Source organism: Toxorhynchites rutilus, chromosome 1 (assembly GCF_029784135.1).
Source record: "Toxorhynchites rutilus septentrionalis strain SRP chromosome 1, ASM2978413v1, whole genome shotgun sequence".
In the NCBI taxonomy this organism is placed as follows: domain Eukaryota; kingdom Metazoa; phylum Arthropoda; class Insecta; order Diptera; family Culicidae; genus Toxorhynchites; species Toxorhynchites rutilus.
Window position 1 is genome coordinate 32,624,752 of NC_073744.1, and position 144,179 is coordinate 32,768,930.

Sequence of the window (144,179 nt, forward strand, 5' to 3'; positions counted from 1 at the left end):
TCAGGAGCAGCTGATCACTGTCCTCGTGCCAGCGGGGCGTCTAAATAGAGCTGTGCACGATAGTCCTTCGGCGAGTCAGGGAGTTGGTACAGCCTCTACAAGCCATCCGTAAAAATGAAATGCACAGGAAAATTCACGATGAAATTCGAGACAAGACACTCGGACAAGACTCACGCAAAGAACGCGGCCTAGAGATTGGAATCTCGGAACATGGAACTGCAAGTTTCTCAACTTTCTAGCGAGCAACCGATTTCTTTCTGAAATATTAAGTACCCGCAATTTCAGCATCGTAGCGCTGCTGGAGGCGTTCTGGAAAGGTTCGACGGTGCGCTCGTTTCAAGGTGGTTATACCATCTACCAGAGCTGCGGCAACACACACGAGCTGGATACAGCTTTCATCGTGATGGGGGAGATGCAGAAACGGGTGATTGGCTGGTGACCGATCAACGAATGAATGTGCAGACTGAGGATGCGAGGTCACTTCTTCAGCATCAGCATCAACGTCCGCAGCCCCATTTACCTAGCACAAATGACGATAAAGAAGAATTCTACGCGCAACTAGAGATGACTACGATCGCTGTCCAAAACACGCCACGGTGATTTGAACGCTCAGATAGGCCAAGAGAAGAAGTTCAGACCGATAATCGGTAGGTTCAGCACCCATCCGCGAAACAACGAAAACGGTCGAAGACTTCGCGACTTCGCTATCTCCAAGAACATGGTCATACGTGGCTCGCAGCAAACAATCTTTGTGATTGTGGCGATGGCTACCACGACATCGAGCATGTTGTCTGGTCGTGTATCCGGTTCCATGCTGCTCGCTCTCAGCTCTCTAGAGCACTGAGAGCAAAAGGCAGACAATCGGATATCCCCGTCCGGGATATCTTAGGTAGCCGGAATCCTGATCTTCTGCTTCATCTATACCTGTTCCTCAGAAACGCCGATGTCAACGTTTAATGATGTTTCCTTCGTTGTGTCCCCGTTTCATATACCTCCTATCCGATCGATAAACTTTTACTTAGTCGCGGCAATACATACACACACTCTTTACAGATGCACGGGCCAAAGGTTGTGCAGTCCACTGATCATTCAACAAGAGCCAAAGGTTGTACCGCTCATGACAACTCTACACGAACTGATGATTGCGCCGGCTAGTGACCATTCTATCCTGGATTCCTCGAGTCGAGAAAGACGCACCACGCTAGATATGGGGTACAGACTAGGGAGCGTTGCTGATTAATGGTCAGCTGCATCCCAATAGGAAGTAGCCCGTGTCGGGCACACGTATAGAGCATCGAAGACTGCAACATATCAATTATGAGAACACTTGTAATACTAACCTCGAGCCAACCGCGAGTAATCGGTTACATATTACTAACATAGTTGTAAGACAAAAATTGTCAAAATATTGGACTCCCGGCCCCGTCAGGCTAACGCCACATGTGCCTTAATAAAAAATATATTTTGGAAAAAAAAAAAAAAAATGGTCATACGTAGCACCTTCTTCCAGCACAGCCTTCGATACCGTTACACCTGGAGATCAGCAAACAGAAACTGTCAGTCGTCAATAACATAAGACACCAGCGCTCATCACGGTATCACCTACGACGATTGCAGGAGCCGGACGTCGCTGCAACATACTCCCAGCGTCATGAAGTTATCGGGGGTAAACGAATTGGATGCTGCTCCCCTCGATGAATGCTTGAACACTTTGAAAGCAACAATTAGCAACACAGCAGAGACCGCCATCGGGTATGAACAACGAGGACAACGGAATGAATGGTTTGACGACGAGTGCCGAGCGCTCCTGAACGAGAAGGAGCGGCTCGACAAAACGCGGAACGATACAGTTCTTCAAGAAACTAAACGCCTCACACAAAGGGTTTGTGCCGCGGGCCAAAATGTGCAGGAAAAAGAAAGGAGGCATCTTGACGAACGAGTGCGAAGTGATCGGAAGGCAGCACTACGATGAACACCTGAACAGCGCGCAGGCAGGAATACCACCCCCGACGATGGTGAAGTTAAGGAGGCCATTAATCAGTTAAAGAACCACAAAGTAGCTGGTAAGGACGGCCTTGCAGCGGAGCTCTTTAATAGAGGTCCGGGAAAACTTGTAAAGTGTATGCATCCTGACTATCAGGATCTGAGACACAGAAAAGCTACCGGAGGAGGAGAAGGACGGGGTAATCTATATTTTCTATCAAGCTAGATTGTGGGAACTACCGAGCAATCAAGATCCTGAATGGTGTCTCGGATCCTATGTCGTCACCTATCGCCAATAGTAAGTAGGTTGTTCGACAACGGATAAAATTTTTACACTGTGGCAGCAGAAGTGCCGCGAGTGTCAGGTCCTTACGCACACAATCTTCGTCGATTTGAAGGCCGCATAAAAACCAAGGGCGGACACGACTATCCCCAGAAGCCCAGTGCGGATTTCGGTGATCTGTCTGTTCTTCAGCGTGGCGCTGGAAGGTGTTTTCAACATGCGGGGCACGATTTTCAACAAGTTTAGTCAGTTTACTGCTTCACCGTCGACGTGGACGTCATCGGAAGAACACATACGATGGTAGCGGACTTGTATACCCGACGAAGCAGGGCTGATTGGGCTTGGGATCAATGCGTCTAAGACAAAATACATGCTAGCAGGATTTCTTTTTGGTATACCCAAAGTTAATTTTCAGCACATGTTGTGGCATCCTAATTTATTACATTTAATGAGCTGAAAAATAACAGAAAATGTTCTACTCTCCATGTACTTCCATGAAACAGCGCCGGCAGCTATATGGATAGCGTGGTCGTGTGAAATATCTTTGCATTCCGACCGGCCTTGGTTCGAACCCCATTGACGTCGGATGGACTTTTTTTGGCACAATCCCAAATGAAATGAGAAAAGATGATGAAAGAAAGAGATGTCTGCTCGCATACATACAAACCATTTTTAAGCTTTTAAAACAGCTCATTTTTTGCGCATTTGACCCTCCAGAACACGAAATGGCATCATTTCTGCCAAAGATGAAATATTTTCTGCCAACACTAGGTTGGGTGTAGTAGTGTTTTGATCGACGGCGACGAGCTCAAAGTGGTGGAGCAATTTTTTGTCTTGGCTCGTTGATAACACCGATAACAACAACAGCCGTGAAACTCGAAGACACACAGTCAATGGACGTTGTGCCTTCGGCTCCGTAAATCCTTAAGGTTCAACAAATAATCGACCCCGTACGAAGAGTACCATGTACAAATCCCTAATTTGACCGGTTGTTCTCTATGGGCACGAAGCATGGACGATGCTCGAAGAGGATTCACAAGCATTTGGTGTTTTCGAATTAGCGTAGGCGCCGTTATTCAATAGTCGCATCTCATACTAAGAGTTGCAGATTGAAGTCTTTGGTACAAACTAAAAAAATTTTGTAACGCAGATCAGTCGGTGTTATGTTTATTAGAATGTTCACATCGTAAGTCTGGAAAATTGAAACAGTTGTCTGGGTATTTTACAAGTATCAAAGACAAATCACCCAGAATTGTTCTTGGTAGAGGACCAATTCTTGTGCGTCAATACTAAAGGATGGCTGCCCAAGATCAAATTTTCTGGAAATGAATTATTCACTTGGCAACGGTCCGCAGACCGACTAGTTGAAGATAAATGACAATGCTGTGGATGAAGAAAATACATATCATTCCATTTATCCTCGGTGGGAGATGTATTGGTTGGAATATGATGAGCTGAATGAGCAATAATATTAATTCTAGGTATCATCGGCGTCATTATATGTCCTCATTCTCTATACCATAATATTCCGTCAAGGTTCTCCCCTCGCGTCAACAATGCCAGACGCTAGTGGTTGATGTCATGCCGCCTAGATATGATGCAATACTTTCATTGCAAATACAACTTCTCTTTCTCGGCGCACAATTTTGGCTGGAGAAGAAAAAAAAGCTTTCGTCGAAAAGGTTCACCTCCAAATGTCCTTTTGTCGCGCGTTCAGCATAAACGCGACCGGCATAGCACGTAATAGGGTAACACGGGGTGATTTGGACCACCCCTTTATCTCAAAAAGTACATCTCCTTTTACTGATGAACCGTATGTACCTAACGAAAAAAAAAAATGGTAATATTAGACAGGTGGAAGGAAACGGCAGCATGAACACAACAAGAACTTCGATTGTCAAATTATGTGAGTTTTCCTATCGTGGTTTTAAGGTTTTTCCCGCTGATTAAACAAACTATTCGTGTATGCAGTAAAGTTCTGTTCGCCTACAGAAGAGGAGCAATTTGATGTAGCGAAACTGTATGTTTGATAACAATAAATTAAATTAATCGCATTTTAATTTTTGCATGCACATGAACCAGTTTCTGTGGGATGAATTGGCCCTACAGGTTTGAGGCTTTTCTTTGGTCTAATTTATTCCAGATGCCGCTGAATTACAAAAAAGGATGGGCAGACAACATTGGAAGAAGGAGGAGCTTAAAAGAGCAACGCAGGTCATCAAAACCGGATTTCTTTGACCAAACATCGAAAGTGTTTGAACATGCCCGAACAACCGTGAAAAGATCCATGCCGAATTCGAGATGGCCTCAATCCAATTTTTCTGGTCTGGCCAAGATCCTAGATCCTAGATCCTAGAACACTGTTACTGATTGAAACATTATCACAATATACTTTACGTAAACATAAGTATGTTTTTTTCGATGAAACACACACTGGACCAAATTACCCCACAGACGGTCCAATTTACTCCGCATCAAATTTTAATGTCCAAAAATCATCTCTTTTATTTTATGATATATTTGGTAATTTGAAGCTTGATATAATGATTAAACATTATTGATTGAGAAAAAACAAGTGTAGCTCAGTATACAATGTGACATTTTTTATTTAAACCGTATTGGTTTGAAAATATTAGGCGATTTGCTTAGGGGGTCCGAATTTCCCCCCTTTCCCCTACTTTCTTCAGTCTTCTTGTCACATTCTACTACACGTGACTGTTCGGCCCATTGAGAACAATTGAGAACATAATATCGGTGGGCGAGACTCACAGGTCGAGACGAGCCTCCAGCGAACTGCAAAAAAGTGGATGAGGTGTTGCATAAACGTGATCAAACACATAAACCGTATATAAATAAATCCGTGGAATGAAAATGAGGGAAAAATAATTCCACACACACTCTCGAGAAACTTTAAATATAGATCCTAACACACAAAAAAAACACAGAATTTGATTTGTGCATAGGCTTAATCCGTCGGTAATGGTGGTGTCGACCAATGCCAAGAAACCCGTGTTTTCATTGCACAAATATCGGCGCCTACATTTTGTTTGCTTATTTATTCACTCGAAGTCACACCACACTGTGCACGTGTCGTATATCTCGCACATTTTCCTAACTTGGAAGTGGTCCTAATTGTCTTGAAAACTTGTCAACCCATGCGTTACGTTCCACCGGGAACACGAAAGTCAATTGCCTGTCAGTCCGAGACGTGTTTTGCATACATTCGGATGGAGGCATCCAACGGGGACGGTCCTCAATCAGCAGAAAAAGAAACACAGAATGTACTTCCTTGGCCTTTTCACATGTTTATGCTGACTCGCTTGTGCACATACTTTTTAATCCACTTTTTTCCGCTTCTGCAACACGTTTTTACGATGTACGTAAACCAACACACCGACAAGGGACGAGCCCCCTAATTTTATTTATAAGCATGCATCGCTGAGGCAGACGAGAAATACCGGTCGCTAACAGTGGAATGATATGTATTTCTGGCGAAGAGAGTGAGAATTGGTAGATAAAAGGCGCAAATTGTGAAATTATATAGAATTTCATCACCGACCATGGCTTTTTCACTTCCAGGACGACGAAATTATTTGCTGTTTTGCAGCAAATGTGCTAACATAACCTGCCGGAACAAACTGTTTTTTTTCAGTAGAACAACCATTATTTTTTAGGATAAACGCATTACAAATATGGTATCTTATTTGTGAAAATTAGAGTCAAATGGTTGGATTTTTTTATTGAATTATATCTGTTAATATATTAATTAAATCTGGCATTTGAATAGCTCTTGTGGGAAAATCATATCCACTGTTCGTCGTATCTTCACCGAATTTGAATAGTCAAAATCGTTTCCGGATTTTGAGGATTTTGTCCACAAAGTTAATATCCAGCGAACTAATGGATTGTTTCATTATCTGGGCAACTTTGCTGTGCGTGCATGACAAATGAGAATGATCCAACAAGCCGTGGGAGTGATCCAAAGGCAATTAAACTGGGTGCCGTACGAGCTGACGTCGTAAGATGTTAAATACCATTTGATTGCTTGTTAACCACAGAATGTTTCTGGACCAGTGTAGCGAGATCTTGAGGCACATCTTGCGAGTGCATCTGCTTTTTCATTCTCCTCTATACCGCAACCAGGAATCCAGTACAGTTTACCGAACTTATCTGACTTATCTTTCTGTAAAAGGCCAATGCATTTCCAGATGGTGATCTACTTCTTGTTCTTCTCTTCTTCTTCTTCTTCTTCTTCTCTTCTTCTTCTTCTTCTTCTCTTCGTCTTCTTCTACGTTAATACATAATCTGTTATTGAAACGAAGGCAAAATGAATGCAATAAGTTCGTTGTCCTACGTTAACAATGCGATCATGTCTTGGGCACCACCCACCCGATTTTTTGAGCGATTTGTACTCAGATCTTCTGTGATGCATCATGGTTTGAGGTGAAGGTGGAAGGAAGCCATTGTAATGGGGTAATAGTGTTTGTGAGAGGAGAGCAAAGCACACGCAAATAGATCAATTCACTTATCAGACCATGTGGTGCTTCACTGACACGAGTCTTAGAATACATTTGAAAAAATTACAATTCAACATGAGCAGATTTATAACAGCTCTTTTGGTATTAATAAGTTCGCACAGTAACTCTATGTTAATAATTCCTTAATATTTTCCTTCGTTGATCGTAATGTTTTCACATATTCACGTTGGAGAGCCTTAACCCTTCTCTTCGTTAGCCAGGGCATTTTGATTGAATGTAATACTTTTCTGTTTACTATTTTTGAAAGCATAGGCAGCCGTGGCAGTGCTCCGAGCTCTGCAATACAATTTGCTTAACTAATGTTAAAGTTTCTAAAACTAACATTATAGACCCATTTAACGTGAAAATAATAATTGTACTGATATCAACACAATTTTATTTTATTGATTTTCATGACATGGAACGCTGTGACTCAGAAATAACATTTTATTGAGTGGTTTTTCTAGCTGTTTCGATGTTGTTGATTTTTTTATTTTTTATAGCAACTTTAACATTGGCATCAGAGTCGAAAAAATAACGATGCTTTCACCAATACAAACAAAACCATTGCGGAAAATTGAAAAATGAAAATTTAACTGTCAGAGCACTAGCTCGAGTTTTCCGACGTTTTTCACTATACAGTGCTATACAGTACTATACAGATGAAAATTTAATATCTTGTGAGTAATCGATTAGAGTTTGGTTGATATTACTTGATGGAAAGTGTGCGAAAACGATAATTTTCTTCACACTGTTTCGCAAAATTATTGATTTTCGGAGGGGTGAAATGAGCGCCGTTGTGGCAGCCATTTGTGGGTTCCTTCCACCTTTAACTTAAAGCAATCTGAATCCTGCTCGATATCATGTCGTCGAACTTTCCACGTACGTTAGCTTTTTTGCTCGATGATTTTCGATATGAATAATTCAATTGGTCAAAGATATTGTATGAAATTTTAAGTTGCGAAAAAAAATCCTTGGCCCGAAACGTTGCAAATGTTGCAGAATGCATTTGGTGACTCAACTATGTCGGAAACACAGATGTATGAATTGTATAAGGCATTCAAAGACGGTCGAGAAGATATAAACAATATGCCACGTCAAGGAAGAGCATCCACCTCTTCAACTGATGTAGTCATCAATAAAATAAAAGGAACGGTGCTCGGTAATCATCATTTAAGTTTGAGAGAGCTAGCCCGTTTATTAAATATCTCTCACGAGACCGTTCATCATATTTTGGTTGATGTTTTGGGTATGATAAAAGTCGCAGCACGACTAATGCCACTAAGCTTAATTATCTTCAAAAATTTCATCGCAGTCAAGTGACTGAAGACATGCTTGAACGATCAAGTTCTGATCAGCAGATATGGCCCCCTGAGACTTTTTCCTATTTCCAAAACTCAAATTACCGCCTCGTGGAACCCATTTGCATTGAAGACATAAAACCGAATACGCTGCGTAAACTAGAAGCAATTTCTAAGTACAGCTATAAAAAGTGTTTCGATGACTGAATTGATCGTTGGAAAAAGTGTATTACTTCAGAAGGAGCCTATGTTGAAGGTGATAATATAAATTGAGATGATAAATAAAGCTTTTATTTAGAAAAAAAAATTCCCGATATATATTTGACACAGAATGTAGAAACCCTGGTTGTGGGCAACCTGTGATTGCAATCACAGAAATCGAAATGTCTTCTTTTCAGAACCTGTATCTTTGATAGGAAGCTATTTCGAAAGCACCTTCGATATCGAGAAACGCACACTTTGACGAAAACGGTTTTAAATTTTTGTCATTTTTTTTATGCAGGGGAATCGTTAGTTGATGTGTGGAATAAACTAGCGTTCGATGTATATCTCGTCAAAGCAGAATATATTGAGTCCGTAAACTCCCAAATCGATGAAGCGAAATTAGTACGATATTAAACCGAGTGGTTTGCTAGTCATGTAAGGACATCCCAATGCCTTTTGCATGTAATGAAATGTAACGACCGGAACTGCTGCATTGAACGAAGGAGTAGTTACTTTTGTGTAAATCAACGTCATGTTATATCAGCCCATGTTCCTCTCAGCTAAACACCAGATGGTTTGAAAGCATCGATTCCAACAGATGTGAACGTTAATTTTCCATTTCTGTTTGCTCGCAATTCTATGAACTTGTCGGATGTTCTTCTGAAGTCACAACTTGTGTATAAGGAACTTCCGTTTGAACATTTCATTCCGACCTGGACAGATATCTGATTTTTATGTTAGTATTCATTACTTAAAAAAAGGTAAAAAAAATTCAAACGAATGTGACTTTGTGTACAGATTAGTGTTACGTAACTCAAGGGGGAGGGGGATTACTTTTTACGATACTTTTACTATTTGTTACATAGGGGAGAGGGGTCCGAAACTCATATTTTTAGCGTTACGTAATTTGTGTAGCACGCCTTACAAGATGCATCAGTATATGTGAGCCATCCCGAAATCAATCCATACACTTTAAAATATTGTCATAATACCAATTATCCGGTCGTTTCCCTCCGTGTTAGTAAACTTGCGCAATCACCTTCCCAACTCATTCGGTCTGTCGATTTCGACCACCGGCGAACTGATGCCACTGACTGTTTTTGTCCCTTTTCTGACATTTCTCCACCGTTTCGTTGCAAAAACAAATCGAGAAAGAAAAAATGCGAAGAAAAACATTGTCTCCGTGGACAGTCTGCTGCGGCCTATAGATTGGTGTTATCATTTTTGGTCGTTTTCCTTTGTCAATGTCTAGTATTATGATGTGAATTGAAGCCTCTCTTCCGCTGAAGGCCGATAACAGTTCAGTTTCGATGATAAATATTCTAGTTGATGAATAATTGTGCTGTATTTACAAGAATTTCGCGAGACAAAAAACACTGCTACTGTAAAATCGGGTAGATTTGTAATGAAATTAAAATGTTCAAAATTGAATCGTACATTACACCGATTATTCTAAGCTACGTTGAAAAATATGTGAAAAATATTCGCCCGGAAGATTCCCAGGTGTCACTATGGGGTGGCGAGGTTGTTTTCCAAAATTTGGACCTCAAACTCGATGTGCTGGAGGAAGAACTGGCTCTGCCGTTCCAGTTCCTTTCCGGACATATACACGAGTTGGCAATTCGGGTACCGTGGACAAAGATCGCATCGGAACCGATTGTGATTACCATCAATACTATTGGTAAGAAAAACCTTGATATTTCTTAGGATAATTCGCTTAAATATTTTCTTGTTCAGAATTCGTACTGAAACTGCAGGAGCCGGGCAATCGTACCGCTCCCCGAAGGGATGCAAGCAGAAAGAATAAAAATACTGAAGAAACGCCTCCTCCGGGGTATATGGCATCGCTGATAAATCGGATTGCGAATAACATCACAATTCGTTGTCACAATGTAATCCTGAAATATGTGGAAGAGGACATCGTTGTGTCGATGAACATCCAACAGTTCTCGATGGAATCAGCGGACAACGGTTGGAATCCTGCTTTCATTGACATTTCTCCCCTACGAGTTTCGCTGAGGAAACTCATAAACATAGTCGATTTGACTATTTGTTTGGATAAGAGAAATTCGGCTGGAAAGATTGAAGTATGCCAAGAGCCGGTTCTATATAGAAGTACACTGCAAGCGAGGGTCCTTATGAAGTACAACAATGTACGCGCCCAAGATCGATCATCTATAACGAGAATCGACATCCACAGCAAGTTCCTCGATGTCAACGTGTCGTCTCAACAGTTTCCGATGTTGATGCGATTGTTCGAGCTTGGCCTGGCTTTAAAGCAGGGGAAGATTAAGAGTGAGACGTCGCTGAGTCAGGATGGGAATGCGGACGGTGAAAGGGAGGAAAACCAGGAATCGCTGATTTCGTGGGCGTGGAATTTGCTGCCTTCGTTTTTCCCCGAAGAGAGCGAGAACGATCACACTGATGATAACGAATGTCATGTGTTTCACGCTGGGTGTTACGTGGATCGATTGAGAATGATCTTCAAGACGCAGGAACTGGTTGGTGAAAGTGTGGTTGGAACGGCAAGAAAAATCAAGTACAATCCGTTTTTGCAATTAAATCTGGAAGGGGTTCATGGAGAGGTGCTTATCTGCGGTCTAAAGTGGTTCAACGTTTGCGGAGGGGTTGCCGAGATGAGTATCCAATCGCTAGAAGATTGTCCATGCGGTCATCCTCCGACAGTACAGGATATTTTCCAAAGTGAGTCGCATCTTCAAAGTGCGAATCATACAGAGGGCTCTTTTTTTGACACCACTTGCGAAGAAAATGCGAAATATAACATCAATTGGAATTATCACCTGGGAACATATAGCCAGGACGTTTTGTTACAGAGGTCGCCTTCGTTCGCAGTAGATATTGTACACGAGGTACAAGTGCCTGATGATCGCAGAACCTCCGAGTTTGGCAGTGATTTGGAATTTAGTAATTTGTCCGAAAAATACATGATTCGAGCATTTATGGGCAAATTTCGTTTAAAAGTGAACGCCGACACGCTGCATCGAATAAAAACCTTCATTTCCTACAAGGATGCGTACGAATATCCTCCGTACTACGAAGAGAAGCCCTTTCCAACCATCCAGCAGCTGCCTCCGCCATCGGCGGAAGACTATGATGCGCTAATGAGTGAGATTCCCTTGAAACAAGTACACGTGACAATTTTGAATCCAACCATAGAGCTACATGCTTTCGATCATTCCAAGTTTCAACTGGGTCGTAAAAGAAGTACCCAAGCTACCCAAAATCCGTCCAATCCCTACCTGACACTCGAGTTCAACCGCGTCGAATGCAATTTGCTAACGCCACTCTACCCGAATCGGCTCGTTTTCACAACCAGCCAGTTGCCGGAACCTCCATCCAAACTATTCGACAGTTGTTTTCATGCGATATCAGGAAATCTCGAACGTTTGCAGGTTAAAATACACCATAACGATTGGGAAATACTTATCGCCACATCAGTAAATTTGAACCACCAGCACCGCTTCCTCTTATTTCCAGATTTATGGCCGAACAGTGAGCTCAACAAGACGGAACACAATTTCGGTGTTTCGGATTTAAAACTAGTGCTCAATCCTCAGAAAGCCCTCATTGCATCAGCTATCGTTCAATCACTCCATTACCAGTGTGCATCATTCCATGCAGCGCCAAACACATTGAATGATCTCACTTCAAACGCAATCCCAACGCTGGATCTTAGCATCTCTCACTCGCACATGCGTAAAATTCTATCTGAACACACCATTTGCTGGAAACTTACTTCCCGCAGCCTACGCTGCCTATCGTACATTCCCAACAATTTTTCCTCTCAGCGATCCCTTACGGCTCTTTGGCCAGACCATCCTACCGACGAGGATTTTCTAACCGCTATCATCCAACTACCCATTGATAATGTGCTCGCCGACCTGCGGCATCCGCCCTTGTTCTACGGACGCTTTCTCGACCTTAGCCTCAATATGGATCCTATTCTGTACGACTTTCTTCGCATAATCATCGAGCAAAACGTCGCATCTCACGAGAATCCTTTGGTGCGATCCCACACCCGTCATTCACTGAGTCCACGGAAATCCGTCGATCGATTGCTGCCGAAGAAAAGCTCTCAGCCAATCACCTCTGTACACTCCAGTTCGGACAAAGTGGAAACACTACCTCCGGCGGCGGCGATGGCTGCCCCAGCGCTCGCCAGTTCCGTCGTGGCGGAAGATGATACGGAACGCGAGGACCCTGATGCGGGGCGGAAGGCTACCGCGGGGTGGGACTTTTGGAAGCAACTCTCACGGCGAATTATATTCCACTTGGAGTTTAACCACTGCACGGTGTACTTCCCGGAGAAAAGCATCGTGCAGGATACGGTTGGTGGATCTGGCCGGCCCGAGGACGAGTTTGGCGACAATGAGATCGTGATGCTGAAGTGAGTATTGCTTTGAAATATGCTAATTTGAGTTAATGTTCATTTGAATATGGTATGTTTGAGACTGATCGAGACTGAGGTGATATCGGCTATCCACTCGCAAAACATCTCAAAAAGTTGCAAAATTCCGTTCTTAAACTTAACGACTCCAATCTCTATATAATGAATTCATTGGATAGTTCAATGTTCATTCTGTTCTCTCTGAAAAACCAAACGAGTTTTATCAATCGATGACAAGAAACTGTCGAGCGGACGCCAGTTCGCCTTCAGAGCGATGAACATAGCTAGAATATCCTGTCTGATGGAATTTCAATCTCTAGGTTATCTTTTTTTCATCGGGCTAAGAGCAATTCTTAAGCACCCTCCTAAAAGAATTTCAGGGGTATGACTAAAACGTCAAATCCCTCATATTGCCAGTGTACCCAATATTGCTGCGGTTCACTGACATTTTGGTTCTGTCAATTACTGTTGTTTACAATTCGGTCCGGTTATATAGTCGAATAATGGCTAACTTTAAACTCCATATTAAATGTGAACACCTCCATGTGAAACCGAAATATGAAAATCGCTTATGCAGTCAGAAATAAAACAGCTTTTTTTCTTTATTTTTATTATCTCCGTGATTTCAACGATCTCAATCCTCGCAAATGATATGTTGGTAAACAAATGACGCCATATTGATTTTGATTTTGGGTAGCGTATATTCAATTGATGTCTAACCCTTGAAGAATTTAGTCCTCGACTTATGGTGATCACAAATAGTGATCCCCGATTTTTGAAATTAATCGTTCATCAGCTAATCGAATACTTTTCAGCAGTTTGTTATTCGATACGATTAATCGCCCCAAATAATCGATTAATCGATTAATCGTCACACTGGGAGAAATAATTATTTAGACTAACATTTCTCGTTTGCTAGAAAGCCATCTGGAATCAAAAAAGTGTTCATTCCACCTGAAAATCAATTATTATCCTTCACGCTCCCCTAAAATCGTAAGCGAAGCTCAATTCGCGTTGACGGCATTGAGCTTTGTTTACGAATTTAGAGGAGCGTCAAAGATAATGATTGATTTTCAGGATAAAACTGTAGCCGCCGTATGTTTTTCTCTCTCTGGATTTGGATCGATTAATCGACGTAAATTATTCGTTCGCTTCGATTATCGATTGTGCAGTATTCGTTCGATTAATAATCGATTTCTGTAGGAAGTATTCGATTAATCGATTAATCGAACGATTATCGGGGATCACTAATCACAAATAAGCGGTAGTCATTTTCTAGGCATATCAACTGGTCGAGAAAAAAAAAACCCAAATATCAACATTTACTTGCCAAATCAAATAGAATCGAGAGGAACTTCAATGAATGTTTGAATCGCGTTGATAGCGAAATTATTGAACAAAAATTAGGGGAAATTATTCTTTCTGTAATCAATGTTTTAGTCATGCGAGAATAAAAACAATTTTCATAACAACATAAATTACATTGGAATGCCACAGCAAATCTTCAAATTAAATACGACGTCTATTGTTCACAAATTGCAGCAGTCCAGTTATCGAACGATTACTGTATAAAACCGCCGTTTTTCACTAGGAGCTAAAAGCAGTCATCGGTGTCAGCTTCTTTTTATTCTTCATTTGAGAGGTTTTCAGAATCCTGGCTGGTTTGCCTCTTTATCGAAGGAATTGCCGCCCTATAGCCAAATTTCTATAAAATATTTATCTTTATCTTATTCATACGAAATACTTACCAATTTAAAAACTTTGCGGTTGTTTAAGTGAGTAAACTTGACATCATTTTCTCATCCATAAAAACCTAAAATTCAGTGAATATCGAATGTAACTATTAATTTTTAATACAATAACAATACTTTCTACGAAACTAATAGACTATAATATTCTTCTAAGTTGGTTCACGTAACACAACTTATACAGTATCTTGTTCACCCCCGGGAAACCCATATCAACCCCAAGGGGCAAAATTGGTTTATTCAACCTCCTCTCCTAGGCTAAATGCTCGCACCTTGGACTTAACGCTACACATCAGATCCTGTGCAACCCTTACGACACTTTTCATACACACTTTCTCCCACTCTTTCTTCAAATCCTGGTCGTTTTTAGGACCTTCCCTGTTTTACGGAGCTTGCCAATCATATCGCTCGGGTTTTTTTCTATTGGGCTATAGCTTTGGCGAGTTTGGCGCATTTGTCTCCTTCGTCACAAAAACAACATCTTTGGCTTCGTATTACTTCATCACCGGTTTCGCTTAATGGCGCGATGTCAGATTCGGCCAAAACAGAGTTGCAGCTTCGTGGAATCGGAGGAAGGACAGCAGGCACGTCTGGAGGCATTCTTATTGATACATTTAGCCGTTGATGGTGCCAGTTGTGTGTACGACTTGCTGAATCTTTCGCACCCACAGATCGCCTGCCACACCAAGTACTCCCTGGTAGATTTGTCGATCTTCTTCTTCCGGAACATCCAAGCAGCACTTGTCGACAAAAAAACTCCAGGCCGGGGATCTGCTTGTCGTCCGCTTTAATGTACGTTTCGTCGTTCATTACGATGCATTTCGGCTGCACTAAGCACTCGCGGTACAGCTTCCTTGTGCGGGCTTTGGTCACCGTATTCTGCTTATCAGTTCGATTAGGCACCTTCCTTATCTTGAAGACATGAAATCTGGCCAGCTTCATTGTTTGCTGGACACCGACGGAAGAATTGAGCTTCTTGGCTACGTCCCGAATCGAAAGTACTCCGAATGCGCTTTAAGTGATCCTTTACCTCCCTTACCTTCACGGGGTAGGTCGTTTTCGCTTTTCTTCCGCTGCCATCTCGCCGCTAGATCATCTGAGTCTCCTTGAACGATTTGACCACACGGGATAGGGTCTTATGGTCGATTCTGTGGGAACTGTGGGGCTGGCCTAGATTTCCCACGAGCGCGTCCATATTTTTCTGTCGAAGCATTTTTTACTTGGAAGCCATTCCGATAACTACTTGACTGATTGTGACGAAATTTTCCACATGTAAACGTTACACTCTAAAATAGTTTTGTTTAAAATTTCATCAGTTTTTACACATGCACTAAAAAGTTATACACAAATGAAAGTGGTTGAAATATGTGTAATATTTTTATGGAACCCTTCCTGATACCTCCGGAGGGGTGTCAAACCATCATAGAAACAGTTCTTGTACTCTAAAATTCTCACACTCCAATTTTGGTTCCATTTCCTCTATTAGTCCTCGAGCTACGCAGACATTTATGTTTTGTTTGTATGAAAGCACATGTAAAACAACCATATTACTTACTTCCCAGACTTCCGCTCATCACAATCAACTCCGCCTTCAAATCTGGCAGTCTATCCGCGAGACTCAACCGTTTCCCGATCAGTCTGGCGAAATCGGTTTGGCCCGACGATAAAGATAGCTTCCCGTGGACCATCTCGCTGGCGGATGCCTCCAGCTGGACATACCAAGGTCGCCAAATGAGCAAACTGCTAGATGAAATGACCACCAACATCTCGCTGGTGTTCAACATCAAAGAGGAAGATGGAATCGCTACATCCGCCTGCTTCCATGTAGACACTTCACCGCTGAAATTAAACGTGTTCAAAGAGCAGCTAGCTCTAATCACTGCCACTGTCGACAGAATTCTCTCGATTCCGTCATTGCAGTCCTCACGAGGAGGGGAATCAGGCGGCCGGAAAGAATTACAGCAATTGGAAATAAGCCAAAAATCTGCCAGCACAGCACCGGTTGCGGATTTGAAGGAGTTTCTAGACATGACGCATAATTCTAGCGGAGCTTCCGAGAAGACACTGAAGGAAACCATTCAACCGAACAAGCTCCAGGTATCGGTTTGGCTACAGTGGACTTTCTCCAAGGTGACAGTTAATTGTATCGTACGGAACGACGAGAACCGATCGATCGTGAAGCTCGTCATTGAGCTTGAGGATATTATTTACAGTTTGGACATGCAGGAAGTTTACCTGCAGGTCAAAGCAAAGGTCGGCGGAATGAGCGGACATTGTTATGAATATGATGAAGAAAAAGCGAGTTGGGTCAAAAATGAAGCCCTAGGTTTAACTGTACAGACGGAATCTGGGGGATCGAGCAAATCGGCCAACGATACTTTTCTGAATTTGACGGTCACCAAAGCTGAAACTACAAACGTACATTCCAAATGGGATGCGGTGAAAAAAAATCGTGAACAGAACGAAAGTCTGGTTGAGATAATTCTGAAAGTTGAACAAATTGATTTGCGGTTGGATCTCGATCTGCTGGAGCAGTGCGTCGATGTGCTCGCGATCTTCCAGCGAAAAAATGAAATTCAGGAACCACGAAGTGTGTTGGGAGTGAGAGATCTCCCGTTGATATTGTTCAATAGCAAAGGTTTGCGGTTGTTCATTCCTTTGCAAGAATGTTCCGGAGATTGCAGCGCTTACATTTTCAAGATCAACTCGATCATCATGCATCACAACGTGGAAAATCCAATATGCCGTGTGCCACTTCGACCAGATGTTTATACAAAAGCTGCTCAAATGCGGATATTAAACGTGCCCGGATCAAAAATAGAGGACAGACAGTACGAGCTCGTGTTGAAGGAAATTTCATTAAGCACTGCTCGCTGGTCAGATATCCAAGCATATATCGAAGAACAAACATCCACCACGAAGCACCACGACAATCCTGCGTTCGAGTGGAATAACCTCCAAGAAGCTCAGCGATCAACTGACTTCGAAGTTAGTACGATTTTTAAAGAATTCAACTTTTCGGTCATCTACGCCCCCTGTATCATATACAAAAACGTTTTAATCTGCAGCCAAGCAATGGAGTTGAACTGCATGTCTGACTTGCTGATTGACCTAGATCTGGACCAATTGCATCTCGCTGGGATGATTTCCCGCAGAGTGAACCAAATACTTCAAATAATGTGTCCACCCGATCAGCAATCATGCTCCTCTCAAGGAAGCTTCGTGGAAATCAATCCAACGTTGTTCGCTAGTCAGGCTAGCCAGGAAGCGATGAGTGTTGATTCGTCTGCATACACTCGGGAGCCCGATCCGCCACGTTTCAGACGCAGTCATTCCAAGTTGTCCAAATGCGAGGAGGACTCCGGAGTCGAATCGTATCGTGCCTCGGACGTAAAGCGTATTGGATCTAGCAGCAGACGAAGTATGGAAGGTTCTCGCCAGCGGATGTTTTCGGAGCGGTTGATCGAACAAGCGAAGCCATCCACAGGAGCGACCATCGATCAGCAGATTGTTCCTTACGAGATTTGCTTCCTGGGTGGATATTTCAAGGTGAACCTCTACGAGAAGAAAACAGCAGAGAATGTTCCGAAAACATTGCTCCGAATGATTATGGCTCAACCAAATGGTATGCTGTCGCTCAATCTTCTGGAGCGGATAATTCAGGTGTCGTTATTTGATTTGGTGATCGAGTTACAAGATGTGCCTCTTCTGAAGACGCTTTCGGGCGAGCCGGATGATCTGGGGATACCGCAACCACTTATAAAAACGCGATTTGTGAAGAGTTTGACTAAGATGAACAACGAATTGAGCGTAGATTTCAAGCGACCAATCAAACTCGCAATCTCCCATCAGCGACTGGATGTTCTGCTGGAATTGATAAGTCTGCTGGACACTACAATATGTGGACCACGGAACGAAGTACATACTGGCAAACGTCCATCGAAGCATCCCAAACCTATACTAGGCCGAAACAAGTTCAAACAACTAAAATCCAACCTATATGATGTGGAGAAAGTAAATCTTCGACTTTCGCAAATTATGATACATCTGCGAGACGACGAAGAGCGAGATTATAATTGCAAACTATCGTTCTCCTCTATAGATGCGTCGCTACTAATACAAGAGCGTCCGGAACGAATAACCTTCACTCTAATGTTGGAAGAGCTTGTTTTCTGTCAGAGATGCTTCGTAATTGTGCATCCATTTTCGTTCAACGCAACCGCAACGTTAACGCAAGAGTACTGGAAACGAGATCCACTCGTCCATGTGAAGCTCAGCTCTAGTTATCTTCAGTTGGATTTTAATCCGAAGAATATGGCCGAAATGCGAGCAGTTTCTGATCATTTCTGCCGCATTCTGATGGCAAATTCTGGGAACACTAGAGAGGACTGTCAAAAACAAGAGCGGGATAGCAACGCCAATCCGCCGACGCTCGATCCAGAAAAGCTGATACCAATCGTTACGCCGGGCTTCTCCCGCAAGGATTCCAAGGTAACACCCGAGGAACACTATCAGGATGACCTTCGGGCGGGGGCTTTCCAATTCATCGAATCTACCAGACTCAACGATTTGCCTCTACCGTATCAGATCAAGATCACCAATCGCGACATTGGAACCATCTGTTGGAGATATCCCCAGCCAAGAGCACTGTACAGTGTGACGGTTTATCCCGTACCAATGAGTGTAAGTATTGTACAATTCCACGAAGCGTTCGTGTGGTTCTTCTTCTAATCCCAAAAATGGTTCGTTCCTAATATATTTTATTAATTCCCGGCAGACTACCAAAACGATCAACATTCAGTGCAAGCTGGAATATTTTTCCGAAATCCACGGCGACTTCTTCGAGCTCTGCGGGTTCACCCTATCCGAAAACGAGAAAGTTCAACTGAAACTTCCCGCGCGTATCACTGCCTCCTCGATTTGGCGCATCGTTATGACCCACAATGTGGTCTGTGAAGGGGAAGGCGGCGGCAGCGAAGACGAAGAGCACAGTCCCACCAACGATAGCACCGACCAGAGCAGATCGCTGATCTCCAACATAACAGATGTTCTGAAGGATACCTACCTGTCAACGTCGCGCACTGTCAACCTGCCGTATCGTTTACATCCGAAGATATTCGTAGCATGCATGCGGGTGGATTCTCTGTTCAATCCGGACTTGATTCCCAATGTGGAATTCACCGCGGAACTGCGCCCAGTGCAAGTAAATCTTTTCAACGTGGTCGAGTTCGAAGCGGATGCCTACTGCCTGCCGAAACCCTTCGAACGGTACCGGGTGTGCAAGGAAACGTTGGAATCGAAGAGTCACAAGTTCATCATGCTGAACGCCAACCATCTACGAACGCATGGTGCCATCTATGACAGTGGCAAAGTGATGCTCAGTGGCGAACTGAACCTGCATTGTGATTTGCTGGATTATAGTCACTTCACGTTCGAGAACTTGCTCGAGGTTGTCAATGTGAAGGCGGTCGCAGTTCTCGAAGATGACTTGGTTGAGCTAACCGCCATATCAGACGATATTCGGATAAGATACGGGCCATCCATAGGGTATAATCTGCTGGTGGCGGATAAAATATGGAACAGCAATGAGGGATCAGCGTTGATTTTCGGGAAGTTCATCGTATGCAATCATACTCACGTGGGACTCAAGTTCGGCCAATTCGAAACTGGTGAATCCATCTTCCTTGGAACCGGGGAGCTTTCACTTTACGTTTTCAGAAGTGTTCGCCATCAACAGCAGCTTCAGTTGTTTTTCAACGAAAATACTAAAGACATCGCCTCGGTACCATTCGCTGTCGCGAAGGTGGGTCTGGTGTACGTGAGAATCCTTCCAGCATATGAGGAAGACGTTGATGACGACAAGTTGTTTATAGTTCGTATCGAGAATCTAAGCAACGTTCAGAAGAGGATAACAATCGAAGGTCAGATTAGCTTCTTCAATATGACTAGCCAGCAGTTGAAGCTGCAGTATCGCTTTTACAAGCTGGTGGCGAACAATGATAAGCACTATCTGTCAACCAGCGTTTTGGTGGAGGGAAATTCAAGCGCAAATGTTTTCGGAGCGGCCAACAGTAAAAACCAGCAAAGTATTAAAATCTCCATCGATGGCGAGAAAAAAGGCTGGTCCGGGGACATTCCGATGAGAGAAATCATGAACGGTGCTAAGCCATACCTGGTGAAGATTCCCACGGGAATGACTAAAGAAGGATACATTAGCTACTGGGTGAGAATTATCCGCGAAAGGATCGACGAAACGGCTGATATGAAGGGCGCGTGCAACGAACGTGTTCTGGTCATTATTTGGCCACTATTTATGGTGCAATCGATGCTCACTGTCAACACCACCGTAAGTATTGTGCGATTTCGCTTGAGTTACTCAATTGAGGAGTGTTGTATTTATTCAGGCTCACGAGGAGAAGAACGATAGAACATTCTCAATTTATGGTCAAGCTGAACGACGACAACTAATAGTTTCTGGTACAAATACGGACGAACATGAGCTGCTCTTCAGAATGAAGTAGGTCTTACTGAAAAAAACGTTTGAGACAGCTGTTTAATTCGACATTTTCTATGATTAACAGTTTTTATTCCCCCCATGGCGAAGATAAACGAAGAGCTCTGCTCTCGTACAGAATAATTGATGGGCGAACGTTCTTTCAAGTTCCGGAGCGGTTCAAGAAGGTGGAAAATGCCATCAGCATGCTTCAAAACTGTCACATCCCAAACTGGCCTTGCTCGAGGGAGGATGAACTCCGCTGTAAGCGCGAGAATTCCATCCAAGAAGCAACCTTCCCACTGTACAACTGCTCAGCACCGCATGAGCTGTCCTGTTGTCTGATGCTAAGTATCGCGCCCTGGTGCCTCTTCATCAACAAGTTGGGATGTCAGGTTCGGGTGAAGAATTTTGTTACGAATGAGGTCGATATTGTGGAACCGAATAATATCGTAATGCCGCACTACATCGAGAGTGCCTTCACACTGGAACTGAACGTCGGTTTCCTGTTGCAGTCTGAGTTGATATACATCAGCGGAGAGGTCAAACGACAAGCCTCCAACAGCTACGTGGTGCCCACGGAAGGCACAGTGGTAATCAATTTACGATCAGAGAACGGGGTAAGTGAAACCGAATCATAGTTCAATTTACAATTTTTATTCACATTTTTCCCTTAACCTGAACCTCGGGTGACATCGCTTTTACTGAATCCCTGAAGACCTGCAGTACGCGATCAACTCGCTCGGTTGTTGCGTTCTGGCCCATCAATCCAATTCGAAATACTTGTCCGGCAGTGGGTCCCAAACCTCCGCTAACCTCGACCAAATAACTATATTGAGAAAAAAACAATATCTACTATAGGTTAATGGTAACAGTGAAATAGAAAATAAGCTTACGTTTTCATTGCGTGTTGAGCAACCTTCAGCCAGTCTACACCCGACGGCACTTTGATTGTGGTAACGGTCGAGAGGCGGTCCTTCGGATCGGCATACAGCTGAAATCCGGCAGACTCTAGTCCCCTATAGAGACGCTTGGCACAGCCTTGATGGCGTGCTATCAGCTCGGGAAGTCCTTCCTCGCACGCCAATGCGATCGCCTCGCGTAACCCATACAGCAGAGTGGCGGAAATTGTGTGATGGTAGCTGGGTATGTTATTCCAATTCATGTTATTCTTCAGTTAAGGGAAGCATTTTGAAAATTGACTTACATTCTTGGTCTTCCAAAGCATCCCCAGTAATCCCCCACCAGGGCCATGTCCCAGTAGTACACTTTGACCTTGCTGTTGCGACGTTTGTAGCGCTCACTGCAGGTTAAACAAATAGATTAATGCATATGCTGTATCGCCTAAAGAGATAACTGACTTGCATAAAGACGACATTATTTACATATCAGGTTATTTTCGTACACATAAACCGTTATCTCTTACGCAAATAGAAAAAAAATCTAAAAGCGTATTTGGCTAATTCAATAGCCACACGAATGCGATAAGGCGTACGCGGTACATTGTTTTGTTAATAAAAAGCTAATGGAACTTTTCCTATACTCACACTGCACGATGACTGAATGACATAGGAGTTATGCCGGGTGGCGCTCCCAGCACCTTCTGTGATCCCGTGTAAACTGCATCAATTCCCCAGCGGTCCATAAAGAACGGTGTTCCTCCTAGGGAGGCAACTGTATCCACAATCAGTAAACAGTTGTGCTCGTGACAGAGCGCTCCAACACCTTCCAGACCCTGAAGAACGCCCGTCGAGGAATCGCCCTGTGTCAGAAACAGCACCGATGGTTTGTGGAGCAGCAATGCGCTACGGATTTCCTCCAAGCTAAGCGATTGACCAACACTGGATTTCACAGTCCTTACATCGGCTCCATATCGTGTAGCCATATCGGCTGATCGGTCACCCCAGTGACCGGTATGGCCGATCAGTATCACGTCGCCATCCTCCAGCAGGTTGCAGAGAGTAGCTTCCATCCCCCCGTGCCCCGAGGCACTCAAGCAAAAGGTGGCTATGTTATTCGTCTGAAACAGATACCGAACACCTTCCTTGATGTCATCCATAATTTTCAACGTCTCCGGATGAAGATGTCCCAGAATAGGTCTACTCATGGCATCCAGCACGCGCTGTGGAGCGTTCGATGGCCCCGGGCCCATGAGTAGCTTTTCCGGTACAACCAGAGGCTCCCGGAGAACCGCTGGGGAGGCCACTTTATATTCCATATTGCAACAGCGCGTGTATATTTTTTTCCTGGCAAACTGAAGCACTCACTTTCACTGAATAACGCAAGCACATAAGAATCGTGTATTCGCCACCGAATGAACAAGCGAGCGTGGAGCGAACCGGTTTTATGCCTACGTTTGCATCGAACGCATGGAAAGCAGTGTGGCCGAAGGCTGATAAGGCTGCCTGCCCATTCAATACCAAATGAAGTAGACAGCGTAGTTCCAATCCAGCAACACTTCCATCTACCTATTCGTACGACAAAGACACGTTGTGCAATATAATGCGTAAACATATGGCGTGAGAGAAGAGAGTTGAATTGATAACAAACATCAGTGGAGTGAAGCTGAGAAGCCATCATAGGTTTGCGGTTTTATTCCAGTAGAGATAACACCCAGAAGCAGAGTACGAACTGATCTTGCTGAGAAAATTTTAACGCGCTTATCATTGGTGTGGCGAGATTATTTTCCCTGTGGTTTTCCATTTGCCTTTTTCTTGGTTCTGTTGATTACATTTCTCTTTTTTCATAATTTCAAACCATACAACGAGCAATGACCTTTTTGCAAAGCGGTAAGCGGTTTTACTGTCCATAATTAGGGGAAGGTGATCCTGACACAATCCTGACATTAATTGCATCGTTCTTTAAGCACCTAACATAATCGTTCTTGGCGCTTTCGATATTGAAATGAATATAACTCTTGGCAGCTACTCAGTTTACCGTGAAAAGTGGTAGTTTCGTTCCTTGTCGCAAAATATACCCGTATTTTTTTATTTTTTCATTGGGGTGCCCATTTCTATTTTAAGGTGGTTCGAAAACTCATAACTTTGAAGCAACAGAACCGATTAAGATGATCGACATATAAAGTCAAAGCCTTTTAGCTAGTCTTTCTTGGAAAAATATGACATAAGCAGAAGATTTGGAAGTTTTGATTGTATTTGTTTTTCAGTTTTCATGGTCTCGGGACGAAGGGTGCTATATATGTTTATATTTTTTCTGGAAAGCTGAGAATTTTTTTATAACATATCCAAAATCCAGAGAGGCATTATTTTTTTTTGTTCTTGAATTATGATTTTTCAAAATTAATCGATGATCCAAAGAATCATTTTTCCCCTTTTTCCAAATTTTTTTTTTCAAAAATTCATAACTTTTGAACTACTAGGCCGATTCTAATGATCGATATATCAATTTGAAGCCGATGATTCTTTGAAAAATATCACACTTGGATTCTAGTCGCATAGATGTAGTCTGATCGCATAGGAACATTGAGCGAAAACTGAAAACATGTTATCTTTGAAAAATCATAACTCAAAAACGAAAAACAAAACCTGTCTGATATTCGGATATGTTATGGGAAAAAATCTCAGCTATATATTTTATAAAAAATATAAAAAATAGGGTGCCCTTGGTCTCGAAACCATATAAACTATGAAAAACAAATACAATGAATAATTACGAAAACAAGATCCGATTTTTACCCAAGTGTAATATTTTTCCAAACAATACTAGCTCTATGGCTTTAATTTGATATGTCGATCATCTGGATTGGTCCAGTAGTTCAAAAGATATGATTTTTAAAAAATGCATTCTTGCTGTTTGGAATTTGAGACAAAGGTGATTGAACATATTTTAAGTTTTTTACCATGAACATGTATTTGTAAATCTTTTTTTTTTTGTTAAATAGAAAAGGAGGCACTATTGTATCCAAAAATCGAATTAATTTCGCGTGTCTCATTACCATTTTGAGTAATGAGACACTGTTTAATGGCCATCAAAGCTTAAGTGTTCGGAATATGAAACAAAACGGTATGTGGAAGCGACCATATGATTTCCATGCGAAAATGTTTGACATTTCGTTCGTTTAAGATGACTTTACGGTGACGGGATATTGTATGTGCAGTGCACTTTAGCTAACAGTAACAAAAATGTGACATTTTCAGAGAAGTCGGATTTGTTTTTAATATTTTTTCTGTACAACTCATTTTTTCGGTGATTTATCTAGTGATAACAAAGGCATATTCAACAGTATTAATACGCACAATCAATAGTCAATTGATGTAGTGATCCCCGATTTTTGAAATTAATCGTTCATCAACTAATCGAATACTTTTCAGCAGATTGTTATTCGATACGATTAATCGCTCCTAATAATCGATTAATCGATTAATCGTCACATTGAAAAAAAAATAGTTAGACTAATATTTCTCATTTGCTAGCAGGCCATCTGGAATCAAAAAAGTGTTCATTTCGTCTGAAAATCAATTATTATCTTTTACGCTTCCCTAAACTCGTAAACGAATCTCAATGCCGTCAACGCGAATTGAGCTTTGTTTACGAGTTCAGGGGATCGTCAATGATAATGATTGATTTTCAGGATGAAACTGCAGCGGCCGTACGTTTTTTTTCTCTGGGTTTCGATCGATTAATCGACGTAAATTATTCGTTCGCTTCGGGAATCACTAAATTGATGTGTATAGTCTTAAATGGACGAAAGTGCGCAGAGTTATGCGGGCGCTACACGATTTGTCCAACGTTTCACTCGAATGTTGGACTCAAACATTTGGCTCGATGAATCGACAAATGTTGTGACGAATGTGCTGCTACACGGTGAAGTGAATGTTCGATTCAATGCACTCGGTCCAAACATTCGGCGAGTATTTGGATCGAATGTTTATTGTTTTTATTTACCATCAAAAACGTTAGGAAACTGGATGACGATGCGAGTATTGAAATTGCTGCCGTAGCAATTGTACTGATATCGGGCTGTAAATTAAAAATGCTTGAAATCAACATTATTAAACTGCAATATTTTGCCGAATATTTTGAATTTAACGAATCAATTTCATAGTTCCTTCATCTAAAACTTGTAAACAAACCAATCTGTCAAAGATAGATTCGGACGAATCGTGTAGCGGTGTATCGAATGTCATCGTGTGCCGTATCAACGAATGACAAAAATCCTTTGACTCGTGCCACTCGCGTTGGAAGGTAATCCACAACGAACGGATTACCTTCCAACGCGAATATTCGACACTCGACATTGGAGGTTCGTAGCTCGTCAGTCGACTACACGATGCGACGAATCATCGAGCGTCCAGCATTCGAGGATGTTCGTAGCATCGTGTAGCGCTGGCTTTAGTTGGAATTACGGTAATTGGTTATTATGAAAATAAAAAAAAAATGACTGACTGGTTATTAAATGTCTGAAATCTTTTCACCCACACCAAATGTATGGTAAAAGTTCAGTACGTTGTATGATTGATTTCGAATTTGATGAATTAATTTTTTTATCCGATCATTTTTATTATTGCCTTCAAATTTAAAATTCAGAAATTAAAGTAATTACAACACATAAAACGGAATTGCTTTTCTACGTAGAAGCAGCTCTTTCGGATTATTTATCGACAATCGTCCGATGAAATCAGCATATAAACTCTGATCTTGCTGATCTTCCAAAATGTTATTTTCAATTTTTTATTTTCTAATTTGCGCTATTTTGTCTTTAAAAAAATACGAAAAAATACATGTGTTCGTGAAATAACTTCTTTCATACGCTGTTGACTTTTGTAGTCAGGCACTAAATCAAGATAACGGCTTTCTGTATAGAACCAAATACAAATACAAGTTCACATATTTTCTTCCAGATCACAAATCTAATCCTCTCCTCAACCACCGAAAACAACATAAGGGTGCTCATCTTGGCATCCCAATTCGTGATAGTCAATTACTCCAGCTTTGACTTGCGATGCTGGTCATTCGGAGTGCTTCCAAATGAGCGACTGGATCAGATCCTTCAGGATACCACCGGAACGCACACTGCCTGTTTAAGTCTTCCCCGGAACGATCGGAAGTGCGAAAAGTAAGTGGAATCACGAATTCCTTCAAAAATCACTCTAATACCCTTGTTCCGTGTTTCAGTCCCCAGGGTGTCGCGATCACCGTAGCCAACAACCTATCCAAGCACAAAAACAAGCTCAAATTCACTAGCAACTACAATTACTTCCTCACGTTATACCAGAACGATGATAGCGACTTCTCCACACCGATTCATCTCAATCGTACCGTGTCGCGGAAGAGTTTCTGTGTTCAGTGTAACGATCGCTACATTCCACTGTCCCTTTCCATCATCGCTCATCTGGATCAGCACTACGTCTCCATCTACGACGATCAATGTCCGTCGTTTGCGGTCGAGAATCGAACCGACTTCAACATCTATGTAGCCCAGTCGGACTCTACCAATGTCAACAAATCGGCTACTGCAATACCCGAATGTGGGGCCGAGTCAAACTTTGTCTGGTATCAAATTGTTGGCTCTAGAAAAACGGTTTACTATACGCCTCCCACATTGGATGCGATCTACCCCGAAACGCAGGAAGTTGACATTGCGCTTCTGTTTGCATGTGTGAGCGGTGAGTTGATGTTTAATGGCCACCAGGATTTATTCAATATACTTTGTCCAATGGCAGGCAGCGCAATTCGATGGTCCAATCCGGTGAAACCCGACGAGAATAAAAACATTTTCCTCAACATTCCACTTTACGGTGACCTAAAGCTGACGGTGAATATTCGAAACCGAACCACGGAGATACTGATAGACTATATCAGTCAGGTATGTGTGTAGAGTTGCTTGATTATTTGATCCCAATACAAAATGTATCGTTTGATGTAGAATCTTGAGTTCTCCGCGAAGGACATTCGTACCAGACTGCTGAACCCAATTCCACAATCTGTTGATCGGTGTTCGGACTTGGAATCCGATTCACCACCAGCGGTCGACGATCAGTCGAACACTTCGATGAACACCTTCGAACAGTCGCTACAGTCCAAGCGAATATCGTTCCGGGGCTTCTTCAAATCGCTCAATTTGACACTGTTCCGCGACGATGAGACCAATAATTGCTCGAAGACGGATCTCATTTCGTTCAGTTTCGACCGGGTGGGTGTCGAGATGAACTCCGGTGTGGATAACGGCAGGGCGTTGTTACAGTTTGTTAACGTTCAGGTGGATAATGATCTGCACAGCACGGGAGAATACGATTTTCCAGTTATTCTGTGCAGTGAAGATCACGAGGATAAGCAGAGAAAGGTCGTCGTAATACCCAACCAGTATGGGTTGGATGATTGTCTGAAGGAACTGTCGGCGTGCGCACTGTGCTCGATTTACGCCGAAATGGACGCAAGCAGCTGGCCGAATTTTGAGGGACTGAGGTTTAAGATTAATCCGATAAGAGCGTACGTTGAAGATACGTACATTAATATCCTGTTGGATTATTTGATGGAATGTCTGCCGATCAATTTGCTGTATCAGCCAGAGACACAGCTGGAGCGAATAAGGTGTTCCCCGGGACAAGTATTAGTGCCTAGGATGGTGATTCAGCAATCTTCGTACCTGGCTGAGCCTGTGAAGCTCCGATATATTCGTATCGAGCCGTTGCATGTTCTACTGTCCGTCCACACGTGTATGCGTCTTTACATAGCATTAGACCACAGTCCGTTGGATTTTGCAGCCTTCGAGCGAAATAATATCCGGTCGATTCCGATGAGATTCGGAAATTCACTCGGTATGCATTATCTGTCGGGAGCGATCTTTGGCGGAGGCTGGGTTATAGGATCGCTGGAAATTCTTGGCAGCCCCAGTGGTTTGGCTCGATCCGTTACCAGTGGTCTTCGTGATTTCGTATCTCTTCCCGTCCAAGGACTATTTAGAGGGCCTTGGGGGTTCCTGGTGGGACTAACGCAAGGTTCGACCTCTCTCATCCGGAATATAACTGCTGGTACGGTGAACTCAGTCACCAAGCTGGCCACATCGGTAGCGAGAAATCTTGACCGATTGACGCTCGATTCGGAACACGTTCAACGAACTGATGCCCTCCGCAGACGGCGACCCCAGGGAATGACCGAGGGATTCACTCAAGGTTTGACCGGACTTGGAATAAGTATATTAGGAGCAGTTGGTGGCCTTGCACATCATCCGATGCAGGCGAGAAATCCTATTGGCGTGGTCACCGGTGTCGGTAAAGGGATAGTTGGCGCGTTTACAAAACCCATAAGTGGTGCTGCTGAGCTGCTCGCATTAACTGGCCAAGGAATGCTTCACAGCGTGGGGTACAACACGATGCCGATGCCCAAATATGACCGCCAACCGATTCAGCGACTTGAGCAAATTCCTTACAAGACGCTATGGGAACCTCAGGCACTTGGCGAGGGATCCCTTCTATTCACGATCCACGCTACATTCGTCAGCAAGAACCAGTACGCCTTGGTTGTTGTGGGGCTTTATTCAAGATCATTGGTACTGCTGGACGTTGACCACAGTCAGCTGCTGGAGGTGTTGGACTTGAAAACGGTTTATCCCAGTATTGATGCTGCGGATCCGACATCGATGCTATTGCGGATAAGACCAGAGTTACCCCCACCACCGACGGATTATATGGTAAGTATACGCCTAATCATTTGTTTATGCGTTAACTTGAATATTCTCTTGTCCCACAGAGCTACCCCATCTCTAGCCGCACGTACCAATTTGTACAAGAATCAACAATGCAGTTACCGAAGCTTTCGCACTACACAATGCAACCTTTGGTAAGAGCCTCCAGATCTGTAGCAATCGATCGGATACAAGCGTCTACACCCCCATTTATGACCACCCCTGTGGGTGTCGAGTCCTCCGAGCGACCACCCGTCCTGGAGGATGATGAGATGACTGCTATGGTTCCTCCGACATCTCGAAACTGCAACGACGTGATTGTTGAAATCGAGGACAACATCGAGCAACTGACGTCACTGGAAGATGACGTTCCATCAATCGAGGACAGCGAGAATCGGCCCGACGATAACGAGCGTCGTTTGGTGCTGTACTTGGAAGAAAAGTTAGCACGGTACTTGGTAAAGTATGTGAATTTGCTCAAGAAATGCCAACAACCAGCGGGAACTGTGGCGTTCGCGCCGTTCGATAGTAAAATGTAGAACAAATTTGACACCAACGATCCCTTGGGAAAGATATTCATTTTGGAAGCGATTGAATATCACTCAATTTGGAACAAAGATGTATTATTTTTTATTAGAAATTCACTGCACCGATGCAATAAAAAATTTGGATAACCGTACAATCTAAATGCTGTGTCAAAGCAAACTATAGTTTTCACACACACTGAACCTTTAAAATTCTACCTTTTTTCATTCGAAACCGCCCTATTTTTCCTTTCGCAGTTTCTGGCTGGATGTTTCAATCGAATCTAGCCACTGCTTTAGATCCTCCGGCATGTCCGGTTGCTTCTCCACCCCCGGGTAAGTCTTCATCAGCTCCGTCACGTCAACCTTCGTGATACACTGCTTGGACATGGCCACCGCCCGAACGAACCCATCGCCGAGGGTTACAAACTGCTGCTCCAAATAAATAGCCTTCGCGTCCCACCAGACCAACCGGGTGTTGATTTTGTACGCGTTGAAGATTGGAATTGTCCGCCGGTAGCGTACACTGGAGGCGCCCTGCACAGCACCGCCACCCTTTGCTTTGATTTTACCGTAGATTCCCGTCAGTGCGTAAAAATGGAACCGGGCGAAGTCCAACTCTCGAACGTAGCGAGCGTTGTTCATGTGGCGGATAAAGATGTCCACATCCTGGGTGGTACACAGGCCGTAGATCGTGGTCTGGTCTGTTATCTTGCGCTTCCGCTGGAACAGCACACCGTAACCCAGCGTAACTACACACCGGATGAAATAGTTAACATCCCAGATGATGTACAGTATGAGCAGTCCGACGAGCAGCGTGCCGCAACAGAACATCTAGAAAAAGGGTGAGTGACTTTTTTAGTTGATTATACACTGCGTTCCACAACTATAGAACCACTCATTTTTTATGAGTTTCCAGAGATATGTAAGAAGTCGGTTGAATTGAAGTATGTAGTGTAGGATATAACAACTATCTTTATTCAAAAGACTGAAGCGTTCAGGCGCGAAACATTCCAAAAGAAAAAATCCAGTGTTTCATAACTATGGAACCAGATGGAAAAACTCTCATTTCTTTACAAAACTAACGTCAATTCGACATGAATTACAATAAGTTTCTAATTCGTATGTCATCTTTAGTTCTCAATCAGTTCAAATAACCAATTCGGGTGATATCGACCAAGCTGCGTCATGTTGTAGTGTGAATCTCGTTCTATACAGAGAATACTACTCGTTTAAGCTTTTCAAATCACTCATACTGCTTGTATGCTGCATCTACTTTGTACAATCACTCCTCATAAGTTCTTGATAGGGTTTTGATCTGGTAAACAAGCTGACCAGTCCAGAATCTGAAGCCCCTATTCATTCAATCATGCCATGACCTTCCGGATCATATGATTCAATGCCAAATTACCCAATTATCACGTTGTTTTTTATGCAAAAACAGAAGTAAATGATTCTGAAGTACTTTATTGCACTTCTGACTGTACATTAGTGTTGATGAAAAGCTATCTGAACAAGGCCGTTTTGAAAATATTTTTTCTCAAAGAATAGAAATAGAACACCTTCCGACTGTTAGATTGATTAACACTCCTATATTCGCGCGAAAAATCGTAACTCGTGTACTCACCGACTTTGCGCTTCTCTGTAATATTGCCATAGTGTATTTTTAGGTGTTATTGGTGTCTATTCAAAGAAAAAGAAATAATTAAATGAAAAAACTCCAGAAAATATTTTTTCTTCAACTATTCATTCAATTTCTAATCAAGCAAGCGGAACCAAATTTGGCATGTGGAGGTTTCAGGGGGCAAGAAACCTTTCTAAGGTGGTTCAACACTCCTCCTACCTCTCTAAGAGGGAGGGGGTAGGGTTTGTGGTTTGCAATAGAAATGAAACACAAATTTCTGCATAACTCGAGAACTAATCAAGCAAATGGAACCAAATTTGGAATATGCAGGTTTTAGGGAGCAATAAATGTTTTTATGGCGATTTGACACACCTTTCTCTTCTCTAAGGGGAGGCCGCCATACAAATAAAACACAAATGCATTTCTGCATAACTCGAAAACTAATCAATCAAAGGAGCCAAATTTGGCATGTGAAGGTTTTTGAATACGAAAAATGTTTCTATGATGGTATGACACCTGGCTGTCTTTATTCTATCATATTTTCTGCATAAAACATTTATTTCATGTAACGGAGAAACATGTTATTTGCAAGTGGTTGGAAAACCTTGAACGAGAATTGCGTCTGAAAATAATCTGATATTATAATGACGAGTTTTTGGTAGAAGTACTAGGAATTTTTCGTCTAAACAAGCTTTTATACAACATTTAATTCAACATACGAGGGCAGTACGATAAGTACTTAGCCCCTAAAAAAACAACAATTTTTAATAAGTGGCGTTTTTTTTCTCAACATAGTCTCTTTTTAGCTCGATACACTTGACCCAGCGATGCTCCAACTTCTTTAATCCATCTGAAAAATACGTTTTCTCGAGGTCTGCAAAGTAGGCCTCCGTGGCGGCGGTGACCTCCTCATTCGGCTCGAATTTCTGCCCGGTGAGTGACTTTTTCAAGTTTGGAAACAAAAAAAAGTCGCGCGGGGCTAAATCTGGAGCATACGGTGGATGGGGCAGCAGTTCGTAGTGCAATTCGACCAATTTGGTGACGGCGGCGGAATTTCTTGTTTTACGCGGGTTACGTATATTCGATTCTAGATTTTTTTGTAGCATTATGTTGGTATTCATGTCTCTCACTTATGCTGACAAGTACGGCTATTTTGAATGTTCGATTAATTTTTGACAACTGCTTTTGTTACACGTGTTTTGGGTCATTCTGTATCAAATTTTGTGAGAAAGACAAAATTAAGTGCCTGATCACATTCCGAATGTTGAGTGTGACATCTGGTGAACCTACTTTGGAGCGAAACAACGTTTATCGGAGTTCGAAAAAATGTTCTCGGAGAGTCGAAAAGATGTAAACGACGCAAAGCGCACCGGAAGCCCGAGCACGACAACAACTGAAATCGAATATAAGTAATCCGTAGGTAAAATCGTGATATTTTTAGAACAGCTCTTGTAGAAAGAGTGGTTCACTCTATCTCATTCCATTAAGCATTTCCATAGCCATAGCCGATTTTGCTTTAGTACTACGAAGGGATTTCTCTAGAGATAGGCAATAGGCAAAAATCGAAGATAAACCAAAACACGAGTAAGAAAAGCTGTTGTCAAAAAATAACTGAACATTCAAAATAGCTGTACTTGTCAGCATAAGTGAGAGACATGAGTATCAACATAATGTCACTGTTAGATTCCAGAACATTCCAGAACATATGTAGTCAATGTGAACTTGGATCGTTGTTCAGTTACCATGACGATCCAGCACTTGTTATTTAATTTTCATTTTCATTCCTTGAACACCGTTTGCTGTGAAATGACGTGGATTGTTAGCGTTTAAATAAATTATGAATTAGTGTTTAATAAATCGAAGAATTTTGTTAACCTTGGAATTGGCGTCGTGTACTGTTCAAATTGAAGCCCAAAATAACGCCCGTGGACTATCCCGTATACAACATTTGGTGCCGTGACCAGGATCACGGGTGTTAGAAAACTGTGCAGTACGACGCTTGAACTTAACCATTTCACCCCTGGAAGGTTCTCGGAGAATTGCAGTACCGTAAATACATACAAGGCTTGGTTTTGGATAGGTACATGTGAGTATCTGTCCAACATTTCCCATCTCCATTGTACGGTGCTTCCTGGGTCGTCTTTTGGACCTATTCCAGACATATTCCGGTGTTGCTGTTGCTTGGTAACACATGGCAACAACTACCTAACCTCATCATCCGTCGGAAAGACTTTTTGGAGATTTGCTGTACCGTACAAATATACAAGGCCTGTTTTTGGACAGGTACATGTGAGTATCTGTCCATTATTCCCTATCCCCATTCTACGGTGCTTCCTGTGTCGTTTTTTGGACCAATTTCAGACCAATACTGATGTTGCTAGGCGTCACGTGGATACAACGATTGGATTAATACACCTACCATACCCACTTATTCCCGGAAGGACGTGTTACTACCTCAACAAGGACTACTGCCGAATCCCTACATCCTTAATCCAGGCAATATATATATATATTGAACACCATGTCGGAGACCAAAATGAAGCAGAAGGAGCTGAAAAGACGTCACATTATAGATTCGATCAATCGCATCGATGAGTTTCTGGAAAACTTTCAACCCGAACGAGACAGCAAAGAATTAGCGATACGACTGAGCAGGTTGGAAAAGCTTATGGAAGCATTTGAAGCCATACAGAACGAATATGATACATTTGATGATTCGGAAAAGTTTGTGGGTGCCAACCTACGCGTTAGAGCAGTTTTGGAAGAGCAATATTTTCGGATTAAAGGTGGTTTGATGGACTTGATTCCACCTACTGCACCAGCACCTGTTCAAGCTGCACCTGTAGTTCCAGGAATTCACCATTTGAGTGGCGTGAAACTTCCGACTATTTCCTTACCACAGTTCGACGGTGATTTGAACGAATGGCTAACGTTTCACGATTCGTTCAATTCCTTAATACACTCGTCAGCAGAGATACCAACCGTACAAAAATTCCAATACCTTCGATCAGTGTTGAAAGGAGATGCACTCAAGCTGATTGAATCCCTCACCATTACTGCAAACAATTACGGTGTGGCTTGGGAGGCTCTGCTGAATCGGTATTCCAACCCATATTTATTGAAAAAGAAACACTTGCAAGCTCTTATCGTGCAACCTAGGACCCAACCCAAATCTGCTTCTACTCTTCGTGTCGTAGTAGAAGAATTCCAACGGCATGTTAAAATTTTGCAACAACTTGGTGAACCGACAACACAATGGAGTAGCTTGTTGGTACAGCTACTTTGCTCAAGGATCGATGAGCAAACACTCAAAGATTAGGAGGAGTTCGTGTCTGCTGATGGAGAGCCTACGTACACTAATCTAGTAGAGTAGAGCTCACCAAGAAAATACGCACGCTGGAATCGCTTTCGATCACTGCTGATCAATTTACACCATCCTTTCAAAGCAAGCACAACCCTCCGTTGAAACAACCAAAATCGTCCCATGGTCCGTCTTCCTCCCGGATCAATAGTTATGCTACAACAGAGAATGAAATGCCTGAATGCCACGCATGCAGTCAACAACATCTCCTGGTGAAGTGTCCTGTTTTTCAGAAAATGGCTCTAAAGGATAGGCTAAACGTGGTGAACTCTAAGAAGATTTGCAGCAATTGCTTCCGTGGAAATCATTTTGTCCGCAAGTGTTCCTCTAACTTTTCCTGTCGTATTTGCCAAAAACGACACCACACTTTGTTGCACCCTGGATTCGAAACGTCGGTGGCAAGTAATGGTCAAATTAATCAAGGTACAGTTCAAGGTCAAAGTACTCAGTCCAATCCTGTTTCCAACGCTGTTCTGCGAAGAGAAGTCGAAATAAGCGATAATGTTGCCAAAGCCCCTGCTTCTTTCAACACAGTATCGGATACACAAACTGTAAATGTGTTCCTTTCTACGGTCGTGCTCATCGTTGTTGACAAATATGGGAGAGAGCACCTAGCACGAGCACTACTAGATTCGGGTTCACAATGCTGTTTGATGAGTGAACGCCTTTGTCAACAACTGCGATTGGTTCGGCAACGGATAAATCAACCGATCTGCGGCGTTGGTGAATCACAGATTAGAGCATTCGGTTTAGTGTCCACCGAAATTCGATCGAGGCTCGACGAATTTTCGGTTTCCTTGAATTGTTTGGTACTTCGTAACATAACTACAAGCCTGCCTGCTGTAACAGTTTCAAAAACCAATTGGATCATACCCGAGGGCATCAATCTTGCAGACCCAGACTTCAAAGTATCAAGAAAAATAGATATGATCATCGGAGCGGAGTATTTTTATACATTCCTGAAGGGTGGCCGGATCAGTTTAGGGAAATCATCACCTACGCTTGTGGAAAGCGTGATTGGCTGGTTAGTGTCTGGAAAATCGTCCTATGAATCAATAACCCACACTCCGTTATGTAATATTTCTACGTTGGAGTCACTCGATACAAACATCGAGAAATTTTGGCGCATTGAGGAGATAAATACAAAAATTTTGTCACCAACAGAACAGCACTGTGAGGAGTACTACAAACATTCAGTATCCCGCGATTTGACAGGAAGATATACAGTAAAATACCCTAAACGAGAAGCGTTTCCCCAAATGATTGGTGAATCCTATCAAAATGCATTGCGACGATTGGGAAATCTTGAAAGAAAACTAGATCGAGATGAGCAATTGAAGGAGAGATATTACGCGTTCATGAAGGAATTTGTAGACCTTGGGCATATGCGTGAAGTATTACCAGACGAAGAACCACCAATTATTTGTTATTTGCCCCACCATCCTGTGGTGAAAGAGTCCAGCACGACCACCAAGGTCCGTGGTGTGTTTGATGCGTCAGCCAAGACCAGTTCCGGTTATTCCCTAAATGATGCATTTCTAGTAGGCCCCGTTATCCAAGACGAGTTGTACGCGATTGTCCTGCGGTTTCGTAAATATCGAGTAGTTTTACTGGCAGATATTGAGAAGATGTATCGGATGATACGCATTCATCCTGACGATTTGTTTCTCCAATGTGTGCTCCTTCGTTTCGGCAAAGATCAACCTATTACCAAATACGTTCTCACTACGGTAACCTATGGATTAGCACCATCATCGTTCCTGGCTACACGAACACTTCGTCAACTCGCTGAAGACGAAGTGAATTCGTTTCCTCATGCTGCAGAGGCTTTGAAGAAAGATTTCTATATGGACGATTTCATCCGTGGCGAAAATAGCGTCGAATCGGCGATCCAATTGCGACGAGAGATGACTGAACTGCTCAAACGAGGAGGTTTTCGACTGAGGAAGTGGTGTTCCAATATTCAAGCGGTCCTAGAGGGAGTTCCGGAGGAAGATTTAGCCACTCAATCCAACCTATCGTTCGATTCCGATGAAACAATCAAGACATTGGGAATTAATTGGGAACCATCTACCGATCAGTTTCGATTCAACATCAGCAGGAAAGAGGGACCCATCACCAAACGCAAGATTTTATCAGAGATTGCACAGCTATATGACCCACTTGGTTTGATTGCGCCGATAATCGTTCGTGCCAAAGTTCTAATGCAACAGTTATGGATGCTGTCGTTGGACTGGGATGAAGAGATACCCATCGAAATTGAAACAAAATGGACTAAATTTGTCAATGAACTGCCATACCTTGCCAATTTCCGTATAGATCGGTATGCCTTCGAGGAGGGAGATGTACAATTGCATTGCTTTGCGGATGCATCCGACGTCGCTTACGGTGCATGTTTATATGTTCGTTCGGTAGGGATCAATCAAGAAGTGAAGGTCGAATTACTAACTTCGAAATCAAGGGTGGCCCCATTGAAAAAGCGGAGTATTCCACGGTTGGAGTTATGTGCGGCTCAAATTGCTGCTCATTTAGCTACAAAGGTTCGCAGTGCTTTGGATTTAGAGCTTCGATCCATTTGGTTTTGGTCTGATTCCATGGTGGTTTTGCATTGGCTCCGCTCTCCATCTCAAACATGGAAAACGTTCATTTCGAATCGTGTTGCCGATATACAAATCCTCACCCATGGTTCCAGGTGGCGACACGTGCCCGGATTGGAAAACCCTGCCGACTTGGTGTCACGCGGAATGGAAGCTGAACAGTTGATGACGAGCAGACTCTGGAAGCATGGACCCGACTGGTTGCAGAAGGGGGAAGATACCTGGCCGAAACAGGTACTCACTCTTGCCGGTTCATCGGAAGTGTTACTTGAACGTAAAATAACAACATTGACAATTAAAATATACCACCACCAAACCCTCTGATTACCCGATTCTCGTCGTATCATCGCATGGTACGAACAATTGCCTATTGTCTACGGTTCGTAAAAAATAGTCGGAAGCAAGAACGAGAGAGTACAATATTTCTTTCCGTCGACGAAATAAGAAACTCGCAAACAACCTTATTGAAAATTGTTCAAGGTGAATGTTACCAAAAGGAGCTGCGTGGTCTCAAAAAGGGTCAACCAGTGAACAATCAGTCTACATTGAAACATTTAAACCCATTTGTGGATGATTCCGGAATTATACGCGTTGGTGGCCGGCTTAGATTCTCCACAGAACCCTATGGTACCAAACACCCGATTCTCTTACCGGGCTTCCACCATTTCACGCGATTGCTGATAACATCTTATCATCGTAAACTACTACATGGAGGCATTTCACACACACTTTCCGTAGTTCGCGATGACTTCTGGCCAACCAACGGTAGAAGAGCCGTTCGCAGTATAATTCGGAACTGCGTCCGCTGTACCCGAACCAATCCCCATCCTATTCAACAGCCTGTTGGACAAATTCCTCCAGCTAGAATCACTCCCAGCCGGCCATTTGCTTCAACCGGCATAGATTATTGTGGTCCAGTATACGTAAAAGCAAAACTTCGCAAAGGTGCACCAATCAAAGCTTATATAGCGCTCTTCGTATGCTTCAGTACCAAGGCTGTTCATATTGAACTGGTGGGAGATTTATCCACATCATCCTTCATCTCTGCACTGAAAAGATTTATCGCTCGTCGTGGCTTGCCAGCGAACATTTATTCTGACAATGCCACGAATTTTGCTGGAGCTAGGCATGAGCTGCATGAACTTTACCGAATGCTAAATGATCGAATGGAGAATGCTCATATCGCTACCTGTCTCGCAACGAATGAAATAAAGTGGCACATGATCCCCCCTCGTACGCCAAACTTCGGCGGCTTATGGGAAGCTGCTGTTAAAGTGGCTAAACGGCACTTACTACGTCAAGTTGGAAACAGTACGTTACTACAAGAAGATCTCGAAACAGTGTTGGTGCAAATCGAGGGGTGTATGAATTCTCGCCCTCTGGTCGTGTTATCAGACGACCCCAACGACCTTCAAGCGCTCACACCTGGACATTTCTTGGTGGGCTCATCCCTGCAAGCCATTCCGGAGCCCGATTTAAGAGAAACACCAATCAATCGTTTGGATCGATACCAGCTAGCCCAGCAGAAAGTTCAGCATTTTTGGTATAGATGGACACGTGAGTATTTGAAGGAGTTACAGCGTCAACCGAAGGTCAACCCACGAAAGATCGATCTCAAGGTTGGTCAAGTAGTGATCCTGCAAGACCAACAGCTACCGCCATTACGCTGGCCTCTGGCCCGCATTCTGGAATTACACCCCGGACAAGATGGTGTGGTACGAGTCATAACTCTCCGTACTGCAGCTGGAGTTTTCAAGCGACCTACTACGAAGATTTGCCTGCTACCATCGGCGATGGAGGACATCATTGATCGAGACGTTGCCGATACTACAGACCATTAATTTTATATAATGAACTATTGATTGAATTGAAATAGTACTAGTTAGTAAGAAATAATATATTTCGGTGGCCGGTCTATGTTAGATTCCAGAACATTCCAGAACATATGTAGTCAATGTGAACTTGGATCGTTGTTCAGTTACCATGACGATCCAGCACTTGTTATTTAATTTTCATTTTCATTCCTTGAACACCGTTTGCTGTGAAATGACGTGGATTGTTAGCGTTTAAATAAATTATGAATTAGTGTTTAATAAATCGAAGAATTTTGTTAACCTTGGAATTGGCGTCGTGTACTGTTCAAATTGAAGCCCAAAATAACGCCCGTGGACTATCCCGTATACAACAGTCACAAAAAAATCTAGAGTCGAATATACGTAACCCGCGTAAATTTGCAAGTCGCGGTACTTTTTGAACAGACCTCGTACGCTTCGTTCCTTTTTCACCGTGAAGTGACGTTCGTGATTAGGCCCATACTCTTATTGAACACTCCATATACTTGTTCAATCATAATTCTTTTTTTTTGCTGTATTATAGTGACTTTCAGCCTTTGGCTGGTTCGTCAATTGGTCCAACGAATTTATTTCGAGAGAATTGAACTCGTGACCTTTAGCGTAAGAGGTACGGATGTTAACCATTATGCAAGATCACCTCCCATCAATCATTATTGAACTGACTAGTTTAATAGCAACTAATGATCGTTTGCAGAGGTCCCATTCGATCTTTAACAATGATTTGGGCACGAGACGGGTCGTCGCTAAATGTGTACCAATGCAACTCAATTCAGACCAAGAGCAACCTCGCATTAACATTGCTAAGCAGCTGTTGAACTTTGTCCGCAACAATTCAACTTTGGTCCCAGAGGGTCAAATAACGATGACGAATCATGGGTTCATGGTTATGACTTGAAAATCAAATTTGAATGGAAGCCACTTGTGGTCAGCTACTGAATGGCGATCTTGGAAGGAACGCCAGAGAAAAAACAATCTGCTGCATACTACTCTTGTGTGACATATGAATTCTCTGAAAAGAAAAAAAAGTAATTGCAACTATGCTCCCACTTCTTCTAATTTTTTATTCTATCCATATAGCAACATTACAATTCATCTTTTTTTCCCAAGCTCCTATACAACTCCGCCACAAATTCATCAACCATTTGCTGAACATCTTTGTAGTAATCCGACATATCCTCGTCATCAAGCCGCGTGTCGAGATTATTTCTCAACACCAGCAGCGTGTGACGGAACAGTGCACAGCTAGACCAGCTGTCCTGGCAGAGGCCTGCTCTAACCATTCTCCTAAGGGCTCTCACGACTTCCTCGGCTAGATTTATGTCAGTCTCGAAACCGATTCTGTTTTGACGGATAAATTCACCCGCCACTTTACAGTACTCTGTCTTACGCAGTCCTTCGGTCAAATTGGTGGACCCGTACCGTTCTTTTGTCGTGGCGTCCTCGTTCTCATCTGATAGAGCGTACTCATAGTCATCCACCAAATCGGCGATCAATATGATGACTTTAACCTTCACCCGGAGCTCCACCTGTTTGTTCAAAACATCGAACAGCATGCTGTATCCGTGCGCATTCAGTAGCTTTGTCTGGGCGTAAGGAAACTTTCGTATCAAAGCACCGAAGGCGAACAATGCAGCGGAGATTTCCTCCGATCTGGACAATTGTGATATTTTTCCAAGCAATATTGTGCCCCCGCTGCGCTCGAACAACGCAACTTTGGCCTTGGGATTATTCTGCACAACAATGCCAAGCAATTCGAACGCAAGGACCCTGACCGGAGAGTCTGTTCCGTTCAGACTTGGCCATATAATTTTCTCGATCCCCTGGCGATCGATGAACTCGTTCGCATTATCAATCTGATGAACCAGATACTTGAGATCCTCGAAAAGCGATTTGAGGCCCGATGGATGCTGATTGCGCTTGGAGTCAAACAGCTCGAAGATCGAACCCATGGTGTCACTGTCGCTCATCACCTCAAGATTTGCTTCCTTCAATTCTAGCTTTATTTGGTAGTAACTCTTGAATTTTGGTTTTTTCTCCAGCTCCTCCTCGTGGTTGCTCATAAAATCATCACCGGGAATATTCTGCAGAGCTGCTTTCAGCTGTTTTGCGCCGAACGGCAGTGGTAGTGGATCGTGGTCCTGCACATCGGACCCGGGTATGGTTGATAACGATGCCGACGACTGAGTGTCGTTGATTCCTTTCGCCAGAAGTTTTGCCTCCTTTTTAACGGTTTTCAAATTGATTCGCACGTGGAGACCTTGTGGAATCGCTTGTCCTGTCAAGTGATAATCATGGGCAATAACACGTCGCTACTGCTGATAACATTCCGCGTATGCGGTGCTCAGTACTTACCTGTACCAATCTCCTGCCACTCATCAGTGGCAACAAAGTTGGAATCATTCCTCGCTCCGTCGTGCGCGGCAACGGACAGTCCAACCAGCAATATAATTGTCAATTTCATTTCCAGTAAATTCAGCACTCTTTTTTGCTACTTTTCATTGATGTTTTATGTCCAAAAATTGCGAAATGTGTCTGCTTGTAGTTGATTCAATATTTTTCTTCGGCCGGAATAGAATGGCAATAATAACAGTATGATAGTATGTATGGCGGAAGCATGGCAGTGTAACGTGGGATTGAACGAACACAATCTTGAATTATTCATCCAGTATGCAACTTGTATGCGATTTATAGGGTAGTTCACCTGAATGTGGGATTCATTTTAACCATAGAGCAATTCCAAATGAAATCGTCTTAAGGTGGCCGTACACTGTTTGCCCGGAGGTCAAATATTTGATATTTTTTGACAGATAAGGTTTGATTTGATATTTGTACAAACACTATTTTGTTTGCCACTCTTCAATTTTCAACAGTAGTAAACAACATCAAACACCGAACATGGAAAAAATCAACTGAAATATTCAAGGTAACCTAACCATGTACCGACAGGTTCGAAGAACAGACTGAAAAAATATTTTAGGCATACAATAATCGAATATTTGCTTGTCGTGTTTTGTGTAGAAAATATTTGATCAGTGCACGTTGACCAAATTTTATCTGTCAAAAAGAGTCAAATATTTGGCTCCGGTTAAACAGTGTATGAGCACCCTTAATAATGCAGATTGAAAGATGCCAATGAAAGTTTGTATTTCGTTTGGGTTGGAGGAAATATGATTTTCCACAGCATTTGGGATTTTTTGACTGAAGTGTAACTTTTGAAAAGGGCGTATAGATTTTAGTATGAGAAATCTTTGATAATTTACGAGGGTGGTCCGATAAGTATTTAACCTCATCGCCCGATGGTGTCAGTATTGCAAGAGAGATTACTCATCGTGTAGTATATTCTCGTAAACGGCTACTGTTTCAGTCGAATCGGACTGGTAGTTTTGTTTCGAAAAAAATGGAAATTCAGCCGACGCCACGGCCAAATTGGTCGAATTGCACTACGAACTGCTACCCCATCCACCGTATTCTCAAGATTTGGCCCCGTGTGATTTTTTTTTTGTTTCCGAAGTTGAAAGTCACTCGCCGAGCAGAAATTTGAGTCGAATGAGGAGTTATCGCCGCCACGGAAGCCTACTTTGCAGACCTCGAGGAAACGTATTTTTCAGATGGATTAAAGTTGGAACATAACTAGGTCAAGTGTATCGAGCTAAAAGGAGACTATGTTGAGAAATAAATTGTCACTTTTCCAAATTTTTTGTTTTTTTATGTAGGCCAAGTATTTATCGGACTGCCCTCGTATATCTCAAAAAGTATTAGTCGTACCGAAATAATACAAAAATAACTTAGAAAGAGATATAGACTATTGATGTTAAAATGTGAAAATAATACACACTGAGAAAAAAAATTAGTACCGTTTTGTCTCAAATTCCAAACAGTCTTAAATTCCGAACACTTCATTGTTAAATGTAAATTTACTGAAATTTAATGTTATAAATAATTTAATAATAAAAAATAATAAGATATTCTTCGTGGTATAGGCTTCAATTCAACATTATTCACAGGTATCTATACTGCCTATAACTTATAATACTAAGCATATGAAAAAAAGTGACTGTCAGCACCAGCGATAAAAGGTTTGCGTCAGCAAATTCGGAATTTGAATCAAGTTTCGAAACACAAAATCCAAATTTTTGGGAGCATAGTATTTTCCCAAATTTCCCAAATGAAACACACATTTCTGCATTACTCAAGAATTAATCAAGCAAATGAAACGAAATTCGGCATGTGGAGGTTTTAGGGTGCAATAAAGGATTCTATGGTGGTTAGACACTCCACCCCCTCTCCAAAGGGGGGACTGCCATACAAATGAAACACAAATTTCTGCATAACTCGACAATTAATCAAGCAAATTAAACGATATTCGCATGTGGAGGTTTAAGAGTGCAATAAATGTTTTACGGTGGGTGGACCCTTCTCTATGGGGAAGCTGCCATACAAATGAAAGACAAATTTCTACATAACTCGAAAACTAATCAAGCAAATCGAGCCAAATTTGGCATGCGAATATTTTAGGGGACATGCATGCGATATTTTAAAGGGTGGATTCGAAGATCAATCAACGAACAGTTCTGCGATTGGATCCATGAACGTGCGCTTAGTAAGAAAAAGGTGAATGTGATAACGAAAAATAAATTTTGGGTGGGACGAAGTTTGCCTAGTCAGCTGGTGGCATATAAAATTTTATACGATTCCAGAAACACATGATCCATCCTTTGATTGATTGATTGACTGATATTGATGATTGATTGATGCTGGGACACTACCTAGTAAACATTAAATCGTATGACTTTTACACAGATTTTTTACGCATAAAAAATCGTATCAGATTGAAATCGTATAAAATATCAATAAAAGGATGCATCAGGTGTATCTGTAATCGTATAAAATGCAAAAACACGATTTTCAATATCATTGATAAATTAAGTCATATATCGGTATGACAAACATCCTAATATAACGATTGATGTTCTTCGTTACAAGTAAATTTGATGACAGCGTTTTGCCTAATCAACAAACGATATACGTAGGAATTCAGTGAGCAGAAAATATGGATGTTTGGGAAACATATTCCGGTCTGCACAAAGGCAAGCATGTATAAAAGTACTCACCGCTAGCGAATTATTGAAATAATTGTACTGGTAAGGTGAAACGGAAAGATGCCAGAGGATGGATTGTAAGAAGTCTGTTTATTATATTCCTAAGGAATTTTCAGTGATGAGTTCAGACTTTTATTGAATTAAATTATTCCTCTCAAGAGCGATAAACTTCTACGCTTCGTATATTACAAACCTGTTCATATTGTCCCCACTATATGACCATATTACCCACATCGAAAAAAATTTCTATTTTTTGGCAAAAAACATCAGAAAAAAACATTGAAAAACCTTTTTTTTTTGTATAACATTTGGCCGATTATTTCGAAAAAAAAGTATATTGAATTGCAAGAAACTGCATTCAAGTTTTGGGAAACATGAGTTTCCAAAAATACAATTGAAGTTTTTCTTAACCCCCCACGTACAGCATCGAATCTATCTCGTGAAGTATCGATGTGAAATGATTAGCTTCTGGCGTAAGATGTTAGTTCAGCAGAGTAGCGGAACGACACGATGTGTTCGTGTTTGGGCCGTGCTGTTAGAAATTGAATCGTACGGCAAGGGGTTCACAAGCCCGTTTTACACCCACGTCCCCTATGTGTAACAATTCAACGTCCGCGTTGGTATTCTGAGTTCTTCTGGATGCGCTTTTTCAAAATCCCATAAAAGCGATCATTTTGAATATGTATTTACATTTGATTCTATACTTCTTATAAACTGTTGAATATTATCATAAATTACAATTGGAAGTGAGAACTCAAAAACGAAGGTCAATATATGTAGCCTTAAAAACAGGCTGAAACACAAACAGAGGGGATTAGACGGCGCCAGTGGTTGTATGGTTAGCGTAACAGCCTCACAATCCGATCGGCCTGGGTTCAATCCCAGCTGGCGTCGTTGGGATTTTCTGAGGCGAAAAATCTCTGGTTACGTCTTCCTTCGGAGCGGAAGTAAAAGAAGTTGGCCCGGCTCATGAGTTGTTGAGTCTGATAGGTAGGAACAGGTGGAGTCGCCTCCCTGATGTCGGTGATTGGCACTAAAGTGGCGGAAATAGGCCGACGAAAAATAAGCGAAGATAAAAAAAAAAAAAAAAAAACAGGGGATGTTTTTAATTATATTCAATCCCAACTTTGCAACGAGGGCGAATATTAAAAAACACTCATAAACCAGAAAACTTTCACATCTTATTTCGTTTATCCAATGATATGTCTTCTACGGCAAACGATACGTGATAAGAGATTCTTACATATCACTCTCGAATATATCGCATGATTAGTCAAAAAAGTGATTACTTGCACTTACCGTTCAGTGGAATAAATAATCGATTGACACAGCGCCTCTAAGGTGAAAACTCCGCTTACGCTATTTGTTAGTTGTTTCTGCAGGTTTGATACGTTGTGTTCAAGTTCAAGATCAACACCCAACTGAGCAACGTACACGCAAACTGCCGTGTCATGATCCCAGAGACATTTCACGGCTCTTGTTAAGTTCATTCCAGCTACAGGTGATCATCGCACAACGCTTTCAACTGAGAGAGTTCCTCAATATTCTATCGAGGGAATGAATGATCGCCTGATTGGTTGGTTGGATCAATTCAGGGATGCCAAATTTGCTAGTTTAATGGTTAAACCATTCAGAAATTGAGCAGATTCAATTCATGATTCGGAAATCTATCCATGTAATAGAATCTAAGTGAATGTGAAATACTTTACCAAATTTACTTTCGAAAATTATATTGATTGTCATTTTGAAGAAATTTTGTTAACTATGTTAATCATCGATCGAGTTTCCACTTGCTGCAATTAGGGCCTCCACAATAATGTACCCATTTCTCTCCAGGTACGGGTCAATATTTGTCTTCTACTCGGGTAGTGTTGAGAACAGGCCTCGCCCTTCATGAGGCGCCTTCGCGGATAATTGTCCTTTCTTTTGTCGGTATAAGTTTTTTTCCATCGGGGCACTCCCAGGGCGATTTTTTTTTTGTCGTAGGACTACGTCTTAGCCAAATCAGAAAACAGGTCACGTGTTTATAAAAAAAAAGTTAACGTTAATAACTATTTTTGGCTCGAACAGATTTTACCGATCTGCAAACCAATCGTCCGATTCGATTGGATTTCTAAGATATGTTTGATATGCTATACATTACAATCCCATAGTCTGTATATGTTTTGAACTGATGAAAATTGGAAGCATTCCCATTTCCCCATACATTTGTTCTGTCCATTTGTGTACTTTCTCTAACAGAGCTGTCAATAACGGGTAACTCATGCAGCCGCTAGAATAAAATCAACGAAGGGGAGTAGCGAAAAGAGAATATTTGCGAAGTAAACTCCACCCTTGCATAGTAAGTAAGCTGTCGCTAGCGTCTAAGTATTGCATCTCCTCTAAGGGGCTGTCCACATACCACGTGGACAACTTTAGGGGGGGTAGGGGGTACGAAAATGTCCACGCTTGTCCACGGTGAGGGAGAAGGGGGTTTAGATAATGTCCACGTGGACACATAAAATTAATATTTTTGAAAATACACAGGGTGTCGACTACCTTGAAAATCCTTGAAAATCAGGGAATATCAGGGAATTCAAATATGGTCAGGGAAAATCAGGGAAAATCAGGGAATTTTACCACAATCAGGGAAAAATGAAATTCGTTGGATATAAAATATAAAAGTTTTTAGCCTTCCAGGTTTTATGTGTACATTTACTTCAGTGTATGTTGTTTGTTTTTGTCTGTGAAAATGGCGCGAAAGTAGAAGTCTTTTACTTTCGTGCAGTTTTTGCCAACTCCGTGTTAAGCCGTTATTTATCAGATACCATCATCTCGAGCACCAGTTTGACAATTGTTGAATGCAACTGACAGCTGATATATTTGCGCTTTCCGAGCACAGCCAGTAAGATAGGCGATGTCACGGGGCTGTTTTTTCGACCATTTGAAAGATGTGTTTGCGTAAGAAGAAATAGAACTGCAAGAATTTAAGTTTGAATTTCGTTCAACGGAAGCGACTGTTGGTGCTCGTAGGCAGAAACAGAACTGCAAAAATTTAAGTTTGAATTTCATTTAATGGAAGTGATTGTTGATGCTCGCTTTGTGTTAAAGTTGAGGTGGGTGAGCCAATTTTATAATCGGTGAATACAGTAAAATAATTTATTCATTATTTTAGCAGAGAGGTACGATAAAATCATAAGGTTGTCTGGCATTCTTCCCCGACTATCAACTGAAGCGAAGGTGTAGTGTACTGACAATTTACAGTGACCTTTTTTACTGATAATTATTATCTTTATCATAGGAAATCCAGTAGAACTTAGTTCGAAATGGCAAGCAAAACCACGTTCCAAGGCGTTTGGTTGCATGACCCGGAGTTTTCATCATGGTTGAAACGAATTGACACTAAGCTAGGATGCGCATACTGTTCTGTATGTTCCTGTGAAATAGTTCTCAGCAACATGGGCAAACAGGCTCTCAAAAGTCATATGAAATCAAAGAAGCATAGTCAACGAACCACAGCCGGAAATATTTTCAAATATCTAATGAGTGATTCACACCAAACGTTCGAACCAGGCACTTCCAAGAATATCGGATTCAGTTGTGCTAGAAATGATCATCCACCTGTGGAATCAGTACCTACTGTTGCGATTCCTTCAGTTTCCTCTGCGAGCATTCTACCTCCTTCGAAAACTATCGATAAATTCATGCTGAAAAACGATACCATCAAAGCTGAGATCCTGTGGTGTTTGGAAACAGTTATGTGTCACAAATCACTCCGCACAGCTGAAAAGGACATGGTAGTATTGAGAACAATGTTTCATGATAGCCAGATTGCTGAGAAGGTTCAACTAGGCCGTGATAAAATGAGCTACATGATGCTGTTTGGCATTGCCCCCTATTATAAATCTGAGCTCGATAAAACTCTGCATAATACAAACTGCATTGTCGTTGGTTTTGACGAGTCCTTAAATAAGACTACAAAAAAGCAGCAAATGGATCTAAATGTCAGATTTTGGGATGAAGAAAAGAAGGAGGTGGTAACTCGTTACATGACCTCAATGTTCTTGGGACGATCTCGAGCAACAGATTAACATGCAGCTTTTAAAGAAGGCCTGGGAAATATCCCTTTAAACAAGCTTCTTCAGGTGTCGATGGATGGTCCCAACGTGAATTGGTCATTTTTACGCGAGCTGAAAATGGACTTTGAACATGGAGAAGAAAGGCTCTTGGATTTAGGTAGCTGCGGATTGCATATTTTGCACGGTGCATTCAAGGAAGGTGTTCGCTGCTCTGGATGGAATGTTACGAAGTACCTGCGAGGCATCTATCACATCTTCAAAGATGTTCCAGCACGACGCGCTTTATTCACATCGTATTCGGGAAGTGCTGTGTATCCACTGAAGTTTTGCGCTCACAGATGGTTGGAAAACATTAACGTAGCACAAAGAGCTGTGGAGATTACTCCTCATATAAGGAAGTTCGTTGAGGGTGTTCAGAATGACAAAATTGAACCAAAATCAGATTCGTACGTCGATGTAGTTGAGTGTCTAAAAGATCCTCTACTGTTGACTAAGTTGACCTTTTTCAAATCCGTTGCCGCTGAAGTAGAACCATTTTTGCGCGAGTTCCAAACGGATAATCCCATGGTGCCATTTTTGTATAACAATTTGAGTCAAATGGCTAGAAGTATATTGGGAAGATTCATGCAGATCGATCAGCTAAAGAACATCACTCAGGTATATTTAATCTCTTGTGGATAATTCATTCTATCAAATGATTGATCCAATAGCAATTTTATTGCTATTTGAATAAAATTTACTGTTTTCATTTCTTTCAGGTAACAATAGAAGAGATCAATGAAGCCAAGAATCATTTACCAATGAAAGAGATTGTATTGGGTTTTGAAACAAGAAAAGTTTTAAAAAACTCGTCAAAATTGACCCAAAAACAAATTCTGCAATTTCGTCTGGAATGCAAAGGATTTTTGAAAGCACTGATTCTAAAGCTTATGAAGCGATCGCCATTGACGTATCCTGTGACGAAAGCCGCATCCTCTCTTGACCCTTCAGTCATTGATTCCGATCAAAAATTGGCTGGAAAACGATTCGAAAAGCTTTTAACTATATTGATGGATTTTGGTCGTATCAGTGGAGCTTCAGCAGACTTGGCACTGAAACAATATTTAAAATTAGTTGGTAGCAACAAAAGCAACAAGTTTGCCTACTATGATCGGAAAAATGAACGACTGGACCATTTCTGGAAGGGATTGCTATCGGGGGATGAGTTTATGGAACTTTTTACCATCGTAAAAATGATCTGCTGTCTCTCGCATGGAAACGCCAACCTTGAGAGGGGCTTTTCCATTAACGCTGAATGTCTTTTTGAAAACATGCGTGAGGAATCGGTTGTTGCTAAGCGACAAATTTATGACGCTGTATTTCACGCTGGAGAGATAGCATCAATACAAATTTCGAACCAGCTAATTCAACGAGTTCGAAATTCTCACTCCCTTTATATAGAAGACAAGGAACGCCGTAAGAAAGAAGATCTTGCGTCAAATGCGTCAAAGATGATGAAACGTCAACGAGAAGCAGAAGCGAAATCTTTAGAGATCAAACGGAGTAAAATTTTGGAAAACGCACAGAAGGAAGCCGAAAGTTTGCAAGAAAAAATCGCTTTGTTGAAATCAACTGTTTTGTAAAACTCATCCGAATCAAAATAAATAAAATTTTCTGCTGTATTAGTATTTAAGCATCTTTCATGAACTGCATGAATAAATCATGTTCTATCTTTTACGCCGTTTCTCAGTCTTTGTATAATTCAAACAAAAAAATACAAAAAACTCATTTATTGGATTATATTCGCTCATAAATTTACTTGTTCTAGCCTTCATAGATACTTACTAGCTGTTAAAAAACAGAACTAAAATAAAAATTTTGATCACTAGTCTATATCTGGAATTTTTCTGGAAAAGTACTGGAAAATCAGGGAATATCAGGGAATTTTTTTTCGGAATTTGAGTCGACACCCTGATACATGAATATCTATAATAAAAAATAAATGAAATCTGCTCTGCATTTTTATCAAATTCCAATCTTGCCGCAACTTACGATTACTTCGTATTTATCAATAAGAGACCAATTTTTTTTCATATCGGTGAACTGTTCCGCTGAAATGTGTATTCTGAGAGTAACGCACATGAACTGAGAGTGATGGATTTATTTACATTGGCAGAAGAGGATCATACATTCCGCCAGGACGAAGACACCACCAAAGAATGTTAGATTCTTGTAATTTGAAAAATGCACGACATAGTTTTCTAAGGTACGGGTTTGTTGTTGTATCTGTCTTTTGAAAACTCCAAAGGTGATGAACCAAAGGAAAATGAACAATAAATTACCTGGTGAAGCTTCGTTATGTATCCGTTCCATTCTATTGCATCTTGTGTCAGGTGAGATTGGAAAGGAATTCCGTTCTATGTGCCTCTACAAAGCTTCGATAAATTCTAACAAGTACTGCTTGCAACTAAACTTAATTAAGGTCGGCGATCCAGAACAAACTAACAAAATTAGCTAATATGATAGACATCGTATTCCACCAGGACAACGTCAAACCTCATTCTCTTTGACATCCCGGCCGAAAATGTTAGGTTTGCCTGTGAAATAGCACACCCGCCACTTTTCTTGAGCGCAATATTTTTTGAAATTGTGGAAGGATCGATTCAGCAATACCTTACACTGTGTAAACTAGGCATAAGAATTAACTAATCAATATTTTGAAAAAAAAACTACGCAGAGGAACTCGATGTTTGGAAGCTTTTAAATTTTTTTTGGAAGTTTTTAAATTTTTGACTGAATTTTCATCAGCGAAGCACGACTAAGTCAACCCATTTCTAGAGCAAATCATCACGGGTCATAGAAATGGGTAAAATACGATATCGTTCTCAAAAGATCATGGGATAAGCAAGACAAACCACTACATATAACATCAAAACCTTGACTTCACAAAAAGGGACATTGTACATTTTACATGTACATTGTATTAATTCGCTTTAATAAAGATTTATGTGGAAAAATTACACTTTTAAAAATCAATCGTCAATCGGAAGCACTTTTTCTTCGAATTATCGAATGGAATATTGGAAAATTCGAAGCTATTTAAAAAAAAAAATAATGTTAACGTATGCATTAGAAAAATTGAGTAATTTCGGATGGCGATGGGAAAAAAACTAGAAAGGATAATACAATGAACATTTTTTCTTTGAATCTTATTTTTATTAAGCCTTCAACAAAAATGGTTCAACCCTGTTGATTCCCAGCAGCCTTGGCGAAAGCCTTCAAGCAACTTTATGATTTTTTCACACTGCAAGCTCCACCCGGAGCGAAGAAGATGTACATCCTGAGACACTTCGTGTCTGCCGGATATAACCGATATGGTATTTACAACATCCTCTCCCTGCCGCTCCTCAAGCCGGAAGATCGAAACAACCGGCCAAACGGCGGAGAAGAATCTGGCCAGAATGAACATTTTTATGCCGAAGCGTCAGACGAGGTCGGATGAAGCAGCTGGAGGTGTTGGTGAAAAACTTCTTTCCGACGAAGCGCTATGTCGTGCTTATAATGAATGACGAAACCTACTTGGCGTTAGAATTCAACGAATGGCAGGGGCCCGGGTACTCTACGTTCCCCACCAAGGAGATAAGCATTGACGTCTCTGGCTGACGATCGGCGAGAAGGGAATGTCCAAGCCGCTCTTCTTTCGAGTCTTGCGGTGAACGGAGAGATATGCAGTACGAACTGCCTGTCGGAAGTTGCCGCCTTCATAAAGAGATATCACGCAACACAAGATAATTGGAGGAGATGAATCGGCTGTAGATGAACATCGTATCAATATCCCCCAGCTGCGAAGGATAGAAAAATTTTGGGTGAACTTCAAACGGAAGATTTCTTTGAAAAACTTCATGGATAAAACGGAGAAACAGCTGACCGCTAAAGCCACGTAAAGGTTAAAGAACATGCCGACATCCATCTTTTCATCGGTCATGGTTGAGGTTCCGGCCGTAAGTCCGCCTGGCACTTCATTTACGATACTTTATCAACCATCTCCATCTCTGTCCCGCGTAACACGGGACGTCTGGTCAGTTTACGTTTAAGTGTTTCTCGCGGGATACAATGCGCTAAGGCTGCATGTCACACTAACGTACCACTCTTCACTGCCTCGGTGGCCGCATTCATACATGTCTTTGAACACTTTTGACAATCGGATGTTTTGATATAATTCTGTACACATTTTGACATTATTTATTGGTTATGTTGAAAAAATACCTGGTCATACTGCCCCAAGCAGGTATGCCCATTCCGTCCCGTATATTTCACTCAATAAAAATCAACTGATCTTTTACATGAAACGGTAAAGCAGCGCAACAAGTCAGTGGAAATGTTCAGAAATAATACCGGTACGTATTGATATAAAGAGCAGAGTCATAAATTTCAGTATGAAGAGTACAGAGCTTATTTTGTTGGCAGCTTTTTTATATGTTTTTCGTCATAATCAGTCAGTGTGAGATTTCTTTCAATATCTTTATAAAACAATTGAACTTGAATACGGTTTTCATGGAGATATAATAAGAGTATTTGTAACACAATTGTTGGAAAATGAGTGTTATTGGTTCAATAACAAGCCCAAACGAAGGATGGACCAACTGCTCAACAACATATGTCGGTTAATAATTGTATATGATAAAGAATAATAATAAAGAACTCCCTAGAGTAGATTCACAAGTGAATATTTCATATGAATTTCAGCGGTAAAAACAGCCTGACATTGAATTTGGAAAATGGAATTTGGAAGAAACTAACTTCCCGGGGAATGTTGGAGAGAGAATGAACGAATTCAAAACAAACCGTTATTATTAATTAAGCTACCATTTTTATCCACAAATATATGGAATAGAAAATAGAATCAATCCCAAAATGAAATTGAAGAGATGTTTCATATTATTTTGATTTTTTTAGAAATAATTGGTTTAATGTCCACGTGGACAACAGGGGGAGGGGTATAGGAAATGTCCACGGTGGGGGAGGGGGTGTTCAAAAACATGATTTTTCTGTCCACGTGGTATGTGGACAGCCCCTAAGGAAAATTCTCAGAATCTTTCTGTATCCGAAACAACAAAGGTCGCTTATTCTGCTTGTTTTGTGTTTTATGTTTCCCCTCGATCTGTGAAGAGAAGAGTGCAAATGATTATAGGTCGCTTCTAACTATCAGTGTTTGGCTTTGTGTGTGCTGCTTGTTTTCGTTGTGCAAAACTTAGAACTTGTTTATTTCCTGTACATGTGAATAGCACACATTCGAAACTTTTAGTTGCCATTCGTATTTGCTCTCGTGCGCATCTGCTCTGTTCTGATGTAATAAGCTCCTAGCTTTGTTGACGGTTTTGACCGAGTGTTGAGAAACGATTTTTCATAACCCGTATTGTCACGATGTTTCATTTTAATCGCTGCAACTGTGTGCATCTGTTAGACGCGTGTTTGATGCTTTTTGAATGGCGATGCACGAAAAATGCATCTCGTTAAATACTCAGTGCGATGCGTGCATTGATATAAAGAAACAAATTGTGACATATGACCAATTAGCTGCAGATGTAGTCCCGAAACGTGTTTTGAGCTTCGCGTGTAAGTTTTGATTCAGTTTCGTCTCTTTTGCTTCGTTTAACAGTTGTTGAAGGAAGCGATGAGCTATTATCCCAGATATACAGGACAGGCCAGAACTTGTGATTTTTGTTATTTACTCAAACAGTTCCAAAAGTTTATACACTGCTTCAAAAAGCCCCACTTTTATATCGTTAAATTAAATAGTGTGTATAATAGTTTTGATTTGTAGGGAAAAAAGTGTACCCTCTCTCAAATTATCATCTCTGAAAATAGTTCTAATTTCTGCATCTTCAATGAAAATAATTGATTCATGTTTTTGCCTATTTAAATTCGCAGTACTTACTTCTACTCGATTAGTTTTAAAATTATTTAATATATCCACAAATAGTATCATCATTGCAAACGAAAATGCTTGCCTCGCTTAAAATTGCGCGATTTTTCGCATCTGCAGTAATTTACATTTAATACGACATACCGAGGCACCACTCAGTATCGCATTGGAGGTGATTTTACCCTGTAATTGGACATTGGCAATGAGAGTGGTACAGTGTCCGGCGTCTGGTGGCGGCTTTCATTGTGGGACCATAATTTGGGCCCCGAACTCGATGTTTACGAAAAAGACCAATTAGACATAAAAATGTCCAATTAAACGTGTCGCATTACAGGTCTGCCCAATTAGCAAAATGTCGCATTAAATGTAAATTACTGTATAAAATGGGAAGAATGTCCAGGTGAACAAAAGGGGAAGGGTGAACTGAATTTCCACGCCTGTCCACGGAGAGGAAGGAGTAGTACAAAATCGTAATTTTCCTGTCCACGTGGTATGTGGGTAGCCCCTAACCGGAGGCAGGCACAGGGATGCCAAATTTGAAGACATTTGACTTACTGTGAAGACATTTGATTTTGTGAAGACATTTTGAATACATTATGAAATATGTGAAGACATTTCAGTATGATGATAGCGTATGTGAATTTTTGAGAGGTATTATTTCCATAAATTTGTATTGGTCGGAAAGATCCTCAAAAGAAGTAGGGCTTTTGTATCAGTGTCATTCGATCGCTTTTTTATCAGTGTCACTTGTTTACTTTTGTTCTTAGTAATCAACAGATACTTTTGCCTCGGGTTTTTTTAGTGTTCAACTAGCAATAATCACACATCTGATAATGCTCAATGATTATGATATCGCCACTGCGCAAAGCTAGTCTCGGGGTCATTCACTCGCTTTTTTCAAACTTTTCCAAGCAGAAAATCCACAAGTATATAGAATGAATTCAACAACGAGGGACTTTTAATGTCTCTAGAAGACATTAGTTCTGTTGCACTAGAACATTTGAATGATTGTGACTTTGTATTTTCATAAATTTGGACCCATATATCATTCAAACGACCACTTCACAAAACGAAGGTTTTCCGGTTACACACCGTTTCAATAATCAGTTTTATGGATATGGTTTGAGTTACAACCAAAACTTCAAAGCTGAAATAAATAAATGGAGTTATCACAGTTCCGTATTGTGGAAAAACCGGGGCGATATTCACCCAAACAACGGTATATCAGGCTAACTATCATTTCTAAAGTCATAAAATTCAGTTCGCAGTTGTGAAATATATTCTTTGTTCACATTTATTTAAATAAGCTTCAAAACCTCTAGGCAAGTTCAGTGAAATGCGTATATAACAATGCCTATTAATATAAACATTGAATAAGCTATCAAACTTTGTCCAAATGACAGCTTACATTTTTTACAATTTTTGTTTTTTTTATAAGACTATGAAGACATTTGAAGACATTTTTACGTACCATGGTAAGACATTTGAAAAAAAATCACCTGGCATCCTTCGGCAGGCATTCAAACTTTGCTTTTAAAAAACTAAGCTGGCAACCCTGGACAAGTTCATTCGTCGTAAACAGAGAATCAATCTCTCTCTAAAAAAATGGATACAATGTGTATGTGTGCGTGCGTATTGAATGTGTAGAGTATGAATCGATTGAAGCATGGTCAGTCGATTTACGCAATTATTTACTTTTTATTATCACACTTTCGAAGCACTTTTACCGCGAGAACGCTATCATGCCGTATGTTTTCATCTCATCGCTCCTTCCGCAATTTTTGGCTGGACACTTCGTTGGCCTGCGACCAAAGTCTTAGTTCCTCCAGTTGTTCGGGTTTGTCCCGGCACTCTTCAAATCCATCCATAATCTCCGCCAGCCGCACATCGCACCCGGTCACACCCTGTTTCGAAAAGGCAATCGCACGCACGAAGTCATCGAAAAGGGTGACGAATTTATGCTCGAAATAGAGACTTTTATCATCCCACCATGCCAGCCGAGTTTCGATTCGGAAAGGCCGAAACAGTGGCAGCTTTTTGCGATAGCGGATCATCGCAGAACTTTGCACTGCCGATCCCCCTAGTGGTTTGATTGCCGACCAGAACGCGGTCCGGCCGTACCAGTGGAAGCGGGTAAAATCCAGCTCGCGCAGGAAGCGCGCGTTGTTCATATGGTCAATGAACATATCGATGTCCTGGGTGGTGCAAAGACCTAGAATTGATTGTGTAATTCACTCATGTGTTCTAATGTATATAGAACTGTAAATAAACTCACCATATGTGGTTATAGTATCGGTCATTTTAAGGTTTCTATTCGAGCATGCGACAGTTGCGATCGTGAACGCGACGCGTATGAAGTAATTAAAATCGAACGCGATGTACAGCATCGCCAATATCATCCACCACATTTTGTTCCGGTTAGAAGAGAAGTTGTACACTAGACAAAGCTATGACTTAAATAAAGTGTAGACTGTGATGGAACGTCAGAAGACTTTAATGAACTGTGAACAATTCTTCTTAGGAACCGAAAAATGAACCTGATTTATGTTATCAACACTAGACATCGGAAAAGTGCAAATCAATCACCTTATCTATCATTTTTATCGCCGTCTAATAACCACTGTTAACTCCACGACTTGCTAATGTGTACTGGTGATTCGTTAATGGTAATGGTAATGGTAATGAATTAGAGAGACTTTAAACTCTGAGAGTTCATTCGTCTCTAATGATTCGATAATCTGGGAGTATTGATATATAACAACAGGGAACCAAAACGGCATAGCTTTAAACGGTGACCGGAATAAATCGCCACAGTAAACAACTGCAACAGAAACAACCGCTTAGAAAAAGTGTAGTAGGCTAGAAATATTTGGCGCGGGAAAAACATCATGTGCCTCACATTTCTATTATAAATTTATTCTCTTGTTCTCGTTTTTCGAAATTTATTCTGAGGACAATGTAATGGGGACGAAGTCCCCATTTGGCGAGGATAAGGAATCGAGGCGGCCCATGCCGCCAAGATGACGCAATCCGAGTCCACCGCCGACCCGCCGTCGGAAGCGGCGGTGTCTCGCACGCAAACCTGGGATCCACTGATTGCCCGGTTAGTTTGAAACATAGGATACGATCCTTTAGCAATGTCCGACCGAGCTCTAGCGAGCGTCGGACGGTATACGTCTGCCCGGGGCGTTACGTTTGCCTGGGGCGATACGTTTGCCCGGTTAATTCTTGTTTTGAAATACAATACCGCGCCACAATATTTATAGCCTACTACACATTTTATAAGCGGTGGTTTCTGTTGCAGTCGTTTTCTGTGGCGATTTATTCCGGGAACCGCTTTAAACTATTATAGCAAGGTATGTTGTACGCAATCTTTCTTGCAATATTATTTGAATGTGTGCAAATGGGCTCAGGAATAAAAAAGAACCAGCTGTATGACATTCGCCATGTTTTTGGTGCCAACATCTTAAACGTCAAAAGTATTTATTTTCTTCAAAACAGCGATCCGCGTTGGCGGCATTGTGCTTCGTTTACTAGTTGGGGGGACGAATCAACGAATAGCTGGTTTTCGGCAGGGGTTAGACATCAATTGAATATAGGCTACCCAAAATCAAAATCAATATGGCGTCATTTGTTTATCAACATATCATTTACTAGGATTGAAATCGAAAAATGCGCTGCTTTATTCTAACTGCATGAGCGATTTTCATATTTCGGTTTCACATGGAGGTGTTCACATTTAACATGGAGTTTAAAGTTAGCCACTATTCGACTATATAACCGGACCGAGTTGTAAACAACAGTAATTGATTGAACCAAAATGTCAGTGAACCGCAGCAATATTGGGTACACTGGCGATATGAGGGATTTGACGTTTTAGTCGTACCCCTGGTTTTCGGTCGGAATGAACGTTTTCAAAATTAAAATTATGAATGAAAATTAGCTTTTGCATATCAAATTAGTATTCTATTTGAGTTAAAAACATTTTTGTTTGCAGTTGGTGAAAAAGTCTCATACGAAAAATGTTTATGAAGACAATTTTATATTATAATGAAAACATTCAGCAACAATTTTGGAATTATATAGCCATACGGTTGAATGAAAGTCAGAAATACGTGTTTCAAGTAATTAAATAGCATGTGAAAATTTTCATTCAAATTTTAAAATTTCAAAACCGGTTTCGTGTCTTCTAATCTGGTAGAGATTACACTAACGAGTTTGGGACACAAATTATGGCCCTAATTTGTAGTCGCCACCAGACATCGACACCATCGCGAATTATCAATTTACCACCATCTGACATATCGTGGTGTCGATGATGAACTTTTACAACAGAGGGATAGTGAGATATGTGATGACGGTAGGTAGAGTGAGATAGCGATAATCGTGCCATACACCTGAAAAGAACCTCATAAAATGACATGTTCTGCCTTATGAAAATACATTATAACCCTTTTAAGCCCATTGATAGATTCAACTTATCTAGAAAATTCAATTCTTTAGTAAATAATTCTACGTTTTGAAGACGAAGTTCCTTTGAAAACGTAAGTTCTTTTTTGCATATGATCAAATCATAACCATTGCACTGTTAATGAACGATTTTAGTTTGCTTGTCTTAAACTCGTTTCAACTCAAGAAACACGCAACATTGTTATAATAATTCAATTCGAAAGATGAGAAAATTTCCTAGTAAAAATGTCTTCACATCATCTAGATATTAAAATGTGTTGTATGTTTGACAATGGAGTTTGTGATACCACACTACGCTGGTTCAGAAGCCTAGCTCCGATTATCATTAATAGAAAATCTCAATAATTTATTAGTTACTAGATTTGCATTCTGTTTTCCTTTTCGCCTAACAAGAAACTATGATGCGCTCATTATCTTCGCCCTGAAATAAAAAAAAAGATAGTGCACACAAATTTGATCATCATCATCATCATCATCACCTCTAACTAACTACTGTTAGGTCCCTAAATAACCGTAAATTAGTGAATACTAGAAAGTGTAGAGAGCGAGAAGCTTCGAATGATTTAAAAACAGTATGCGTATCTAGAATTAACAATTGCAAGGATTACATGTACTTGTTAATTTCTTATTATGATGTTAAGCTTCATAATTTCGTTTGTAGATTTTACTTAAAAAGTCTGATAACTTGCCCGAGACGATCCGTTCCCCGTGATAAACAGCCGGGAACAAAATGTGCGCACTCGAATGAGTTCGTAGCTCAAAAAGCTAGTCACCAACACATTCTGTGTTGTAGAAAACCGAACCGTGTGTCGCAAATGCCTTCCTCTCAGGTACCAATAAAATTGTATCATATTCGAATCGAATGTTTGTTTATCATTCAACTTGTTTCCGGAATACTGGTTTTTAATGTAGCAAACTGTCCGTTGCGCAGTGTCTTTTATTACTCTTCGTTGAACTCTACCATCTTTTAGAATCAAACTTAGTGACAAACATGCGATTTCATTCTTCTGTGACTATGAATTTGAAAATGCATTAGTTCCCTCTATCAATCGACGTAAAATCTAAACAAAACAGAGTACGTATCCGTTGCAATAGAAACTAAATTTATGTATTGTATTGTTGCGATCGTGTGTAAAAATATGCCCTCATGTGTGTGAGTGTGTGGGTTATATGTGTATGTTCATTATTTAGTCTGTACGCTCAGCGAGAGATCCTTAAGCTCTAATTCACACTAAATACTAAAAGTTCACCTATCGCGATCTCAATCCCAAATAAGCATCACTCGGTTCATAATATGTTGTTTGTTCGGTATCAGAGCAATCATTAGAACGATAGAGATCGTTTCATTCATGACGGAACCGGTCCCTGCTATCAACGCCTCAAAATCGTTATCTAGTCGTCGAAATCTATGTCGGAATCGTCCGAGTCGTAACCCCCGCGAATGGTCTTTTTCGGATTGAACGAGGTTTTCTTCTTTTTCTTATCATCTGGGGGTGTCAGCATATCTCCCTGGAATAGTTCAACCAATTAATATGATGTTGCGAAGAACAGTCCAACAACGCCGATACTCACATTGTACTCAATAGCGCCAGACTGCGCAATACGCCACTCCAACATCTCGGTGCTGAAATCATCGCAATTGCCCAGATCCGTGAAACCCACGATGTAATCCTTCGTTTTGCTGTCCTTGATAAGCGCTATGCTGGGAATCACCTTGATCCGGAGTCGCTGCGTCAGGAAGGGGCACTTTTCGGCATTCACTTTGCAGAACCTGGCCTCGATGTGCTTGGTGGCGAGCGTTTTCAGGTGCATGTCGACGATCCGGCAACGGGGGGTCGAGTCGCGATAGAAGTGGCACACAATGTTGGCAGATTTTTTGCTCACCTCGAAGAACTCCTTTTCGTCCGCCAGTTCGCTGTACTCGCCGTGACCCTGTGGCCACAAAGAGGGATATATCAATTTGTTATGGATAAATAGTTATTTAATTAGTTATTTAATGCAATGTAACTCGAATAACACGAGATGTTGAAAACTCAAAAATTTGTATTCTGCAATGCGAAATTACTTGAGTTATAATTAGACTATCTGTGGCGCTTCGGTAGGACTTTGATCATCAACTAATATAGAACTATTCTTGAGATAAGGTAGGTACGAAGAAGAAAAATCCAAAGATGTTCAACCCTTTACACACGAGCGGCGCTGCTGCTATGACTCCCATGGAATGTCTCGAAGGTCATTTTGTGATGACAACCGTGCCACGATGATATATGATCTGTGATCTCACATATACAGAATATTCGGTATTTTACAGATTATTCGCCAAATTTCTGTATATCAATGACAGATTTTCAACAAAAATACATAATTCACAGATTTGTTTAAAATTCAATTTCAAATACTAAATTTATTACAGTGCATAAATAGATACCTTCATCTATAAAAATGTTGAACGCAACGCAACGATATGGCTTTCGTTGGAGGCAGTTGTTAAACGAAATCTTGAGTAATTCAAAGAGCTCAAACTATTCTTTTCGTTCCAAGTTAAGTATGACCATAATCAATCCGCCAATCGTATATTGACTCATTTAAACGATCTTATGACTAAATCGATTATGCAGTCCCTAAACTATCCGGCCGGATACCGGATAAACTATCCGTGATTGCGATCGATTCGAAGTGTTGTCACAATAATAACAATCGGTAATAATAATCGACTTCGTTAGCATTGGAATATTTTTCTCGAACCCGTTGCTGACTATATGTGCAATTTCGTCTTAATCCAAATGCTTTTGATGCAGCTAAATGATATATTACCTCGAATATACAGGAGAGGTTAGAACTTATAATTCTTGTTATTTCCTCAAACGAAATCAGAAGCCAACCGTATTACTCCATCAAGCTCCATAAAGCATGTTTTGTAGTGAAGTCCCTCAGGTTATCATCCCTGAAGACACACACTACAAAAATCTCATCATTTAGATAGAAAATCCTTATCAGAAAAATATTTGTGCAATATTTCTTGTAGAAAACTTGATACTCTTTAAAAGGATATTCAGTTTTAACGGAAAGTTTTATAATCGTTCATTATATGTGTCGCCCAATTGCAAAACCGGCCAACTCGCGTTTGAAAATCATGATGTGCTGGAAGTGGCATGATGCCGCGATAAAATCGCCTTCCTGGAAAATTTTTATTTTTGGAGTTGACCGGTTTTGCATCTGGGCGACACATATTAATGCAAAAATATGTTGATCCTTATTTTGGTTCATGCACACATGCAGTTTCTTCCAGTTTCATATTCGCAAATAAAAAGCCGAATATCCGGCTATCCCGCCTCGCAGCTTGCCGGCTATCCGGTATCCGGCAAAACTACTATCCGTTTCATCATTAATAATGAGACAAGAATGTTATTGTTGATCATGTTGGGCAACTTATTTTTGGAGAGCTACGTGCAATCCTTTTTTGTTGATTCTGACCTTGATGAGAAATATTTTGAAGATTTTCTGAAGAAGCCTGAAGATGTTTACGGTGATATCGATGCAAAATTAGGTGAAAGAAGATTGGATGCAACTATGAAGTTGACCTTCAAATCGATTTGGCGTAACTTCCATATTGAACTTCGTCAAGCTTCCACCAAAAGCAAGTAATAGACAAGACTTGGATAACGAATTCACGCTACTAAAATCGAATCATATGGGGCAAAAATTGAGTGACTCAGATATAACTTGCTCCCAGTTGTTGGATGTCAAAAGGCGTGGTGGGAAATTTTTGTATCCATTGCTAAGGTCGTTTGTAAGATATTTTTCGATGACATTCATCAGCGAATATTTTCGCTTTACAATGCCAAGGAAACGAAGCCCGGAAATCGGTTGTCTCCTACTATTATGTACCCTTTTTTGAAAGCAAATAACTATGTATCGGCTCAAGGAAGAGCGTCAAGGATGAAATTGAAGGAAAATTTGAAGACAAAACAAAACCATGTATAAACATCATACAATTCAGAGGAGAAAAACTTTTCTATGATTTGTTTTGTTGTATTGAGACGGCTTCAACAATCCATAAATAAAAAAAAAGTTCAAAGTGAAAATAAACTTTTATTTCCCTTTTTTCCTCAACTTTTCGATACAGTTTTTCTGGCTGAAAATACGGATATACAGATTATTTTTCAGAAAATTATACAGAATAAAATGTGACAACCCTGTCTGAGATAACCCTCCTGCACAGGTAATTATTCTAAACCTTCGATATCCAACCTTTTTTGAAGAGGGGTCACAAACACGTGCTAGTCATGGAGTCGCGGGCCACATAGAAATAATGAAGAAGGGTGGAGTTCAAGATATGGCCACATCGCTAACGTAGGACAACGAAATCCGAACAGAATCCGGTTTGTTTAAAGGCAACCGCTGCGCAACTGATTTTCCCTTCAGTTTTCTCCCAACGATCGTAGTTCTCACCCCTGAAAAATACATTCTTCACATCCAGCTTGCGCTGCACTATGACGACATTTCTAACCCGGAAACAATGCTCGAATCAACGAAAATCGATTGATCGGATCGGAAAAAGTCACCAAGGAGTTATTCGCGATTTTTCTGTCATACTGCTAACTAAGTATGGGAAAGTTCATTCGCTCATTTCTCCACACCTAATTATAAATCACTCTTGTATCTGCTTGGAATAATCATGGCGAAGGGAATATAGCAAGTAATCGTGAGATTGCACGATGAATCATTTTTCACTTTCCGACCATCTTCATTCGGGACTGAGAGTGAACATAACAAAACAAAGAGTGGAGAACAACATTCGTTGCATGAATACTCCTTTGGAAGGATCGCACGATACAGAATAACGAGTGAGTCAAAAAAGACCCAATTTGCGTGTATGATTTTATTTTCCCTTCTATTCCTCTATTCTTCCTTGTCAGCATTCAAATGCATTTGTTATCGGCAATGCAAATGAATCTACCTTCCCGCTCACCAATAACTTGCGTTAATATGGTCTTTTGCGTTGGCTTAGATCGTTTCATACTAGAAACAAAAAAAATGTTATTGCAATAGTGCACAGGAAACAACTCGATTTCTACTATCTACCTATATTTTACTGCCGCGATCGAGGCTTCAGTGATTGCTATTTGAGTGAACAACGAATGATTTTACAGTTTACAGACACTCGCTGGCTCAATCAAAAGTTTCCGAAGCAAAGTGTCCAAGATTCTATCACCATCTAACGTCATTCCGAGAGGCAAATGAGAGAATGCAAAATTCTCTGAAAATAGATGAGCGGAATCGAGACAGTGTTTTTCCGTTCAACTCGAGAATGAATTTTGCGCTGATGGTAGGTGAATGTTTTCTGTCTCAAATAATGTGAGGCATAAACGGAAAATAGAAAGGTGAGTTTTATCTGTGAGTGAGTGTTGTTGAACGAATTTCGATGCAATTTTGCCCATACCTGCTGCTAACGATCAGATGGCAGCGGCAGCAACAGCGAGGCTTTCCAAATGGTCTTCCTCCAGACCAAATTAGTTTTCCAAATTGGCCTTTTTTAAGGCTAGAGGCGAATGAACTGAGAAAGTCTGAGAGTAGTAGTGACTTGTTGAGATTTCTTTTGTCAAATAACACGCCTTGAATGTATTTTGAGTGACAGGCTCTACGCGTGTATCAGTGTAATTCGGAAAAAGTTTCTTCGGCGGAAAGTTCAAGATTATCAGCTCATTCGCTCCTAGCCTTGAGAGTCATTTTTGAAAAATTAGACTAAACTCTCAGCTATTAGGAAAACCTCGCTGCTGTCTGGTCACTACCTGGATGACTGATGAATCGTGGATGCTATGTAATCACGAATAGCTTATTTGTACTTATTAAATGATGGTGGTGTTGAAAGCACACACTGACGAAAAAAGAACGGTAATTCGCAAAGATTTTTTTTTTTTTCTCTATTATAGTGACTTTCAACACATTTCGGCTGGTTCGTCACTTTTACTTCCATTTTTGGAAGAATGTCGGGAGTGAGAATTGAACTCGTGATCTCTGCGTGAGAGGTATGGATGTTACCACTACGCCAGATCGCCTCCACATTCGCAAAGATCTTACTTACATAGTCAATCTTGCAACACTTTGAATAGAGATTTGATTCAAGTTTTTTCGAGAGATTTTCTTGCGCGCGTAGCAGGTTAAATGTGTGCGTTAAAATTGTGCATTAAAAGAAGAAATGTATTCAAATTATTTTACGCCAAATAAATGAAGACTATCGTCGAGTAGCATTTGTACGCTCAATTTTGCGATTGACTGTAACTAATCCTGCTCCGATTGAGATTACTTCGCATTGTACTTACGTTATTTCTCCATTCCTGTCGCTGGTTGGCTTGTTTCTTTAGCTCTTGAATTCTCTGTTCGCGAAGCTTTTCCAAGTCTTCTCCTCCGAGACTGTCCAATCGTGTTAGTTCATTGTCCAGTTGTCTTTCGAGCTGAACCGCTGCCGAAATAAGCGAGTTCTGCAACACTTGCTCCATGATTGATGATTAAACTAGAGAAGATGAAAAATAAGTAATTTGAGCTATTTTCTTTGTTCTTTTTTCTTGCTGCAAAATTCCCGAAACTACCATAATGTTCCCGATGCTCAGTTATACCAATCAGTGCATAATTTCGTTTACTCGACAGAAAATATCTAATTTCAGACTAGCTAACTTATTTCTTCTAATAAATTAGTGTTGTCTACTTACAAAACTGTAATGATTTCAAAAGTTGGCAACCAAGTACTATTAGTTATGCTTAACTATATGAATTTTCATCATCAATTCGATCGGCTATCATCAAAATAAACGTGGCCCGAACAACGATACCCATATTTCTACTACACTGAATAAATAACATATATTGCGAGCAGTAAAACAAAAGCCGGTCAGAAACGCATGCACTATGGTTAGTAATGTTTAAATTTTTCATTTATTCGATTATCGATTAATCGTTGGGGCGTTTTTTGAATATTCGATTCATTCGAATAATTGTCTTTCAATATTCAATGAATCGAACGAATATTTATTTCTTGAAATAATCACGTATCACGTTGTCATTCTGGTCGCGTGGTCTATCGGGTTGTCGTTTTTTTTTCCAATTCATTTATTTGTAAGGCTCAATCGCATGAGCTTTGCGGAGCCACTAATTCATGATTTGTTTTTACAGAATTTCAACTTAAATCTATGTTTAGTAGGTTTCGACCGATTACTCGCGGTTTACTCGAGATTAGAGGGGCAACAATTTTTGTGGGATGGATCAGGTTAGGGATATGGATATGAGGTATCGTTGTCTCAACCGAGAGTTGTCGCACGCACTGTAGCATTGTGCATAAAGACCAGGGATAGCATCTGGTGTTCGACTATCTGTCGAGGGGGGGGGGCGACGGTGAGATGAGGGGACAAGACAAACAAACTAATAACGAAAAAGAAAGAAAAAAACACACAAAAGCATTAAATTCTTATGCTAGTCCGTTTCACAAACATATAGATCAACTGCATATAGCAGATGTCGCGAGTTCCCAACACGTCTCTAACAGGAACATAGGGTTGTCTTCTTTGGGCCCTAAGGGCATTCAAAAGGTACTCTCTGGCTGTGTAATTATCCGTACATTGCCAAACTGCGTGATCGATGTCATCGTAACCGTTTCCACACCGACAGACGTTGCTTTGAACAAGATTTATTCTGTGGAGATGCACATCTAGCGAGTAGTGGTTGGACATAAGTCTACTCATTACACGAATGAAGTCACGACTTACGTCCAAACCTTTGAACCACGCTCTCGAAGAAACCTTTGGAATAATTGAATATAACCACCGCCCAAGACTTCCAGTGTCCCAATCGGTTTGCCAACTCAAGAGGGAACTCTGACGCAGTAATTGGAAAAATTCATCGTATGAAATCTGTCTATCAAACAATTCGCCTTCCTGGGCACCCACCTTTGCGAGAGTGTCCGCTTTCTCATTGCCAGGAATTGAGCAATGAGAGGGGACCCATACAAAGGTTAACTTATAAGATTTTTCGATCAGTGCACTCATCTGCTGCCTCACTTTTGCGAGGAAATAAGATGGGTGCCTACTAGTTTTCATCGACTGGAGAGCCTCAAGCGAACTGAGACTATCCGAGAAAATGAAGTAATGGTCTGCAGGCTTGTTGGAGATCATCCCCAATGCGAAGTCGATTGCTGCCAGCTCAGCAACATAAACGGAACAAGGTTCCTGCAGTTTACGGAAGGCGCTCGAATTTTCATTGAAAACACCGAAGCCAGTGGATCCATTGAGGCGAGACCCATCAGTGAAGTATCTTTTCATGCAATTGACTTTTTGGTACTTTCGGTTAAAAATACGGGGAATGAAAGTTGGTCGAAGCTGATCTGAAATCCCAAGTATTGCTTGTTTCATCGACATATCGTATTCAATTGAGGAACTGCTGATGGTGAAGTGAGCACGATCTGGAGTAAACGATGGAAGACAAATATCTGACGAAATATAGTGGTAATAAATTCTCATAAACCGAGATTGTATATTTAGATGAAGAATTTTTTCAAAGTTTTCAATCACAAGTGTGTTCGTGACACCGCATTTCACCAGTATTCTGAGAGAAAGTTCCCAGAATCGGTTCTGTAGAGGAGTTACTCCTGCCAGAACCTCGAGACTCATGTTATGCGTTGAGTGCATACAGCCGAGAGCTATACGCAGACAATGATATTGAATTCGTTCCAATTTTAGAAGGTGACTTTTAGCTTCTGAGAGAAAGCAGAAAGAGCCATACTCCAGAATAGATAGAATAGTTGTTTTATAAAGCGTTATGAGATCTCCCGGATGAGCTCCCCACCACGTGCCGCAAATCGAACGGAGAAAGTTGACCCTCTTTTGACATTTTTGCTTCAAATACGTAATGTGGGTATTCCAAGTGCATTTTGAATCAAACCAGACACCAAGGTACTTGAAGGTCAATGATTGGGTAATGCTTCTGCCCAAAAGCTTGAGTTGCAGTTGGGCTGGGAACCGCTTTCGAGTAAACACTACCAGTTCTGTTCTCTGCGGCGAGAATTCGATCCCTAAGTTCCTTGCCCAGGAAGACAAGTTACCTAGGGAATTTTGCAATGGTCTTTGCAAGTTTTCGGCATGGGAACCTCTGACGGAAACCACACCATCATCTGCAAGTTGTCTTAGCGTGCATTGTTCTGCCAAACAACTGTCAATATCTTTCACATAAAAATTATAAAGAAGGGGGCTGAGACATGAGCCTTGAGGTAGACCCATATAACTATTTCTGGAAGTTGTCAGTTGTCCAAGGGTAAAGTTCATTCGCTTTTCTGACAACAAATTGTACAAGAAGTTATTCAAAATTCCAGGAAGTCCACATCTGTCCAGATTGTCTGACAGAATTTCTATGGAAACCGAATCAAAAGCTCCCTTAATATCCAAGAATAATGAAGCCAGTTGCTCCTTGTGCGCAAAGGCCAGTTGAATATCCGTAGAAAGCAACGCTAGACAATCGTTTGTTCCTTTGCTCTTACGAAACCCAAATTGTGTACTTGATAGCAAATTATTTGTCTCGATCCATTGATCGAGTCTTCGAAGGATCATTTTCTCCAGCAATTTTCTAATGCACGAGAGCATAGCAATCGGACGGTATGAGTTATGGTCAGACGCTGGTTTGCCAGGTTTTTGAATTGCTATTACTTTGACCTGTCTCCATTCGGGTGGCACAATATTGTTTTCTAGTAGGGTATTGAATAAGTCTAGCAAGCGTCTTTTCGCGATATCGGGAAGATTTTTTAGAAGAACGAATTTAATCATATCGCTTCCGGGTGAAGAGTTGTTCGATGAAAGAAGAGCCATAGAAAATTTCAGCATTGAGAATGGTCTGTCCAGAGGTCCACCGCTTAGAGACGTTTCTCGAAGAATATGTTGGGCTGGAACTGAGTCTGGACAAACCTTTTTAGCGAAATCGAATATCCATCGGTTGAAGTATTCCTCACTCTCGTTAGTAGATGAGCGGTTACGCATGTTGCGAGCTACCCTCCACAAGGTACGTATTGAGGTTTCACGAGAAAGACCTTCAATGAAATTGCGCCAGTAACCGCGTTTTTTTGCTTTAATTAATTGTTTCAGCTGTATTTCAAGCTTCGAATATTCCTCGAAGTGTGTGGATGTTCCATGTCTACGAAAAGCTTTGAAAGCATCCGATTTTTTCAAATACAATTTTGTGCATTCGTCGTCCCAGCCAGGAGTGGCTGGTTTTCTTTTAAACGGAGCACTTGGAACTTTTCTTCTTTGTGCTTCCAATGAGCTTTTATACATCAAATCTACGAAAAAGGGTTGTCGTTGTTAGATGGTTGGATAAAAAATGTTGGATAACAAAAAATTATATAGCCTAAAAATGCATTAACCTTGAGAAAGATCCTATCTTTCATTAATCGCGATTACAGTGACAATTATTCGATGTATTCATATTTTGATTTTTAAATTATTCGATACAAAATTAATCTATTATAACTTCAGATATTCGATTATTTCAATTAATCGAACGATTAACCGACGTATCTAACTATGGTAGGTCGAAAATAGGAGACGCTGTGGTAATGATGCGAACCCGATGTCCCATTTGAAAGACGGCCAATTTGCATCGACCTCCGAATTCAAAACTGCGCGAGATCTTAGCTAAGTATTTCAGATCAGGTCATGGAAAAGTGACCATTCTCGATGCAACTGAAGAAGGACGAATCGATAAATGGCTACTAGCCAAAGCAAAAGCTGGATTCCCCGTGGACACACAATCCGTTGAAAAGCGGGATATCTGATCGAAAACGAGTCAGTGCACTCTAAGTGTAGTCGTAGGAAGTAGGAACGAGATCGGAATGCAGATCTGAACAGATTCATGTAACTGAACATCAATTCACGGAAGATGATAAAATAACTTTGTGCAGTGATGTGATTTCTGTTTTCACATTTCACATTCTTTAAATCACATGTTTTCTTGCAAAAGGCTGCCACGTCCAACCGCTTACATTGTTCATAGTAAACACCCTACAAATCTGCTATTTTAATATCTTCCGGGAATTGGTAATCAACCTCAGAGGTTTAGTCAAATCTTCGGTTTATCAACTTCCTGCGGTATATACATACCGATAGTGACCGCTGGCTTGGCATGAAGCCAAGAAATGAAACTTCCATGCTTGCTTTCGAACACACGCGGTACGAAGCACCCCTGGAGCGCAGATAAGTGCTAAACATAACTTTCTTATTAGAGTGCCATCGGCGAACAATTGACTCATCAGTACTTGCCAAACGCGTAGATTCGAACCCGCTTATCGACTTTTGACAAATGTTCTAGTTGAAATTGCATCATTTTTGCGCAGCAAACAATCTCTATAACTTTACTAGGCCAGATAGCATCATTCCTTGCAGCAAAAAACTAATCCAACTTAATCAAGCAAACCAGCTTTGCAGGCAGGATTTCATTAGCGGGGGCGTAGTATAAAATTGGGGCATGCTTTTTTATTTTCACATTTGGTTAGAAGCAACAAGCGGCGTCTATTGCGGCACAAGGTCACATGGATTTGCCGGAACTTTTCACTTTGCGGCCTCCACTGCTAGCGGCTACTGCCGGGAAGCAACATGAATCGACCGTCGATGACTTTACTTTCGAGTTTTGATCGAGCGAGCGCACATGATACATGTTTTGGTTAATATTACAAGAAATAACACGGAATCGGGACCAAACTATACGCTGAAGCTTGCAATGGATTACAAATAAGAACAAAATTAACCTAAGTACTCACCACGTAATCTATTTAATTAAAATTTTACAAAATTTGAGGCTCCCGTTAGATTTTACTTCACGAATTATTGACAGCTCCCGTTTTCTCAGTGTTTTCTCGATCGAGTGGTGTTGCAGTTGTCGCTGTCACTACTGTCACTATGGAAGCAAAGAGAGGGAGCGAGAGAAAGCACGGAGCAAAACGATAACTTTAATGGAATACCTGCTTTAAGTGCTCATTAAATGATACATGTCGAGGTGGATCAGTATGCGAAATATATTTGTGTTGGCTAGCAAATGTGGTGTCGTCATTATTTTCATTCTATATGAAGTGTTTTTTGGTAAATACTACCAATCTATAGTCATTTTCGACCGTACTAATAAACACATATGTCAAGCAGAACAATGATTCGGAAGCCCAATATCGACTACATTTTCTCGCCGAAAATGCACGTATCAGAATTATATCCTTATTATACCTCCGTATTGCCTTATAGGAACAATGAAAATGGTTAATACGCGCTTTTCTCACCAATTTTCAGATATGACAATATCCAAGCTTACTAATGTTATCGAGTAAAATACACTAATCTCTGGTAGGGATGCGGGTTTGTTGACAATATGTACAAAAAATTTGTACATTCTACTAATTTTGCATTACCAAATGTATTTAGTAGTTTTCGACCGAGGATTTTTCTAAGGGTATATTTGTGTGTTATTTCATCCACACTTTCAATCCTCCGAACTGAAATCCAAAAGGTGTTTCAAATAATAGTGTCGAACATAATTCTTCAAATTTGATAGAATTTAAACCGACTCATCACATTTCCCACATACGGGTCTAATGTTTTGTGATAAAGAACAAAATTACCACTTTTCACGAAAATCTGAGAACCACTATATCGGTTTGGCATGAAATGGCTGTATGTATATGTAAACGGGCCGTGCATTTATCATAACTTCAAATGACACGAAGGAATTCATGAATATCTATATCTATATCTATATCTATATCTATAAAAATGGATTTCTATGTCTGTCTGTCTGTCTGATTCTTATGGACTAGGAAATTGCTGAACCGATCGACATGAAAATTGGTTACCCCTACATACCAATTTTCATGTCGATCGGTTTAGGTTTGAGGTCGGTGGAGGTTCTTATGATAGTTCGAAACCCCTCACCACTATCTGATGGGGGGAGAGAATGATCTGCCCTACAAATGAAACACAAATTCCTACATTTCTCGAGAATTAATCAACGGAACCAAATTTGGCATGTGAAGGTTTTAGGGGCCAAGAAACTTTTCTAAGGTGGTTCAACACTCCTCCCACCTTTCTAAGGGGGGCTGCCATACAAATGAAACACAAGCTTTTGCATAACTCGAGAAGCCAAATTTGGCATATGGAGGTTTTAGGGGAGCAATCAATGTTTTATGGTAGTTTGACACTCCTTTCCCCTCTCTAAAGAGGGGGGATGGGGAGGTTGCCGAACAACTCGAGAACTAATAAAAAAAAATTAATCAAACTTAGCATATAGAGGTTTTAGGGATCGATAAACGTTTCTATGGTAGTTCGAAACTCCTCCCCCTCTCTGAAAGGGGGCTCCCATACAAATGAAACACAAAGTTCTGCATAACTCGAGAACTTTAAAGCAAATTGAGCCATATTTGGCTTGTGGAGGTTTTAGGGGGCACTGCGGTGGTTAGATTCACCTTCCCTTCTCTCTAAGTGGGGGGCTGCCATACAAATGAAACACAAATTACTGCATAACTCAAGAACTAATCAAGCAAAAGGAACCAAATTTGGGATGTGAAGGTTTTTGGGTACGAGAAATGTTTCTATGATAGTATGACACCCCTCTCTTCTCTGGAAACGAGAGGAGGTCCCATAAAAATCATGCAAATATTCCAACCAAACATGACAATTGAAAATTTCCGGAAAACTGAAGGAAAATGGGAAAATTCGAAAAATTCAGTTCGCATCTGTTCTACCAGCGTTGTTAGTCCATTTGATGTTTGCCCTAACGAAATTGAAGTGGGAATAGATTTTAATGTGATAAAACGCACTCCTATATCGTCTTCTATCTATATAAATAAAAATGGATCGCCGAATGTGTTGGTAAGAGCAAAACTCGAGAAAGGAATTGTCCGATTTAGGGCTGTTCTATCATATTTTCTGTTTTGGTAGAAGTACTGAAATTTTATGGTGAAATATAACTTTAAAGATCAATCAATGAACAGTTCTGCGATTGGGCCCGTGAACATGCGCTTAGTAAGAAAACGTGGATGTGATAACGAAAAATAATATTTGGGCGGGACGAAGTTTGCCGGGCCAGCTAGTAAACAGTAAGAATATCAGCGCTTGTCCAAAATCGTGCTTTTTCTATCTACGTGGTATATGTACAGCCCCCAACTGGAGCGTGTGCAGTCGGTTAGCTGACGTTCAGTGAAACAGTTCTGAACGCCTTCCTCTACTCAGGAAAAATCAGGCTCAGATCCTAACACCTTATGATATGCAAAAGTGCACGAGTGAGACTAGATGTTGAAAGTAGAAGGGCTAAAAATACACCCTTCTCCTCCTATTCAAAAATTTAATTTAAAAAAAAGGTTTTGTTTTCTACAAAATTAAGTTTATTTTGTCTTTTTTATGATTGTTTTTTGTTCTTCTCGATGTTACATATTTTTTTTAGGATTTTATGTTTCATCTCCTATTGCCACGCTACATATTCTAACCAATGCTTGGATTGCCATGTGTTTTATTATGAAACTATTGATCGTTCCGTGGTTAAAAAAACTTCCGCTATTGTTTGTTTTAGTATCACCGAATTTCGACTGATAATTCTTCCGTGCAGTTTTTGCAACTTTAATTTTTTCGCGTCCCATTTTTTTTGGGGGAAATACATCTATTTTTTCTAAGTAGGTATCCTTATCAAGGATGTTTCTTTCTAAGTGATCTATTTTAGCTTTAATTTTCGAACGCTCGATCCGGAAGTGATGCCGGTTACTTATGACGATTGAGTTTACTATGCTTATATAACAATTTCTTGTTCGTATTTGTGGTTTCACTACATATCATATAAGAGCAAAATAAAATGTGGAGACGAAAAAAATAGACAAACTAAAAATATCTTGTAGACACATAGAAGAACTATGACTCCTCCTGTGTGAGGTAAAATTTATTCATGGTTTTTTCAGCAAACCAGCATTTATTACCATTGAAAACATCGTTCAATGCATACTTTACGAAACAGCACGCACATATTGCATGCGAAGTAAAAACTACAGTGTATTATTTAAGCAAACGAAGAGTGAAAGCTGTGATACAGGGAGCACATTTCGGTCGATTTACATGATAGCGCAATACTGTCGCTGTTTCTCGGTGATCTCTCTAACCACCACTGGCGCGTCTCCCGATACGTCCTCTCTGACTTTCTCGGTGGCGGATTCGTTTTGTTCATCCTTGGGCGTTTCGGTTTCAGTGTCTTTCTTCTGGTCGCCACCTTCTTCAACGTGCTTTGCCTTTGTCTCTTCCTCCGCCGATGATTCAACATCCATTTTGGCTTCCTCACCGGAGATGTTCGCCGTGGTGGTCGTCGCTTCCGCCGTAACACATCTGGTGAGATCATCTTCATCGAAGCTAAGCTTGGCCACTGGCGTGCTAGCGTGGAGTCTGACGCGGGAGAGACGGTTCTTCAGCATGGTCATCGGGCTGGAAACCATTCCCAGGAGTCCACTGAAATCGAGCCGACCACGTTTGGGACTATCAACGATTTCCTTCACGTCAACAGCGTCCGAAGTAGATTCGGGAGTCATTGCTTTGCGCTTGCGAGATGATCCTGGAGCCGGAGTGCGCAGACTGTCGTTGTGTATCTCAGATCCAATGGTCACGTTGAGACTCGAGACGGAATCATTGAGGTCGGCTGATTTGCGATATGTGTATCTAATGTCTGAGATGGGTCGAGTTGATCGGCGGCCACTAATGGCGCGCAGGGGACGGTCAAAGTCCATTTCCATCGATGGTGATGTTTCTTTCGAATCACTGGCACTGTTCTGTCCTTCACTGACAGTGCTGAGATTGGCGGTAGCAACGGCGGCGTTTGCTTGGTTAACGCGGAACGGACTGATTCGTGCCCGTGTTGGGGGACCAGCACCGTATTTCAATAGTTTTGTCTTCCCACCGGTACGTGTGGGTATCGGAGAATCTTCGTACTCGGATGGTTCCACGACCAGAGCTTCCATCTCGTCACCCTCGGCAGTGACAGCTGCTTTCAGAGCTTTCGTGGCTAGCAAAGTGTGTTTTGTTTTCTTGCCTTGCTCTGGAGTGACCAACACCGGGGATTCCCTGGGTTTCTTACCGGCACTTTCCGGAGTGGTGGGCTGCTCAACAGGGATGGATTCCAACTGTAGCTTCTGGGGGGTCGTACGTGGGCTTGATCTCGGATTGTCCTTCACTTTCTTCTCCTTCTCCTCCTCTTTTTTGGGAGTTTCCGGTGCGGGTACTGTTTCTGGTGCGACATTTTCTTCCTTTTTCCCGTTGCTTTCCTTCTCGCTTCCGGAGCTTCCGTTAGTTGCGGTGGTACTCACTTTTTCGTCCTTTTGTTTGTCAGCTTTGGATGCGTTTACAGTATTTTTGCCGTTTGTTTCAACCTTTGCCGAGGCTGTTGCTGTAGCTGGCGCAACAGCACCTGCTGTTTTTGTTGGAGTTGCGGGAGCAACGGATGACTTTGGACTTTCTTTCGGTGCAGGTTGTTCCGCGGTGACCGCTTCTGGTGATGCTGTTACCTGGTTTTGCTTGTCACTGTTGGATGATCTGGAAGACGACCGGGAGCTCGATTTGTTACCGTTGTTGTTCCCATTGGACGATGGGGAGGTGTTGTTGGTGGAGCCGAAATTCTGATACACCTGTGGTGTACGACGGCCCGAGGAAGACACCGGCTGCTGGCTCGATTGCACCTGCAGTGACATTCTAGCTGGATGACTTATGTTTGAAGCTTTGAGGGTTTAGGTGTCGAGTTGATGCTTCCGCTGGTTCCTGCGATGGTAGAAGTAAAAGATACTTTGTTAGACAGGTATGATCGCATGATTCGTAGCATGAGAAGCATGACCGAGGCATCCACTTTCACCGATCAGTATGCAAATCGAGCAATATCGCGCATTCCATGGGATAGTGCTGTGCATAAAGAAATGATGCATTTCATCGATTCATGTCAGCTTTCCGAGGGAATTGATAATTTAGTCTACATTCATTCGGGCTGACAATGTGTGTGAACATACATACATGCCTACCGGAGTGGTTGTTCTGTTAAATAAAATTTGCCGGCATAGCCGTCATTTGGCTAGGTTCACTTGAATATCATGGTATGCAGAGGATAAATTCCCCACTTGGCTAGAAATACTAATGCAAATGCTAGCAGACCGCGTGAGCGGATCTACTGTTAAACTGCCGGCAGCACAAATGCTCAACGAACAGAGTCTCAAACGCACACATTTGAGCGCTATGCGATCGCCAGATAGCGACGTCACGTCACAACTACAAGTCACTCGGAGTCATCAAAACCGCAAACATTGTGAAACATAGCGATGTTTTGGTTTAGCTTTCGCGCTACAATATGAGCTATCCTTAGGCAAAACGACGGTAGCAACACTCACCGCGCCTTGTTTTACTTCCACTTACATTCCAAGAGCGATAAAGTAATGAAGTCAATTGAATGTTCTCGGTATAAGTCCATCAAGCACTATGTGTTATGCCTGTCCAATTTGAGTAATACTTCTCGCTCGGGAATGATTACTATTGGCAGTTTTTATGGTCATTTGAAAATCTACATATGGTATATTTCTTTGAAATAAGATTATTCCACACTATGCTTCCGAACATTGTGTTACAAGAATTATTGTGCTATTCAAGTGAATACAGCATGTTGTAACCCCTTCGCAGACGATTTAGTTTTCAAAAGACCGGACCATTGTAAAAATAAGCTGTCCACCACAACTTCGTGAATATGCAATAATCATGTCGACAAATATTTGTTGGTTCTCAATGGAGATTTCCCTTTAAGGAGCTTCTTTCTTCCAATACAATTGCTTTAAGACTTTTTGATCGCTCGTTGAATTAGAATAGGATTTTCAAACGGAATTTGATAGAATAGACACTCAAATGTAAATATGGGATATGTAGAATAATCAAAAAATCAAAAACACAAAAATATAGTTTTTAAACTTTTAAACGGTTTTATTTAGCATGAGCTATTGTAAGTATCGTACACTCAGGTTTTTTACGCGGATTTTCCAATTAACGCGGTTTTTTTTACGAGGATTTTTCAATTAACGCGGTTATTTTACGCCGTCTTTCCAATCAACGCGGTTTTTTTACGCGGATTATCCAATTAACGCGGTTTTTTACGCGGAGTTTCCAATTAACGCGTTTTTTTTAACGAGGCACGTATCCCCCGCGTAAAAAAAGGAAGTGGGTTATATCTATGGTATAACCGCAAGGGTGACGTAGGACTATCGTTGATTTAGAGATCATTTGTTTGAAGTTGAATCTGAATTCATTCTGAATGAATGAATATTTGGAGAACTTCGAAAACGAGAGCGTTACGTTGGAGGCACAAGGTTTCATGCATCCAATATTGGATACGGAAATATCCTACTGATGGGGAAGAATAATCTTCAGAAGCTATCCTGTTAATTGCGATTGATTGAAAAATCACAAAACCAAATGTATTTGGTCACGGTGTTACATGGATAGAAAACATTAAAATAAACTCTTTCACATGAATGTAATTTTAAATTCCCAGAGGAACTGGCAGATTATTTCAGTAACGATTGGATATTTCCACATTTTTCTCGATACTGGAAGCCCACCAGCGGTTTATGCTAACTCGATAACCATCTGTTAATAGCACTTGATTGAAACATATTTGGTCACAGTGTTACATGGATAGAAAACATTCAAATAAACTCTTTCACATGAATGTATTTTTAAATTCCCAGAGGAACTGGCAGATTATTTTCCGGATCTTTCTCGATGCTGAATGGCATCCAAACGGAAAGAATTCCGCGCGTGTATGTGTGTGTGTGTAGCGGCTGCTTCGAGATCTTCCCGGGGAACCGTTTGTGGCATCACTCTCCTCCTAATGGATTCCCTTCTGGCCTAAGGTGCACAAACAGGCTCTTGGTGACACCGTTCATCCGCGCTTTCATGATAAATGAAGAGCTTCACCACAACAGCGACAACATGCTCCAATCGCTGTTCAATTAGAACTGAGTGGATTTCCGAGCGGTGCTCGCTTATATACCGATTGGTGATTTCAATAGCCTGTTTTGAAAGCAAATTTAAGACTATTGAAACAAGTTTTTGGATCAGAAAGTAACAAGTATAGAACGCGTAGACATTTTATCTTTCGAATGAAGTGTTTATCATTGGCCCCTCCTTGCAATGATTATCTCTCTTGATGTCTAATTCAAATAGAGAGGTCGGAGATATCACTGTTTTACAGTGGAATTGTCGTAGTCTTATCCCTAAATTTGATACATTCAAATGTTTAATTTATAACTTCAATTGTGACGTTTTTGCTCTGTCCGAAACTTGGCTTTCTTCGCGAGATGATATCTCTTTCCACGATTTTAATATTATACGCTTGGACCGTGTTGACAGATACACGGGGATCAATAAGTGCCACTCATTTTTTAGAATTGACCTTCCACCTATTGGGGGGATCGAAGCTGTTGCTTGTCATACAAACATCAGAGGCAAAGACCTTTGTATTGTCAGCTTGTATTGGCCTCCGAGAGCTGCGGTTAGCCGCAAGCAACTTGTTGACATGTGCTCACTCCTTCCTGAGCCACGATTGATCTTGGGAGACTTCAACTCTCACGGAACTGCCTGGGGGGAACAGTACAACGACAATCGTTCATCGATGATATATGACCTTTGTAACAGCTTCAATATGACCGTTTTGAATACTGGGGAAACAACACGTGTTCCTAAACCTCCTGCTAACCCAAGTGCTCTTGACCTCTCGCTTCGCTCGAATTCACTATCGTTAGATTGCAAGTGGAATGTAATCCAGGACCCCAACGGTAGTGATCACTTGCCAATCAAAATTTCCATCACCATTGGTTCGAATTCTTCTGAATCTATAAACATGGCATATGACCTCACAAGACACATTGACTGGAAAAAATATGCGGACGCAATTGCTCTAGCCATCAATTCCAGAGATGGTTTGCCTCCATTGGAGGAGTATAACTTCCTTTCTCGTTTGATATATGACAGCGCGGTTCGCGCTCAAACGAAACCCATCCCAGGCTCCACTTTTCGTCAAAGGCCTCCCAATCTATTGTGGGATAGCCAATGTTCCAAGCTTTATCAGGATAAATCGAACGCATTTAAAGCTTTTCGGAAACGTGGAACCATTGAGAATTTTCAAACGTATTTGGACCTTGAAAATCAATTTAAAAACTTGATCAAAGGGAAAAAACGTGCTTATTGGCGAAATTTCGTGGGAGGTTTGTCACGAGAAACGTCAATGAAAAAATTATGGAAAGTGGCTCGAAACATGAGAAATCGCTCTTCATCGAATGAAAGCGAAGAATATTCACATCGATGGATTTTTAATTTTGCACGGAAGGTTTGTCCCTATTCCGTTCCTGTGCAAAAAATTGTTCGAGATATACCACAAGATAGGTGCGATCTTGATTCCGAGTTTTCGATGGTAGAATTCTCTCTTGCTCTCCTTTCTTGTAACAATTCGGCTCCAGGAACGGATAGAATTAAGTTCAACTTATTAAAAAACCTCCCTGATGTGGCGAAACATCGCTTGTTGAATTTATTCAATCGGTTTCTGGAGCATAATATTGTTCCAGATAATTGGAGACAAGTGCGAATTATAGCTATTAAAAAACCCGGAAAACCCGCGTCCGACTTCAATTCGTACCGCCCAATAGCAATGCTGTCTTGTATACGGAAATTGTTGGAGAAAATGATCTTGTTTCGCCTTGATCGATGGGTTGAAACGAATGGCCTACTCTCAGATACACAATATGGGTTCCGCAGGGGCAAGGGGACGAATGATTGTCTTGCGTTGCTTTCTTCAGAAATTCAAATGGCTTACGCCGAAAAAAAACAAATGGCTTCAGTATTCTTGGACATAAAGGGGGCCTTTGATTCTGTTTCGATAGAGGTTTTGTCAGACAAATTACACTCTCGGGGTCTGCCGCCTCTGTTGAATAATATGTTATATAACTTGCTTTGTGAGAAACAGTTGAACTTTTCTCACGGGGATTCGACAGTAAATCGGGTCTCCTACATGGGCCTCCCCCAGGGCTCATGTTTAAGCCCCCTTTTGTACAACTTCTATGTAAGCGACATCGACAATTGTCTTACACAAAATTGCAGCCTAAGACAACTTGCAGATGACGGAGTGGTGTCTGTCGTAGGATCAAACGAATCCGACCTGCAAGGACCCTTACAAGATACTTAGAACAATTTTTCAACCTGGGCCATTGGGCTAGGGATCGAATTCTCCAAGGAGAAAACAGAGATGGTGGTTTTTTCTAGGAAGCATAGACCAGCAAAACCAAAGCTTCAACTTTTGGGTAAACCGATCACTCATGCTATGTCATTCAAGTATCTTGGGGTCTGGTTCGACTCCAAATGTACTTGGGGGCCCATATTAGTGTCTGAGTAAAAAATGCCAACAAAGAATAAACTTTCTCCGTACAATTACCGGCACCTGGTGGGGAGCCCATCCCGAAGATCTTATAATGTTGTATCGAACAACTATTCTCTCAGTGATGGAGTATGGCAGTTTCTGTTTTCAATCAGCTGCCAAAACACATCTCATTAAACTCGAGCGAATTCAGTATCTTTGTCTCCGTATTGCGTTGGGATGTATGCCCTCAACGCATACCATGAGTCTCGAGGTTTTAGCAGGCCTACTCCCACTAAAAGATCGCTTCAATTTATTATCTCTTCGGTTCCTAATCCGATGTAAGGTTATGAACCCATTGGTGATCGGAAATTTTGAGCAGCTTATCGAGCTAAATTTTCATTCAGGATTCATGAGCTCATATCATGAATTCATCTCCATGCAGGTTGATCCTTCTTCGTATACTCCCAACCGTGTTTGTTTTCCTGACTACATCAATTCCTCTGTACATTTTGATCTGTTCATGAAGGAGAAAATCCATGGAATTCCAGATTATCATCGATCGGGGATCGTTCCTACGATCTTCAATGCAAAGTATGGGCGTGTCAATTGTGATAATATGTACTTTACTGATGGGTCCTCTATGAATGAGTCCACAGGATTTGGAGTGTTCAACGAAATTTTTAGCACCTCCCACAGTCTTCAGAATCCTTGCTCTGTGTATATTGCTGAATTGGCAGCAATACATTGGAGTATCTTGTTGCCAGATCGAATTTAGAAAACTCTCTTCGGGCTAGAGGAAGGCAGCCCAATGTGCCGGTGAGAGATGTGTTGGCTCGGTTAGACTTTGATTACATGTCCCAAATATATGTCTTCCTAAAAGCTATCGATCTTCGTGTGTGATCGTCCTTATATCCTTATCCTTTTCCTTTTCCTTCGCGAGAAATCAAATCCCTTCTTACTAACAATAGAATAAGGTGAAATGTAAATACATGTTAGATATAAGATAGGCTTAAGAATTGAGTATGATGAATGTGAGTGTGAACATTGTCAACATATCCTTATATCCCATCCTTTTCCTGAAACAAAATGTCACCCTTCTAAACTCGAGCAAGCCGCGAGTAATCGGTTCTCTACTTCATTAACATTAGAATTAATAAAAAATGTTTATGTATACTTGTAACTATACAGATAGGAGTTTGGCTCCTTTAAACTTATGTAACTGAGCCTGTAAAAATAAACGATTTAATAAAAAAAAAGTGTTTATCATACCATTTCGTTCAGTTGTTTAGGAGCTATTAACTCTCAAAATCTCGGTCTCCGGCGTAACGCTTTCGGTTTCGAAACTTTGATTTTACACCCCGGTATAGAAATGAAAGACGTAGTCCTACATCAAAAACCTGAGTGTATGTTTATCTGTAGGGTTGTCTCACATCAATAGAAATTTATCCCCCTTCCTGTTGACCGATTGATCTGAAATTTGGAACACGCCTTTATCTCTGCCGTCGTTATAAAACTGCGTATTTCATGATCTCCAATCCAAGATGGCGGCTGCTACAAAATGGCGGACTACATATTTTATCAAAACCCCGTCAATATAGGTATCAAATTAAAGGGTTTGACTAGTAGAGCACAGTGATTTATGAAAATGCAAATTCAAAACGGCCGCCATCACGAAACGGCGACATTTTTTGAAATTCATCTATATGGGTGTCGAACGAAAAGGGTTTGACTAGTAGAACATACTTATTTGTGAAAATGCAAATACAAAATGGCGATATATGTTTTTATTTCAAAACCTCATCAATATGGATATCAAATGAAAAGACGTGACTAGTGATATTAGATCATGTGGGCTGCTGACCCGACCCTCTATTTTTTTGAAACTTGGTACGGATGATGGAAACTACCTAAAATTACAATTTTCATTGTTATATGACTAATTTAAGTTACGACTGATTTTTTAAAAGGGCGTAATTGATTGATCTTTCTGTAACTCAAAAATCTGATTGAAATTTGCCATGCAGATCAACGCATGGGTCATGAAACATGAAACATATTCCGGAAAACGATTGGTTTGAAAGTCGATCGGGTTTCACGATTCGATCGAAATCGACTTATGCATTTTGAAATCCTTGCCTTGATATAAAAAAAAAAAATCAAACTAATTCATTGGTATTTGTGGAGCAATTTACCCAAAAGCAATTTTGAATTGATATCATTTGAATGAAAATTATTACTCGATGTTATTTGTATACTTAGAGGACATAGTCCTCACCCTAACTTAAGTATTTTTCTATATTTTTTACTTGAATTTCCGTCAAAACTTTATCCATAATTGTTACGGACACAGCTTAGATAGTACGATTAAAAATAATTTAAAATAATCAAATATCAAATTTGTAGCACAACTCGCATTTGAAAAACAAAATAATGCCAGCAGCAGGAAACCACATGTTTCGTTTCCTTTTCTTCAATTGTTCTATATAGCTACCAAGATAAGCGTGCAGACGAGCGCTCGTCTCGTTTGTTTTCATATTCCAAAGCTCGACGAAAAACATACGAGTAGCTCGTCTGGCTCGACGACCGTTCGGTCGCGCTCGCCGATGAATCAGTCGAGTCGTCTAATTTGTTTGATGTGTTTTTCACCTTGTTGATTAAACGCATCGGTATTCTTCTGTCCCGCCTTTATCTTCAAAAACTGTTTCACGGCTAAACTAATATTGCATGAGGAATGTATGTTTTCAACTACGACCATGAAAGTCAATTCAGTAACTGCAAAATTTTAGATTTAAAAAAACATCTAAACAACACAATCAAATGTAAAACATTGAACTTCATTTCCAGGGATGCCAGGTGACTGTTTTGAATATATTTCACGGCACGAAAAGTGTCTTCACAATTATATTGAACGAAAAAGAATAATTCAAAGTTAATTTTTTTAGCAATTTTTGTGTACCAATGTTTTTCTTTACTGATTTATATTTCACAATATTGTTTCATTCGTCGTACCTGGTTTCGAAGTTCATTGCAATGAATGTGAACAAAACTTGAGTACTCTAATGTGCAACTGTTAAGGAAAATGTTAATGGAAATACATTAAGGGAAATCGTTGATTAGGTGAATAAACATTGGCCTCAAAAGCTCCATAATAACGAAATGTCTGATTGATGAAACCCTAAAATTTAAGAGGGGTTGTATCCGAGACACGACCGCTTAGGACGTAGGACTACGCAATCTTTTTTTTTAAATATGTTGGTTTATCATTTCGGATATTATTTGTGAATACACTAATACACTAATTGGTCATATGTTGCAATTTGTTTATTTAACGAGAGGCATCTTTCGTGCATCTCTATTTAACAAGGATCAAATACGCGTCTAACAGATGCACACAGTTGCAGCGATAGAAATGAAACATCGTGAGAGTGACCGTTTATGTAAAATCATTTCTCGACTCTCGGTCAAAACCGTCAACAAAGCTAAGAACTTGTTACATTGTTACTTCTAATTTTCATGAATTTAAACCATATACAAACTATGGGATTGTAATGTATAGCATATCAAACAAATCTTAACAAATTTCCGATTCGATTAGTATGTAGATCGTTAAAACCCGTTCGCAGCGAAAATAATTATTAACGTTAACTTTATTTCATAAAAACGTGACCTGTTTTTTGATTTGGTACCCTTAACCATTAAGGACCGGACGTTTTGGGGAAAACTTGAACTCTTCATTTGTTCGGATTCCACGAATTAGATCGTTTCCTTCGATCTGGATGAGACGAAGACGAGTCATCGGTAGGCCTTGTTAGATTCTTGGCAAACCAAGGATTTAACCTTGTAGAAAACACGGGTTATTTCGTGATCCATCCGTAACAGACGGAACGCGAATTACGAGAAAACTCGTGAGCGATCAGCAATGTGTTAATGAAAGACGTAGTCCTACGTCAAAATATCAATAAAATGCGTGTTTTGATTTACGGTTTGCGTATTGTATTTTGGGACCACGCTATCCTCCATTCATTATTTGTCGTTATTTTGGGTGTTGCTGTGTTTCCAGCAGGTTATGTAATACAGGTCGGACTCGATTATATATAATCGCAATTTCACTTTCAACGTTAATTTTCGAATCCAATACATAATCGAATCACAAAAATGCTATTTTTCTATTAATGTTTGAAATTCATACATTAATGAAAAAATTGTTTTCTTGAGATTCGATTATGTATAGGATTTGAAAATAATTGTTGAAAAAAAATGGTCGACTATATATAATCGAGTCCGACCTGTACTGGTTATTACAGGTTGTGATCGAGTCGAATGATATATGTATTTTCTTTGAATGGGAGGAAATAAACATTTCAATAAAGTGCGATTCAAATACAACATTCACGTCACGTTTATGTTCCGTCCCGTCACGTTGCGTCAATTATTCTTCCAAGCAGTTGTTATGCAAACGCAACGTGACGTGACGGAACGTGAACGTGATGTGGATGTTGTATTTGAATCGCAGTTAACAGAGTTTTACTGCGCGCCAAAAAACGACAACTAGTGGAAGAGACTTTCGAATTGGGTGGCAAACGAGTGAGAAGGGAACAATCTTCACCCTTCGCTCCATTAAGGTGAAGGTGGAAGGATGCCACAATGGCGCTCATTTCTTTCATCTACCTCCCTCACCTCTTGACCGTAATTCAATTATTTTGTGAAGCAGTATGTAGAAAATGATCGTTTTCGCACACTTCCCATCAAATAATATCAACCAAACTCTAATCGATTACTCACAAGATATTATTGTTAAAAGTTAAATTTTCATTTTTCAATTTTCCACAATGGTTTCGTTTGTATTGGTGAAAGCATCGTTATTTTTTCGACACTCATGCCAGACAACATCATCGAAACAGCTATAAAAACCACTCAATAAAATGTTACTCCTGATTCATAGCGTTTCATGTAATGAATATCAATTAAATAAAATTTTGTTGATATCAATACAATTATTATTTTTACGTTTAATGGGTCTATAATGTAAGTTATAGCAACTTTAACATCGGTTAAGAGAACTGTATTGCAGAGCTCGGAACACTGCCACGGCTGCCTTTGCTGCCAAAAATAGTAAACGGAAAAGTATTACATTCAATCAAAATGCCTCGGCCAACGAAGAGAAAGGTTAAAGCTCTCTTACGTGAACATGTGAAGAAAATATGATCAACGAAGGAAAATATTAAGAAATTATCAATATCGAGTTACTGCGCGGAAGAACTTGTTAATACCAAAAGAGCCCCAATTCCCATGTTATAAATGTTACACTCGCGTATGATCGGAATTTTACTTCATATGCAAATACACCTTTTATATATATTTATATTTGCGATTGTTCATTGGAACAAATCGTTCATATATTTTACTTCAGTATTGAATTGTTTTTTTTTTCAAGTGTATTCTAAGACTCGTGTCAGAGAAGCGCCACACAGTCTGATAAGTGAATTGACTACGTACAAAAATCAAAACAAACTGTGTGATTTGCTCTTCTATGACAAACATTATTGCCCCATGAAAACACGTGCTTTTACCTATACTACTACAATGGCTCCTTCCACCTTCACCTTAAATGAGCGGAAAATTGAGTGATTTTCAGCGTAATCAAATTAGTAAAAAATCAAAAAAATATTTATAGTTTGTTCCACTCGCCATTTTTGCAGAATGGTGCGACTTATTTCAATAATATGCGCTTCCATGCTGATGAAAAGTTTAGTTACTCTGAATCCCGCTGTCCACAACATAATTGAAGCAAGTAAAACTTTCCTTTTTCGTTCCATCGTTTTCTCTCTTTCAAAGAGCGCGCGTTGTGCTTTAATAGACATTCAACTCAATCTTTCTGCCGCATTCACTTGCCCTCTAGGTTTTCTTTTTCCGATGTGACTTATAATCGAATCTTGAGTAGCTTTTCCCTATTGTGCAACACACAATTTGTTGTTTCAAACCAATGTTGGGTTTCATCTTGACTATACTACTATTCGAAGGGCACCTGAAGGTGAATAGTGAAGACAGAAACGCATTTTGTGAGGAGCTATCTGAAAGCTGTTTCAAAACCGGGATTTTACTGAGGAAACTGGTAGTCTGCGGCATTTACGCTACACAGCCCTTCCGCCGAAGCAACACGATAGGTATCCCAGCTTAAGAAATACAGGTGAATGAACCTCACACCACGCTACGCATTTGCGCGCTCTTCAGCTCTCGCGATCGTACGATCATGAGCTCGGATGTTTCCCGTCGATCGTAGAAGCGCCTCATCGTCACTATTGGCCCGCGGTGGATTTCTAAATATTTACTCCTAAGACGGCAACAAAAATGCGCGCGCCCACTGGTTGTGGTCGAGAGCTCATTACGGAAACAAACAAACACCTTCTCGCGTTTTTCCCACACTTGGTGATGCACCAGATAGCGATAAATATGTACACACCAAATAAAAAAAAGTGCACCACCGCGTTGGAACAATGATACAATAAAATAAATTGAATCATTACAGTATCTGACTGACCGATGCTTTGATTTTAATTAACCTTTCAGGTTAATCGCTTTCCAAAAAGTAGAACGTGGCGTCCCACGATCCTATTGTTCGCGCATCGTTGCACGAATTAGTAGACCATTGGTCGCCATCCCCGTCCTCGAACAATCGAACATTTTGTAATTGTTTTTATCTGGCCTATTCTCGTACACTATTGTTCTCCTCCTCAATCATAGTATATAGTTTTGCTTTTCGCGCTAGGGGAAACGCTATATTTAGCAGCCCGCAACTATTTCAGCCGCACCAAGCGCGCCACGTTTGCAAAATAATTCCGAACCGACGCTCTAAGAAGAGGTATTTCTACTATATAAATAGGTAAAGAAGTCGAGTACTGAGTGGTTCTTAAAATAAAAGGAAGTTTCCCAAAATTTTGACTGAGACCCACGGCTGTGATGAGTGTGGTGTGTGGTAAACAGAGTTCCCCCTTGATGGGGTCGGCCGTGCGTATGAGTTTCATAATGGGTCAGTAATAAAAACAAACACGCGAACGAACCTTCCATGCTGTGTGTTTACTTGGCGATTTGTGGGGGAGGGCTCGGAGCAGATAGAGCAACATAAAGTGTTGGGTTCAAGTCAGCGTCGATCAGCAATAAAAAAGAGACAGGGCAATAACAAAAAGCAAAAGAGAAACACGATAAGTCGCTTGAGATGAGTCGATGGATTACTGGTGCCATGTGAGGTGCAAATGGTGTTGAATGGTTTTTATATTTAATCATCGCGACGATTCTATGCCATTTGCAAACCCGCTCCGGGGATCAACTATGGTAATCGGAAACTGCATACACACCTGACGATCAATCGCATATGAAGAAGCGCCTCAACAACAATATACATTTTGGAAAAAAAACAACGAGTTAATTTGAGTATCTAGATCAACTATACTCATACTGCGACCCACCGGACTCTTCTGGTGGCCCATTAACATTTTGTATGTTAAAAACTAATTTGGGTAACATGAGATGAGAATGATGGGGTTTGACACATTACAAATTATTACATATTACACACTTACACATTAGTTGGCTGTCTAGTTAAGTAAGTGGCATTAGTAGAATCAATATCTATTAATTATATTTAATCCGATCATTGGGGCTAATCCTGTCGACAATTTAGTGAATAAAAATGAAAATATGAATATGAAATCATTATCTATTTATTATTATATTATACACAAGACCACGACTTTCAGTAATTTTATTATTTATTTATTTATTTGTATTCGGTCTTCGGTGGCACCGTACAGACTAATCCTAACCTATACTAAATTTTTAAGTCTACAGATGAAACATTGTCTGGTTATATTGAAATCAAATTTATCACAGATGGCACTGAAAGCTTTGAGACATGAGCATAGAGAACTGTTGTATCCGTAATTAGTCCTGTGCCTAGGAATGGCGATTAGAGCGGAGTGTCGCAGCTGGCGAGGGGGTACAATAAGTGGAATTTCACGTAGTATATCAGGACAGTCAATGTTGTTCGTCAGGACGTCGAATATGAACAGCTATTGCAGCCTTAGTCGTCGTACCGACAGGAGCTCGAGATTAATCAAGCGGCAACGATCTTGGTAGTCAGGAAGATTTAGTGGATCATTCCAAGGCAGGTTTCGAAGTGCGAAACGTATAAACACCTTCTGGATGCGTTCAATGCGGATTATCTGATACGTGTGGTAAGGTGCCCAAACCGGAACAGCGTATTCTATAATGCTACGCACTAATGCGAAAAAAGCGATTTCAGTGCATAAACATCGGTTAGTTGAGCAGCATTACGGTGAATAAATCCAAGTGCGGAAAAAGCTTTGGCAATACTGATGGAAACGTGCTCATGAGAACGAAGTTTAGAGTCCATTATAACTCCCAAGTCGCGAATGGACTGTACGCGTTCCAATGGAGTATTGTTGATCAGATATTGGTGTGAGACTGAAGATCGACTGCGGCTAAAGGTGATCGTTTTGCACTTATTTATGTTCACACTCATACCATTCTCTCTGCACCAGCTCAGAACAACGTCAATGTCGGTTTGCAATAATATGCAGTCTAATGGAGAAGCGATGACTCGAAAGATTTTAAGGTCGTCAGCAAATAGTAGCTTACCGGAGCATATACGAAAGCATAAATCGTTGATGAATAGGACAAATATCAATGGACCCTGCACACTTCCCTGTGCACCAGGGATTCAATATACCATCTGGTACACCAGATGGTATATTGAATGTGCTGGATCGCGACGAATTCAGCTGTACGAATGCCTTCCGATCTGTTAAATATGACATTAGCCATTCCGTAATCCACGTAGGGAGGCCTATGTGTTGCAATTTTTCGACTGCATAGGCGTGCGGTACAGTGTCGAAGGCTTTCGAGAAGTCGATATAAACGGAATCAACTTGATTTCGCCGTTCGATTTCATGGAATAGTATGTTGGAGTAGCACATTAGGTTGGTCACAGTTGAACGGTGTGGTATGAATCCTCGCTGATAGTCAGAGATAATCGGCTTTGCTGCATTAAGCATGACGTTGTGCATTAGAGATTCCAAAACTTTTCCCAAACAACTGAGAATCGAAATTCACCTGTAATTGACAACATTGTATAAACTGCCAGAATCATTGAAGCTGTTTTCCATAAACTTGGAAAGCATCTCTGTTCTATTGAACTGTTAAATATCATCGTCAAAGGAACGACCAAAGATACAGCGCAGTTTGCGGTAATCGCAGAAATCGTACCGAAATCAGAAAACAGGTCACGTTTTTTTATCAAATAGTTTTACTGCTAATATTTAAAGGGTGTGTCACATCAAATTGCATCACGGAAAAAACGCTGTAGAAATTTAATTTTTAGGAATTATATCTTCAGCTTTCGCTTATAATCAGATAAGAGTGTATAGATCACGTTGGCCATGCTTCACTGTCAATTTTTCGTAAATTTGGAAAAATGCCGTCGAACGAAAAAGAGCGTCGTGAATTAATCTTGCGCACTCATTTCGAGAATCCGGAGTTGTCACATCGGAACATCGGTAAGATGCTGGGAATCGTCCAATCCACGGTCAGCAGAGTACTAAAACGATACCTCGAAAACCTAACCATCGACCGGAAGGTGAAGAACGGCAAAAATGGATGCTCCGTCAGTGAAAAAGATCACAAGCGCGTAGTTAAGCAGTTTAGACGTGATCCGAGAAGTTCGGTCCGGGATGTCGCCAATAAGCTGAATTTGTCAAGTTCATTCGTCCAGCGGACCAAGCAGCGGGAGGGCCTGCGTACATACAAGGTTCAGAAGGCTCCTAACCGCGACGAAAGGCAAAACATGGTGGGGAAGACGCGAGCCCGGAAGCTGTACACCGAAATGCTGACGAAGCCGCATTGCCTGGTAATGGACGACGAAACCTACGTCAAAGCGGACTTTCGTCAGCTGCCGGGCCTGTTGTTCTTCTCCGCAGAGGACAAATTCAGCGTTCCGGAGGAGATTCGCAAGCAGAAACTATCCAAGTTTGCCAAAAAGTACATGGTGTGGCAAGCGATCTGCTCTTGCGGAAAGCGGAGCGCCCCCTTCGTGATGACCGGCACGGTAAACGGGCAGGTTTACCTTAAGGAGTGCCTACAGAAGCGCTTACTACCACTATTGAAGCAGCACGAGGGCCCGACCATCTTCTGGCCGGATCTCGCTTCGTGCCACTATTCAAAGGACGTGTTGGAGTTATACGAAGCCAACGGGGTCACCTTCGTGCCAAAGGAAATGAACCCGCCCAACGCGCCGGAGCTTCGCCCAATAGAGCAATATTGGGCGATTATGAAGCAGGCCCTCCGGAAGAACCCAAAAGTTGTCAAATCGGAGGCGGACTTCAAGAGAAAATGGATTTCTGTTGAAAAAAAACTACAACCTGACGTTGTACAGAACCTTATGGACGGGGTAAAGAGGAAGGTGCGAGCATACGGGCTTGGGCTCGAAGTATGAATAAAATAAAAATGCAAAAAGTTGTTTAATAGTTTTTATTTTACTGTCTAAAATTTTCAAAAGGATCGGTCCACTGGGCGAATTTCTACAGCGTTTTTTCCGTGATGCAATTTGGGTGTGTCACATACCCTTTATTTCAGTTCTGAACGGATTTTTATGGTTTGCATTCCATTCGAATCGGAAATTTTCTAATTTTTGGTAAGTTATATGTTACGGTTCCCTAACCCATAAATGTTTTAGATTAAGCAAAATTGGAAGAATACACATTTTTCTATTGTATTCCCGTGGCCGAGTATGTATCAACGAGGTACTGCTAATCATATGAACGTAAATCGGTCGCTCGAAATCTAAATGCAGCATTCGTTCTACGGACAATATGGATAGAGAAAATATTGCAACTAGAGGTGAACTAACTGAGAAGTTTAAACCCTCTTAAAAGCCAAAAAGAAGAAATTATTGCAATCTTTGCTTCATTGTATTCATTCATTGGGCTCATTGATTTACTATTTTCAATTTAAAATTACAGTATTCACTAATCAGTCATTTAGATAGCGACCAGATCAGTGTTGCGCAAGCAACTGCATAGAAAGCAAATTTTCCGATTTTATAACACTTTTTATTTACAGGATGTTATTAAATTCGTTTATTTTTTTTATCCCATTTATTTATTTATCAGGCTCATTAGCATTTTATCTGTAACAGAGCCGGTTTTTTTTATCGTGTACATGTACATATGTTTATGTTTCTAAAAATTGTAAATTACACAACAGTAGTAGTAGCCATTTAGGCGTTAGGTTTTCTGTTCCATTACATTATGGTAAATTACACTGTAGTAGCCATTTAGGCGTAAGGGTATTCGATCTGTTCTTCCATTGTTCAGCAGACCGGACAGCGGAGACAGTTGATATTGATCATTGTTGGGTTATTTATAGAACAGCAGCCCGATGTTTCTTGCAGAGCAGAGCAGTTGTATGGATGAATCGATCTTTGTTCCACCGTGGATCGATCCCCATAGCTGATGATGATGGTTGCGTGGACGTAGTTATTCTCTAACAACACAAAGATGGTCAATTGAGGGCCCTGAGTTTGAACTCACGATCGATCGCTTAGTAAGCGAACGCGTAACCAAGTGGCTACGAAGACCCCCATTAAATTCGTTTAGTGTTTGCTTTTAATCTGTAGTAATTCTCTCCGTAGTTGCACAAATAAATTGTAATTTTAGCGTGGCAATTGTAATATGTATTCTGTTTCGTATGTGACGAAATCAAAAAGAGGCTAATCTCTGGGCACTGGCGACTGGAGTATTACAATACTTCTAACTATATAATTTTGTAATTTATACGTAACTTTATAATTGTATTGCTCACGTTAGCTATTGCTCACTTTTTATGTACTCTGCTTTACCTTTTGTGCGGGTGACAGTTCGTCAACCAGGGCTGGGTGCAGGTGGTTTGGCGAATCAAGGTGAAGTGTTGGCAGGTCCGTCATTCACTGGAGGGGTGTGACAGGCAGCGATGCTTTCGAAATGACCTTAAGACGTTTCTCTAGGCCGAATGTTTAGTTTAGTTTGCCAAATTGGTCTTTTTCAAGGCCAGATGCGAATAACCTTTAAAACTTTTTTTCAATCCTTTCTAATTCAAATCATTATCATCAAGTCGTCTTGCTCCAGTCTTTCTCAATGCTGATGTCACACACAGCTGTTTTGCTGAAAATGAATGAGATATCGCACAGTAAGGTGCTGCTTTTTTTCTGTGTGGGGAACCGCGTCGTTTGCATGTCGTTTTAGAAATTTTAAACATACACCACAGTACAGATTCAAAAATGATGTGATGCAAAAATACAGAGAAACTCTTCACCAGAGAGTGAAGAGCTTCTCTGTATTTTTGCATCTGTACTGTGGTGTATGTTTAAAATTTCTAAAACGAGAGCATCTATGCGAGAGATTTTATGCGTTATAAAATAGATAACGGTAGTGGGAGACCAATGTGTAATCCCCGCACTGTTTGTAGTACGAGAATAGGTCCTTTTGCGAGTCACTAAGTTCATTCGCCTCTGGCCTTGAAATAGACAAAATTTTAGAAACCAAACTAAATAACCTGTCCTTGGGCAATACCATTTGGAAAGTCTTGCTGCCGTCCGGTGGCTGGTTGGATGAATAATGAATCTTGAATGCCTGATTTGTTATTTTTTTCAATCGTTTATTCAAATTTCTTTATTTCAATCGTTGTTTCCGAGTTGAAAGTGACGCAAGGTATTTTTAAGCGTTGAGAACTGTGTTCTTCAGTGGAAATTTTTTTGACGTAGGATTTCGTCTTACATTAAGGGTGCCAAATCAAAATAAACAGGTCACGTTTTTATGAAATGAAGTTAACGTTAATAACTACTTTTGCTGCGAACGGATTTTAACGATTTGCATACCAATCGAATCGGAAATTCCTTAAGATTTTTTTTGTTATGCTATATATTACAGTACCCTGATGTGTGAACGGTTTAATTTGATGAAAATTGGAAGCATTCTTATTTCCCCATACATTTGTTCTGTGCATTTGTGTTTTCCCGAACAAAGCTATCAATAACGAGCAACTCAGTAGCCGCTAGAATAGAAACAACGAAAACTAGCGTATAAGTATTGCATCTCCTCTGAGAAAAAATCTTAGAATCTGTGCCCGAAACAACAAAGGTCGCTTATTCTGCTCGTCTTGCGGTTTATGTTGTAGATGCGTGTTTGATGTTTTGATGACGCGTGTTTATGCACGGAAGATGTCTCTCGGTAAATACTCAGTGCAATGCGTGCATTGATATAAAGAAACAAATTGCGACATGTGATCAATTAGTGTATTGTTCACGTAAAGGCAAGAAAGTATCATTGCTTCTCGAAATTATTCCACAAAACCACGCAAGCCTTTTCAGAATCCCCGGCACTTTATACTAAAGAATTTCTTATGAGATTTCGCCGTATTCGTAAATAATATCCGAAATGATAAACCAACAGATTTAAAACAAAAATTAAGATTACGTAATCCTACGTCCTAAGCGGTCGTGTCTCGGATACAACCCTTCGATGCTGTTGCTTTCATCTCCCTCACTACACAATATATTTTGTTCGGATTTTCTGTTGTTCTGCATCTTCTGAAATGTTTCGTTCTGCCTTGGAAATGTAATGTTGCTAAGAGATACTGAAAAACTATTTAGTATTTAAATTTCAGAGGTCTAGATAGCGAGCAATCAACAATACATGAAAATGCTTAGAATTAATTTAACAATGTACTCAAATTGCTTCGCGAAACGTTCGCATTCCTCACTAAGTGAAATCGCTATCAAATATTTTTGTCAAAGAATTTTATTATTGAATTTCTTTATATTTGTGCTCTTCCGCAATCATTTCGTAGTTCTATGTTAACAGTGCGGTCGTATCTTGAACACAAAATAGAAAATAATCGGCAAACACTCGTATGTTCTATCGAAGGTAGGTATTTATTACTGTGGAAAATATGGGAACTCAGTTTTTTCCGAATTTTTCATTCTTTCTTCAAAATTTTTCAAAAAATTTCAAATTATTAAAAAAATTAATTTTTCTCGCCGTTACATTGATCTACAGCCATAGACAAACACAGCAAAATAAAGACAGCTCTAATCCGGGCGATCCGTTCTCGTTCTCCGTTTTGCGACCACATTTAGGGATTCTCGTCATTTATAAAGATGTGCATTATTTCCACAGTAACGAAATATGAATGTCAATGTCGTCAAAGTTGATTCCAATTATTGAAATTAACTCCAACTGGAAAAACCTTTCATTGCAGAAACGATGCGCAATCGGATTTTTTAACCCAAATTTTTACCCACATTCGCTAAAGCTCGGTCAGACCGAACTAAAGGATCGTCTTCTATGTTTCAAACTAACCGGGCAATCGGTGGTTTGCTTGCGAGAGTGTCGCTTCCGATGGCTGGTCGACGGACGACTCGGACCGTGTCGCCTCGGTTCCTTTTCCTCGTTAGATGGAGACTTCTTCTCCGTTATATTGACTCTAGAATAAATTTCCATATGAAAAAATAAATTCATAATGAAAATTGCACTCCGGTGGCGTTCATACGTAAATACCGCAAAACCCTTAATACCCATTTTCTTATTACTAAATGATAATAAAGCACTGCAAACAACAATACGAAGGATAACTGCCTGCCCGTGCGAATAAAATTGCTTTTTATTGAATTTCGATTCCGGTGACGCTCATATGTAAGTGCCATTATTTCTACAGAATATATTATTCCTAGAAAATATAAAAGAATATATTTCAAGAGATTTTGTATGTTATCGTTCAGATCTGGAAAATTGATCTGATTGATAATGTTCACTGCGAAGCATACATATGTGTGGTCGGTTTTTTCAGCCGTTCTCCTGTGATAATGAGTTATACGTACGTAGAAAAAAAACGTCGTTTATGATATAAGATAAAGAAATTTGAGTATTTTCATCTCTTGAATTGCAAATTACATGCAACGTGTTTTCATTCATCTATATGACAATAACTTAGTAATACTCCGCTTTATCCAGTTTGAAAATACTAAGTGATTTCATGAAAATCTGAAGTTACAATGATACTTTTCTGTTTTTGAAAACATCGGTGAAATGAAATTTCATAAATTCCCTCAATCAATTTGAACATCTTCATTTATAGTGGTGCCAAAATAAGTAGCATAGGCAAAACTTTAGCCAACTTTGAAGTTCATTACCATTTTCAAATGTTATTCGCTTTGGAAATAATTCTATTTCTAATCAATAAATGTTCAACTATTATTCTAAATTAATAAAATCCATCAAGTTCATCAATGTCCTCAAGAAATCTGATGTATCACCGATGACCTTGATAATACTGATGCCGCCCCACAGAACCGTATATATTAAATTTCCAGTTAAATAGCGTAAGAATTCGAATCGAATAACATTTCAAGTCCCTGTGCTCGGCAGTTACACGTGTTACGCTGAGAGGGTTTCATCGAAATCTGGTTCTGTGGGTTAGTGATGTCGTTGACGGTAAACAAATGTTCCATGGGAAATGCAGAGCTCATAGATTTATTTCCGCTAATATACCCAACTAAGGAAAATTCTTCTCTTATGTATTATCGCATTTCATGCCATTGATGTCGCCTTCCCATATTAAAGAAATCGAATAGTTCGAATAGAAAAGTTCAGTGCAGCACAATATAAAAACTGTGCTTCCATTAACTGAAAAGTAACCCAACAATGCCGCGAGGTGCTACGATGCGCATTTGCATTGCACACCCATCCTATATTCCCCCGACTGCCGATGCTACCTGCTCCCATCTTTCTCATTGTCTGTCGCAATCAGTCAGGCGTTTGAAAACGAACTAGTGGAGCTTGGCGACACAATTGATGCACAGGCAGCAGCCCTCCATCCGTCTAGTCACACAGTCGGTTCCGAATTTCCTCTCCGTTTTTATTCCGCGTGCTTACATGATGGGTCGAAACAATTTGAGCGCAAAACATAAATACAAAAAGCTCCCCAAATAAGCATTGTTGCTTCGCATGGGTGTATTTGTTTTGGATTTTATTTTGATGCCACAGATATGTATCTACGGAGATTTTCGGCGTTTCCTGGGCGGTAAACTCAGGTAGATAACAGTAAAACAAAAAAAAAACTCCGACGTCTTTTTTCTTCTTTATGTCGTAACGCACGCCATGAGCAACATTTTGAGTTCCAGCCAAACTAATCAACGCGGGACAAATTAATTTTGCTGTATCTCAGCCCTTGCTGCCTTTGCACAGATAAATCCCATTCCAGCACAAACGATTCGTTAGCTGTATTATCTTTTCGTCTATCCTTTATGAAGCCACAGCATAATTTTGTTGTTGCTTTTAGTGCAGCCTGTTCAAGTCGGACGCCATTTTCATATTGAGAACATGCTATCCTTTTTCCGCCTTCCGTCGGAATTTCGCTCGAGCCCTCAATACCATAGCAATGAAGAAAATTAATTTTTCTTCAGTAATTAGTGAAAACATTTTCACGATCGACAAAAGTTTGTCCGCTACTAAAAATAAATCGGCGCTTTCGTGGTGAATTTCCTCCTCTGCCAAAACGGTTGAATTTTCGAGCGCATTTGAACAAGTTGCTTTACCTTTTTCACCGTTGCTAGGCGCTGTTGCTATCAAGTCTCAGCTAACACTCACTAGGGTAATCCTGTAATTGCTTCCGGCTTCCGTGGTTTATTTCACTAAATTTGCACACTGAATCCAGTTTTTTGAACGTTTTTACATTTAAAACGAAACCTTTCACCAAACTACAGCACACACAAAGCAGAGATAGCTTCAATAAAAAAAATACAAACAATCGTTTCGGAAGCGATATTTACTAGAGGCCTAAACGGATCGACGCTCACAACACAACTGAACAAATTCGTGGGATTTCTTCCTCACTTCTCGGGCGGGGACCGTTACAGCCGTTGCCGTTGTGAGTGCCCGGAAAGCGAGACAACGTACTCTAGTGAATTGAGGTGGGTGCACTACATATTTATGGCATTTTGTGGATATCCAAATATTGGATAAATTTCAGCCAGATTTTATTATTGCTGTTGCATTGTGCATGGATTGAAAACTATGGATTTCGATATTTACAAATACCGTTAATAAATGTAATACACTTGTTACCGCCCAAAGATTCAAATACTTCTCACCTATGCCTAGAGTAATTTTGATGGAACTCAAACTTGCTAGCAACTTTTATTATGTGATGCAACTTTTTCAGAAAGCCTAGGGGCGCAAACAGGAACAGTTACAAAAAAAGTAAATCATTATCTGCATGACAAATATGATTCGTTATTTTTATCTCAAATTTTAAATCATCGATGGATGATCATTTCGCCCAACAAATATGTTAGAACGAAAACTAAGCATTTAGCTGAATTTTTCTTCTGATTTTCTTGGATTAGTCTCCTGCTAATAATAATGGATGCCCTGTAACCAAGGAGCAAAGTACGTAGAATAGAAGGTAAGGGATATTTCCTGTATATACACACGGAGAGCGAATGTGTTACACACACAATGAAGTTAGTAATAAAAAATCCTCAATTAGTTCGAAGTTCCGAAGTTTTTCAATATTTCTCGATTTTAAAAGCTCTAAAAATCATAAATAGTGACAAAATCGCAAATAGAGTGTACCGCATTTTCAGCGAAAGTAAGGTTTGTTGTGATTTTTAATCGATTCCATACTGAACTGTTTTTGTTTACTTCAGCAAAATGTTGAAGTACCACGTCCCGCGATGCTGGAACAGAATAATTTCGAATGCGAAAAACTAATCGGAAATGTTCTTAGCTATTCCATACATTTGTTCCTTGGATCAGGAACAGGAACGACACTGCTTCGATATAGCCTCTCCACACATTTGTTTATCGGTCGTGCATTATTTATAGTACATTATAGTACAGGTGCGATAATTTTACTGTTTGAAATTTTAAAATAATTAAGGAAACTACTATTTCATCATTTCTAAACATATTTTGAGACAGTTCTTGGACTATAATTTAAAAAATTAAAAAAAAGTTTTAATTTATATGGATTCGATCGATGGTTTATTACTATTTCTTGCTTTTTTTCTTTGCCTACCACTTCTTGAACAAAGCAGGGAGTAGCAGCGCATTTGCAAAATGCACTTGAAAAATAAATTTGATTGCCTTCGCATGACCTAGATTGAGAAGAAAAGTTCTACGCTTGTGTTCAAGTTTTAGAAGAATGTTTTAGAACAAAAAATGGTAAGAGACGCCCACATCCTTGACGTAGAACTACGCTGTTATTTTATTGAAGTCGCTTGGTAATAACTTCGGATATTATTTCAGAATTTAGCGAAATTAAAAAGATAACTGTTTAGTGGAATGGTTTGCTCGCCCTGAAATGGTTTTTTTTAATTGTAGAACTAGTTGACGATAATTGATTGTTGATTCATTCTTGCCTTCACAGAACAATACACAAGCTGATCATGTCGCACTTTGTTTCATGTCAATGCATTGAAATTTACCTCGAACGCTATTCCGGTGCCTTTTTTCGCAATTGACATACCCTCGGCTACAGGCGAGTATATACATATTGAACCAGTACCATTATTCCACATCTCATTAACTACATCAATCTTTCTTTGGCACCGCATGGAAACAACAGCAATGACAATACTTGCAAGTATCAACTATCATGCTACATGTTATTTAGTATTGGGCCTGATTCTCGAATACACTTCACGGTGGAAACGAAATAAACGGCACGCCATTGAACTACGTTTTACGAGTTAGTGAAGTGTCGAAGATAATGATGAGTTTTTAGGCAGAATGAGCACTTTTCAAATAAAAAATCATTAATGAAAATTAACTTCTTCGTATCAAACTGGTATTCAATGTGAGTGGAAAACTTTCTTCATGTGATATAATAATCTCATACAAAAATTTAATCTGAAGATAATTTGATATTATAATGATAAATTTAGTGGGAAACTAATCTCGCATCCAGATGTCGACACCGTACCGTTGTCATCGCGAATGCGTTTCATACCGTTTCCACCGTGAAGTGTATTCGTAGTGTATTCGAGAATCAGGCCCATTTTCTCAGTGGAATCGAACTTCTAGACATCGCTCGTACAACGTAAACCCACCAGCGTCACACAAGCGTTCAGCATAGCATTCAGACAGAGCCATACATTGGTGGCTTGAAGCGAAGAATATAAACACTTCTCATCAAGAAACGCTTCTGTTAGTATTACTGGCATCGAAAAATGTTACAATACTTTCTCATGCTCGAGATAAGCGCAGCTGTTATCCTTAGTGGAGAAAGTTTTGCTACTGGCAAGCAAAACTCAATCACATAAAAAATTCTAAAACGACATTTACTTTCTTGGTGACTAAATAAACGAAAAAAATTTTGTCTCTTAATCTCAATAACCTCGAAAAGAGTTGCATTGTTTCATTATGATGAAGATTAGCGTAAATGTTATCCTTGTTGAAGGCAGTTTTGCGATTGACACGAGAACCCAAATAACATTCATCATGGTTTAGCTTGATATTCCTCAAACAATTATGTGGCGCACAACCTCAACGCCTGTTGCGCCAAAACGTCAGTTCGATGCATTGATGCAATGTCAAAGGCACCAACGAAACCCTTATGATGACGGAAAACAAGCGATGTTAACTGCTTCGAATTCATACCCTAACGCAAATATTCCTCTTCCGCTACCTCCCTCTTTGTTTATATTTACTATCGTAGTTGCATAATTTGCACCACCAAACAATCGTCCATCATAGGCTTCAAAATATTAGGTGATTGTTGGATCGCGACATGGCCAATGCACGCACGTACGCATACGATGCCATATATCGATGGCTTGAAGCAACTAAATATACACACACACACCTATCTCCGCACTGCGCTCTTCTCAACAGAAGCCCTTTCTATTGATATTTCCGGTCTCCATTAGCTTTGCTTTCATCCTTGGTGGAGATAGTTTTGCTACTGTCATGCGAAATCAAATCACACAAAATTCCTGAACAGTTATTGTCGTGGTGAGCCGATGATAGCCTAGTTTGATGGTTCCCCACATTTGTGTAGTTCAGAACATTAATGGAATGGCGTCAGTTTGATTGGTTGCGTCCTAAGTTCAATCCGAAACGAGGAGATGTGATTGTGGGGAATAAAGCTGACATAAAAAAGTATGTAACCCACTTCTTGTACACTTAACATAACAGTGTAGGAAAACGCAAAGTTTCCTAAACGCAAGATCTACCGGAAGAAGAGACGCTTGAGAAAAACGATAATTGCCGAAGGCCGAGCCGAAGACAAGAGAATAATTCTCATTGTTCCGATGTGAGAACAGGGATTTCAGATTTCTTGTGGACTTTCCCCATAGATGTAAAACAATTTGAAAACGATGAAGGACAAGGACTTCAGAGGACTTGATCCAATTTGGGATCACTTTAGAAAAATGAGAGCCCTGAGAGGAAATTAAGCGAGAGAGAATTTGATTCTCTTGGTTGGATGACGCATTGCATCCAGTTGAGAGATCATTCTGCGTGCGATTTTTGGAGTGGAAGGTGCTTCTCGGATCGAAGCTAATAAATTTAAAGATGGCTTCTCAGTTTCGCGACCCTCGTCATGACAAAGGCGTGGTCGACGCTCCTTTAGAGTAAGTATCAGAGGAAAATCAAATTTAGTGATGAGAAATGTGACACGGTTGCGATAGCGGTGCAGTTTTCTTGCGAGCAAGAGTATGTGACATATATAAAAATAAAAAAATAATAGAAATTGGTAAAAGAAGAGATAAGCCAAGATCATATTTGGCAAAAAAATTGTGGTAAGCCGGAAGAAGAGATGCTCCAAAGCATAGTAAGCATCGTTGGCAAAAAAAAAACAAGATAAGTCGAAGAAGGAAAGAAAATGACAAAAAAAAAAACGAAAAGTCATCATAGAAACTGCATTTGCTATCGTACATCATAATCACGAAATGGCCACTAGCAACGACCGAAACACCGCGGTACGGTGCTAGTAACACGGCTCCCGTATACACAACCAAACCAATCGGAAGGGTGGAGGCGGACAACGTGTATTCAGAGGTATGACTTGGCGAAGCTCGTGCTGTACTCGATGCAACAGCATCTATCATTCTGCTAAACGATGTTTTGCCATCGAAATGTCCTGTCACAATTGCGGCGTCAAGGGTCATTTACTAAGGGTGTGCAATTAACTACTACCACCGAGAGACAACAGACAACTATCGGATTCTCTGAAGCGAGTAATGGAATCGTCAGAAGAAGTGATAGTCAGCACCAAACCAGAAAGAATGCGAGGAGGACACTGAGAGAGCTGTAAGCGATGTTTTATTTAAACCATCCTTATCGGTGGGCATATGTCATGAAACAATATGTTTAGGCTCGAATTTGTAGTTTGAATTATTTTCCTGTAATTCGATAATTTAAAATTCAACAATAAAGCAATTGAAATTGTTAAACTGACCTTACGGATTCGTATGTGATCACAATTTTGTTCTTTGCTATTCTGGGTGGGCTAGATGACATGCACAGCTCTAATTGAATTATTTTAAATAGTTTTACAAGTTGTTGGGGCCGACCGTTGAAGCTTTTGCGGTGCGTACACAAAGCGATAACGGCATCGTGGCTGGAATAATCTGTGAGTGGGAGAATATTCGCCATTTCATTCCTTTACGTTGACTTCACGATGACGGGACGTTGTATGTTTAGGGCACTTTAAACTTCCATGAAACTCATCTAAAATCCAAAAATGATGACACGTATCAAGTGCGCTATATATCCACCGTCCCGACATCGTGAAGTAAACGTAAAGGAATGAAATGTCAAATATTCTCCCATGGAAATCGTATGGTAGTATTCACATACACCATACCGGCAGCTTTGACGTCGACAAAATAAGTCCTAGAGAATAGTTGACGGGACAATGACGGTGATGCTGTATGTGTAGCCCACTTTATTATATCAACAAGGTGAGAAAAAATATTCTCAGAACGGCAATTAGGTAAAAATAGTTGAATTAAATTTATTTTTTCTTTTCTATTGAAAAATACCCCTCCAACAAAGGCACACCTTCTGCGCTGTCGCAAACGCTGTCAGCAGTTAACATAAAATTTTAGATCACTTTCATCACTACTGTCTCGCGTGTTGACATTTGCCGTTGTTGTTAAAGTGTGTGTTTTTCACAGTCCGGTTCAATCGTCGAACGCAAGCAGTTGTTGCAGTGGTAATTGCGGTGATTGCGTGATCGTGTCCCGTGCGGTGTGTGTCCATGTATTGAGATTATTTGCTCGGTAAAGGGAAGTTCTATCGGCTGGGGGAGCAGTGACACTACCAGCGGCAGTAGCAGCAGGAAGAGGCCGATGATTCCATTTTTCATATCTGTCTCGCGTATGTGTGTGATTCTGATTTTTCCCCATTTCGCTGACTAAACGGGTGGCCTGAGATTACTGCAGTCAATTTCGGTTCGTATTATTTGGTGTGGTTCTGTGGTCCAGTTGTGTGTGACGAGTGAAAATATAGTCGATTTCCCTTGTGGGGGGTTAGTGAAGCGAATCGGGAAAAAAGTGTTATCGGTTCCGGTTCTGGTGTTTCCATCAAGACACAATCGAATTAAAGTGCGAGTTCTTATTTTTCTGTGCACCAATTTTCGATCTATATTAGATGAAGTGAGTAGTTCACAACGTGATAAAGCCGAGCACTGGACGAGGAACGATTAACACGGAGGAAAGTAAGTTAATGAGGAAGTTGGAGTCAACAAATTAAGAGAGCCGTGGGGGTTCAATAAGTTAACTTAATTTGATTCCAGAATCATTGGCCAACATTGGCCAACGCATTGCGTAGAATGATGTGGTCAACTCAACTCGCCAGACTAAAACGTGAATGAATGGATGAAAATAAAGTAGAGCGAGTTCGCGATGTGAGGCATAGCGATAAGGAGATTATTATATTGCGCTGGAAGGTATCTTGGTCCTAACCGAATGAATAGCGAAGAAATTGTGACCATCGAATGGATCAAAACGTGTTTGGAGTAATGCTTCCAAAATAACTTCGTTTATGTTACGCCCGCTTGCTTGAATGAGCAACAGAAATCCACTTAAAATATTAGTATTGCCGGCGAATTTTCGATTGAAGGGAATTTTATTATACAGTAATATGCTAGAAAGTTAGAAGTGATTAACACCGTTTGGCAGGTTGTAAATAAATGATACTGCTCAGTTATAGAAGTTAATCTTCTTGCCAAAAAAGATTGATTCTCTTTATATGAATCAAGTCTTTTCAAAGCAATGTTACGTCATTTTGCTTGAGGGGGCAGTCAGAAAAATGTTAAACACAATATTCATCCTGTTCTGCTCATGAAATTATGGGAATTGATTGTTTTTTTTTTTATTTGAGTCGGATAAAATCTCGTCCCGAGGGCAACTTTACAAGCCAATTTTTATTGACGCACTTCGCGGAAGTATACTTGGGAAAAGTTGCCCATTTAAATGTCTATCACGATTTCTGAATTGCGATGAAAAAATACAAAAAAAAAATGCAACTACATATATGCATTTGAAAATAAATCTAACTTTATCGTGGGCTCGCCGGCGAATGTTCGGGTCTTACAGGCTGTACGTGAGCGTATCCAAAATGTACCGCCGGTCAGGAAACGAAAGCCTCAGATAATGTTGTTCCACCATTGGGCGCACATTGTATTATCGCGAAGCATTTCCACTTCCGCGAGAGAAAAAAAAACCAATGTGGTTTTGGGTCCTGAACCTGTTTGGTAGACGGAATTCATTTATTCATTTTCGTCAAACAAATGTAGACTATATACTTATATAATAATGTTACAATGTTTTCTTAAGTTAAATATTATTCCTACGGTACATGTTTCTTTTTAGCAGTTTTTTATTCATTGTTGTGTCAATTAATTCGCAGTGCTGATTGTATATACGCATCATGCGATTGATAGGAATGTTGTTTGCATAATTTGTTCTGGATGTTTTGGTTAGAAACAAATTGCGTGCTCTTAGTTGACGCCCAGGTACATAGAAATTTATTTTTTCTAGTAATTCAGCTGATTGTACTCGTTGCGAAATTAGATCATTAACAAAAGAAAGCATTGCAAATTTACGGCGTTCCTTTAGTGCTTGGATGTTTATGAGCATGCAGCGTGCTTCATATGAAGGAAGTGAAAATGAGGTCCTGTTCAACTTACGGAGCGCAAATAAGAGAAACTGTTTCTGGACTGACTCAATGCGTTCTTCATGTACGACCATATACGGGTTCCAAACGATGTTACAGTATTCCAGAATGGGCCTTACGTATGTGATATACAAAAGCTTGATTGTGTATGGGTCGTGGAAGTTATGTGAGAAGCGTTTGACAAAGCTTAACACACTATTTGCACAGCAGTGGAACTCCATACAATTCACTGACTAAAAAGTGTCCACATTTTCATCGCTTGTTTACGTGAAGAATATAATTTTTTCAAGCACACTTGGTTTGAGAGTGTATGGATTTCTAGCTGTCTTGACGCAAGGTCTTTAATGAAAAATGAGAAGATGGGAAGGTTTATATAAACATGTTTATAATTACATAAGTTTATTCAAATATTAATATTGCCCGTATTTAACTATTCAGTGCAATTTTATCAAAATTTGAAAGAGAAATTAAAAAAAGAAAGTTTTTTTCAATATTTTTATGAGATTAATCTATTAAAAATCCATGATTACCTCTGCTTTATTATTTACCCCCCATTATTTGTTAATTTTTCCTGCTTTTCGTTCTTTGACCTATCATTTTGAGAGGTTTGAAATTGCGACAAGATAGAAATTTGGTGTGAAAGAGCGAATTGTAGAAAATTAAGTCGCAAATTCTCTAAACTTTATAATTAAAGTTTTTATGTAGTATTTAATTTTTGAGTTTGTTTGAATGACAGATTGAAGTTGATTCATAGAAGAATAAGATTTCATTTGATATTACGATTTTTGAAATCGACTCAATGGTTGTAAAATTATGACGTTTTGGAAGAAATCTTACTTATTTAATCAGCAAAAGGCCCACGTGGCATGTGCTGTACACAAAAATCGTCTCCATTCACATGAATTTAATTTTTTTTTTCCAATTGTTAACTTTCATTCTCATATCAAGGATCAACATATCATATCTTTCCATTAATCCGCAAACATGCCTAGTAGTAACTTAAAAAAAACAAACTCATAAACGACAAAAAGAGTCTTCGTATATTTTTTATATATTTTTCACCGTTTTATAGCGCTTTTTTAGTTGGAGTGCCTTTTATTCGGCACGTCGCCAGTTGGAGCACGCGTCAATCAAGAAGCAATCATCCGTCATAATTGTATGTCAGTTTTACTCAGTTTTTCAATGCCATTTTTATTGAAGAGTCTTTGAACGTTAAAATCAAAAAATTAAGGCATAGTATAAAAGTATTTAGTTTTGCAGTTTGTTTGACAAATGTATTCGTTTGAAAATATTTATTAATATATATCCATATATAAAGTGGATTATATCACATCCACTATTCAAGGAAGTTAATGATATTTTCTACCATCAATCCAAATGCAGTAATCTTAATTATTATTATGGCCGTACTAAAAGACATGAAAAACAACAAGAAAAACGCGAACATTGAAATTTGTGAACTATTGCAGTATTACTGCAGTATTATTGCAGCCATTCCATGCCAAACTGATATAGTGGTTTTCAGATTTTCGTGAAAATTGGTAGCTTCCCAGCATTAAGTCGTATGAATAGCTATAATTGGAGGCGATATACATACAACCAAGACACATTTGTATGATATATGATGCAGATAACTAGCATATACACACAAAAGTGGAGGCGATATACGTATATGCCATATTTTGTACGCATATAAAGCCGTATATAACGATATGCGATGCTTTTTGGACTGATATGCCATTTGATCCGACAATGTTACCACTCAATCCATCGATGGCACATGGAAAATCGTGTTTTTGCATTTTATGCGAGTTTAGATATACATGATCGATATTTTGATTGATATTTTATGCGATTGTGATTTGATACGAATTTATATGTAACTTATCATATGCAAAGTTATACGATTTAATGTTTGCTGGGGTGATTCGATTTTTTTCACTTTTTCCCAAAAATTACTTTTATCAAAAACTCATAACTTTTGAACCACTAAGCCGATTCACATTATCGATACATCAAATTGAAGTTAATGAGCTAGTCTTTTTTGGAAATGTCAAACTTGCAAGAAATTTGAATTTTTTTCTTGTAATTCTTGATTGTATCCGTTTTTATAGTTTACATGGTTTCGGGACCAACGGCGCTATATTTTTCTATATTTTTTAATTTCTTCCCCTTTTTCCTATTCTCAAAAATTCATAACATTTGAACTGCTAGAGCGATTCAGATGATAGATATATCAAATTAAAGCCTAGATTTTTTTGGAAAAATATTGCACTTGCGAAAAAAATTAATTTTGTTTTCGTGATTAATAATTGTATCTGTTTTTTTTATAAATAAAAAAAATAATTTTTTGCAAGTGTGAAATTATTGACTTGAATTAACTATGTCGATTATCTGAATCGGTTCAGTAGATCAAAAGTTATGAATTTTTGAAAAACGTAATTTTTGGAAAAAAGGAGAAAGGGGCTGTCCACATACCACGTGGACAACTTTAGGGGGGGTAGGGGGTACGAAAATGTCCACGCTTGTCCACGGTGAGGGGGGTGGGGATACAGATAATGTCCACGTGGACACGTTAAACAGATTTTTTTGAATACATTCAGATCTGTTCAAATAAATGATATCATTTCTGCATTTTCCGCCTATTTTGGGTATTTACTCTATATTTATCCATAAAATGGTTATGTCGAATATTCTCCCATATCATTGAACTTCTTCACTGAAACATGTATTCTGCATGGAAGTCACATAAACATTGAGTGATCAAGCTTCCATTGGTAGTGGAGGATCTTTGTTTTCAACTTCTTAGCTACGTCATATTTGAGTATAAACTGAACCATGTGTTCTAAATTCAGGTCTACGTGAGAGTAAATTTGACATAGCGAACTGCTGATACATTTGTATCTACAGAGTATATGTGGGATGTTAATAATATGATGAAATGACCGGAATATTATGGGATTTTCCAAAAATTTTGAGAAGGACTTAGCGAAACGAGTGCGATCCCAATTTTATAATACCAGCTCAAAAACAGAGTTCATATGCAGAACTCTGTACTAAAAGAAGCAGATTCAGTCCACCTTTTCTGATGGGTTGTACACTCGTTCCCAAATATTTCTCGAATTTTTAGCATGCATTTTGCGACGTTATTTGACACATTGAAACAGCTGCGTTAGGTATGCTCAGCACCAGGATCAGTTTTTTAAGGATCATTTTGTCCTGCCGATCGAAAGATTGTGATGTTACAAATGAAATTTCCGTTAATAAGCACATGTTATTACGACATTCGTGTTTTTTTTCCAGAGGGGCTTTGAATCCGGGATTAGATTACATATTCTGCACCACAGCCAAGAGGAATCTCCTATCAATACACTTTATGGAATAAAACATTCAAAATATTGTTTTCTTTGTTCTAATTTTCGCTTCAATATATGAACTAATATCTTGCAGTCAAAGTTTAGTAAGGAAGTATACCTAAAACCATTGGCTGTTTCATCATTTCAATGCTTTCGACACATTTTTTTAAATAGTACCTCGATTAGCTTCAAATAAAACAACATTCAATTGCACTAAACGATTGCCGAAGTCTTCAGAAAAACTCTTTTCGATAGACACTCGTTTCTCGGAGATTATCTGCAGGCGAGTGATTTTATTGTCAAATAAGTTTCTCCAGATGTTATGTCATGCTTAATTGTAAAAATATTCGCCTGATTGTGCAGTTTTACTGTTGTACTGTCCTTCGAAGTCACGGAGGAAATGTTTCTAATTTCAGTTTTTATTTTTGCTTTGGAAACAATCTCTACGTTAAAACCATTAGAAAAGCAGATATGTATTTGACGTTGATTCTCTGGAATGTTCTCGAAAAGCGTTTTGAACAAGTAGTAGTTTGGGCAGTTATCATAATGGGATTATTACACAAATCATTAAATAGATTTCCATACGCATTCGAACAAATGGGATGAAAAAGAACGAATTTTTGGTTTTAGTAATTTTAACTCATCATACAATACAATACAATACAATTCATAAAAATTCATACAATTAACAGAGCGTTTCCTGAAGCCAACGATTTCACATATTTTCAAACTCTCAAATATATTGGTAGGAAGTGGTATAAGAAATACTACATAAATAGAATTTGGAACAAACTGAAGCGCGATACAAATAACTTTTCGGGCAATGTTAATGAAGAAATCAAAGAATAAAAAACAACCGTTACTAATTAAGCCCATTTGCATTATTTTTTTTTCAAAAAAGGTTATTTGATTTAATATTATAATCAGAAAGTAAAGCAGTTTGCGTTGCATCGAATGAAAAATGCACTGCCTCAGACGAGAATTGTCTAGTGTAATTTTGCCTAACGAGCACTCTGGAAGTAAAAGCAGAATGGTCGCTGGGAATTCGTTAATAACACATATTTTCAAGGCGCTGATGTAGTCTTAGTCGATTTATGGAATGGAACGCGTCCTCTGTAAATTCTCCAAACGATGAAAGTTTCGTATTGCGCTGACAACAACAGTTAATTTGAGGTACTGTAGCTGGATGAAGTACAGTTAAGGAGCTTTCGAACTGTTGCCTACTTCATTTTTTGAATATGTGATTTGCGGAGACGAAAAAAATCATTATTTTTGTTTCTATTCATTTGTTCACCAAAAAAGTACATGTTTTTCTCTTGAATAATTTTTTTATCATTGAAAAACGCCAAATATAACATAACACTAATTTAAAATTGAATATAGGCACAATGCAATTATTTCCTTTTTTGCAATTACAATATATGGAAGAATGTCCACGTGGACAACAGGGGAAGGGTAGTCGATGTCCACGCTTGTCCACGGAGGGGGAGGGGGGAGTCTAAAAGCGTACTTTTTCTGTCCACGTGGTATGTGGACAGCCCCAAACATGATTTTTTGAACCATCGGTTAAATTTGAAAAATCATAATTTAAAAACGAAGGACACATTTTTGGATATGTTGTCTAAAAATCCTCAGCTTTCGAGAAAGAATATAAAAAAATGTAGCGCCCTTGAATGAAAACTATAAAGAATAATTGGCATGGAATATATATAGTATATAGTTTGGTGTTAATTTCCCCGGCAGCTAAAAAGCTGTTTACTTAAAAACTAATTGACGTTAACGTTTCATTACCTTGTAAATTCTAGATACAATACCAACAGAGGGTATTTAAAAAAATGGCTTTTTACGGGGTGTGTTCGAAATTGAAAAAAAAGAAATTTATTCAGAAATCATATTTTTAAGTTGTTTTTTAAGCGTACATACATTATTTAGTGGTATAATTATTGTATCATTCAATTTATTCCGATGAGAATGCTTTAAAATATATCAACTGATGCTCTTACCACATTTTAATTTTTTTTTCAATGTTCAGTTTCTATGGCGAAGCTTCATTCGTAAATTACACATTTGTCATCATTGGTGGAATACGACCATAAATGTTGTTATGAATAGAACAGCAAGTTATGATTACAATACATATGGGTTTATTTTGATAATGCATTATACATAAGCCGATAAAAATGCATTATAATATTTGTCCACAGCGTTTCAGCGTGTATATGTATATTTTATTCAATTTTCAGTTCATAATTTCTATCCCATTCGCCGTGTTTATCATGATGATGCTAACATTATATACGAACCTCCCACCTTATATATGATGTCTCCCACCCTCTTAGAGACATCTTAACAATTTGTTCAATTTTTAGAGCGTAAACCATCTGTCAATTTTTTCACTGTTTACATTTTCTTGCCACAAATCGTTGCCACTTTTTTCTCTCAAGTTCCACTTCTCTTCTCTGCTATTTGCTTTATTGATTACAGAGTTGTAGTGTTTTATAAATGTTCTCTAACTGTTTCACATTTCTCTACATTTTGATCTCCAAGACGTATTATAATATTTGGTACATGATTTTTTCTGCTAAATATAATGGAGTTGCATTTCTTTACATTCAGTTTTAGTAGATTTTTATTACACCAAGTATGGAATACATGTATTTCGTTTTGGAATGCTTCGATGTCGTTTTCATTACCAATTTCCGCGAAAAGCTTCATGTCGTCTGCATACACTAGTACATTTATACGCTTGAGACGAAGGAGATGTCATTAACGTACAGAATGAAAAGAAGAGGACCAAGATGAGAGCCTTGTGGGACTCCCGAAGTGACTTTTGCTGGATTTGAGAGAGAATTTTGAAAATGAACAATTTGTTCACGATTTGTTAGATAAGAATTCAGCCAGTTTAAGAGTCCTTGTTCCATTCCAATTTTCTGCAATTTGAAGAGTAGTAATGGAATGTCGATGCGGTCAAATGCTTTACTGAAGTCAGTGTAAAGAGCTTGTACGTGTTTGCCATTTTCCATTGCATTCAAAATAAAAGTCACAAATGCCAACAGATTAGTTGCAGTTGAGCGGCCTTTGAAGAAGCCATGTTGCATACACGTTTTTCTATTCTTTACTTGTTGGAAGACTTTCATTCACTATTGCTTCGAATACTTTAGGCAAGAGATAATGGCAATTCCACGATAATTACGTACGTCAGATTTAGCGCCTGATTTGAAGATAGGTACCAAAAAAAGGTTGTTTCCATTTTTCTGGGAATATTCCAGTTTGTAGTGACATATTGAAAATGCAATATAAGGGAAGGGTGAGTTCCTCAGCCAGGTTCTTCAGAAATACAGGTGCTATTCCGTCAGGTCCTGGTCCTTTCGTTCCATCTAATTTCTTTAATGCATGGCATATTTCTTGTTGTGAAAGATAGTTTACCGACATGTCATTTGGATATTCCGGTAAAAATGAAAAGTAGTCCCGATCGCGATTTTCTTCGGAAAATGTGGTATATACTTCCTGAAAGAAATTTGCAAAGAGATTACAAATTTCGTTCGAAGCATTCCTCACATCCTCATCGAGATGCATCTGCGATGAAAAGTTATTGCTTTTGAGCTTAGACTTTACGTAATTAAAGAATTTCTTCGGACATGATTTGACTTCTGTTTCGACCTTTCTATTATACTTTTCGTGTGCACTTTTAATGGCAAAATTTAGTTCTTTGGAAATATTCTAATATTCCAGCAAATTTTGATTACTTTTATCTATTTCGTATTTTTTTGTGCTTTTTGTTTTCTATTCTTTAAATTTCTCATTTGAGCGTTATACCAAATAGGATATTTGCTGGTTGAAATTCTTCGTCTTGTTTTCTTCGGCACAAATGTGATATTATGTTATTCAGAATTTCGTGAAGAATATGTACGGATAAGTTGTCATCTCGTTCGCTGTTTAATAACGTATGCCATTCTATGGCTTGTGGGCTACATTTGATTGCTTCAAAGTTTTTTTTAAAGATTTTTTTAAAGATGATGATGATGATGGCCCACCTCATACCCCTACAAAGGTTTGAGCAGGACGATTTATCTTATAGATAATAATTAAGTTTAACAATATCTCTTGATATTACAGTATTATAAAAAAACCAAGCGAACTGGATCTGTTGCAGGCATAAATATCTATTAATAGAACAGTAAAAATAGGCACAAACTGCGAAAAAACAAACAATGTTCCTATCCATATTGACATTGACATAGTCATAGTCTCAATTTCAGGCCCAATGTTTTTTCTAAGGCATGTCAAGAAAATTTCCAACCCGGGAAGATCCTTGACTGATTGGGAATTGAACCCAATATCTAAAAGTTTCTACTTAGAACATAAAAGAGATCTGCTACAATCAGAAATAATCGATATAACCATCTGATGAAAGATAGTTTACGACAATTTCGAATGAGCTATCCCAATTCCAGTTTCCACTCCAGACCCTATATAAAAATTTCATTATGTGTCAGTTTTCTGCCAGTGTTCATTATTAACATTCGTCCAGGCCCACCAAACACACGCGAGGCTCAAACTTTCGTAGACAACGCTAATTTTTTTTTTTATAATCTACAATTTTAACAAATTTAACAACAAAAAAACATCATCATCATCAGTACGAACATGGCAGTTTGAGATACCTGTAAATATTTTTTCTAATTTCAATTGATATTAAACATAAATAAATCATTTGACAAAAAAATTACGAAAACCTGTTTACAAAACAGATTTTACGTGGGAAATACACATTCTCTTAAACTCTGCCATTGTTGCCGCACGTTTTATTTCTCTGGGCATCGAATTGAAAAAATGTATTCCTTTGTATAACAACGAGTTCTGCGACCTACTGAATATAAAGTTAGGTGTTCTTGCATCATCCGCGTTTCTTGTATTGTATCTATGAACATCACTTCCTCTTGTTGTTTGACTGTTTGACTATAAAGTGAATAATATTATGGTGTAATGTTTGACTATAAAGTGAATTATATTATTAGAGAAACTTTTAAGGATCCCAGAAAATCAAACTTTACTATTCCTATCTAGCGGTGGGAGGTAGCTTCCCGAAAAAAAAGTATTAAAACTAGTGAGGAACTCGAAAACAAACCTCTGTTTATGCTACAAGAATAATTCAAGCTTACAACAAGAGCTGCCCAGTCAAGGTACGATCAACAGACAGGGATGTACCATGGTGGAATGCTAGGCTGGAAAAGTTAAGAAAACACGCTCGAAAAATGTTGACCGAGCTAAGCGTACCTCGCAGTGGGATGAATATAGGAAAGCACTCACTTCGTATAATAAAGAGATCAGAAGATCTAAACGTGAAAATTGGAGGCACACCTGTGAAAATATTGAAAGTACTCCAGTCGTTGCAAGATTACAAAAAGTTTTGGCAAATGATCATTCTAATGGTTTAGAAACACTCAAAAACGAGGACGGAAAGTTCACTTCTAGTGCATCGGAAACCTTGAGTTTAATGATGCAAGTTCATTTTCCAGGATCACTACCGGTCTTGAGTGATAGGACGACATGCGTAGATCCACATACTGATTTGCAACAGAATCACACTTTACCGTCTGAAGATTTCAATGATAATACCAGTAAACCTGGGCATGAAATGATCAGTGCAGAGAAGCAAGATCTAGCGAGTTGTATTTTCACTCATGCAAGAGTCGAATGGGCAATAAATTCCTTTGATCCTTTAAATCACCGGGTAATGATGAGATCCGTCCTGTGATGATGCAGAAAAAGCGGCTTACGATTGAACTATATTCCAAAGAATTGAAACAAATTCGGGTTGTTTTTATTCCCAAAGCTAATAAAAAAGATAAAAAAAAGTCCAAAATCGTTTAGTCCTATTAGCCTTTCGTCATTTATACTGAAATTAATGGAGAAACTAATTGATGACTATATCAAATCGAAATATTTGAAATCGACACCACTCAGTAAATTTCAATTTGCATACCAGCTAGGAAAACCAACAGTAACAGCACTTCATACACTAGTAACGGAAATTGAAAAAAACACTTGAAGTCAAAGAGTTGCTACTAGCCGCGTTCTTAGATATTAAAGGAGCGTTTGACAATGCATCCCATAATTCAATGAGAAATGCTATGATACAGCGTAATTTCGATGAAACTGTTGTAAAATGCTACAAAGAAGAGAAATAACGTGTAATCAGGGATGGGCCACAGTTACAATAAGAACTGTGAAAAGATGCCCACAAGGAGGGGTTCTTTCATCTCTGTTATGGTCATTGGTAGTAGATAACCTACTGGCACTTCTTGAAAGGATAGGATTTGAATATAGGCTTTGCAGATGATATTGTAATTGTAGTTCGCGGAAAATATGAGCATGTAATCAGAGATAGATTGTAATATGCTCTAAACTTAACTATAGCATGGTGTAAGGATGAGGGTTTATCTATAAATCCTCATAAAACTACTGTTGTTCCTTTTACACGTAGAAGGAAAATGAAAATACCAGATTTGCATTTGCTGGGATCTAAAATAGTGTTTTTTCCAAAGGTGAAATATTTAGGAGTAACTCTCGATAGCAAGCTCAATTGGAACTCGCATTTAGATGAAAAAATACATAAGGCTACGAATGCATTATGGATTAGTAAAAGAACATTCGGTAATAAATGGGGACTTAGACCTAAAATGATATACTGGATCTACACTGCTATAGTGAGACTTAGAATAACATATGCGTCATTAGTTTGGCGGCCAGAAACAAAATCCAAGCATGCTCAGGAAAAGCTAGGAAAATTACAAAGGTTAGCTACAATTTCCATCATAGGAGCAATTTGTAGTACGCCATCTAAAGTACTATAGGCAATGTTGAATCTACTTCCCTTATATTTATTCGTTCAATTGGAGGCGGAAAAAAACGCACTAAGGTTGAAAAGAACAAAACAGTTCTTTGATGGAGACCTTAGGGGTCATTTAAGTATTCTAAAGGAATTCAAACTTAATCCGATACTAACTCAGGAGGACTGGATGAGCAGGCAATACAACTTTGAACGACTATTCAATGTGACTGAGCCAAGCCGCACTGAATGGGAGTCAGGAGGACCCGATATTTACCCAGGATCTATAATTTTCTACACTGATGGTTCCAGATTAAACGAAAGAGCCGGGGCTGGAATAATCGGTCCTTGAGTGAACATATCAATTTAATGGGCAAGTGGTCAACTGTATTTCAGGCAATTGAATGTGCAAGAATTTGTCTAAGGCGCAATTATAGCCATGCAAACATATGCATTTTCTCTGACAGTCAAGTTACATTGAAAGCATTGAAGTCAGTTACCTGTATTTCTAAATTAGTTTGGGAGTGTATTCAACTTCTTCAAGAGGTAGCTAAAAAAAGTGCAGTGAACCTATTCTGGGTCCCAGAGCACTGTGGAGTTCAAGGTAATGAAAAAGCAGATTTGTTAGCTAGATGTGGATCATCGAAACCATTCCTAGGACCAGAACCATTTTGTGGGGCCCCGAATGTACCCTCAAAATGGAATTAAAGAACTGGGAAAAATCAACGATTGATTGCATCTGGACACATATCACCAAGTAAAAAAGTAACTGAAAGACTTCTCAGTCTAACAAAAAAAGACCTATGCACTTTCTGTGGCCTAGTGACAGGACATTGTCCAAGTAAATACCACCTAAAGAAACTAGGTAAATTGGAAGATGTACCTGTCGTTTCTGTAACCTAGAAAGTGAAAGCTCGGAACATTTATTATGTAACTAGCTGACCCGGCAAACTTCGTGTCGCCCAAAACTTATTTTTCGTTACCACATCCACGTTTTCTTATTAAGCCCACGGTTGTGGGTCCAATCGCAACACTGTTCATTGATTGATCTTCCAATCTACCTTTATAAATTACCTTTTACTGTAAAATTCCTAGTACTTCTACCAAAACTCGTCATTATAAAATAAAATTATTTTCAGACACAATTCTCGTTCAAGATTTTTCAACCACTTGCAAATGATATGTTTCTTCGTAACAAGGAATAAATGATAAATAAAATATGATAGAATAAAAAAGAGCTCCAAATCGGACAATTCCTTTCTCGAGTTTTGCTCTTATCAACACTTTAAATAAATATGGATTATTTATATAGATAGAAGATGATGATGCGTTTTATCACACTAACATCTATTTCCACTTTCGAACGAAAATCAATTTCGTTAGCGCGAACATCAAATGGCATCAAATGGATTTCCAAAATTTTTTTTTGCCCGGCGTATGGTACGATTGGATTCAATCATCAGTTGTTGAATTTCTGATAATAATTTTCAATCAATTTATTTGATTAAATAACTCCATGACGGTTCAAGATGAATGCTTTGGAAAATACATTTTTTCTGGGCTTTCAAGTTTTTTGTGACTTTCATTCTGAGAATCAAACTGAAATGTCTTTGATGTTTGAATAGAAATGTGAAATGTTTAGCTTTTGAATATTGAATATTGAATAAGTAAATAAGTTGATAAAATGCATTCGATTTTTCAAAGATCGATATAGCAAAGATCGATTCTTTGGTACCGATTTAATCAGTGCATCGATCACTGCGCCGTTTAGAAAATCGATCCATCAAGATCGATTTCTTTCTAAAGATCGCCCAATCCTACTTCCGCTACGGCAAGAAACGATGGCCCTAATACGTTTAAAAATTTCTATAGCCGTAAAACCGTAAAACCGTGGCATTCAACGTGTTAACTAACAATATTTTGGCATTTTTAAATTCAAAAAAATAATCAATAAGTAAGGTACATATACATTTTAACAAAATACAACTGTGATCGAAACTGACAAAAAAAAAATCAAACATTCGGAAACAGCTCTGACAATAGACTTGTCTTTAACTGTTTTTTGAAGGAACATACATTACGAGATTTCAAATTGTCGCTAAGGTTGCAATTAACAGGTGGTTATCAATTGAGCATTAACCACTGGCGGGCATCGAGCATCGAAAAGAATCCGGAAAGATGTCATCGTTGCTATTTTTCAGCAAGTTTTTCTACCAGTTCCCCTTGGAATTGAAAATTACATTCAAGCGAAAGAAATTATTTTAATGTTCTCTATTCATATAATACTGCGATCAAATGCATTTCGTTTTGTGATTTTTCAATCGAGTGCAATTAACAGGAAAGCTTTTGAAGATTTTTCTTCCCCATCAGTAGAATATTTTCGTATCCAATATTGGTTGCATAAAATCTTGTGCTTCCAACGTAACGCTCTCGTTTTCGAATATCCCCAAATATTCATTTACTCATTCATTCAGAATGGATTCAGATTCCACTTCAAACAAATGTTCACTAAATCAACGATCGACTACGTCAACCTTGCGGTCATACCACAGATATAACCCACTTCCTGTTTCTTTTTTGTTGGTTCGACACTCTTCCCCTCTCTAAGGTTTGGGGGAAGGGGTGTCTGTCATACAAAATGAACTACAAATTTCTGCATATCCCGAGAACTATCAAGCCCAAAACTGGAGAAAGGAATCGTTCGATTTGAAATGTCATCATTTTATTATATGTTCTGTATCAAATATGTATTCCATGTAAGGGACGACATTCATGTCAACTCGACTGGCCGTTGGCAGCACCATCTCAGATAGCAGTGAAATGTTGTGGATGTAAAGACATGTGTCATTTGAGCAACTTTGCATACTTGAAATATTCGAAAAAGAATTAGACTACTTTACGGAAAAAGTCAAAATTTGAGAAAAATGAATTTTAAATTTTGAAATAACTTTTTTTCCGAAAATTTGTTGGCATTTTTTTGTAAAAATTTAAACTATTTCCTATATTCCATCCTTTGACAGTTTTGTAGGTATCATAGTTTTTAAGTTATAAATTTTTGTGAGGAATTAAGAAAACTTCCACTACTTCCAAAAAGTACTCTAATTTTTTTCGAGTATTACAAGTACGCAAAGTTGCTTAAATGACACATGTCTTTACACCCACAACTTTTAACTACTATCTGAGATGGTGCTGCCAACTCCTAAGACGAGTTGGCATGAAATTTGTCAAGGGAGAAACATGTTATTTACAAGTGATTGGACAATCTTGAACGAGAATTGTGTCTTAACATAATTTGATATTACAATGACGAGTTTTGCTAGAAGTACTAGGTAATTTATAGTAAAAGGAAATTGTAAATGATTAATTAGAAGATAAATCGATGAACGGTTCTGCGATTGGACCCATGAACGTTCGCTTAGCAATAAAACGTGAATGTTTGAAGATATTGATGACAAAAACATTCATTTTGGGCGGAACAAAGTTTGCAGTGTCATCTAATTGATATATAAAAGATTTCTACTAAAATTTTATACAATTTGATCAAGTGTATTTGTCATTAGAATATAATGTCAATTTTCATAACATGTCAACTTATATTCGAATGTTCCTCACAGCAAAACTTCGAGTTTTTTATGGCGTCTATCAATTGATACATTGAGTCCAGTTAAAGTACGCCCAGTTAGTGAACGACTTCTGTCATTGAAAATGTTTTCTGTTCTACTTGCAGGTTCCGAAAGCAGGGTATCGGGAGAGACCTAATGTTCGTGCGACAAAAAAAAACCTAATATGAGTGCATTATGCATCGAGATTAAATCGCTGTGATAGAAAGAAGAGGAAGACAAAATAAGATATCAAAGCGGAAGTGATTGCTTCTTACGAGTGAGTAAAGCAGGAGGAGAAAAGATCACACATAAACCATCCCCCCGGTCGATTGTGTAAACATGAGTGGTAGCAGCAGCATAGATCCATCGGGTTCTGTCAGTGCCGTCTCGACGCCCATCAATGCTGGCCAGCGGCCGGATTCGGCACCGGCTCTAGGATCTTCGCAAGCTTCCACACCACCGAACGCCGGTGGAAAATTTCTCGGTAAGTTGTGGTAGTTTCATGCGTTACTGGTTATTTCTTCATCTCTAGTTGTGTATAGAGTTAAGTAGAATCCCTCATAGAGGCCACTTCATTACTGCTTCTTACCGTTTTATGTTTGATTACCCCCATTAGAGACACTTTAACAAGTAAGACTTTTTGGTCGCGGAAAAAAAAAGTTCCTAATTTTATCGCCGTGAGTTGTATAACCTTGGTACTGTTTGGCCAGTGGCTCTTGTACCCATTTTTGCTGCTCGCAATTAAGAGCATGATAGCACAGTATGCTTCTTGGGGGAGAACTTTTCGGTTTAATTTATCACATTAATTTTATCACGCTCGCAGCGTCTATACCCTAGGTGACCTCGCTCTAGGTTGCGTAAGAATTTGCTACCGTCGTCATCATCTCGCAATCAGCGAACGGCCGGCCGGTCCGCCGGTCGGCAGCGGCAGTATTTGCAAAGCGTGCTCGTGATGTAAATAAGATTACCATCAGCGCTTATTTTTTTCTTCTTTTTGTCACGATCACCTACCACTTTGATTTATCGAAGGCCTCCGGATGGTGACAAGGTCAGATTTGGGCATTAATCAAGCTGGGTGGCGTGATTTTATTCTCGTAATCGAAGGAGCTTGAACGTGTACTTTATTTTTCGCTTTTCACGCTAATGATGGATCGATTAGATGTAATCATCCTCAGTTTCAGATCAAACTTTGTTCACGCTTTCGGTATTAGAAGTTAAGTATTCTATATGGGTGGGTAAACGTTATTCTGAATACAGAGTAGTTTTTGAAAATTAACATTTGATTTAGAGGCGTATACCGATGTACGGACACAAGATCACCGCGCTCGCATCATATTCCTCCTCTCGTTCCTCTCGCTCGATAACACTAAAAGTTCGTAACTCTTGGACGAATCCTGGACGATAACAGCTTTCCGGGTAACTACGATGGATAGAATACAGCGCTGTGTGCGAATATCGGATCAATGGTAACGTCTGACGATGATACCAGCCGCGAGATCCTGATATGCATTATCAATGGGAATCGTGCCTATTCTGGTCTCCACAAACACTTGGATCAACCAGACTTAGCATTTTAGCGAAATGTTGTCTTACAAAGCGCTCATAAGGACCGCTTGTCCACTACGGGCACGAAACATAGACAATAACTATTCGAAGAAGACCTGCGAGCACTCGGAGTCTTTGAACGACGATTGTTAAGAACCATTTTCGGCGGTGTACAGGAGGACGCCGTATGGAGGACGAATCACGGTGATCAACGCAGGAAGGATACGCTGGGCAGGACATGTTGCAAAAATGCCGGAGAGCTATCCTACAAGAATGATGCTTATCGGGAATCCGGCCAGTGAGAAAGGTGGTTAGACCAAGTGGAACAGGACTTGGTGAGTTAATTGGAGAAACAAAGTGGATCAGGCCATGTTGTAAAGATGTTAAGCCAAACTAAATAAATACATAGGAAGAGGGTAACGGCAAGAACAGAACCTTGAGGAAAACTCGAGAGCGAATGTTATCAATTTTGACCTCAAAGGTTCTGGTGTAGGCCTTTTCCAGGTCCAGTGCTACCATCTCCATGTGCTGACGGTTCCTGCCGGCTTCGGCGATCATGTCTTCAAGGGTTGCGAAGTAGTTGTTGATGCCAATACCTGGTCGGAAGGCGAACTGCCAATAGTCCAATTTCCTGTTTTCGAACTGAAATGTGGCCAGACGTCTGTTCGCCAATCTTTCCAGGATCTCGGATGAATAAGAGATCATGAAATGTGGACGGTGGCCTTTGACATTCTTGCTGCTTTGGCTGAGCTTAGGCATGCGTATTGCTAGGCTTCCAACCCTCGGGAAATTCGTGGTCGTTAAACGTCGTTAAAAATGCTGCGAAAGACGGATTGCCTAAGTTGTTTCAGCATCATTTAGCCAACAACGTCAGAACCAGTTGACTCACCTTTGGCGGAACGAAGGGCATCCAAATATTGGGTTGGGAAAAAAGAAATGTCGTATATTGTCAATATATGGCAACACTTAAACATATCTTGTGTTGTACTTATCGCATCGGGTCATTCTATACGGCTATTTAAAGACGACAATCTGTGCTACAAGTGTCGTTTTGATAGTAATGTGATAGTCCGTTTCAGTCTCAAGTTATAGCGCGTCAAAGATAGAGTCCACCAAGCAAGAAATTCGCCATATTTTACGTTTTTACTACCTGCGAGGTAAAACTGCAACGAAGGCGGCCGAAAAAATTCGTGTAGTTTATGGATCCGATACTGTAACGATTCGCACAGCACAGCGTTGGTTTGATCGATTTCGTTCTGGTGTAGTGGCTGTCGAAGATACACCCCGTACTGGTAGGCCAATCGTCGTGGCCAAGTTGACCGGCAAGTGAGCACTCGCTCGATTGGCCAGGAACTGGGTATAGACCGTAAAACCGTTTGGAGCCATTTGCAGAAGATTGGATTCCAAAAAAAAGCTGGATGGATGGGTGCCACACGAGTTGACGCAAAAAAATATTTTAGATCGAATCAACGTCTGCGATGCACTGCTGAAACGGAACGAACTCGACCCATTTTTGAAGAAGATGGTGACTGGTGATGAAAAGTGGATCACGTACGACAACATAAAGCGAAAAAAGTCGTGGTCGAAGCGCGGTGAGCCGGCCCAAACCATCGCCAAGCCCGGATTGACGGCCAGGAAGGTTTTGCTGTGTGTTTGGTGCGATTGAAAGGGAATCATCCACTATGAGCTGCTCAACTATAGCCAGACCTTCAACTCGGTTCTCTACTGTGAGCAGCTTGACCGTTTGAAGCAGGCGTTTGACCAGAAGCGGCCAGAAATGATCAATAGGAATGGTGTTGTTTTCCACCAGGACAACGCTCGGCCTCACATCTCTTTGATGACCCGCCAGAAGCTTCGGGAGCTCGGATAGGATGTCCTATTGCACCCACCGTATAGTCTGGACCTGGCTCCAAGTGATTATCATCTCTTCCGGTCCATGAAAAACGCTCTTGGTGACACTAAGTTGGCTCCAAAAGAGGCTTGAGAAAACTGGCTGATAAGAAGGGGGCGTTTCATAAGGAGAGGATAATGAAGTTGCCTTCTAAATGGCAACAAATTTGCGAACAAAACGGCGCATATTTGACTTAAATTGGATAATTTTTAGTATGTTTAATAAAGCGCCAAATTTCGATCAGAAATACGACATTTCTTTTTCTCCAACCCTATATTACTCAATGGTGAAATTCCGGCTGAGAGTATTATTGGGACGACTCACCGGGACCACAAAGTTGCCGACTGAAGTGGTATCCGCTGGAGGACATGTCGTAAATGGAGGACAATCTCGTAAAATATTCCCGAGCGTGTTCGAAGTATCTGCCAAATCGCTGTGGGTTATATGGGTTAGCGCCAAAGACCCACATAGGATTGGATCTCGATGATAAACTCCAGATAACCTGGCTTCGCCTTCCGGATTAACCGTCGTACCCTCATGGGTTGCGCTTGATATCTGTTCATGGCAGCCTTCTTTCATCGGGACTCCCACTGGTAGTCGTTTAGTCGCACGCAGAAGCTTTCTCCGCTTCTTGACCTTCCCTTTGATGTCCTCAGACCACAAATGGAGCGCTTTTTTGCCTGTAGTGGTTTTCGTTCTTTGGATGAACGCTTCGACCGCCTCCATGATGGTTTTGTTGAAGTGGAAAGTTTGTGGTTGAGTTGTTTCTAGAAAGTATATTTGAAAGAGTCAGCTCTTTCGAAGATCCATCTCGGTCGGCAAATTGTGAGCGGCTGCGGGCCGTTGAAATTGATGGTTATCGGGTGAAGGTCGCTGCCCCCAGCTGCGGCGAAGAGCATTGAAGTCCCTCAAGATGATTTTGGTTTCCTTCAAATCTTCTAACGCCTCAAGTAGACTCCGCCGTAATTGCGGGATTGTGCAACACTGCAGGTTAGGGTGCCAATTAAATGGTCATCTCGTATTTAAAGAAGTTACCCCATAAAAAAAGTTCACTACCTCGAAAAAACACCCTATTCACAATATCAGCTCAATCGGATTTAAGGGAGAGTGGCACAAAGCGGTCAAAGTTTGAGTTTTTTGAAAATCGAAAAATCACCCAAACAAAAAACAAAAAACCTCGAACAAAAAAATTTCGGACCTCATTCACTAGTGTCGCAGATGTTAAAATTTGAGTTTTTTAAAAAACAAAAGACCATCGAAAATCGGGGTTTTTTTTTTAAAAAATTAATGGCAAATGTCTTAAAATTACAAGATTTGTCAAAATTTACTGTTATCTCAAAAAATTTTTGTCAAAAAATTTTTTTTCGGCACTTGGTCGATTTTCTGCCTGAAAAGTCGATTTATGACAAAAAAAAATTGTTTTGAGATAACTAAATCCTGGCGTGTCATACAATTTTATGACATTCGGCATCAATTTTTTTTTTGAAAACCCCTATTTTCGGAAATTTTTCGATTTTCAAAAAACTCAAACTTTGACCGCTTTGCGCCACTCTCCCGATTGAGCTGAAATTTGGCATAGGGCGATTTTTCGAGGTGGTGAACATTTTGTATAAGGTAAATTTTTGAAATTTTAGGGTCGGTTTGTTTTCCCATATAATTCATTGGCACCTTACTGCACGTATATAAAAATGATGATCACTGGAATCGGGGTCTTCATTTGGACTGCTATTATTGGCAGGTCATTTGACATTTGTTTTCCGCAAATGGAGGATGTTTCTTTGGACACCCAAAGCAACGGAGTGTTGAAAACGGAACCCCGCTTTGTGTGCTAGAGCCCCGTTTTTTCTAAGGTCAGGCAAGAAGTTGTTACCATGAATACTGGATGGTCGATTACTGTTTTGGATACGGTTACTTTGAAGGAGACGAAAGGCTAGAATAGGGGATCTCGAAGTGGTCAATATTGACCCCTTGGGGTCGATATTAGTTTCTCAGGGGTCGACGAGGTCTAAAAATTGACCCCCATTTGATTAACGCAAGTTCTTGTTTGAAACTTTCAAGATACAGTATAAACGTGTTACATGATCAAACTCGATTCCTAGTAGAATGTATTATTGTTGTATTTTTCAAAAACTAAATAAATAGATGAGTGCGCATATGTTAGTATAAAATGAAAAATTTGGCAAATACATTTGAGATTTGTGTTCTGGAATTTGTTGAAACTTGGATACACTCATTTACTAATTTAATTCAAAAGATTACACTAGTAGAAATAACAAGAAAATAACCATGTTCATCTCATAACACTGATTTTTTAATAATTAATTGCCTACTCCAGTATTTGTGAGTAATTTGTATTAACATATATTCAATCGAATTAATATTTATATAATTTTACATCTATTTATTTCGTTGAATTTAAATGAGAAAATGATGTCAAGTTTATTCGCTTAACCCACGGTTGCCGGACTTCCAGATTTGTCTGGAATTTTCCAGATTTTGTTAAAGCATCCAGATATCCAGACCGTCCTTCGTCTTGTTTCGATTTAAAAAAAATAATCTGCAATCACATTTCACTTCATTGAGTGGGTTTGGAAAGCTAGAAAGCTAGCTGGTTTCTACAAAGTTTGTATTAAAGACATAAAGTGTGTTGGAGGATTGAAGGATTTCTTGAAGCATGCTGTGATCACGAATGTTGATTGATTGATTGTGTTGAATTGTAGAAACTTTAAACTTTTCCAGTTTTACTCTTGATAAGAGCCCTTGTGGACAAATTCAATCCGAACTCCTTCTTCACCTGCCTTGAGAAAGACACTTCATTGTCATTGCTCATCAGCAAACCGTGTCCGCTTCCTCAAACATCAACCAACGTTCTCGTGAAAATGTTCAATAAAATTCGCAATTAAATATAAAAAATGTCGACAAAAAACCAGACTTTTGATTTTCTAACATCCAGATTTCTGTTCAACACCTGGCAACTCCGGCTTAACCCTTTGTAAGGCCGTGGAAACTAGGCAAGGAATCGACTAAAACATCAGAGAACACAATCCTTACATAAGGAAGAACACATTATCTTTGATAAAAAATGAACTATTGAGACAGCTGAAAAAATTGGTGACAGTATGGTTGCCACTGCCTGTCAACCCCAAAAACTTTGCTTGCCACTGCCTTGTTGGCTCATTTTATTGTGCCTTTGGTTATTCAAAAATTAAAACAATAACTCTAGTGTAGCGAAAAAAATTTTTTTATATGCACTTACAAAGAAAAAATATAAAATTAAAATTTTTCATCAAATACACCATTTTTTATTGACAAAACTGCATGAACTTACACAGTTACTGAAATAATAAGTAAGTTTGGTATGCGTTGGAAAACTTACCAACGAATTTAAACAGAATTTTTTCCCGGTGCTATAATTTTTTTTACATATAAATGACTCTCAAATTAACATCGTAACTTTTTAGTGGCCCGAAAAAAATGGGGGAATGCCAAATACTGTTAGAAGTCTTTGGTTAAGCAAAATATTGAAAAAACCGTGCGGCAAAAAAAAAAATTAATGTTGGTGCCACCAACAAACATTTTTTTTGCGCACCGGTATATAGTTGTTACGGCCATATAACCAACCGCAAAGTCTTTAAATTAATAAGAATTTTGTATGAATAAGACAAAAACTAGAAATAGATTTTCGTTTGAAAAATTTGGTTATAGGGGTCTGAGGTATCACTTATTTCTGGAAAAGGGGTCTATTGCCCAAAATAGTTTGAGAGCCCCTGGGCTAGACTCTTCCCACGTGCTACTAGCTTGGTCGATATTGACGATGTCATGAACATGTCGCTTTATGCCGTTTTCCATCTGCTGTTGTTGAGCGCTCCATTCGGGCGGGGGCCTAAAAGAACTACGAACGTATCAGATGATGGCGATGGGGGCAGCCTACCCGCCATTTCAGTAGGTATCACCTATTCTTATCCAGGGAACAGAATAGCATAACTGTTAGCCCTCTGGATCTGGTATTGTATCGGTATTGACAACGGTAAAACGGACACGACTCTTTTGAAACTCCGATACCTCCTACACGAACAGTATGGCCCACATTAGGCTTAGCTAACCTCTTCCCATTTCAGTATCTTCTACACGAATCGTTCATTCTCTGTTGGGTGGAATTCGTACAAGCAATGGGTTCTCGCGTTCTATGCATTTTCGTGCAAGATGTTGGACTTTTTCCGTGAACTTATTCGTCAAGGCCCAAAGGTATTCAGCAGAGTCTTTTGCATTGAGAATCCTAGGGTCAGCTGAAGATTTTGCATAGACCATGAGTGTGCTTAGCCCTATTGCAGCTTCATCAGGTTCCTACCACTAGTTCGTTTTTCAATCCAACTGAAGGTTTTCGAGCAGCAAAAAAAAAAATTTTGAAATTCAGAATATTGTTTGTTAGAAATTATGTAGTTTGTTATACCGAAATCGTGAGGAAAGTTTTAAGTACTTCAAAATTGATCGGGTTAGATTTTCTCTACTTTCAAATCTTTCATCTGTTAATTATGATTTAAATCTATAGGATTTACTCAATTTTATACAAACATAAATATTTGATTTATTAGATTTTGTCTTGAGGCGAGATCTACGGAGGGTTATCAGAGGCCTATCTATTGGGAAGGTAACTCTCTCTTCTGAACCACCTAATGGGACACACAAACACGGTTAGGTTTAGAACCACGTACCAAAATATAATTGCATATCAATGGGGGCAAACAATTTTCGAAGCAATAAATTCCGGATAATTTTGCCATCTCTTTACAGCGGTATAGTCCAGCAAGCCAACCCTTGGATTCTTCCTCCCCCCCCTCTACTTTTCCGGCGAGTTCTAATTTACCGGGACTGAGAAATATTAGCATAGCAAATTAACGACATAACGTGATGGTATTTCGCAAAAAAAAAGCGCTCTCTGGTGGTGTTCGTTTGTTACGCGCTATCGACTTTTGCTGAACAGCTAACCATCGGCATGGGCTGTGATGTTATCAACGGGCTTCTCTCTCTAACCACTCTACTCCCGCCAACGGGCCAAAACGAGTGGTGTGAGTTTAAAACCTCTAGCCGGAAAGAGGCAATTTAAATCTTGCAGCTACCATGAATAATAAGCGGAAAACGAAAAGGGAAATACGTGCAGCAAGCAGGCGAGCCCATCTCGAGTTTCTCGCCGTTTGCTAGGGGCTGGCCCACAGAGTCTATATCCGAGACGAGAACGAGACGGTTTTTTTTGCGAGAACTAGGCTTCTATCGCCGAATCTCATTCCAGCGCGGCGCTAATCCACGCCATAATATCCCAAGGCGTACGGCTTTCTTTCTCTCTTTTATCAACAACTCAATGTTGACAGGACGACAGGTCGAAAGACCCAGGCGGAGGGTAACTTTTAATTGTATCTCATGCATTTTAGATGCGACGAAGACAAAATCCTTCCGGAAGTTTCTATCGCCACTCAATCAACCTGCAACCAAGGATGGCCAACTTTTTTTTTGTGTGAACCATCGCGCACGATTTTCTTCCCACTAGAGCACGTAACAAACACCCACCCAACCCCCTCCAAAGCTCACATGTAATCATTTTCTCGCTAGTTTCATCGATGGTTTCCCCTGCGAATGCGGTCAGGGAGGAGTAGCGTGCCTGTTCGTTTCGGTTTCGGTGTTTGGCATGTGTGTTGACAAAGTCAAGGTGCTGTTGTTGTGAATCTTGAAACCATACACACAGCTCTCGCATGTCTCGAAGCAATAACAGTGGAAGCATTTTGGCGTTTATTTTCCGGGAAGAACGAACGAACACACAACATGAGGACGACAACGACAACGAAGAGAGGATGTTGATGACGACGATGATGAGGATTCGTAAGGAATTGGGAGTGTTCGTGGTTGGCGTGAAATTTTGGGTAATATGAGAAGTTGGGCGAAAGTGTTATTGGAAAGAGTTTTCTGGTTGAACTTTTTTCGAGTTTAACAGAACTGAACATTAAGCCAACACGGTTTCCATTATTCGTATGGTTTTTGGAAACCACAATACATTATTTTGTTGACATGAAGGTAACCTTCTTTGAAGTAAACTCAGGATTATGTGCTGACAGGCAGTAGTTTGAATTGCTATGAAAAGTGTATTAATTTTCACTCGCATACAAATTGTGTCGATAGAGTGGTCCTGGCGAAATATGTACTATTGGGTGGGTAATCAAATTCTGTGAACTGTCTCAAAATTCCTGAGGGTTTAACCTGACAGAGGCATTATCTATTTTCACCATGTTAGTTTCCCCTAAGGTAAGGGATTGAAATATACTATCCGTTTTGAATGTTGATTGATTGATGAGGATCCGTAGTTTCGACTACGTGAGCCGACAGTTTGCCTGAATTGTGGTTGTTTGCTTCATCGATCGATATCGTTATTATTGAATTGTATGCGCCGAATCTAAAGTTTCACTTTAATTTTTTTCTTGCATTTTTTGCAAGGAAGAATGCAGAAGTGGACTTTCAATTACATTTCAATTACAATACAAACGTGTGACTAGGTTATTGCGTCAGATGGTTAAGATTTCGTACTCGATACATGTGGTAATTGCTTTACTCAGTATTGTTTGAGTGTTCGTTAATGAAGAACATCACAAAAAATACCGTATTTTATCGAGGTTACTTCAATAAAGCCGAAAACGCAAGCCAGGCAGTTGGAAATATGAATAGTGTTTATGGTTCAGATAACATAAACACTAACCACGTAACACGTAACAGCAAAGCTTTGATTCAGTTGGAATCTGGAATCACTGTTCATTTTCTAGCAGCGGTCGTAGTAGGTATATCTGAGGTCTTTTAACAGCAAGTTGTTTAGTAAACCTTTATCTTCCGGTGCTACGGTTTCAGGTAATTCCCGCTCCATCGCAGACAATATAAATATAATGTATGCGCCTCTGACAATATAAATATACAATATAAAAATTACGTTCGGGAATGATATAAAACCGCCTTAAAACGTACGTCTCAATGTACTTCGCAATAGGAGATTCGACAAAACTCATGATCTGATTTGTCAATTTTTTTCATTCGGGTAAACATTCCATTCTGGTAAATGTTCAATTAGGGTAAATGTCGCATTCGGGTAAACTTTGCATTCGGGTAAATGGCCATTCGGGTAAATGTGCTTCGGGTAAACACCTATGATATCGGAGTTTCAAATCAAGCGATACGCAAACTTGCGGAACGGAACATTCGCAGCATAGTTTTACACACCTCAGTCGAAGTACCACTTCGAGCTTATGGGCATAAACTAATTGCACATTGGTATCACTACTGAAACGAGTGGTGCACACGAGACTCTCCATTTTGATTCTTGTTTTCCTATTTACCCACTTATAAACTCCTCAACATAATGGAATCGCTCTGTTTATATAATTTTCCAATCAATTAATTTGCCATTAAGTAATTATTCCCTTCCTTCCTTTCATGCTTCATGGTCAGTGGCATTTGTCGGCTGGACGGTTCCTTCGATGCTTCTGCGAGTTTCCCCGGCTCGGATTGAATTTTGAAGTTTTGCGTTGGCATTGTGATTTCATTTCCTGTCGCTTGTGCGCTCCTCAGCAAGAATAAGTTATCCCCCTAGTGGATTGGGTCAACTTTTGTGACTAGTACAATTTAGCAGTAGCATTCAAACATGTACACATACACAGAGGAACGATAGATTTGTTTTTTATTATCTTTGGTTTTGCAATTAATTGTTTGTGTTTGTTTTTATAATCGGATCCACAGATCCTCGATCGGCCGAGGAGAAGAAACTTCGCCGGACGTCGCTGATGGTTCCGCTGCCAAAGCAGCCCTCGTCGGAGAGCCTCAGCTTCAGCCCGGGACCCGCGTCTCCAGGTGATATTTTTGCTGTCGTTGTTGATGTTGTTGTTGGGTCGTATGTAAGGCTGCTATTTTTTTGGAGTTTTTTCCCTCTCCATTTGATCGTATCGGTGTTTTGTTAGTGAAATCTAGAGATAGTTTAGATTTTTTATTCCGAAGTTTCTGTGTATGGCTAGAATTACGACTGTATTCGTTTTGGACTGTAGAAAGTAATCTTACTTAGTAAACTTTTTCCTAGCTCGGAAGGGAACATATTCCAGTATTTTTTGGGTGGACAAACGACACCTAGTGCGCATGATAAAATAGATCGATTTTTGACTTCAATTGAGTACAAACAGTGAATAAGGGAGCGATTGAACATTTTTTGTGATGAGCACAGTGCGCGAAAGTTGCATCCTAATCATTGATTCGAATCCCAGATAATATTGCTCGTTTGTCTGTTCCTAGTTCCTACCAATCTTAGATTCCATAGAAAAAGCATGTTCTAGAATAGTGTAGTTCGTTCCATAGATTATTTACGATTGGGGAGTGCCAATCATCCCTTTTTAGGTTCTATCCATCAGCGATGAAGCGTTCACAATATAAATAAAATTGAAATAAATATAATTTCAAGCTATATCTTATATAGAAAATTTTATTTCTTTTATTAATTTTTTTATTATTATTATATCCTCTTCATAACTAAAGTTGTCCTATTTCATTACTATGGCTGAAGGTGGGAAGATTCTATATACAATATTCATTTATGACCCCGAACCTCCTCCTGAAGAGCAGGAGGATGGAGCAGAAGTAAGGGAATGAGGTAGAAAGTTTCGAAGATGAGGGACGAAAAACAGGATTTTCGTTCAAAAGAATGCCCTGAGGGCTCCATTGTTCACCCATCGGTTCATCCATTGTATACTTTAAACGGATATCCAAACCTTTCAATATCATTCGCATATCAGAAGAAATAACCCAGAATATTTACGATGTAACCGAGATTAAACCCTATGGGACCAGACAAGTTTTCGGCAGGACTCTCGCAAACAAAAAGATATTCGATGCTGTTGGTCGCTTCAAGAGCTCCTCTCTCAATACTGTGAATATTATTGCATGCAACCGACTTAAATCTGTGACATGCAACCGACTTAAATCTGTGTCTGTGTCCGTTTACCCGTTCGGATGTTTGTACCCCGGGTAATGAATCGCAACAAATGCAAGCATTTCGGTCACACAATTGCCTGTTGTTGCAAGTTGCGAAGATTTTGGAGAGAGACCCATGAACAGACTCCTTGAACCAAAAAGCGCAAGTGTCTTCACTACGATTAGGCTTCTTATAATCTTACCCAATGCCCGATGCACAGACAATAAGGGGAAAAAATCGTTCCTTTGAGGAATGTCCCAAGCGGACTTAAGGAAGGCTGTTTAAGAATTCCGTGTCAGTTACACGAGACAATGGCGAGATGTTCCGGTACATCGTATTCCCAGAACCCAGAATGTACTTTTTTAGCAGCGTTCGTTTTCCTCAATGCCTGATTCAGTGCAAATGGTCAAGGATTTGATCATACAGTGAATTTGCAGAAGTATCAATGACCGATCGTCTATTGTGTGATCGTGTAAATTTAGCACAAGTGTAAGTGTCAAATTGTATGTGGTAGCAGTTGTGTAGAAATGACTTGAAATATGAAACGATTTCAATTTTCATAAATAAAAATCAAGGTGTGTTCCCGCTCGAGAACGGATCATTCGGTTTAAGCTGTCTATTTTGTTGTGTTCATTTCAATTCATACGGCTAGAAAAAATGGAAACGTGAAGAAATATCCGAAAAAGTGATTTCCCATATGCTCTACATATACACTGCGTTTCACAAGTATAGAACCACTAATTTTTTCTGAGTTTCCAGAGATATGTAAGAAGTCGGTTGAATTGAAGTATATAGTGTAGGACATAATAACTATCTTCATTTATAAGACTGGCCATTTAAACTTTATTGTTGTGTCCAGGCGCAAGACATTAAAAAAACTTTAATTCCAGTGTTTCATATCTATAGAACCAGATGAAAAAATTCTCGCTCATTCATAAAAATAACGTAAATTTCACATGAATTACAATAAGTTTCTAATTCGTAGGTCAGTTTTTTTTTCTTCCTTTATTAAAGAGATTTTCAGCCGAAGGCTGGTTCACCTCTGACATCCTTAGTTCCAATCAGTTCAAGTACCCCATTCGGGGTGGGTTCGAACAAGCTGCGCCATGTTGTGGAGTTTATTTCGTTCTACGCAGAGGATACTGCTCGTCTAAGCTCTTCGAATCACTCATACTGCTTGTAAGCTGCATCTACTATTCGTACGATCCCTCCCCATAAGTTCTTGATAAGGTTTTGATTTGGTAAACAGGCTGACCAGTCAAGATCCTGAAGCCCCTATTCATTAAACCATGCCATGGCTTTCCGGATTTTATGAATTGATACCAAATTACCCAATTTGGCGGAATCAACAAGTGGAATCCTATATCAATTATGCGGTCGTGTCTCGGACTCAACCCTCCTGTGACTTTTTTTTTGTTTTGATTCATATTTTAACCTCCTTTCCATATATTCTTGTTAGATGTAGTCCTACGTCAATATAAATTAAATAGTTTCTCTCAAACGAAATGTTCGTGTTCGATTTTTTTTGTGTTAAATCTTTGATACTGTTTTCAAGAAAATTGCGTAATTTTATTACTTTTTTGCTTTTCTTTTGCTTCGAAGAACAAATTGAAACGTCGTAAAAACTACTTTGAATGAGGTTGTCATAAAAAAAAAGTCAGAAGAGGCTTACGGGAAAATTTAAAAAACTAAACAGCAAAGGGACTGACAGAAATAAGACAAGAATGGAAAAAATAACATTTTGTTTGAATGCAATAAATGATAAAAATAAAACGATAAAAACAAAGACAAAGCCAATGACAACCACAACACAAGGAGTTCGAAACACTGGAAACCTAGAGAAACATAGTGTCTCTGTTCCCACAAATTTACCGCCTCATTGCGTTGACGGGGTGTGATTATCCTACATTGCAAGTCACAAGAAAATTTTGCTCGCTACACCGTTACACAAACGGGGATGAGTATTTCTAGCCACGGTGGCCACCTTTTTCCCAGGCGATAATACGTGCGGCTATCCGATAATCGGCTTGGCTTGGGAATGAATATGTGGCCTAGATTCCGAGCCGCCCCCACTTCCGGTAGCAAACTTGAGCACATGTGGACAGCTGAGGAACAACCCAAACAGATGTTCGACTTCCCATCGACGTGTCCCTCAGTGTGTCAATTGGTGCATCAATCGATTGTGTGACCTAATTAAGTCGCCGTGCGGTTTGTTGTATCGTGACTTGGTTGCGAACTGGAATTATTAGCAGTGCCAACTGGACGATTTATTAACCATCTTCCGGAGGACATTGATTGATGATGTTCTGATTAGGTGCTGCTGGTGGTGGTAGACACATCGCAGCATTGTATCGACAGACTGAAATTTGAGAGTTATCAGTTTTGAGCGTTTTCATGATGAGACGTGAAATTTTAAGTCATTCTTGCGAATTGTTCACGCTAGCCCTGGGATTCATGTAATTTATTTATCGTCAATGTTCAACGTTAGAAAAATGACACAAATTGGAGCTCATGAAATATGAGCACTTCGTTGGAACCAGCTCCGACGCAAGTAAGAACGCAAAACTACGTCAGTTTCGTGACACACAAAGTGATTATCGTCACATCGGATTAAGCGACCGCTTTTTCCCCTGCGAATTCGTTTCATTGGCGCAAAACCCACCCGAAAAGCATATAGTCAGGCACCAACTCCCTAATGGGAGGAGAGTTGGATAACATGACAAATGAGCGAGCATCGCTTTTCGACGGTTTCCTCACTCTGATTAGGCGAAAATCCTGCAAAAACTGCCGTCAGCCAAACGCAAAAAAAAACGCGCACATGCTGCTTGATTCTATCATTTCCGCCAGCGCACTTTGTTCGGAACGAGTGAGACGTGTACTTTTGACGTAGAACTACGTCTTTCATCAGAAAACAGGTCACGTTTTTATGAAATAAAGTTAACTCTAATAACTATTTTTGTCGTGAACGGATTTTGACGATTTACATTCCAAATGAATCGGAAATTTCCTAATATTTGTTATTTATGCTATATATTACAATCTCCTGATGTGTTTACACATGTGTTAAATTGATGAAAACTAAAAGCATTTGCATTTTCCCATACATTTGTTCTGCTCCTTTTGTGAGCTTCCCTACCCATGCCGTCTATAACGAGCAACTTATCGGCGATCAACGATGGGGAATGATTCAAAGTCTCCGTTAACAAAGAAAAGAAGAAGAAGAAGAATAATGAAGGGGAATATTTGCTTAGAGCAGGGGTTTTCAAATGGTGCTCCGCGGGAAATTTGTGCTTCGCGAAGTTATAGCAAAGGCTCCCGCATGAAGACCCACATTGAGAAAAATCGTTCTTTAATTTAATTTCACTGGGCATATAGTGATTTATCTTGTTTCCTCCGGGTCAGATGTCGTGTAACTGTGACACGCAACCGTGATAGAGTTGTGCCCAGTTGGATAATGTCAATGCAAATAGGATCTGTTTTATTAATAAAAAAAAATGCAGGTGCTCCGTCAAATAATTTTGCTATAAAAAGTGCTCTGCCATAAAAAAATCTGAAAACCCCTGGCTTAGAGCATAAATATTGAATCTCGCTGTGGCGAACTTTCAGTATCGTTCTAGATACAAAGCAAAGGACATCGCTTGCTCTTCCTTTCTTCCTTGTTTTACGTCATCACATGTCTTCGTTTCGGATTGAGCATGACATGACAGTAGCAATCTAGACCGGAAATAATTAAGCCTTTAGCAAACGAATGCCGCCATACTCGCGACATTGCAAATATTCTAAAAAAAAATCGAATGCCGCCATACATGCGGCATTTCGTTATATTTCAGGAATTCTGTTAGGTTATGCCTTTTTATGCAAGCAACGTGATCTGGAGCATTCCTTTCCGAGCAATCAGTGCAAATACATAGTTTTGTATACGGTCAATAAAGATGGTTTTCGTCATTTTCGGAGCACTATCTGGTAGAAGAAAGAGAAACAGAGTCGTGCGTACCTGCGTACAATCCAATGAAGCGATAATAATTATGCACCTTTCTCGCTTAATTTCTTAAAAATCCGTCGACCAACTGGTCATCGTTCTAGAAAAATGCGCTCGTTTGTTGTAGGTTAATAGAAAGGGCTTATGTCGAGAAGAGCGCAAAGTGGAGCTAAGTGTTTGTGTATATTTAGTTGCTTCAAGCCATCGATATATGGCTTTGTGTGCGTACGTGAGTGCTTCATGACCCGTATGTACAAATAGCACATCTTCGCTACGCTGAATCCCCATTTCTATCTGCTCCCGGGTACATTGCCCCTGTCGCGATGCAACAATCATCTTATATTTTGATGCTATGATAGACGATTGTTTGGTGGTACAAATTATGCAGCCGCGATAACAAATATAAACGAAGAGGGAGGTAGTGGAGGAGGAATGTTTGCGCTAGGGTATGGATAATGGATCTCTGCTGAGGCAAATATTAAGACCTTTTCTTTATTAGAAGCAGTTAACATCGCTTGTTTTCCGTCATCGTTGGTGCAACTTCAACTCAACTTTTCGAGGTTATTGACACCCATTAACACCCAGAAATTATTTCGTTTATTTAGTCACCGAGAAAGTAAAAGTAGTTCTAGACTTTTGTATGTGATTGGGTTTTGCTTGCCAATAGCAAAACTTTCTCCACTAAGGATAACAGCTGCGCTTATCTCGAGCATGAGAAGGTAATGCAACTTTTTTCAAGGTCAGTAATATTAATAGAAGCGTTTCTTTTGAGAATAGCGCAAAATGATGAGAAGTCTTGGTCGCTTCAAGCCACCAATCTGAATGCAAGATATGTTGAACGCTTGTTGGTTTTCGGTGTACGAACGATGTCTAGAGGGACGATTCTATTGAGATAATACTGAATAACATGTAGCATGATATTTGATACTTGCAAGTATTGCCATTGTTGTTGTTTCAATTCGGTTCCAAAAAAAGATTAATGTAGTTATGAGATGTGGAATAATGGTACTGAGGCAACAAGTATATAATCGCCTGTAGCCGAGTGCATGTCAATTGCAAAAGAGGTCACCGGAATAGCTTTCGAGGTAAATTTTCAATGCATTGACATGAAACAAAGTGTGACATGCGATCAGACGCGATCAAAGATGCAAACTTATTCTACAATAAAAAAACCATTTCAGGGTGACCAAACCATTCTACTAAACAGATAACATTCCGCAGCATTCTAAAATAACATCCGAAGTTATTAACAAGTGACTTGAACAAAATAACAGCGTAGTTCTACGTCAACAATGTGGCCGTGTCTGGGACACAACATCCTATAATTTTTTCCACCCATTATGGGGGCGGGTAAGGTTGTGACACAGGAAAGTATGGGTAACACGCGGGCATATCCGATCCCGAAATGTCAACTTTTGTGCTGCGTTTTACTGGGGGGGTATCATGTTTTTACTTTTTTACGTTCGAAGTAAATGCTGGCTAGAGTGTGAACATGAATAAAAACACCAAACAAAGTTCGTCCCTATACAGAAACATGCTTTTTGTTGGTCGCAAAAGCTCAGGCTCCCTTCTGTTGTAACATTGTATTGTTTGGTATTGTTATGTTGGGGGAGATCTCCGATAACAGTAATTCCATGGAAATAAAAACACGGGTGTATAACATTGTCCAAAATGCGTCTGAATTGCGTCGAATTTCTTCACAACGAAAATGTAATCTCCCACGCTTGGATTATTGGTCGATTAGGATGCTGTTCGAGCATCCATCGGTTGCTCATCACACAGGCGCAAACATTTTTTCTCCCGATTGCACACACTTCGGGGAAGCGATCAATAATAGTAGACCCAGCAGTTTTCCACTAAAAAGCTGCATTTTCAACACCCATCAATCATCGCTGGTTTCAATCCGGGAGCGGGTTTTCGCATTTGCATTGAAAATAGAATAGGGAAATTGATTCCATTACGTGGATTGCAAATCATTTTTTCACTGCAATGAAGCATACAGTATGTATGTGTGTGTAGCGAGAAGCGTAAAAAATATGTGGTTCCGGGAAATATGCAACCAATCATATGGTTTCAGTTTGAATTGAAATAGCGGGAATGATTGGTAAATCGTGAGCGATTCCAAATTCATCACATTCGCTTTTTAAGCGCAAATTGTTTGACCTTTTGAGTAAAACCAGTAATAATGGTATTCTGACGCATTTTGTTCGAATCGAAAATGATTCTATAAATAAGCTGGCGAATACTCCGATATGCATATAATCGGCACGCAATTATAATTTTCCAGCTATTGATTAAACTGGCATCTCACCCACCCTACAATCGAATTCTCACTATCAGTGATCAGAAACCAGAAAATTAGAAAATGCCTTGAATCAATGCGACCAATTGTTTGATATATTGTAATGAAATTTGAATGTTTAAAAATCGAGAAATCTGAAAATCTGAAATTTTGAAAATATTTAAATCTAATCTAAAAGTTTGTGAGTTTAAAATCAAAAAATCAGAAAATCAGAAAATCAGAAAATTAGAAAATCAGAAAATTAGTCAATCAGAAAATCAGGCATAAAAAAAATTAAAAAAAAAGATTAGAAAGCTAGGTAATCAGAAAATCAGAAAGAAATAGAAAATCAAAGAACCTGAAACCGAAAAAAAATTAAATTCATTATATTTTAACATTCCAAATCTGAAAGTTCTTTTGTAGGAGCCTTGAACCAATGCGACCATTAGTTTGATCTATTGTAGTAAAATTTAAAAGTTTAAAAATCTTATAATCTGAAAATTTAAAAATATTAGGTTGGGGAAAAAGTTATTCATTTTCCCGATCTAATATTTAAACTTGAAAATCGGAAAATCTCATTCTAAAAATCCGAAAATCTAAAAATCACCACCAAACACGATAAAATCTGAAAATAAAAAAAAAACGTTTGAAAATATAAAAATCTTAAAATTCTCTGACTCCATCTGAAAATTAGGATCTCAAAAAGTTATGAAGGCAAAAAGTTACTAAGTCGAAAAGTCAAAAAGGCAAAAAGTTTAGCAATCGAAAAGTCAAATAGTCGAAAAAATCCAAAAATATAGAAGTGAAAAAGTTTTCCAATTTAAAAGTCGAATAGTCAAATAGTTAAAATGTCGAAGAATAAAAAAGTCAAAAAGTCAAAAAACCAAACCGTGTTAGACTTAGTCGAAAAGTTTGAAAGACTAAAAGTTGAAGAGTTGAAAAGTTCAAAAATCGAAGAATTAAAAGGTCGAATAGTCAAAATTTCAAACTTCATTTTTAGATTTTCAGATTTTTTGAAGTCAGATTTTCTTATTCAAAATGTAAAAAAAAAGTTAAAAAGTGTAAAGTTAAAAAGTAAGACAGGTCAAAAAATAAACAGAAAACAAAAAAATCAAAAAGTCAAAAGGTCGAACGGTCAAAATGTCAAGAAGACAAAAAGTCAAAAGTCAAAAAGTTAAATAGTTTGGGTTTGAATAGTCTAAAAGTCTGAAACTCTTCAAGTATTTTGATTTTGAGGTCTTGAAGTTTAAAAGTCTAAAAGTTTGAAGGTCCAAAAGTGAAAGAGTCAAAAAGTTCAAAAGTTGAATTTTCAGATTTTTACAGAGTTTTATATATTTACATAGATTTTTAGGTTTTTCAAATTTGTAGATTTTAAGATTTAGAATTTTCCGATTTTCCGATTCAAATGGTCAAAAAGTTAAAAGTCATAAGTCATATGTGATAAAAAGTCAAAAAGTGAAAAAAGTCTAAAAGTCTGAATGCCTAAAAATCAAAAAATCAAAAAATCAAAAAGGTTGAAAATTCGAAAAATTAAAAAGTAAAAAAGCCGAATTTTCAAACTTCCGATTTTCCGATTTTATGATTAGAACTGTTTTTCGAACCATCAGTTAAATTTGAAATATCACAACTCAAAAACTGACTAATTGTTATGTAAAAAAAACATCAGCTTTCAAGAAAAAATATAAAAATATATAGTTCCCTCTATCTTTTACCGAGTAAACTATAAAACACAAATACAATTATTGTATTTTGTGGTGGGAAGCTTAACGAAAGTTCTCCAGATCCGACAATGGAACGAATCTGAACCTGAAAATTCGGTATATGGAAGTAGCAATGATGCTGTTAACTATTCCGTCACGAATATAGCTGTAGTGTGTGTCTTGCATATTACATTGGATTACATTACACATCTGACTGAGAGATTCGGAATTTAGATTAAACGCGAGAAACATATTCAATAATCAGATCCTTTAGACTTTTTGAGTTCAGACTCAAAATTCAAATCACAAATTTATATTCCAGATTTAGATTATAGATAGAGATCCTCAGTGTAGAGTCATATCCAAGGATCAAACTCAAGCCATCTTCCAAATTCAGGTTCAGAAATCAGATCCCATAACATCCCGCTTCCTGGTCTTGATCATGGTTCAGATGTAACATTCTGATCGAAGGATCAGAATTCATATTCTAGAAAACAAATCCCACTTCAATTTCGCGAGATTCAGATTCCATATTCAAAATATTATATTTGGATGATTCGAAGTTCAGATTCAGATAATAAACTGTAAGACTCGGTGGACAATCCTACAGATTCCAGATTGCAGATTCTGGATTCAGAATTCCACATTCAAGATCTCGGATTTCAGCTCTCAGATTCCAGATTTCAGATTCTGGATTCTAGACTCTAGAACTAGAATCTAGATTAGTGATGAAACGGATAGTAGTTTGGCCGGATACCGGATATCCAGCGAACTTCGAGGCCGGATGACCGGATATTCGGCTTTTTATTTGCGAATACGAAACTGGGAGAAATTGCATGTGTGCATGAAGCAAATAAAGGATTACATTTTGGAAAGTAAAGACGCGTCCACATTATGCCGAATGATGCCGATCGGCCTGTACCAGGTGGCATATTCGGTTCGTTATGTACTGTGGACGCCCCATCGGGTGCACGAAGTTGTCACGAACACCGAACACATTTGAAGCACAGTTTTGTTTTGGTTCGACTTTTTTCGATCCGGACCGACTTGAAATGAATTTAAAGTCAGTGTCGCGTTCAGGAAAAAAACCCAATACTAACAAAATCGACTGTTATGCAGAAACATTAAACTTCAAGCAGTACCCCCAGTTGGCATGGTTCACTAGAGCTTATCTTTCAGCTCCTTTCAGTAGTGTTTACAGTGAACGACTATTCTCTGGCATGGTGCACCAAGCAAAGCGTAATATTATGAGTTAATATTAATTTCATTTTGAAGAAAATATGTGTAATTTTGTGTTAATGAAAAATTATTGATTTTTTCTAATATCCGGTACCAAAACGGATAATAAATATTGGCCGAGTAGACCGGGTACCGGACAGTTACCGGATATCCGTTTCATCTAGATTCCATCTAGTTTCCAAATTCGAGATTCTAAATTCTAAATTCCCGATTCTAGATTCTAGATTCAAGATTCTAGATTTTAGATACTAGATTCTAGATTCTAGATTTTAGATTCAAGAATCTTAAATTCAAATTTAGCTACTATATGCAGATTACATATTTAAATTCCTGATTCAGACTTGAGATTCCAAATTTCAGATTCAGATTTAGATTTCAGACTCTAAATTCAGATTCCTGGTTCTGATTCCGAATTACAAATGCATTCGTATTTTAAATTTGGATTCAGATTCAACAATCATTCCAAATTTCAGATTCCAGATTCTATATTTAGATTCCGCATGCAGATTCCAGATCCAAATCCAGATTCAGATTCCAGGTTACATATTCAGATTCCTGATTCAAATTCTAGATTCAAAATTCCATATTTAGATTTTGATTCCAGATCCCAGATTCTAGGCTCAGATTCCTGATTAAGATTCCAGGTTTAGATTCAGATTCCAGATTGGTCGTGAAGAGCAACAACAATCTCAATCTGGGTCAACGAAATCCTCATCTAAATCGCGGAAGTTTTAAAGCGGAAATCATTATCTGAATCTGAAATCTAAATCTCCAATGAGAATATGAACCACATTGTGTGAGTACGAGGTATGGCTATTAAATAACGAGACTGCGCGTCTGGAGGGCGCCCTAGAGGGGTGGTGGGAAAACGAATAGTGCGTTCGGTAGCTTGAAGTGTCTGCTATAAACGTACGAAAACACGTTTTTGTCACTATAGTAGTTTGCGAGCAGCAGTGGTTTGAATGGAACGTGGTTTGTAGTGCGCGTCGGAAATCATGTGTGACGAAAAACACGAATAACAACGCACCTGCCCATAACGCGCTGTCGGTGGAGCAATTTTTATCCGATAAGGGCATTCCAGTGCTCGAACATGATCCATACTCGCCAGATCTAGTCCCATGCGACTTTTTTCTATTCCCTAAGATCAAATCCGTGTTGAAAGGTACCCGATTTCAGTCCGTAGAAGAGGCGAAGGAAAAAGCGACGCGGATTTTGAACGCCATCACAAAAGAAGAGTTTCAGCACTGCTTCGAACAATGGAAAAAACGTATGGAAAGGTGTGTGAGGAGCCAAGGGGAGTATATTGAAGGGGAGCATATCGTTGTACCGTAATTTTTAAAATATAACCCTTTTTAGTAACCAGTCTCGTTATTTAATAGTCATTTTAAGATATCGATGATGAAATTGGACAAATATTTCATTTGAGAAGGATGTCAAGAGTCCCTAAAAATGTTCTATATCAGTTCGATATTTGTTCGAGAACGGTTCATCAAAACTGTATTAACAAAAAATGGGGGAAGATTAACCGAAAAAAGTTGATGGGTCTAGGGGCACGGACGGTATCTTAACATAGGACTGTGATTCTGTCTAGTAATTGCATTTAAATTGAGTTTTTTCATTGTTCAAAATCTGTATTCTTTTTTTCTTTTTTGATACACCAAATAAAAAAGCCCTGAAAAACCCGTTTCCTGTATGAACTTGTATCCTTTAAACGGGTTAGATGAGGTAACGTGGTAGAATCCTAAACCACATTTTGTTCGGAAATGTACACAAAAATACCATTAAAGCCATTACTACCCTTTTCTTCTGTATATTCAATTATGCAGAAGAAGGTAAGAAATCATCATGTATCATTTTTAAATACAAGTCTGCATAAATATAAACATAAGTTCAATAAATCTATGACTACAGAAATATAATATAGATAAAAAACTATCTACTCCTTCGTTGCCACGTTGTCCGGAATATTATTTGTAGAGGGTGGAGGGTAGAGCAATAAAAAAAACATACCCATTTTAATGGTCAAATTGTTTAACTTTTTTACTATATTTTCTGTTCGTGTTTCAAACAAAGAAATGCTGGATAAATTTTCTGTCTAATGGTATATAACACAACATATGTCGCAATAACGATTTCGAGTAATATGCGTTTGAAAACACTTAATGAATCGTTACATTTTTCGTAGAGTGACCCCCTATACAGCCATTCCATGCCAAACCGATATAGTGGTTCTCAGATTTTCGTGAAAAGTGGTTGTTTTGTTCTTTACCGCAAAACATTAGACCTGTATTTTATTATTTTTTCAGTAGAGTGACCATTTCCATTTTGGGGTTGTCCGAAAAATCAACTTTTTCCACTTTTTTCCAAAAATGTCTTTTTTCAAAAATTCTTTTGAACTACTAGACCGATTCATAGAATCGACATATCAAAATGAAGCCAATCACCTGGTCTCTGTTGAAAAAATATATATTTTTTATATTTTTTTTTATTGTTTTAATAGTGTCGGGACCAAGGGCGCTATATTTTTTTAATATTTTTTCTGAAAAGCTGAGATTTTTCACATAACATATGTGAAAACAGAGAGGCGTTTTTCTTCGTTTTTGAGTTATGATTTTTCAATGTTAACCGATGGTCCAAAAAATTATTTTTCACTTTTTTTTTCAAAAATGACTGTTCAAAAATTTATTATTTTTGAACTACTGGACCGATTTAGATGATCGATATATCAAATTAAAGTCAATTAGCTAGCCTTTTTTGAAAAATTTACACATATGCCAATTAATTGAATTCTAGTCGCATAGAAATAATGCACGAAAACAAACTTTGAAAAATCATGACTTAAAAACAAAAAATAACACATCTCTGATTTCTGGATATGTTATTCAAAAAAACCTCAGCTTTCTAGAAAAAATATAAAAAAATAGCATCCTTGGTCCCGAAACCATGTAAACTATAAAAAAACTAATACAATAAATAATTACGAAATCAAAATCCATTTTTTTCGCAAGTCTAATATTTTTCAAACAAGACTATCTAATTGACTTTAATTTTATGCATCGATCATCTGAATCGGTCCAGTAGATCAAAAGTTATGAATTTTTATGTTGGAAAAAAGAGGAAAAAAATAATTTTTCGAACCATCGGTCAACTTTGAAAAATCATAACTCAAAAACGAAAAAAACGCCTTTCTGGTTTTGACATTTGTGAAAAAATCCTCAGCTTTCCAGAAAAAATATAAAAAATATATAGCACTCTGGTCCCGAGACTATGAAAACAATATAAAACGAATACAATCAATATAAACGAGAGCAGGATTCGAAATTTCTGCAGGTATAGCATTTTTTCAAAAAAGATGATTGGATTTCAAAAAAAGGTGATTGGCATTAATTTGATTTGTCGATCATCTGAATCGGTCTAGTAGCTCAAAAGTTATGAATTTTTGAAAAAAAGTCATTTTTGGAAAAAAAAAAAAGGAAAAAGTTGATTTTTCGGACAACCCTAAAATGGAAATGGTCACCCTACTGAGCAAATAAAAAATGCAGGTCTAATGTTTTGCGACAAAGAACAAAACAATCACTTTTCACGAAAATCTAAGACACACTATAACGGTTTGGTATGGAATGGCTGTATATAGAAATCAAAGACATAGTCCTATGTCAAAATATGATCAAATTCATTTACGCAAATTCCACGCCTCTGATGGATGTTTTAAACTGCAGCAAACACAATTTCCTTATTTTGTTTGCAGATGTTGGCCAGCATTAGCGTGCTGTAAATATAACCGTATACCGTGTGATAGTCAGCGTTGCTTAAATAGTGACAAGATAAACAAACAATATACATATTGGCGATTATGTCACTATTTTCAGACAATCGCGGATATAGCAGATGGTGAGATCAGAGCTGCAGGGGATGGATTACGTTTCAAAATAAACAGCAAACTCGTTTTTGCGATTAACAAATTTGTGATCCGGAATATCTGAAGGATCGCTGGTGCTTGTCCGTGGAATTGCCCATCTTTGTTTCACGCTAAGCGAAAG

At 39.6% G+C, this 144,179-nt stretch overlaps 11 protein-coding genes across 16 annotated transcripts; 5 read left to right on the forward strand and 6 right to left on the reverse strand.

Annotated features, from left to right (window-relative positions):
* Positions 1-9,463: 9,463 nt before the first annotated feature.
* LOC129763565 (intermembrane lipid transfer protein VPS13B) lies at positions 9,464-30,309 on the forward strand. The gene is made up of 11 exons (XM_055762761.1): positions 9,464-9,969; positions 10,026-12,696; positions 16,007-19,127; positions 19,222-20,790; positions 20,849-20,961; positions 21,026-21,557; positions 26,799-27,013; positions 27,073-27,563; positions 27,621-27,763; positions 27,824-29,587; positions 29,647-30,309. Exons 1-11 carry the CDS (start codon positions 9,705-9,707, stop codon positions 30,118-30,120), a joined length of 11,358 nt encoding a protein of 3,785 aa, XP_055618736.1. The 5' UTR covers positions 9,464-9,704; the 3' UTR covers positions 30,121-30,309.
* LOC129763568 (alanine--glyoxylate aminotransferase) lies at positions 21,579-46,040 on the reverse strand. The gene is made up of 5 exons (XM_055762763.1): positions 45,939-46,040; positions 22,485-23,405; positions 22,145-22,240; positions 21,834-22,079; positions 21,579-21,766 (listed from the first exon to the last, which is right to left on the reverse strand). Exons 2-5 carry the CDS (start codon positions 23,153-23,155, stop codon positions 21,598-21,600), a joined length of 1,182 nt encoding a protein of 393 aa, XP_055618738.1. The 5' UTR covers positions 23,156-23,405; positions 45,939-46,040; the 3' UTR covers positions 21,579-21,597.
* LOC129763569 (protein THEM6) lies at positions 30,188-46,082 on the reverse strand. The gene is made up of 2 exons (XM_055762764.1): positions 45,939-46,082; positions 30,188-30,939 (listed from the first exon to the last, which is right to left on the reverse strand). The coding sequence occupies exon 2, from the start codon at positions 30,937-30,939 to the stop codon at positions 30,346-30,348; it is 594 nt and encodes a 197-aa protein (XP_055618739.1). The 5' UTR covers positions 45,939-46,082; the 3' UTR covers positions 30,188-30,345.
* On the forward strand, positions 35,327-39,528 carry LOC129780182 (uncharacterized). Its single transcript, XM_055788188.1, has 2 exons — positions 35,327-37,961; positions 38,168-39,528. Exons 1-2 carry the CDS (start codon positions 35,327-35,329, stop codon positions 39,526-39,528), a joined length of 3,996 nt encoding a protein of 1,331 aa, XP_055644163.1.
* LOC129763566 (nucleotide exchange factor Sil1) lies at positions 40,562-42,361 on the reverse strand. The gene is made up of 2 exons (XM_055762762.1): positions 41,893-42,361; positions 40,562-41,815 (listed from the first exon to the last, which is right to left on the reverse strand). The coding sequence occupies exons 1-2, from the start codon at positions 41,999-42,001 to the stop codon at positions 40,623-40,625; spliced, it is 1,302 nt and encodes a 433-aa protein (XP_055618737.1). The 5' UTR covers positions 42,002-42,361; the 3' UTR covers positions 40,562-40,622.
* Positions 46,083-47,173: 1,091 nt separating the features above from the next.
* On the forward strand, positions 47,174-48,709 carry LOC129780193 (uncharacterized). Its single transcript, XM_055788200.1, has 2 exons — positions 47,174-47,858; positions 47,920-48,709. Exon 2 carries the CDS (start codon positions 47,945-47,947, stop codon positions 48,707-48,709), a length of 765 nt encoding a protein of 254 aa, XP_055644175.1. The 5' UTR covers positions 47,174-47,858; positions 47,920-47,944.
* A 105-nt stretch (positions 48,710-48,814) lies between these two features.
* LOC129780197 (uncharacterized) lies at positions 48,815-50,642 on the forward strand. Its single transcript, XM_055788211.1, has 2 exons — positions 48,815-49,354; positions 49,456-50,642. The coding sequence occupies exons 1-2, from the start codon at positions 48,815-48,817 to the stop codon at positions 50,317-50,319; spliced, it is 1,404 nt and encodes a 467-aa protein (XP_055644186.1). The 3' UTR covers positions 50,320-50,642.
* A 4,883-nt stretch (positions 50,643-55,525) lies between these two features.
* On the reverse strand, positions 55,526-57,311 carry LOC129777016 (protein THEM6-like). Of its 5 annotated transcripts, none has more exons than XM_055783061.1 (3): positions 57,189-57,311; positions 56,878-57,118; positions 55,526-56,814 (listed from the first exon to the last, which is right to left on the reverse strand). In XM_055783061.1, the coding sequence occupies exons 2-3, from the start codon at positions 57,008-57,010 to the stop codon at positions 56,363-56,365; spliced, it is 585 nt and encodes a 194-aa protein (XP_055639036.1). In that variant the 5' UTR covers positions 57,011-57,118; positions 57,189-57,311; the 3' UTR covers positions 55,526-56,362. The 5 variants fall into 5 exon arrangements, with proteins under 5 accessions (XP_055639036.1, XP_055639051.1, XP_055639026.1 ...); XM_055783076.1 differs by having other exon boundaries at positions 56,878-57,072; positions 57,189-57,309; XM_055783051.1 differs by having other exon boundaries at positions 56,878-57,139; positions 57,189-57,305.
* A 2,080-nt stretch (positions 57,312-59,391) lies between these two features.
* LOC129762205 (thioredoxin domain-containing protein 9) lies at positions 59,392-71,011 on the reverse strand. 2 transcript variants are annotated; one of them, XM_055760252.1, is made up of 4 exons: positions 70,864-71,011; positions 65,396-65,586; positions 60,645-61,004; positions 59,392-60,581 (listed from the first exon to the last, which is right to left on the reverse strand). In XM_055760252.1, the coding sequence occupies exons 2-4, from the start codon at positions 65,570-65,572 to the stop codon at positions 60,465-60,467; spliced, it is 654 nt and encodes a 217-aa protein (XP_055616227.1). In that variant the 5' UTR covers positions 65,573-65,586; positions 70,864-71,011; the 3' UTR covers positions 59,392-60,464. The 2 variants fall into 2 exon arrangements, with proteins under 2 accessions (XP_055616227.1, XP_055616228.1); XM_055760253.1 differs by lacking the exon at positions 70,864-71,011 and adding an exon at positions 70,208-70,685.
* Positions 71,012-73,447: 2,436 nt separating this feature from the next.
* On the reverse strand, positions 73,448-97,415 carry LOC129778343 (uncharacterized). The gene is made up of 2 exons (XM_055785211.1): positions 97,138-97,415; positions 73,448-75,871 (listed from the first exon to the last, which is right to left on the reverse strand). The coding sequence occupies exon 2, from the start codon at positions 75,802-75,804 to the stop codon at positions 74,185-74,187; it is 1,620 nt and encodes a 539-aa protein (XP_055641186.1). The 5' UTR covers positions 75,805-75,871; positions 97,138-97,415; the 3' UTR covers positions 73,448-74,184.
* A 5,306-nt stretch (positions 97,416-102,721) lies between these two features.
* On the forward strand, positions 102,722-129,954 carry LOC129761863 (uncharacterized). Its single transcript, XM_055759681.1, has 3 exons — positions 102,722-103,268; positions 118,644-119,002; positions 129,722-129,954. The coding sequence occupies exons 2-3, from the start codon at positions 118,858-118,860 to the stop codon at positions 129,937-129,939; spliced, it is 363 nt and encodes a 120-aa protein (XP_055615656.1). The 5' UTR covers positions 102,722-103,268; positions 118,644-118,857; the 3' UTR covers positions 129,940-129,954.
* The last annotated feature ends 14,225 nt before the right edge of the window (positions 129,955-144,179 follow it).

Excerpts from the sequence above, each read along its gene's own strand:
- LOC129778343 (XM_055785211.1), bottom strand. The coding sequence starts at position 75,804 with ATGTCACTGCAGGTGCAATCGAGCCAGCAGCCGGTGTCTTCCTCGGGC.
- LOC129761863 (XM_055759681.1), top strand. The coding sequence starts at position 118,858 with ATGAGTGGTAGCAGCAGCATAGATCCATCGGGTTCTGTCAGTGCCGTC. Across the intron at positions 119,003-129,721 it reads CGCCGGTGGAAAATTTCTCG|ATCCTCGATCGGCCGAGGAG; the intron begins GTAAGTTGTGGT and ends TCGGATCCACAG.
- LOC129780197 (XM_055788211.1), top strand. The coding sequence starts at position 48,815 with ATGGACTTTGAACATGGAGAAGAAAGGCTCTTGGATTTAGGTAGCTGC. Across the intron at positions 49,355-49,455 it reads AGCTAAAGAACATCACTCAG|GTAACAATAGAAGAGATCAA; the intron begins GTATATTTAATC and ends CATTTCTTTCAG.
- LOC129780182 (XM_055788188.1), top strand. The coding sequence starts at position 35,327 with ATGGCTCTAAAGGATAGGCTAAACGTGGTGAACTCTAAGAAGATTTGC. Across the intron at positions 37,962-38,167 it reads ATCGGAAGTGTTACTTGAAC|GTGAATGTTACCAAAAGGAG; the intron begins GTAAAATAACAA and ends AAATTGTTCAAG.
- LOC129763569 (XM_055762764.1), bottom strand. The coding sequence starts at position 30,939 with ATGTTCTGTTGCGGCACGCTGCTCGTCGGACTGCTCATACTGTACATC.
- LOC129763565 (XM_055762761.1), top strand. The coding sequence starts at position 9,705 with ATGTTCAAAATTGAATCGTACATTACACCGATTATTCTAAGCTACGTT. Across the intron at positions 21,558-26,798 it reads ATTTACGATCAGAGAACGGG|ATCACAAATCTAATCCTCTC; the intron begins GTAAGTGAAACC and ends ATTTTCTTCCAG. Across the intron at positions 27,014-27,072 it reads AACGATCGGAAGTGCGAAAA|TCCCCAGGGTGTCGCGATCA; the intron begins GTAAGTGGAATC and ends TCCGTGTTTCAG.
- LOC129762205 (XM_055760252.1), bottom strand. The coding sequence starts at position 65,572 with ATGGAGCAAGTGTTGCAGAACTCGCTTATTTCGGCAGCGGTTCAGCTC. Across the intron at positions 61,005-65,395 it reads GACAGGAATGGAGAAATAAC|GGTCACGGCGAGTACAGCGA; the intron begins GTAAGTACAATG and ends TTGTGGCCACAG. Across the intron at positions 60,582-60,644 it reads CTGGCGCTATTGAGTACAAT|GGAGATATGCTGACACCCCC; the intron begins GTGAGTATCGGC and ends GAACTATTCCAG.
- LOC129763566 (XM_055762762.1), bottom strand. The coding sequence starts at position 42,001 with ATGAAATTGACAATTATATTGCTGGTTGGACTGTCCGTTGCCGCGCAC. Across the intron at positions 41,816-41,892 it reads GTGGCAGGAGATTGGTACAG|GACAAGCGATTCCACAAGGT; the intron begins GTAAGTACTGAG and ends ATCACTTGACAG.
- LOC129763568 (XM_055762763.1), bottom strand. The coding sequence starts at position 23,155 with ATGGAATATAAAGTGGCCTCCCCAGCGGTTCTCCGGGAGCCTCTGGTT. Across the intron at positions 22,241-22,484 it reads TCATTCAGTCATCGTGCAGT|TGAGCGCTACAAACGTCGCA; the intron begins GTGAGTATAGGA and ends TTTAACCTGCAG. Across the intron at positions 22,080-22,144 it reads TGCTTTGGAAGACCAAGAAT|CTACCATCACACAATTTCCG; the intron begins GTAAGTCAATTT and ends TAACATACCCAG.
- LOC129780193 (XM_055788200.1), top strand. The coding sequence starts at position 47,945 with ATGGCAAGCAAAACCACGTTCCAAGGCGTTTGGTTGCATGACCCGGAG.
- LOC129777016 (XM_055783061.1), bottom strand. The coding sequence starts at position 57,010 with ATGTGGTGGATGATATTGGCGATGCTGTACATCGCGTTCGATTTTAAT. Across the intron at positions 56,815-56,877 it reads CGATACTATAACCACATATG|GTCTTTGCACCACCCAGGAC; the intron begins GTGAGTTTATTT and ends AATCAATTCTAG.